General features: G+C 40.0%; 3 protein-coding genes across 3 annotated transcripts; 1 reads left to right on the plus strand and 2 right to left on the minus strand.

The window, feature by feature from the left end:
- Positions 1 to 711: 711 nt before the first annotated feature.
- Positions 712 to 5,777, minus strand: GPR119 (G protein-coupled receptor 119). Its single transcript, XM_027054218.2, has one exon. The coding sequence runs from the start codon at positions 5,586 to 5,588 to the stop codon at positions 4,551 to 4,553; it is 1,038 nt and encodes a 345-aa protein (XP_026910019.1). The 5' UTR covers positions 5,589 to 5,777; the 3' UTR covers positions 712 to 4,550.
- Positions 5,778 to 19,638: 13,861 nt separating this feature from the next.
- Positions 19,639 to 30,473, plus strand: RBMX2 (RNA binding motif protein X-linked 2). Its single transcript, XM_015079721.3, has 6 exons — positions 19,639 to 19,779; positions 19,967 to 20,082; positions 21,386 to 21,437; positions 27,065 to 27,194; positions 28,809 to 28,986; positions 29,453 to 30,473. Exons 1-6 carry the CDS (start codon positions 19,715 to 19,717, stop codon positions 29,953 to 29,955), a joined length of 1,044 nt encoding a protein of 347 aa, XP_014935207.2. The 5' UTR covers positions 19,639 to 19,714; the 3' UTR covers positions 29,956 to 30,473.
- Positions 30,474 to 40,534: 10,061 nt separating this feature from the next.
- LOC106981567 (fibrous sheath-interacting protein 2-like) lies at positions 40,535 to 115,682 on the minus strand. Its single transcript, XM_053201657.1, is given in 33 exon segments — positions 40,535 to 40,703; positions 42,564 to 42,626; positions 43,587 to 43,786; positions 46,763 to 46,806; positions 51,550 to 51,593; positions 52,697 to 52,797; positions 53,842 to 54,336; positions 57,411 to 59,585; positions 59,587 to 62,360; positions 62,363 to 62,728; positions 62,731 to 66,246; positions 67,394 to 67,625; positions 67,627 to 69,576; positions 69,579 to 70,954; positions 70,957 to 71,439; positions 71,442 to 71,762; positions 71,765 to 73,769; positions 73,772 to 76,222; positions 83,060 to 83,093; positions 87,463 to 87,499; positions 91,217 to 91,277; positions 93,083 to 93,171; positions 94,332 to 94,374; positions 96,585 to 96,688; positions 108,132 to 108,210; positions 108,212 to 108,253; positions 108,674 to 108,784; positions 109,477 to 109,615; positions 110,957 to 111,096; positions 111,465 to 111,554; positions 112,261 to 112,422; positions 114,963 to 115,088; positions 115,488 to 115,682. Coding segments are annotated over 33 exon segments (20,112 nt in total). The 5' UTR covers positions 115,587 to 115,682; the 3' UTR covers positions 40,535 to 40,543.
- Positions 115,683 to 144,179: the final 28,497 nt, after the last annotated feature.

Here is a 144,179-nt window from a genome sequence, read left to right on the forward strand (position 1 = left end):
GAGGGTTCCTTTTTTTTTTTTTAAGAAAACAACTGGTAAACCCCTTAGTACGGTTTATGCTTTCAGGAAGCAACTTTTATTGCTTTGAGATCTTCATATCAGTGTGGTCTATTCATTTATAGCTCATTCTTGACCTCTTTTAGCAAATACCCTAGGGAAACATTACACTTTGAGAAATGCCAGCAAAAATGTGAATCAAAATTCTTATAAATGTTTAATGCTTCTTGACCTAGTAATGCTTCTTTGTAGAATTTATCCTAAGGAATTAAACAGATGTGCCAAAGATTTATTTTTTAAAATTTTATTTTGAGACAGAGAGCAGGGGAGGGGCAGATAGAGAGGGAGAGAGAGAGAGAGAGAGAGAGAGAGAGAGAGAGAGAATCCCAAGCAGGCTCCATGCTGTCAGTGCGGAGCCTGACATGGGGCTCAGTCTCATGAACCAGGAGGTCCTGACCTGAGCCAAAATCAAGACACGGGTACTCGACTGACTGAACCACCCAGGCGCCCTAGACGTGTCAAAGATTTATACACAAAGGTATTTATAGTGGTATTAAAACTGTGAGACATTGGAAATAACAAATGTACAACTATAGGGAAATGGTTAAAACATTATATACTCATGATGAAATAACATGAAACCATTACAAGTCATGTTTTTGAAGAAAACTTTATGACAAAGGAAAATATGCACAATATAAAGTGAAGAAAACAGATGAAGAATAACAGTGATCATCTCTGGATGGTACAATTATGGGTACATTTATGATTTTATGTATTTAAATTTTTTTCTGAAATGAACAAAAATTGTTTTTATAATCAGAAAAGAACCTCATTGATACATCATTATAGATCTCTGAAAGAAATCCCAGCAAACCTGGGGCAATTTCAGCACCTAGCTCTCAAAAAATGTTTGTGGAGTAGGTAGATAGATGGACAAATGAATGAATGAAGGACAGTTGACACTTGTAAGTACCATTACTGAGTTTATATGACTGCTGAAATAAAAAATGAAGGTTTGTTAATTAAAAGGAGAAGATTCCAGACCAGTCAGCAGTTTGAAGGATGGCATGGGAGTTACTGAAGGAGTCACAAAATAAATGAGTGGCTGATGGCAGCCAAGGAGTTGTAGTCTGGCCTTGGGTCCATTGCTGCTCTTGTTGCCCAGCTATCAACACCATGTTTCCTCTTGTTCTATGTGTGTCCTTGAAGTATCTCTTGTGCCTGCTGTTTTCATTGGTCTCTATTCAGTTTGACCAATGACTGAGCAAGTATGAATGACATCAAAGTCACAAGTTCATTTTCCATTTGAACCACTAAATACTTTTCCATATGAGGAGAAGATATACTAAGGCTAACTCTGGCTGGCCAACTCTCAGACTTGGACTTATTAGACAAGCAGGAGAGTTTGGTAGATAAGGGCAACCTGCCTCTAACACTTGTGACACCACTCACAATTCCCCTATACAGAGGGCTGTGTGTTCTTATGTTCTTGTGAGTAGTCCTCTCTGAAACATTTGTGCTATGAATAATGTTAGCTACCCAAAGAATTAGTAGAACACTTAGTCATGTCACAGTTTTTATAACAAATTCACAAGCTCTTTATGGAAATTATAAATGGGACCGATTGATCTACATTCTGTCCTACACGGTGTTAATTTCTTTTGGCTATTTTGATCAAATTGCTGAACAGGATCTGGCTTCTCTGCAAGGCCATCAGGAGACACCATTGGATGTATGAATGAAATCTAAATGTTTCCCCTTCAGTGCATGCCCGTATCTGTGCCAGAGCCTGTGTCAAAGAAAGCCATTAGACTTTTTGCATATTATTCTGTATCTCTGCTCTTGGTGGCTTATTAAACACAGTGTTCTTAATTGCGGTTACTCTTAAACCCAAATGTATGATAATAGGGCCTTGTTTGTATTTGTTGTCCCTTGATCCTGAGATTTACTGTTTGTCTCTTTCAACCTGAGTTGTCTCTCACCACTTGTTTTCAGAAACATTCATGGGTTGAGGAATTCACAGTTTGGAGCCTAACTGTCTTTGTCCTGGAGGCCATTATATCTACAGATATGACAGACTCCTTTAAATTGGCCAGCCGGATATTTTATTCTTTAGGATTTTTAAGTATGAGGAAGAGAACATTATTTGAGCACTAACCATGTGCTGTCATTTACTAGACGTTTTCCTATACATTATTTGAGCTAATCCTTTTGATAACAATATAAGGTAGGCATTATTACCCCAGTTTTACAAATGAGGAAGCTGTAGCTTTGACAGTTAAACAACTGAATGGTAATTTGGACACTGGTCTATTGGACTTCAAAGGTTGTGATTTCCACTGAATATACTGCCTCCCAGTAATAGCAGAGTTTTTTTAGACTGAGCCTAACACCACAGCATTCACTTAGCTTCTCCTCAGTTCCTTTTTCCTATAATTTTCATTCCACTTTGCTTGTGTTACCTTGGCAAGATCAGTCCTTTGCAGCAAGGCCAGGAAGTTAAGCTTTGGACCACCACTAAGGAGGGCATTGATTTGAGCCTGCTTCCCATTTTGTCTCCAAACCCCGTCACTGTTTGTGTTTTACATAGCTCCCAGTAACTCATAACACAATCCAAGAGGGTGCCTATTGCTGGCATAAGTGGTACTTGCTGCACGCTCAGCACTTCAAGGCACTTGGGGTTCCATCATTCACTTGAGAGCCAAAAAGTTCTTCAGTTGTAGGAACATAAAGCCTGCTCTGGTGAAGGCAAGCATGGTCCTCCTCTGGGCCACTGTGGTAAACAGAGCAACTGCACAAAATAGTCTAGCAAAGGAGGGTTGGTGTGTATTAGAATAGATCAGCGAGAAACAGGCCATTTGTGCTGAAGGTAGAGGGTGAAAATAGGAAGAAGGGAATTTTCAAGTGTATAGAAGTGGAAAGGGATGAACATTCACCTCCAAACAACTGAGGAATACAAGCTGGGAGGTAGTCTAAGACTGAAGGGAAATTAAAACCCAAGTGCAAAACATCATGGTGTGGCGCCATCCTGTGGAGAGGAGGACAGCCGGATTCCATCCTGGTTTGGAACATTTTAGTTTCAGATGTGAATGAAAAAGTTCATGGGCCTCTTGGAATTAGCCTTTACACATTGGACTCAAATGCATCCTCAGGCCATCATTTTAGAGATATCAAAGGGTTAACCTTCCATGGTTGTTTTGGCACCAAATTAAAATTTAATCCATACTGTATTGGTTTCTTCTTGCCTTCTTTGGTTGTCCACTCAGCAGCTTTCTAGGGAGTTAATCTAGTTTAGGCCCTCAAGAGACAAATTTCTAAGAATCCTCTGTGGAGACCAGGAGATTGAGGAAAGGGTTACAAGAAAGCTCAGGAAGACTGAGCATAATTCCTGGGTTTCTTTCCCAGTCTGTTCTCGAATTTCTGCTGCCAGCGTTGCCCAGAGGGAGGCTGGCCATAATTCCTGGCTGCCAACAGCCATTTTTTTTGTACCCACAGAAAGCAAGATGAGACACCTGTTCCTCAGCTGGTCTCCTGGGACATGTTGGAGGTATCCCCTTATGTGACTGAGTTTCTTAGGAAAATGCAGATTTAAGAGTGTTTAAGAGCTTGGCAGTGCCTTTCTTGGTACCTAACCCTTTTTCCACCTCCTTCACTTCTAGGGTCTCAGAATTTGTGGTTCAGCATTCTCATCAAGTAGCTATAAGTGACCATAAGCCAACTGAGGGGAAGGGGCACCACAGAGTTAGTGGTAGAATGGGAGGGGTCGTAGCAGAAATAACCACAAGACTGGCTATTTCCAAAGAAACAGTGTTTTGAACTCCATGAAGTACGAGAGAAGACAAGCTGTAGAATCTAATTCAGGTTCCTACATTTCAGGCAAACTCACTACTTAAAATGTCTGATTTGCATCAGGGAGGGCAGGACTCCTCACTTTACCAAAGCCATCACTATAGTAAAGAGTTGAGGGGAACAACCTCATGTCTCTAGTGCTGTGCTGTCCAATATGGTAGCTACTAGCCATATGTGGCTGTTGAGCATTTGAAATATGGCTAGTTTGGATTTAGAGGTTCTGAAAGGTAAAACACACACCAGATGCAAAGATTTAGCATGAAAAAAACAGTGCAGTAATTTTTATATTGATTACATATTGAAAGTATGTTTTAGATATACTGGGTTAAAGGAAACATTAACATTGCCTTTTTTAAACCTTTTAAATATGGTTACTAGAACATTTAAAATTATATGTGACCTGCATTATATTTATGTTGGATACTGCTGCTGTAGTGTATTCAAGAATAGGATTTGATTTTTTAGCATTATTTCAGTAGTACATTTCTTTCTACCTACCTGTACAGGAGAGACAGATTAATTGCAAAAGAAGCATAGGGAGGAATGGAGATTTGCAAATGAGGAAATTGGTTATAGAAGAAAGTCAGCACCCTACCTCAGTTCCTCTCAGTCTGGGGTGGGGCAGTCAACTGTCTGAAGCAAGCACTTTCATTCCCCTAGCTTTGATTTCCTAGTTGGGGCCCAGAGAGGAGAGGGAGAAGTCACTTTGAAACTTCTCTGCCCTTACCATCTTCGCCATGAAGCTGTGAGTGGGAGACAGTGGTGATAGGACAGGAACTTTCCCTGGGCCCCTCTGGGCCACCATCCCTGGCTGAGAGAAGAAGAAGGAATGAGGTGAGCCCTTTCTTCACTCCCAGGGCCATCTGGTAGAGCTGCTGCCGCACCTCCTTCTGCCAGTAGGCATAGATGAGTGGGTTGAGCAGGGAGTTGCCCACACCGAGCAGCCACAGGTACCGTTCCAGCACCAGGTAGAGGTAGCACTTCTGGCAGGCCACCTGCACAATGCCAGTGATAAGGAATGGGGTCCAGGACAGAGTGAAGCTCCCAATGAGAACAGCCACAGTGCGGACAGCCTTGAAGTCGCTGGGAGTCCGAGGAGGCCTGTATGCTCCGGCCATGGCTCCTGCTTGTTCCATCTTTCGGATCTGCTCGCTGTGCATGGAGGCAATCTTGAGCATATCACAGTAGAAGAAGACAAAGAGGAGCAGGGCTGGGAAGAAGCCAACGCAGGAGAGGGTCAGCACAAAGCGTGGGTGAAACACAGCGAAGAAGCTGCAGGGACCCTGGTAGGTAGTCTGCTGAAATATGGGGACTCCAAGTGGGAGGAAGCCAATAAGGTAAGACACCAACCACAGCCCGGCAATGCAGGACCCAGCCATGAGCCCGTTCATTATCTGGAAGTAGCGGAGGGGCTGCTTGATGGCAAGGTACCTGTCAAAGGCAATCAGCATGACTGTGAGGACAGAGGCAGCTGCGGAAGAAGTAACAAATGCCATCCGAAGGCTGCATAGGGTCTTCTGTGTGGGCCGAGGTGGGCTGGAGAGCTGGTCTGTGACTAGGCCAGAGATGGCCACACCAAGCAAGGTGTCGGCTACAGCCAGATTCAAGGTGAAGCAGAGACCAACACCATCATTCTTGTGGATCAGCAACAGCACAGCCACAGCCACTAGTGCATTGGCAGCAATAATGAGGGAGGCCAGGACAGCAAGAGTCACTCCAAATGGAAAAGATGACTCCATGTCTTGAAGTGGCAGGATTTCCACTTACCAGGGCATTCTGGCTCTCCAGCTCAAATTCTCACGGGCTGGGAGAGAAAGGGCTGGGTTCAGAGGGGCATCAGAGATCTGGCCACGACGGGCAGCTTGCCATCTTTCAGATCCTGCTGATCACTGAGAATCACTCACCCTTTCTCTTTCAGTCCTCAGCCTATTGCCTCTCCAGCTCTCTGAAGGCAGCAATCCCTGTGTAGCCCTCCCCCTGGCCGCTGTGCTAGTCCCTCCCCCTCCAACTACCAAGTTACTAGACAACTCCCAAGTACCTGTGCATACTGTCTCACCAGGCTCTCTTCCTGCATTGATGCTTCAAGGACTTTCTTTGGAGGGCCTGGGGCATTCATCTGATCTCCTGTCTGGCAGAAGATATAATTGACTCTAATCATACTTTTTCTTCCTCCATAGCTTGATATTAAACTCCTACTTCTTCTTTTCCCAAGCTTCAAGTACTAGCTTAACAACTGATCTCAGCTTAATTATTTGCTTAATAACAAATTCTCAGTTACTACTATTACTTCTTTCAATCAAGCAAGATGATCATAATCAGTTGAAGTGGGAAGTGAGGGCGGGCAGACTATTTCAAGGCCCAGCATACTTTCAGGGGAGCTATCACACATTTAAGCTATTTATCTTTTGCTTCCTAACACCTCAGAGTCTAATTCTCTAAAATAGGCGGTGCCATCTCCCTCTTTTTCATCCCTCAGATCTTGGCTGATTCAGAAAGGCAGGAAAATGAAAGCAGGTAATTGTTAACAGTTGTTAATTCAGTTTCGACCAGAACCCACTCCCTGTCTAAAACTTCTGTTTGTTGGGTATACTCACTGAAAACGTGTCTCTGGTCAGAAGTCGTGGTTGCCAGCCTTGCCTTTTTTGATCCTGTAGCCCCGAGGTCTCTCTGGGACAGGAGAAGAGGAGGCGAGCTGCATTCTGGAAAGTGCTGTAATATTTGGTTGTGGAATTTTCCATTTCCACTGTGGATCGTGTTAGGCTGAAGGGTGGCAGTGTTGCCGAGGCAGGTGAGATGGGCTCAGGCAGGGCCGCCGCTGTGTAGGTCACTCCTATTTTAAGTTGTATATCCATTTGTTCGGGTACATTAGAACCAACCTTTTGCCTGCTACTCTTGGATACCAAGAAGAGAGGGGTGGGGAGAAGAGTGGTTTGAAGCTTATTTACTCAGTTCAGGTGACAGCACAAATGGGAAAGGTTAGTGTTTTAAGTGAGGGAGTGGAGAGCAAGGTGCAGAGTTGGAGGCAAATATTATATCCAGGATGTTTTGACAGTCAGAGAGGGCTGTTGACAGAGGTCTCTCCTACAAATGATCACAAAGGCTGTGGCATGGGGACTTGGTACTCCAGCTGCCAGTCTGAGAACAGTTCTTATGCTTTGGTACCTCCATTAGGAAGCTGACTTCAGGTTGCTTAGTACCTGGCCTGATTTTATGCCTGGATCTAAGGTGTGCTCTAGTTTCCCTAGCTCTTGTCTAGGAGTCAATATGGTCCTTTTGAAGCCCGTGCTCAAACTTGAGAGTGCATCAGAACCCCTTGGAAGGCTTGTTAACACACAGATTCTTGAGCCTCACCCTGAGTTTTAGATTATTTATGTCTGGGGTGGGCCTGAGAATCTGCATTTCTAACAAGTTCCCAGGTGATGCTGATTCAGGGACCCCATTTGAGAACCAGTGCTCTAGTGAAATGGTTCTTTTTTTTTTTTTTTGAAATGGTTCTTAACCTTAGCCGTGCTGTGCAGTTACTTGGTGACCAAAAATACTGATGTTTTGGGTCACACACCAAGAGATTCTGATACCATTAGTTTGGGGTGTGACCTATGCATCCGGAGTTTTGAAAGCTCCTCATGTGATTATAATACTCAGCCAGGGGTGAGAACCACTGTTCATTGGCAGAAACACAGGCTCTGGAGTCAGGACACTATCTCTGTGATTTTGCTTGGACAAATGAATTCACCTCTCTGACTCAGCTGTGGCTTCCTCGTGTGTTCCATGGGGACAATAATTCCTATGTCACAAGGTTGTGGGGGTGACAGAACGAGGTATGATGGATATTAAAAGGCTTCATGAACTATAAAATATTACACAGGTACTTTTATCGAGTGTCTTCTAGTCTCTTGTTAATCAAAGTGTGTATCAGATCAGGAGCATTGGTAGGACCTGTGAGCTTGGTAGAAATGCAGAATCTTAGGCCCTTCCCAAGACCTCCTGAAGCAGAGTGCGCATTGGAACGATCTCCAGGTGATCTGTATGCACATTAAAGGTGTCCTTTCCCAGCACCTAGTCTCGGGTGCCTGGTTATGTTGGTTTACTTTTGCTGCTGTAGCAAACTGCTACAAGCTTAGTGGCTTAAACAACATAGATGTATTATTTTACCCTTCTTGAGGTCAAAAGTCCGAAACAGGTTTCACAGGGCTCCAATTAAGGCATTCGTTATCAGGGCTGGGTTCCTTTGGGAGGCTCTAGGGGACAATAATTTCCTTGCCTTTTTCAGCTTTTAGAGGCTGCCTGCATTCCTTGGCTCATGACACATCATTCAAACCTCTGCTTCTGTAGTCACATCTTCTCTGACTCTGACCCTCCTGCCTCCCTCTTTTAAGGACTCTTGTGATTATATTGAGTCTACCTGGATAATCAATGATATCCTCCCCATGTCACATTTTCAAAGTGCTTTTTGCTGTGTAAGGTAAAATATTCACAGGTTCTGGGGATTAGGACATGCACGTCTTTGGAGGGGGGCATTTTTCTGCCTACCATACCAGTGTTCTCTGCTGCTCACATCTTCTCCCTCCATCCCCCAAAGATGCTCTTCTCAGTGTAATCTTCCTTTGCTCATGTCCTAGACATTTATTTCTTTTACCCATCAACACTCTCTTGTTTTCTGTCTTATCTCCTTAGGCATCCACAAGCTGATTTAAACTAATATAGGAAGCTTTGGAAAAGAGTGGGCTCCCTGTCACTGGAAATATGCAAGCAGAGCCTGAATGCTCACCTGTCGGGAAGGCCTTAGAGATAATTCCTGCAGCAGTGCAAAACATCTGCAAAACATCGTTATTCCCGTTGCATTGTCTTTCAGTCCCTATGCAACCTATTATTGATGGGCCCCTGGGAGTCTTCCGTTCCTCAGCTCCCTCCCTTCTTTCTTAGTTGTCCCCACCTCTGTGTCCTCCTTGGCTTTTTCTGTCCCCTTTCTCACACTACCACACAGACTCAGCTGTGTGTCCTTTGGCTTTGCCCATGCTGTGAGGTCAAGACCACAGAGAATGTGGTTCCTTCCTGGAAGGCCAGTGGTTAGTCCTTATGGTCCTAAGTCTGAGGGTTCTCAGAGTCTCCAGAGTGGAGCATTGATTGACAAGGTAAACAAGTTGGGGTTGACAAAGGGGAGGAAGGTAAAGGACGAGAGGGCTTATTCTCTGGTCAAACTATCCCATAACCAAAGCATTAAATGCTGGTTGTAGTGGGCTAAGGATGCAGTGGGGTGCTTTGTACACCCTGAGGGCATGGAACCAAGGACCAGAGGTTTCAACTGGAATGAGTGTGGAGGAGAAGCCAGGCTTCAAAAGAGCCCGCCTTTGGAGCCAGGCCCCTGGGAGAGGAGCTCTAGAAAGATATCCAAGACAAGTGATGCCTGATTACTTGTAGTGCCTAGACCAGCCATCTGCCTGTATGATTTAGCTGCGTCTTGCCCAGGGATAAAAGCAGCAGTGACATTTAATATCCCTCTGTGAATGACTAGACCATACATCCATTGTTGTTAAATATTATGCAGTGGTGTGAAAAGAATGGGATAGGCTTATATGTCCTGATGCAGCCCTCCAAGGCTTATTGTTGACTGATAAATCAAGTCACACATCAGTATGTAGCATCTGGACCCACTTACAAAAGTAAAATCCCAAACCCCAGCTTTATGTGTGTATAGGTGCACAGAGATCACCATAAATACATGTTAACAGAGAGTGAATAGCTTTAAGGAGGGGAGTGAGAAGCCGGGATGGAAAGCGACTGTCACAATTTACTTGGAATACTGACTTGTTATGTATTTTCACAGTGAGGATGTGTTCATGTAATTTCAAAAGAAAGGGGCGCCTGGTTAAGCATCTGACTTGAGCTCAGGTCACGATCTCACAGTTTTGTGAGTTTGAGCCCCACATCGGGGTCTGCACTGACAGTGTGGAGCCTGTTTGGCATTCTCTCTCTCTCTCTCTCTCTCTCTCTCTCTCTCCCTCTCTTTCTGTCAATAAATAAATAAATAAATAAATAAATAAACAAACTTAAAATAAAACCTCCTCAATAACAACCCCCTTCTCCCCATTTCAGCTCAGGCACCACTTTGCAAAGGCCCTTTGCAGACCACAGCCAAATGCCTCTGTGCACACATGTACATTATGTATATACATAGTTATACACTTGCTTTTGCTTACACTTTGTTACCTGCCAGTGCTACAGTTGTAGAAAGAGGTTGTGTGTGTGTGTGTGTGTGTGTGTGGTGAGAAATGGCAGGGCAAAATGGGGTGGGTGGAGCAGTATTTGAGGCTTTAGTCCCTTTTTACAGTGGGAGGCACTTTGAAGAAACAGCCCTAGACTTCTGGGACTTCTGAGCCGCCGTGCAACAGTGATACCAGCTAATATTTATGGGGCCTTTAAAATGCTGAGTACCGTGCTAAATGTACAACATATTCTTTAATCCTTACAAAAATTCTATAAGGTAGGTACTATTAATATTCCAATTTTACAGATGGGCAAACCAAGGCATGCAGAGGGTGACTTATTTGTCCAAGGCCACACAGCTCATATAAGCAGCAGGTGTTGGAAATTCTCAGGCCAGAAGCTTGTGTGGAACAGCCACCAAGAATTTGTCCTCTTATCAACCATAGAGACCACCCCCCCCCTTTTTGTTTTGCCAGTTTGTGACTCTGTGCCTTTGCACATCTTATTACCTCGACCTTAATGCTGACACTTTTATGCTTTGGGTTTTTTCACAGGTGCTTGAGCTCAAATTAAATAGAAGACCCTTCCCCCTTGTTGGGTCACTAAAGCCCAGTAATTGTGGACAATGAGAATTTTTTTTTTTTTTTTTTTTTTTTTTTTTTTTTTTTTTTTTTTTTTTTTTTTTTTTTTTTACTGTGAGCCCAAGGAAATATATGACTCTGGACTCATGTATACCTCTCCACTTATCTTCCCACTCCTGCTTTCCATTATTGCTAGTGCCTCTCCGTTTTAGCACTTTTCTTATCTTTCATCTGCACTATTATAGCCTTCTAACTGCTTGTCCTGTCTTTCTCCCCTGTCAACATCCCCTTCCAGCATGTTGATGGAGTGCCTGATCTGTGATCGTTACTATGCTCAGAACTTTTTGGACATTCAAGTAACACCTTATGAGATAGGTGTTATTTTTCTCCCCACCTTAAAAGTGAAGATGCTGAGGCTTGGAGAGGCAAAAGGGCCTGTCCAAGGTTACCCAGCTAGGAAGCAGTGGCAGAGCAGGGATTGGCATCCAAGTCTTATCACTCCTTGTCCAATAGCTTTTTTCTACTCCATGTTGCAGAAGCCTGGGTGTGGTAGGCTGAGTAATAGCTCCCAAAGATGTCCACTTTTGAATCCCTGGAACCTGTGAATATCTTGCCTTATGCGGCAAAAGGGACTTTGTTGATGGGATTAAGCAAAAATCTTGAGATGGGGTGATTATCCTGGATATTATGGGTGGGCCCAATGATATAATCCCAAGGGTCCTTGTTTGAGGGAGGCAGGAGATCAGCAAGCAGTATTAAGGGGTGTGATGATGGAAGCACAAGGTTGGAGTGATGCAAGGAAGGGGTCATGAGCCAAAAATTGCAAGAGGCCTCTAGAAGCTAGAAAAGGCAAGGAGACAGATTCTCCCCTAGAGCCTCCAGAAGGAACCAGGCGTGCTGACACTTTGATGCGAAACTGATCTCAGACTTCCGATGTCGAGAACTGTAAGATACTACATTGGTGGTGTTTTAAGTGCTAGGTTTGTGGGAATTTGTTGCAGCAACAGTAGGAAACTAATACATTGAACTAAAGGGTTAATATGAGGAGGCAATTAAAACACTGGGTCCTGTTTATATTGCTGCTTGGCAGTGCCTGCTGCCCAAGAGACATTTGGTTGTAATACTACAAAGGTTTCTACTTACCCAGGAAAGAGCAGCTTGCTCTGCGATGCCAAATGCCAATGGCCATGAAGCCCAGCAGAGGGCAGACACTCTTCAGGGAGAAAGCAATCCTTGGAAAGGCTTTGCTCCTGTTTTCCATATAAATAGGAAGGGTCTTTAAAAGGAAGAAAGATCCTTCTAGGCACATGCAGGTTGCTCTGATTGTGTTGCATCTTAGTTATGCCTTCATGCAGGCCAGAGGAGCGCGGTGAGTACAAAGACGTTTTTATTTGCCACCCAGGGCTCAGAAATTTCTTGCTCCTTTTATGTATTCATATTGTTGGGACCAGTGCATGGAAATCCTTCCCTGCCCTGAAGATTAGGAATTGGGTAATAAGGCACAAATACTTTTGCTTAATTCCCATGGCTTGTGCAATGGGGGGTGGGGTGAGGGGAGAAAATATACATTCAATTCACATTTCTTTTTTCATTGAAAGTCTTTCTTATCACACACACTTGACAATGCATGATCTTATTTAATCCTCACAATATGCCTGTGAGGTGATATTATCAGAAGTTAATTCAGGCTAATTAAATTGCCCAGAGTTCCACAGCCAGCAGACGGTAGAACTCGGATTTGAACCCAGGTCTGCCAAGTCTCAGAGTCTGCATTCACATAACGATGCCACCTGGTCTCTCCAAAACTATAATGTTGTTACAGAAAAAAGTTGCTGACCAGAGGCAGTGAAAGCTGTGTGGCATCATCCTATGGCTTTGAAAACTCATGCCCAGCCTCATGATGGATGCCAGCGTCCACCGTGCACAAGAATGCAGCCCTCCTACATGCAATGGCACTGGGCCTTGAGCCAAGGCAGACCTGCCCTGTGTTTCGTCTCTGAGGGCTTTGCTTGCTTCTCAGTTTGTCTTTCTGATCACCCATCTATTCTAGTCCTTACGATAATGTGTCTCAGTTGTCTGGCTTCTCTGCCCCATGGCCACCTACTCCTTTCCCTAATATGCAGATTGTCTCCTACTCTCTGGATCAGTGTTTCACCAGGCTCTCCTGCTAACTGGCTTCTTCCCCTTTGTCTCAATATGTCATTTTATGATAAGGATTGGCAACAGAACACTCCAGAAATAATGAGAATGACTGACAGGAGGGTAAAGGCTGATAATGCAAGGAGTATTTTGGAGACTAGAGGGTAGGGCACTTAGTCATTGGCTTGGAGATTGACCTGCTTAAGTGCAAATGTGATGGCCTTTTAGGAACTCCTGCTCTAGGCAGGCTCCTGACATCCCTCAAAAATTCTTTTCCATTCAGCCCCAGTTCAGTTGGCCCACCTCTACTCATCGCACCTGGTCTGATGATCCCATTCAGTTCAATTCTGCATGCATGCTCCTTAGACCTATATACCGAAGGGGACTTAACATCATGAATTTAGAGTAAATGTGATTCATGATCACAGGTGGGCTCTGCTTGGATCAGAGCTATCTAATGCCCTAGCAATTTCTTCTTCATTCTCTCCCTTCATGCCCTGAAACTGGATTCTGCTTTTAAAGTCAGCTCATCAGAAACCTTAGCCTCTTCTAGGGGCACCTGGTGGCTCAGTCGGTTGAGCGTCTGACTTTGGTGCAGGTCATGGTTTCACAGTTCGTGAGGTCGAGCCCCACATCAGGCTCTGTGCTGACAGCTCAGAGCCTGGAGCCTGCTTCAGAGTCTGTGTCTCCCTCTCTCTCTGCCCCTCCCCTGCTTGTGCTCGGTCTCTTTCTCTCTCAAAAATAAATAAACATTAAAAATTAAAAAAAAAAAGAAACCTTAGCCACTTCTAAAATTTGTGCTGCTCGAGGTTTGGAAATCTGCTTTGGCCTGGGCACTGGAGAAAAGCTGAACAACAATGAGCAGGTGATAAAACAACATCTGTCATGTACCTTCTACAAGGCATACTCACCCCTGAAAGTGATTTGTCCTCCTCTTCCTCCAGAGTTTGGGATTCTCTATGTAGCTCCTCAAGATTATACCTGAGAGTCAGACTGCTGAGAGCGAGCAGTTGTGCTGAGCCTGGGGGGAGCCAGTGGAGGGTGAGGTTGTGCTTCCAATGTATCAATATCTGATGCACATAACTCATGCCAGTTCTCCTGCAACAGCTTCTCAGCTTTGTAAACTGCTCTGAATTATCTGTGGATGACAGTATTCATAGATAATCCTTAGACGCTCTAGTGCAAAGTCCTTAGCTGTTGTTTTCTGAACCATGGAACTATTTTGGAACCTGTTGGAAGCTATGGACCATCTCTTTAAAAATGCACATGTTCATGTTACATACACATCATACAAGCAAACGCAGGGTCCTTATAGACTCCCTGGAGCCCACGTATGGATTCAGGTTAATATCCTTGGAAGAGATGGTAAGAGCTCCTGTTAACACAACACATCATTTCTTATTCTCTATTCCTCCAGGCAACCTATAATTAAGGAACAGACCCCTTAAATAAATACATTTAACAGCTTTCTTTAACTCATGGAAGTGTGGCCTGTATCCACACTCTCAGGCTTCTGTTTTGATTCCATCAGGCAGCATTGCCCCTAAGTCTCCAGTGTTGGATCAGGTAAATACAGGATGGCATGCCGTTGGATTTTTGGGTCCTCTCAAGTCAACTTTCTTCATAGTGACATTGCTTTGGACCAATTGAAATAAATGGGCAAAACACTGAAAGCTTAAAGGTCCTTCTTCCAAGAGAACTTTCCTGTGGTGTTTGACAACATTGGTCACCTTTCACTATCTTCTGGAATCCTGCTGCTTCACCTTCAGCCATCCTTCTCCTCCTTGGTCTCCTTTGTTGGCTCCTTGGATACTTTAGATTCAACAGTTTGCCATATGAATTCATCAGTTTTCTCCCAAACCAGCCTTCCTCCCTGCCTTTCTTACTGTAGAGACTAGTCATTACTCATCTAGTCTCTCACCAGAAACCTAAGTGCCATCCTGAGATGTTTCCTCACCGCCCATGTCTACTTTAGTCAACATGTGCCACTGAAATCTGTTGACTTTTGTTCTTTCCATCACAGCCAACTGGTCCCCCAGAATCAAGACTTGCATGCCTTTAATCCATCTTCCATACTTGTTCCAAGGCGATCTGAAATAAAATTGACCATTTTATCCCCAGGGTCAAGGGACAATACTTGCATTGTATTTTTTCCCAACATATATTTTTCTCTCTAGACTTAACATGTTACCTTTTGTATTCTCAGCACCTAATACAGTGTTTGCATATGGCAGGTCCTCAACTAGTGGCTGGCTTGTTCTTTGGTTGAATGACTGACTGATTAAGCCATATGATCATTTCTCATTGCCTGCAGGCTGGAATCTGACCTTCTTGGCTGCATCTGCAAGGCCTTTCATAAAATGGCCTGAAACCTTCCATCTTCATGGGATGCCCTGCCCCATCCCATCTCCTGGTCACACCGTACACTTTTCACACTTTGATGTATTTGTCTCTTGTGATTCTTCTGCTTGAAATGCTCTCTCTGCATGGCATCCATCCTGTCTTCCATCTTCATGGTGACTGCCTTCAAGGTGCAGCTCAACTGTCCTCTGCCTCACCATAGCTTTCCCTGACAATCTCTTTTCCAATCCCAGCTCCCTTTGACCCCTGGTAGTCAGAATTAATTGATTCCTCAACTTGTTCCAGTGACATTTCATTCATACCTTCATTTTGACCCTCATCCCTTTGTATTATATTTATTCATAAATGTAAATATGTGGCAACATTTTGAGCTATTCAGGAGCAGGGACTGGGTCTTATGGTCTTGTTTACTGTAGTATCCCCAGCATCTAGCCCAGCATCCCAGCACTCATAAACATAGAATATGCCTTTACGTTGGTGTCATGTGTGTTCTTTACTTTTTAAAAGTATTTTCTCTGGGGCGCCTGGGTGGCTCAGTTGGTTAAGTGTCTGAGTTCAGCTCAGGTCATGATCTCACGGTTTGTGAGTTTGAGCCCCACATCAGGCTCTGGGCAGACAGCTCAGGCCCTGGAACCTGCTTTGGATTCTGAGTCTCTCTGCCCCTTCTCAACTTGCACTCTGTGTGTGTCTTGCACTCTGTGTGTCTCTCTCTCAAAAATAAGTAAACATTAAAAAAATAATAATAAAAGATTTTTTTGTTAAAAAAATATCAGCATGGGACACCCTCTCCCTTGCTATCTCCCTGGGGCAAACCACCATCATCTCCTGCCTGAATTATTGCAAAGCTTCCTAGTCTCCTTGACTCTATCCTAGGTACTCTCCTCAACCCCACAGTTTGCAGCCAAGGTGATCCTGCTAAAATGTAAGCCAGACTAAAATCCTTTGTTGGCTTCTCACATCACACTGAGTAAAATCTAAAGTTGCTACCCAACATGCCCCTGCCTGATCTGTTCCCCTCACCCCCACTTATCCTATGCATGTTGGCTAAGGGTGCAGACATTGGAGCCATACTACCTGGATCTAAATCCTGGCTCTACCACTGGCCAGCTGTGTGACATAGGGCAAGTGACTTAACCTCTCTGTGCCCCAGTTTCATCATCTGCAAAATGGGGATAATAGTATCTACCACATAGAATTGTTGTGAGAAGTAAATGAGTTAATGTATGTAAGGTACCTAGAACAGTACCTGGTACGTGGTGGGTACTAAATCAGATTTTGTTAAATAAACAAAAATATGTTATTCTCTTCCTTGCCTGCTCCTCTCCAGCTACTCTGGCCTCCTTATTGTTTCTCAAACACATTCCTGTCTCAGGACCTTGGCACTTAATGTCCACTCTCCCTGCATACTCTTCCCCCAGATGTTTCATGACTTGCTGTTCATCTTCTTGCAGGTCTCTGCCTGCGTGTCATTTTATCAGGGAGGCCTTCTTTGACACATCACCCTTTTAAAATAGCAACACTTCGTAACTCTCTGTCCCCTTACCCTTCATAGCACTTCTCAACATTGGATGTATGTTTATATGTTTATTTGCCTTCTTCCCCAACAAGAATGTAAACTCCATGAAGACAAGAACTCTCCTTGCCTTGTTTACTGTTATAACCCTCGCACCTAGAACAGTGTCTAGCATATAGTAGTTGCTCAATAAATATTTGTTGAATAAATGAACAAAAGACAAAAGTGAGAAAATAAAGGTCACGATCTCTCTGCCAAGATAACATGGCAATAAAAAAATGTAAGTGATCTCTGGATAAAGGGAAGAAAATTCTAACAGTATAGAAAGAAACATAGGGAAAATAAAATCCTCTCTCCTATCCTCATCTGTTTCCCTAAAGGTAACCATATCTCTGTGTGTTTGCAACTTCATTAACCAGCAGTTGTATTGGTTGCTTGCTATATGTGCAGAAAAGTGTTCGAGGTTTGAGGTGCTGAGGGCTTAGAAAGGAAGAGCCTGTATTTTCCAGGATCTGACAGCCTCCCTGGGGAGATAACATAAAAGAGTTGTGATATGCTGCAGAGTTCAGAAGTGGGAACCATCACTGTGGACTAGTGAGGTCAGGAAAGGTTTCCTACTTGAGAGATGCCCTGATGGGAGTTGAGAGCTCAGGTGGGTTTCAGAGAGAGAGAGAGAGAGGAGTGGCCCAGGGGTATAGGGGTCTCCCAGCAGGGCATCTAGGCTGGATAATGAAAGGAACCCCTGAGGGAATGGATAGAAGTGAAAGCTGGCTGAAATTGAGGCTTTGTGTTGGGGAGCAGTGGGAGAAAAGACTGGAGAATAGGGGCTGAGGCACTTATACAAGCACTGAAAGAACTAGGAGCCATGCGATAATGAAACAGAACCCTGACTGGATGAGATGCAATTTATAGACACTGCAGTAGCGCAGTTATTGGACTTGGTGATTGGATAGATATCTTTGGGTGAAGAATAGGGAAGACTGAAATATAAAACCGCTGTTTTTGTACCTGGGCAACCAGGCAAATGTTGATAACATTTCTTGAAATTAGGAAGTTAGGAGGGAAAGCTGTTTTGGGATGTGGTGTGGTGGGAAGTGAAGAGATGAATTTGGCTGGACATATTGTTCAGCCTTGGCTTGAATGTAAGGACTGCCTATGGGTTACTCAGTATTGCCCATAGAGCCTAGACGTGAGCTTTCCATACAGTGGGTGCTAAATGGATGTTACTGGTGGAGATCACTAATAGCCACCTTGAATAGCAAACCCTGGTTCTCTTCTCAGACCCTCAGATCAGAGGGTCCTCTGGATCCTCATTCCTTTTCCACCCAGACTTGTGGAAATCTCTAGACATCGTCTCACCTACCAATTCCTACCAATTGGAAGCACATCGATGGGGATGTCCCAGGCAAACTGGGATGTTTTTCAGTTCTCCCATGTTCAGAATATCTCTGCTGAACCCACTAGCTTGATAGTAGCAGTCTTCTCATGTCCTCCTCCAACTGAATTGTCCTTCCCTTTGGTTGGTCTTTATCTCCTCTTTTGCTTCAGCTTCCTTTTGAACCCTGATGTCCAAGACCCAGGTGTAGCCCCATTTCTTTCATTTCACAGTTGCTTGAAGAATCCAGCCAGATAATGCTACCTGCTGGTTAATCACTTTGCAGTGGCTACTTCAACCCTACAACTAAGCAACTTAAGATTCCCAGGAGCAGATAAAACCTGTATGCAATCTGTCACTGTTTAGTTTTCACTGCCAAGATAATTCTACAAAGTTAATGAATAGCTGGGTTGGAGTGGGGGAGGGACACAAACAGAATGAATGAAGAGAAACTGTCATTGGTGGGTAGTCTCCCTTCTGCTTTTTGTCAGGACATTGGGTACATGGTGAGTCATTGAAGTTATAGTTGTCGTCATCATCGTCATCATCACCATTATCATCAAAGTACTTTTCTGAAGTGCCTAACTTCTGGGGCTCTGAGTTAGGCCTATGCAGAGAACTACACAGCTCTGGAACTTCACTTCTAAACCATGCATGTTCTCACAGCCATTGACGTAGACACGTGCAAGATGGATTCAGAACTTCAATATGGCTTAAATCACACATTGTCTGCCACCATCTCTTCTATGGGTTCCTAGTTATTCTGCAATGAAATCTACCAGGCAAATATATCTTGTCTCCTCAATGATATTATTAGCTCCTGAGGGAAGAGAACCTAAACTTAACATTCCTGTCTACAGATTTGCTGTACAGGACAAACATAGATGCTCAGTAAGGACGGATTAAATCAACCGGACCTGATAAGTAGAGGCAGAGTAATTCCTTTGAAACAACTAGTTAACTCCTTTGAATCTCAGTTTCTCCCTCTATAAAATGAAGAGGGTAATTTTATCTATAGGCTTTATGGAGTAGTTGTGAGAATGGAGGGCCAATACATGTAAATTGCTTAGCACACAAACTAGCATCTGCTAACTTATTAGCTTTTTAACTATTTCTGCTTCCTGCTCAAGTAGCAGCGAGACTGGAAAAGGGTGAGGATAGCAGCTTTCACACAAATCTGGGTATTCAATTCAGCTTATAGAGACACGCTGGTCAATTGCCTATGCATTTGGATTTGAGGAAGAAAAAAAGGTTTATCCTTTCGCATATCTTCTTCACTTTTCTGTTGTAATTCCTGGACAGAGATGCTTTGATGGGTGTATGTGTGTGTGAGCTAAGATTAGCTGGGAGTGGAAGAGTAGGGATTTGCTCTGAGAGCAAAGGCTGAGACTAAAGTTGCCATAACAGGCACCTTTTCCAGTCTTTATTCAGCATTTATAGGTAGCCCAATCAGTGTGAGGCGTCGTCCAGGAGCTGAGAGTCCGGCAATAAACCCGGCTCACATTCACGCCCCATTTCACATAGGGAGGAAGCGACGGACTAGACAAAAATTCTCCGGTACCGCGAAACCTACGGAGCAAGGTAAGTCCTTTTCCGCGCTAGTGCGCAAGCGCTACGCCCTGGCGCTGTCCAGCCTTCCGGCGCGGGGCGAGCACCGCGGAATCCAATGGGCGCGAGGCGTCAGGGCTGCGCATGCGCGTTGCAGGCTCGCCCGGAAGTCAATGTCTAGCTGCTGAGCGTGGACCCGCGGAGATGAAGTAAGGCCTCAGCTTATCTTTGGGGAAGTAGGGACCGGCCGCGGTAGGTGGCCCACCATGGCTGGGGTGGTAGAGCGTCTGCCGGGCCGAGGGTCGGGAGAGGCGCGGAGACTGAAAAACTACCCCCCTAGTTTTGCTCTCCCTTACATCTGGCCAGGCCGCACTTAACGTCCGCCTGTCTCTGCAGCCCTTTAACTAAAGTGAAGCTGATCAACGAGCTGAATGAGCGTGAGGTCCAGCTTGGGGTGGCAGATAAGGTGTCCTGGCACTCCGAGTACAAGGACAGCGCCTGGATCTTCCTGGGTGAGGTCCACATCTTTCTCCCGCACTACTCGTCATTCTGTCCTGGCCTGCTTTTTAATATTTCAGCATTCCCGCCTTTCATTCTTTCCAGCATTCATCACACTTATTTCCTTCTGCTGTCTGCCCCTTAAATCCTTTTTTCATATCTCTCTCTCCCCCATTTCTAGTTGCTCCCCCTGCCAAATCAGTGCCCACGATAGTTACCCTTTGCCATTCACTGTGGTAAGAGTCTTGCCACTTGGTTTGTCAGAGACAGTTGTTACCATACCGTGTCCCCTCTCCCATTACACAGCTGAGGAAACAGGTGCAGAGAAGTTAATGGACTTAAGGTCACATAGCTAGTATGTGGAGCAACCAGAACTGTGGGATTCTGGAACTCATGGTCTTAGCCACAATCCTGTATTACTGCTAGCCCTTCTTTCCCCTTCCCTCAGAATTAATTCTCCTCATCTAATTAGCTCCTGCCTTCTCTCCATGGCCATATGATCATCTCTGCGTTCACTTTGTGTCACATCCAGTAATGTGACAGTTTGTTCAAAGGGGTTATTGCACCAGATACTGTGCTAAGCATTTTATATCCATTGTTTTATTTAATTCTCACAACAGTTCTGTGGGGTAAGTACTAATATTCCCATTTTACAGATGAGGAAGGAATGATTTGCAGAGGAATTTCTTTCCTATGGAATGCTCAACAGTTGTCTTTATAATCCTTAGTCTATGTGAGGTGGGCTTAAAATTTTTTAACTTAAACTGATTTTGGAACTTAGTTGTGAATTTGCGGGTAAAAGAACAGGTGAGTTCAAGATATGTTTGTGGAAGTAGAGTTTTATGTTGGAAACTATCTGCTTTGTCCATAAGCTTTTGGGTGTGAGGAGTATTTGGTTAGTGCTGACACACAACCTTTCAGTCAAAGTTAATCACTCCTTTTCCTGCCCTACTGCTGCACCTTATATATGCTTCTATCATATCATCAGACTGTGAGTTCTTTTTTCTTTTTTTGAAGGTTTATTTATTTTTGAGAGAGAGAGAGAGAGAGAGAGAGGGAGACAGAGGATCCAAAGCAGGCTCTGTGCTGACAGCAGAGACTGATACAGGGTTTGAACTCACTAACCATGAGATCATGACCTGAGCCACAGTCGGATGCCTAACCGACTGAGCCACCCAGGGGCCCCAGACTGAATTCTTTGAGGGCAGGCCCTGTGGCTTACTCTTCTTTGCACCCCCAGTGCCAGGCCTAGTGCATGGTATGTAATATACACTTGGTAAATGTTTGTGGAATTGAAATGTGTTTTTTGTCTTCTAGGAGGACTTCCTTATGAACTGACTGAAGGGGACATCATTTGTGTGTTCTCACAGTAAGTCTTTTTCATTTCCTGACTTCTGGGTCATCAGAGTGTGCTACCATAAAGCATTTTGTGGCATCATAAAATCCATTTATTTTAATTCTAGGCTGATTGGTCTCCCTGCATGGGGAAGGCTAGAGCATCTGCTCTAGTCTAGATCAGCCCCAGGACATGGTTATAGAAGTCTCCCAATATGCAAAATCCAAGAAGTTGGATAATTTAGGAAGCCATCTTAGGGATTATGGTCTATTTTTACTGCTCTTTCACTGAGGCTTGTCCAGCCTCGGCCTACACGCAAACAGAGTGGAACTCACAAGAAGCTACTATGTGGAGCTCCTTGGACTCCTACAAGCTAAGGGTAACCCATGGTCCCAGGGCCCTTCTGGCACACACCTGTGTGGTGTTGTAGGATTAGGGCAAAGCACAGAGGAGTGGGGAAAAAAAGCAAAAGGTTTAGGTAGCAGTTTGTTTTCTTTGTTTCTAGATGAGCATGAGGTTAGTGAGCAGAGCCAATCTCTTTATCCAGAAGCTGAGAATTACAGGCTGGTGAGGAACAAGAATGAGTAGATGAACCTTATACTCTTCATTCTGCTGTGAGATGAAAGCAGCAGTACTGGGGTGGGAGAGCGATTTGGCAGCTCGCACTGGTAGTGACAGCTGGGAGGAGAGGGACTGGGCACAACCCAGAGTGACACAGAGTGGTTAGACAGTCTGTAGGGCCAGAGGGGCCCTGAGGGCAGAGGACTGTTGCAGGGAAGCTGCATGAATAGGCAGAAGACAGTGGCAAAAGGGTTTGGGCAAGCAAACACAGCCAACACACCATGGCAGAGACATTGCCATGGCAGTAGATGATTGGACCATCCCATAGGAAGGAGACCCTGGATGAGTGGTTGGGCAGCATTTGGGACAGAGGGCCATGGGAAGGAAATTGGGCAGTACACATGAGAAGAAGGCCGTGGTAGAGGGCCTTGGCATCCCACACTGGCAGAGTGCCCTGAGAGGGACAGAGGCTGCTTCCTCCAAATTCTGGGCAGCTGGAAGTTCGCAGCAGGTGCAGCTTCCACCCCTTAGGATACCTCTGCCTGGTCCAGCCCTGCATTTAGGGGCTGTTCTTGTCTTATTTGCATTGAGTGATGATCAGCTAGTGTTTGTTTATTCTAATTCTCAATTCTGGCTACACACATTGCTCTCCATGAAGATTGCTGTTGCCATTGATAACAGTGGTTTTCAAAAAATGTTTTGTTTTCTGATTATCAAGGTAATGTATAATCATTATAATGCATAATCATTTGGCAAAAAGGAAAAGCATAAAGAAGGAAATAGAATGTACTTTAAGGAAAAACAACATTTTGGTGTATTTATTTTTTATTTAATGTTGGGCATTATTTCTAATATTTTGCCATTATAAATTGTATTGCAGCATACATGGTAGTATATACATCTCTGTATGGATTCATACCTTCCGTAGTGAAATTACTGGATCAATATGTTAGCGTTTTTAAGATGTTTTATAAATATGATCAAATTGCTCTTTGAAAGGTTGTACCGATTTCTACTCTCACTAGAATGCCCATTTTTGTGAATGCTAATCAACCGTGGTAATTTTAAAAAATATTTGTTGTATGGCTTCTCATTATTATTTTATTTTGCCTTTATTTAATCATCAGTGAGGTTGATGTAATCTTTTCAGATTTACATGCCATTATTATTTTTTAAGTGTCTATTCATATCCCTTGCTTGTTTTTTGCTGTTGGTGTGTTCCTCATTTTCTTAGTGATTTTACAAAAGCTCTTAATTGATGTTAACTCTTTGTTATAACATTTTGTCATGTACTGTGTTACTGTGGGCTTATTGTACTTAATTTGATGTGTTCTACTACATTGCCATCATCATTATATCTTGATGCACAAATTGTACCAGTTTGGTCTATAGGAGTCCATTTAAATGAGTTCCTATATTTTTTCTTTTACTTTTTATGTTGAAATAATCTCAGACTTAAATTATGAAAGTTATAAAGTAGTATAAGGAATACCTATTTCCCTTTTTCTTAAATGTTAACATTTTACCACATTTGCCTTGTCATTATTTCTCCCTATGTATACCTATTATTTTTTTTCTGAATAATTTGAGCGTCAGTTACAGACATGGTGCCCATTTATCCCTAAATTCTTCAATGTGTATTTTCCCCCAAACAAGGGCATTCTCTTGTTTAACCTCGGTATGGTGATCAATTCAAGAAGTTAACACTGATACAATAGTATTGTATTAAGCCTAATCCTTAGGCTTTATTCAGCTTTACCAGTTGTCCTGCTAAGATTCTTTACAGAATAGGAAAAGCAATTACTTTCTGGTCCTTTATCTGTGGTATAAATTGTAAATATTTTCTCCTAATTTGTCATTTGTCTTTTGACTTTGTGATTTTTTTTTTTTTTGCTATGCAGAATTAAAAAAACATTTTTATTCATTCGTGTATTTAAATTATCATGTGGTAAAATTGACTTTTTAGGGGGTGTACAGTCCTGTGAGCTTTAATGCGTGTATAGATTTGTGTAGTTACCCCACAATTAGGATAAAGAACAATTCCATCACCCCAAAAACTCCTTTGTGCTGTCCCTTTATAGTCTCATGCTCTAGTGTTTTATATGATCAAATTTATCAGTCTTTTTTTTATTGATTCTGGATTTTGAGTCATAATTAGACAGTATTTCTCTCCACTCCACCCATCTGTATTCTCTTCTAGTACTTGTATAGTTTCAGTTTTATGCATTGAAGTCTGATCCATTTAGGGTTATTCTGATAGTGTGAGATACAGATTCACTTTCATGTTTTTTTTCAATGGTTGTTCAGTTCCCACATTTATAAAAAAGTCCATATTTTCCCAAGCAAATTAAGATGTTACCTTTACCATGTTACTTTACCATATATACTTGAGTCTCTTTATTGGCTTTCTTTTTTTTTTAATGTTTTTATAAAGTTTATTTATTTTGAGAGAGAGAGAGGGAGGGAGAGAGAGAGAATGCATGCATAAGTAGGGGAGGGGCAGAGAAGGAGAGAGAGAACCCCAAGCAGGCTCCCCACTGAGCAGGGCTTGATCTCCTGACTGACCTGAGCTGAAATCAAGAGTCAGATGCTTAACTGACTGAGGGACCGAGGCATCCCTCTTTATTGGCTTTCTGTTCTCTTTTGTTGGTCTGTCTCTTCACGTGCCAGTACCACACTAATCAATCATAGAAGTTTTCAGTGTGTTTAAAATCTAGGAGAGTTGCTCCCTCTCCTTGTTCTTTTTTGAAGTTTTCCCATCTATTCTTATATGTTCATTTTCCCATGAGAACATTAGAATCAACTTCTTCAGCTAAATAAAACACAACTTATACTACATTAAATTTAAGTATTAACTTGGGGAAGATGTTGCTGTCTTTATGATGTTGAGTCATCCTATCCAAAAACAAGGGATGTCTTCATATTTGTTCAAATCTGTGTGGTGTTTCAGTTTTTAAAAGTTTTCTTTATATAGACTTTGTGCATTGCTTGTTAAGTTTATTTTTAAGTATTTTATCTTTTTGTTACTATTAAAAATGGGGTTTATCTTTAATTATGTCTTCTGATTGTATGTAAGAGAGTGATTTATTTTTTTAACTTTGTATCCTATTACTGAATTGTTACACTGTTTTTTTCATTGCTTCTCTTAGGTTTTCTATACAGACTATCCTATATAATCTTCAGAGATAGTGTTACTACTTCTTTTTCATTTTTTACATGTTTTCTCCTGTGTAATTGCATTGTCCAATACCTACAATATTAAATAGTGTTAAATAGTTCCTGGCCTCAGTTGAATTGGCCCAGGTACAGGTTTCCCCTGCTAGCCGAAGGTAGTGTTCTGTAAAAGCTTTTTCTAAGCTGAAATGGCATAAGGTGGAAAAGCAATTACCATTTCATAAAAGCAAAAATCCTCTTCAGATTTCTTAGTGAAAACAGGTACTAATATAGGCCTTTTGTAAAAGCAAAGTGGCATAAAGTAAACATTGGATGAGTAGCCTGTATTTTCTATTTGGTAAGATGCTACATACCTGGCTGGGATGTATGTATATGATCATGTTACTAAGTATCAATCAATAGCTATTTTTAAAATAAGTTTATTTATTTATTTTGAGAGAGAGAGAGAGAGAGAGAGAGAGAGAGAGAGAACACAAGCTGGGGAGGGGCAGAGAGGTGGGGCAGAGGATCCGAAGTGGGCTCTGTGCTGACAGCAGAGAGCCTGATGCAGGGCTCAAACTCATGAACTGTGAAATCATGACCTGAGCTGAAGTCGGACCCTTAACTGACTGAGCCACCCAGGCGCCCAATTCCTATTTTATTTTTACGACTTTACTTTTTAACTTAGGAATCTTTAACTTAGCTGGAATTTAACTTTGTACAAGGAATAATGTAGAATTTTCTAGTTTCTATTTAATTAATTTCTGCTTTTATCTGTATTAATTCCCATCTGCTTTCCTTATGTTTGTTTTCTTTTATATTCATTCTGTCTTTTTGATGTAAAACTCTTTAAGGTTACAGATTTTCCTGAGTATGGTTTTTGCCCTATCCTGTAAGTTTTGGTATATATGCTTCTCATTTTTTTTTTTTTGAAGTACTCTGCCATTGATGTTTTTCTTCATTTTATTTCACTTTTTCTTTGATCCAGTTGTTAGCTAAGAGAGTAGGTTTCAAGTTTTAGTTAATAGGGTTAACATTTAGTTAACATTAGTTAACATTTATTCATTTTTGAGAGACAGAGAGAGACAGAGCAGAGTGGGGGAGGGGCCGAGAGAGAGGGAGACACAGAATTGGAAGCAGGCTCCAGGCTCTGAGCTGTCAGCACAGGGCCCAACACGGGGCTTGAACTCATGTACTGCGAGATCATGACCCAAGCCAAAGTCGGATGCTTAACTGACTGAGCCACCCAGGCGCCCCTAGGGTATTTTTTTATTTAAAATATTATTTTCGGCTGTATAACATTGTGATTGGAGGACATGGTCTGTTCTGTTTTTGGAGGTTATTGAGGTTTTTGGAGGTTATAGTCAATTTTAGACTCTTTAGAAGAAATTGTCCTCTTTTTGTGAGATTTAAATGTATCTATATATCCACTAGTTTGACATTAATATTTAACATTATAATTGTTATATTATTAATTATGTTTCTTTGTATTACATAATTATATATTGATATTTCTCTGACCTTAATTTTGTCAACATTATATGTTATAAACTTAAAGTGGTATGTTAAAATCTCTCATAACTTTTGTTATTAGTTTTTCTTTGTATTTCTCATACTTAATTAAAATTTTTGATTTGTTAATGTATACATAAAGTTTCATGATATATCTTTGTAATATATTAGGATCTTTTTCAGTGTAAAAGAGCTCTTTTAGTCCCATTTAAATATTTTTTTGGCCTTGAATTCATCTTCAGTCTTAATATTACCACCCATTTTTTAATTGAGTGTTCATGCTATATCATCTAATTTTTATTTTTAACTTTTGTGTCATCTTGTTCTAGATATGTCTCCTGTACAGACTATATTATTTGAATTTTGTTTTGTCATTCAGTTGAAATTTTTGCATTTTAAATCAATAGTGTCTTACTCTTTTATAAAATAAATAGATATGGGGAGATTGTTAACATTAATCTGGTGCGGGACAAGAAGACTGGGAAATCCAAAGGATTCTGTTTCCTCTGCTATGAAGACCAGAGGAGCACAGTTCTTGCTGTTGACAATTTTAATGGGATCAAGGTGAGTGTGTTCACTAAGCAGGATTTGGCTGGACTTTTCCTGTATGTAGGGGTTTGGTTTAATTTACCACCTGATCGCCACAGGTTCAAGGACAGTACTGGTCAGCTGGGTGTGTGAGAGGGTTGCAGAGGTGTGGGGACATACTGACCAGGAAATGATCCCAGGAAATGATTTCTTTGGCTTATGACCCTACTAACAATTGTTCCTTTTCCTCATGTTCATCTTCCCAGGAGCGTGGGTACCATGCACCATGCCCCAAACCAAGCCTCTTGTTTCTCACCTTTCCATCCTCACACCCCACTCTCACCTCTGACATATTGGGCAGCAAAGAGACTCTCAAATATTGCTCTTTCATGCTATCCTCTGTCAGGGGATTTGGGGCTGTGTCATGGCTTCATGCTCTGAGACATGGCTTTGTATGTCTGTCATATGTCTCCAGTCACTTAGCATTACTGGGCCCTGGAAATTCTCTAAAGTCTGATGACAAATTCTACAAAAATCACTCCTTCTGAAGTTTTTTCTCCTCTGTTTCCTCTCAGTTCACCCTGGGGCTGAGAGAAAGTGATGGGACAAGTCAGGTTTATCTATGCTCCACCCAATTCCTATGCTTCTTTAGCAGTTGGATGAACATTGTCATAGGTTGGGGGGGGTGACTTTTGACTTGGAGAGTTTGTCACTGATTGCACCAGTATGGAGCAGCTGGAGACTATAGGACAGGATGGAATAAGGTTCTAGGCTTGATTTATAAGGGTCAGCAGTCAAATGGAGTCACCATGAAAGGGAGGTTTTCAAAAATGTTTTTGAAAAGGGGAATAGGATAGATGACAGAAGCTACTCAGACTTAAAGGTAAGAATAAAAATCTGCTCTTGTGTGGGAACAATAAAAGCCAGACTTTTCAAATTTTGGATTGTTTTGCCTATAGAATAAGTCTGTATCTGCCCAAATGTTTTTAAGTGAGGGGTTAATTTTTTGTTGTTCACCCAGAGAGTTGTGATTGACAACAAAAGTATCAGTGTGAGCCAGTTGTTCCACTATGGTGAGGGTAGAGCAAGGTATGAGGGCTGAAGAAAAAAGATTCCTTCCCCCTTCCCAACTGTTGGTCTGCCTTGGCCTCATCCTACTTGCTGTATCAAGAAAACAGCTGTAGCATTGCACTTGATTTCAGGAATTCTTTCTAGCTGCCAGACCATGGTATGTTTTACTGTAAATTAATGTTACAGATTGAGGGTAATTTTGCATGTGAATTCTCACAGTTTCCCCTGCTGCTTGTGCTTTGGACAGTACCAGCCAGGCTTTTTTCACTTAATGCAAGTGTAGAACATGAAGGTTATTGTGTGGTACACTGGAGTAAAGTGACAAGGCTGTCTAGTATGACTGCCTCAGGAACTCCAGCTGCCCCTGGCCCTATCTGGATGCCCCAAGTGCTGAGCAAGTTATAATCTGGGTGTATGTGCTGTTACACACCAGTTGGACAGGTCTGCTTTAGTGATTTCCCCAGAAATAGAATTAGCAGGAAGGTAAGGGGTGTGGTTCAAACCATGGCTTTCTGCAGCTGGGTTCAAATAGTTTGATAGGAGGGCCATCTTTGCTGAAGCATTGCCTGTCTGTCTTAGATCAAAGGAAGAACTATCCGAGTGGATCATGTGTCTAACTATCGGGCTCCTAAGGACTCAGAAGAAATGGATGATATGACCAAAGAACTCCAGGAGAAGGGCTGTGGGGCTTTTACCCCCTCAGAGAGTTCATCTGAGGGTTCTGAAGATGACAAACCCACAAAAAAACACAAAAAAGGTAAAGCGTTAAGTTCCGAGAGAAGATTCTGGGTAGTCTAAGTGTTTATTCTTCCTAGCGTTCACTGAGAGTTGATAATCAGTTCTTAAGTGTGAAGGGGAAAGGTGTTTGGGAAACCTTGCTTTAATTGGGAAAGGAGAGGTATCAGTGGAAGACAAATATTATGGGCTGAGTTCTGTCTCCTAAAATTCATACATTAAAGTCCTAATCCTCTAGTACCTCAGAATGTGAGTGTATTTGTAGTTAGGGTTTTTAGAAAGGTAATTAAGGGTGAGAACTGCCTTATACAGCATCTTGACATATCAAGGCTGACAGACATCCAACTTGGCTTCTCAGAGACACTTTCTGGAAGTATAGATTATGACTGCTTCACACACAGTGCTGCCCATGGTGCTTTCCTTTTGCTTATACCCTCCCTCTCCTCCATCTTCCTTTCCTTATTGGTTGCGCCCCTTTTTTCCTCCAGACAAAAAGGAAAAAAAGAGAAGAAAGAAAGACAAAGAGAAGACTGACCGGGAGGTACAGGCAGAGCAGCCAGCCTCCTCTTCATCACCCAGAAGCAAGGCGATAAAGGAAAAGGATGACCCTGGCTCTAAAAAGCACAGCAGCAAGAACTCAGAGAGGGGTCAGAAGTCAGAGTCCAGAGAGGTGCGGAGGCACTATCCCAGCTCTCCTGAGGTCAGGACCATCTGCCGCAGTGGAGCAGAAGACAGAGAGAGGGAGCCGAAGAAGGAGAAGGCTAAGCATGAACATAGGTCCTCAACCAGGAGGGAAGAAAGAGAAGAAAAGAACAGGGAGAGAGATAGATGTCGAAGCTCAGACACACATTCCGGCCGGCACAATGGACGTTCTGAGGGACATAGTCAGAGAAGTAGAAGTAGGAGCCGAGATAAATCCCACAGGCATAAAAGGGCCCGACACTCCCGGGACCGGGAGTCCTCTAACCCCAGTGACCGCAGGCATCACTGAAACTGCAGCCCGTGACTGCCTGGTAGAATTGCAAATGAACTAGGCCTTTAAAATGCAATCATATTCAGTTATGCTTTTACTATTACTATAAGTAAAATCTCTGAGGCTGAATTCTTTTAATCCCTTGAGTATTAGAGTCATAGACAGCTGTAGTTTTAACAGCCAAATATCCTGGATTTTTAAGTGAAATCCATTGCTCCTGGGAATATGCTCGGTACCTACTGGAGGAGGTATCCTAAATTTGGTTTCATAAACATGGCCCTTGAATTTATGACCCCAATTTATGACAAAATTGCCAGGAAAGGGGAAATATCAGGCAATTCTAGAATTCTGGTCTTTGTGCTAGATGTTTAGGTGACCTTTCCAGTTGGCAGGTATAGCCATAGAATAGAGAAGTGTGGTTTAACTAGGTTCAGACAGCTTGATGTGAATGTGATATTGATTCCTAACACCAGCCCGCTCCCTCTGCACCCCACCCTCCTTTAAAAAAATTTTTTATAAACATCTTTTTTTTCGCATTTTGTTTTTTTGGTTGATATGTCTCCACATTTTTTCCTTGCTATCTATTTATTTATGTATGTATGTATTTATTTATATTGAGGTGAAATTCACATAACATGAAATTAACAATTTTAAAGGGATTGAATTCAGTGGCATTTGGTACAATCACGGTGTTATAAAACCACCACCACTGTCTAGTCCTAAAACATTTTCATCACTCCAAAATGAAACCCTGTCCCCATTAAACAGTTACTCTCCATTCCCTCCTCCTTGTCCCTGTCAACTACCAGTCTGCGTTCCATTTCTGTGGAATACCTATTCTGGACATTTCATGTAAGTGGAATTGTACAATATGTGGCCTTTTGTGTCTAGTGTCTTTCACTTAGTATGTTTTTGAGGTTCATCTGTGTTGTAGCATGGATCAGTACTTTGTTCCTTTTAATGGCTGAGTAATATCCCATTGTATGGATATACCACGTTTTGTTTATCTATTCATCAGTGGATGGACATTTGGGTTTCTACCTCTTGGCTAGCCACTCCTTTTCCATGTTTCAGACATACCAGGCCACTTGTGGGCCTAGTTTCCTTTTTAATTAGCTGTTCTTGCTGAGATGGGAATACTGTCAGTTCCATCGCATATCCATCTGGTCTCCTTGGCAGTTTTTTCTCATCTTGAGAATCTTGCCCTTTTACTTTATCAATCAGTCCCTTATGACTTTGGTAGGAATTAGTTCCCAGGACCTTAATATCCCTGCTGAATTATTAAAATTGAACTTCTGATCCTGTAAAACAGAGGAATACATTTTTAAATATAATTTATTGTCAAATTGGTTTCCATACGACACCTAGTACTCATCCCAACAAATGCCCTCCTCAATGCGCATCACCCACTTTCCCCTCTCTCCCCACCGCATCAACCCTCAGCTTGTCCTTGGTATTTAAAGAGTCTCTTATGGTTTTCCTCCCTCCCTCTCTGTAACTTTTTTTTCCCCTTCCCCTCCCCCATGGTCTTCTGGTAAGTTTCTCAAGTTCCCCATATGAGTGAAAATATATGATATCTGTCTTTCTCTGACTGATTTCACTTAGCATAATACCCTCCAGTTCCACCCACGTTGCTACAAATGGCCAGATTTCATTCTTTCTCATTGCCAAGTAGTAGAGGAATACATTTTTAATAGTGGGCACATTTAGTTTACCTGGTATGTTATTTTGGGTCCAAGATTAGATGCACAAGAGAGTTTTTTTAGGGGAAAATGCCCATGAAAGAAAATGGGGAAGGAGGCAAGAGGAGTCTGGAAAAGCAGTCAGACTCTGATAAGAGGTCTAATCTCTGGAAAAGCAGGGAGGGAAGAAGGAAGTTTGAGTAGGAAAAGTCTTATACTACTGTGGTGTTCTGAGAATGTTTCAGCAAGACCAGTGGTGAGTTCTTGAGCCAAAGTCATCTGTCAGAGGAGTTCCTATTAGATCAGCTTTGGTAAGCAGGAGTTCTTGCTTTTGGACCTCCGTTGGCCCTTGTGGCCACTCTGCTTATGTGTCCATTGTGCCAGTTGTGTGGTATCATTGACAAAGGCCAGTGTACCTGGCTGAGTCCTTTTGTGTGCTTGGCAGTTCAGTGCCTCTTCTGTGATGGATGCTCTGATGGATGTTAACATGTGATACAGAAATATTCACAGTTTGCCTACTCCCACGTGTCAGTCCACAGCATTTACACCAGACCTTGTCTCTAATCTTCAGCTCTTTTCCTTCCAGTATCCCAACTAGATAGGCCATTGACCACAGCCTAGGAGTTGGTATATATGCGATAAATATTCTCAATTTTGGCCACTTCTTTTACACCAAGTCAAGTGCACTGCTTGAGGTTCTGTCCATTGGAAAAATTTTCTTTCTCCTCCCCTGAATGTGGCTGAATGCAGATAACATTCATCTTCATTTTGTGATGACCCACCAAGCTCAAATTGTTTTCTGCCCCAGCTGGTCATCCTGGAACCCCCATTTTGCTATAGGTGCAAAGATACAAGGGCTACCATTCTCTGCATCTTTTAGGTTTTTAATAGTAACACTGATCTACTCTGTCTCCCCTGAGCTGTATTATTATTTTATGTATTGTTTAGGGTTCTGCCAGGGAAACAACCAGTAGAATATATGTATCCTGCTGTAAGCCAGTTCCTAATGAGAAAACATACAGGCATACCTTGTCTTATACTTTGCTTAATTGTGCTTTACAGATAATTTTTTTTATAAATTAAGGGACTGTGGCAACCCTGTGTCAAAGAAGTCTCGGTGTCATTTTTCCTCACACCATTTGCTTCGTGTCCCTGTCAGATTTTGGTAATTGCCACATTTCAAACTTTTTCATTATTATTACATTTGTTATGGTGATCTGTGACCAGTGGTTATGACTCACTGAAAGCTCAGATGATGGTTAGCATTTTTAGCAATAAAGTATTTTTCAATTAAGGTATGTACATTGGTTTTTTATGCATAATGCTATTTATTGCACACTTTAGACTACAGTATAGTGTAAACATAAGTTTTATATGCAGTGGGAAATGAAAAGATACATTAACGTGTTATTGTGATACTCGCTTTATTGTAGTCTGGAACTGAACCCCTGATAGCTCTGAGGGGTGTGTGTGTGTGTGTGTGTGTGTGTGTGTGTGTGTGTGTGGCAAGGAATTGAATTCTGCAGTTGTTGGAGCTGGCTAGGCAAGTCTGAAATTTATAGGGCAGGATATTTAAGTCTGAAATTTATGAGGCTGGAAATGCTTGGGCAGGAGCTGACACTGCAGTCCACAGGCAGAATTTCTTCAGGGAAATCTCAGTTTTGCTATTAAGTTCTTCCAATTGATTAGATAAGGCCCACCCTGAATGAGGATAATCTCCTTTACTTAAAATCAACTGATTGTAGATGTTAATCACATCTATAAAATGCTTTCACAACAGCATTTAGATTGATGTTTGATTAATTGATTGACAACCCCCCTACAGCCTGAGGCAAGTTGACACAGAAAAGTAACCATCCCAGTTTATTCTTGTCCATGGTGGAGGGGAACAGTTTCAGAGGTTTCCACTTGACTTTCCTCATGTGACAGCTCTTACCCATTAGGCTAAGGACCCATGTGGGGATTACTCTCAAGCAGCAACTTGGTTCCTGTCACACATTTGGGGAGTGGGAAATGACGACTAGGCAGGTCTGCAAGCCCCCTATGAGTCTTGTTATAGGCCAGGCCTTCAGTTATTATTCAGCCCTGAAACCTCCAGTCTAACAGGGCTGTGATCATGCTTCAGGTCTCTAGGTACAAATGTCAACTTTGATCTTGAATCCAGTATTCCTCAAATCTCTGGCTCTTCTTTCCTCAGTGTTCATACATTGAAGCAAGTGGCTATAAGTCCCTTTAAGGGAAGTACTGAGGGGATATTCATCCTTGTCCTTCCTTCTACGGACCAAGCTACCTCTTCCAGGTCTGCAAACAGCTGAAGTTTGGAAACTGAGCAAGGAATTCAGAATTTTTATTGGGGAAACCTCCCTGAAACCCCTGCTCCTCCACTGTTGTCTTTTTCAGCTTGTAGATCCTGATACCCTTGCTCGCTGTCCATCTGTATTATTCCTAGGGACACCACAGTCCATCCGCCATCTCTGCAACTCCCTGTGGGTAAGGCTCTCTTGGCTGTCCTTCAGGCCTTGTGGTTCATTTTGGTGTTTGCAACCTTCTGGCTTTTGGAAGGTAGCACCTCTACCTGGTCACTATTACTCTAGGGCCTCAGCTCTGTGATGGTCTCTTACTGCCATCCCTGGCCAGTAGAGGAGGTCACCTCTGAACTTAGTGATGCTGGTGCCCCTTTTATCAGTGCCTTCCTGATGGCCTTGGTAAATGAGGTGTTCCTGCACCTCCCTGCCCCCGCCCCATGGAACACTACCGTCTCATGGGGTTTTTCCACTGTAGCACGTCCACTTCCCTCTGCCTTTTCATTCCTTCTTTTGCCATTTGTCAGGACAGCTCAGGCGTTTCAGTTTTGTTCAGTGGTAGCCATCACTTTCTCCAAGCCACCTTAGTAGAGACTTTGTATCTCCTGCAGGTCCTTGCCAGGGGATTAAATCTGTATTTTGAGAATGTCCTCTCAAATCAGTGAATTTTTGCTTTTCTGTTCCTCTTGATATACCACCCTCAAAAATCCAAACCCAATGCTTCCTTGGCTGCTGTCAGTGCCTGTCAGCTAATTCTTGCAGCTCTTTGGTGTTATTCTTTCTTCTCTTTACTAGGCTCAGGACTGACCTAGCCAGGTTATGCTGGATTAAATGTGGGATTTAATCCTAGTTTTCAGTTTAGGAACCAGGAGACGGGCTGGACACAGCTCCTTGGAGGGCGATACGAGTTGCCTTGAGGGAGCAGGCTCTGCAGCATCTTCCGGTGAAGGGAAAATGCTAGCTCTCATTAGGGAAGAGTGGTCCCCTCTGCAAGGTAAAGTCTGGGAGGGGATGTCTGCAGAGCCAACACCCTGAGGAGTGTCTGGCTAGATGTTCCCACTCCATGTCTCAGGGTCTCAGGATTTTCCAACTACATGGAGTCATGTGGCCCTGCCTTCAGCAGAGCAGACCCACCACGTATTAAATATTGAGTATTTAGTCTCTCTTGAGTTCTGCCACTCCCGTATGTTCTTCTTTGGTCTGCTCCCCCACTGCGGGAGAAAAGGACTTCTTTGTAAGCTCCACAGAGAGTCTCTGGCTCTCACACTTAATCTTTAGCTACTTATTACCTGTCATCCATTTCTCATTACCCTGCTGCAGGGCGTCAGTACATTTTGACAGTATTCAGCCATCTCCACTGTCTCTGTAGGCCATATTCCTCTCATATATTTCAAAAGTCTGAATCACCACATCTGCAAGGCCATTCTCCCAGTTTTCCCAGGTCATCTCCAGAGAACTGTTTAGCACTTGGGCTGCCATCTTGTGCCTGGGACTGTCTGTGTCCTACACCCCCATCAGGACAGTGTCCATTTTGTCCACCGGCCAATGACTGAGGCAGTCCTGGAACCCCATCTTATCACAGCCTGTTTTCTTGGACCACCACTGGCACCATTTGTGCTAGTTTGAATTCTCTGAGAAGCAGATGCCAAGATGAGATTGGCATGTAAGAGATTTACTAGTGAAAACGCCTGTGAGGGAAAATGAGTGGGAGCTAGAGAAGTCCAGGAGAGCTGATGGACAGACTAGATGCAGGTCTAAATTCTGTGGAAGAGAGAGGGAAGGAAGGAGGGGTGTTGGGTAGGAAAGATCTTGGACCATGTGGTGCAGTTCTAAGAACATTTTGGCAAAACAAGTGCGTCTGTTGGGAGAGGCAGTCCACTGTGGGTCGTGAGCATCCTTGCACATTCTTGGTGAGGCTTTTTAAAGCAAGGCTCATTGGTCTCCCTAATACTGAGCCACTTGTGCAGGGCAAGGTGACCACAATGTGACTATCATTGAACTGCTTGCTTCCCAGGGGAGGGGCACTGGTTTGTTTGCTCATTGCTCAAGAAGTCCTGGGCCCTTGACTTTGGGTTCCTCAGCTGCGATGCAACCCACTGCATGGGTAGTGCCCCATCTGAGCCCATTACATTGTTCTGTAGGATTTGGGACAGGGGAGCTTGCAAAGCTTCACTGATACTCATGCTGATGCCATTTGCTGTGCTGTAATAAACTGTCTTGTTCTAACTCATTAAGTCTTCCTGTCTACTTTCTACATCTGTGAAGTAGTGTCAGAGCCAGTCCTTGCTATCCTTTGTCAGGCTGGAGTTCTTCCCTGGCAGCATCCCTGACTCCAAGTCACCTGTTAAGGGAGTCCTGTGTCTCACAGGAATGGCTTGTCTTAATATCTCTGCCACATTCAGTCATTGGCAGAGAGCAGCTTGTGGGAAGTTTGGCCTTGGTGAACATGCAGGGATAATGGATTTCAGCTACACAGCACTGGATTTCAGAGCTCAGCAGCTGTGGCCATTTGTCACTTATGCTCCCTGTAGTCAGAGATCTGAGAGGTGCGTATGCACCCTGCACTAGGCCAAGCCTGAAGCAACCGGCTAGCAATTGGTGTTAGTTGATCTTTGGGTACAGTGAATGTTCCTTTCATGGATTCACTTCACAGAAGACAGTTGGAATTCATTGGTGGACAAATTCCCAGTGATCTCAAGGCTAAACAGCCACATTGAATGAAGTGCTCAATTAAGAATGTTTTTTGTTTTTTGCCGTATCAATATTTCTTTCATGTAGCCTAATTAACATCCTAGTCTGTCAGTCCCTTTTTGCTTCCTCTAACCTTTTGGGCCGGATAAGTATCTGTCTCAGCAATTTATAAACTCATTGAATCCTAAAATGGAAATAATCCTTATCTGGTACAGGACATACCTTCTGTAAACATGTTTTGAAGCTCTTTGAAAGGAATAACCTGGTCATTGTCTAAGTGGTATTCTAGTGAAGTATAAAGTGCTCAGTGCTGTGCTGTCAGGACCAAAGAATAAAGTTAAGTGTTTCATGATGTCTTTTATTTTATCTGAAATTGTCAACTTAGAAGACATGTTTTGGGTGTAATTATTTGCACTAGGATTTAACTTAGAGTTCTTCCTTTACTAAATAAGTGGCTCCTGATTTCTACAAGTGTTACTGGAAACTGTGTCATAAAATAGATAAGAGCAGGTCATATTTTTCAGTAGGAAATAATCTATAATTACATTTGCGATAAGCATTTGGTATTCTGTAAATTAAGTATGACCAATAGTATGTCATCAAAGATATATTGGTCCCTAGACAAATCATTAAAAATACTGAACTTAATATGTTGGGTCCTATAAAGGGGCAAAGCCGTATGACCTATGTTAATTAAGTTACTCTTAAGTGTATGTGTATCACACAAATACATGGCTGTTGTAATTTTATATTTAAGGCCAGTATACTCTCCACAATGAACTTCAGTCAAAAATTTGAATACCTTTTGCCAGCTTAGGGTTTAGAAGAGTACTTTGGGGATGATTGGAGATGACCTAACCTCTTTAAAGAAGCCATTTTAAAAAGTCTGAACTGATGTTTTCTTTTTTCTCATGCATCACGAGAAACTGAGGTATTAGATATTCCATTTGGCTTGGGATAGGGTTAGAAATGACTTAAGAAGTGATGGTGATTATGATGATGTTTCTTCAAGAGAAAGGCATTTATTAGCAAGTAGCTAATAACAGCAAAAACCCCTCATGATTATTAAATTAAATCTCTAACTTATTTGGATTTTTTATTAGTATGTCATATGATTGCCAAATCATAAAATATACTCTGTGATTGTTATCAGAGTACACATCTTATTTTGCAAGCTGATTTTGTTTTTGTCAAATGTACACTTGTATTTATGTTATCACTATCCTTGTCATTTTCAGTGTCTGTATGGCATTGTTTCTTGTTAACACACTGCACCATTTCCCCCACTTGGATTGTTATAATTTTTCATCATAATCAATAGTACTGTTATGAACATTTTTATACAGAGTCCCTTTTAAATTTTTCCTTTTGTATTATTCCCTTGGACCACATTCCCCAAAGTGGAGTTATCAGATCCAAAAGTACAGACAGAACAATCGGTTGTCTTACTTATTAGTAGATTTCTTTTCAGAAAGATCAAATTTGTGGAACCATCAGCACTGTAGAGTGCAAATGTAATTTTCCCTCTACATTCTGGACATCACTGGCTTTTTTCATTTTATTCCTTGTTTCTTTTCTGGAAGATATATTGTGATACCTTCAGGTTATTCTAATTTGCATTTTCTTTCATTGCAAGTGAGGCAGTGCATTTTTACTTTTAGTACTTAAATCTATTTATATTTAGATGGTTCCATCTCCAAGGACTATAGCTACTAGCTCAAGCATTCTTAATGTATTTTGTCCAGCAGGCTTTGAACCACTATGGTAGGGGCCTTTCCTCCCATGGTGGTGCTCACCTTTTGACATTTAGCATTGACATTAATTTGACAAAAAGCATTGTTTAAATTTTTTTTGAATGTTTATTTTTGAAGAAGAGGGAGAGAGAAACAGTGTGAGCAGGGGAGGAGCAGAGAGAAAGGGAGACAGAATCCAAAGCGGGCTCCAGGCTCTGGGCTGTCAGCACAGAGCCTGACGTGGGGCTCAAACCCACAAACCGTGAGATCATGACCTGAGCCGAAGTCGGACGCTTAACCGACTGAGCCACCCAGGCGCCCCAACAAAAAGCATGTTTAAAATGAGGACTGAGTTTATTTGAAGCTACAAATGCAACCATAGAAACTGACCAAATCACTGGTTCCACGAAATAGTGTCTGTCAAATAGCATGCTTGCCTTCTCTGTCTCTCCTTCCATTCTCCTCTCCCTCCATCTTTTCCTCTCTGTTTTCTGCCTTTTTGAGGGAAGATTTCAATTACACTTCCTTCCAAAGCCATACATTAACACACTTGTTACTCATAGAGTATATCGGGAAGGACACTCGATTCAGTGGTAAAAGAGATTGCTTCTGGAATGAACCAGGTAGCATCTGGGAGAGGAGAGGTGAAGAGGCTTTACACCACACCGTTTGTACTTTTGAATTCCAAACTGGATTTATATTATTAATAAAAACAAATTAAATCCGTATGTAAGATCAGTATTTGTCATTGTGAACCTTTAAAAAACGACTTTAAAACTTAGGCTGCTGCATGTGGTGAATTTCAGTATGTAAGGGCAGGAATGAGTGAATAGATGAAGGCAGCCAAATTTGGGGGATAGGTGATATTTGGGCAGAACTGCCTGCCATTTTATTTGCAAAAGTTCAGTTAACATTTATGGACTATCAGTACAGCATAAAGGAAATTTACTTGCCTAGAAATATTTCCCTGGGGAGTTTTGGATAAGGTTGGTACCTTCCTCTGACCTTTTTGGATAAAGTATGAGAATGACTAGTTGATTGATCATCTTCCTGTATACTGAGTGGATAGAGGGAGGCCAGAGTGGTGGTTTCAGTACCAGAGTGGTGTTTCTGTCTTGTGGAAGCAGTTTCTAGCCAAACACTATGTTTGAGGCCAGCTGGCAGGAACAGGTTCTGATTTGCTCTTTGTGATGCCTTGAATTTGGTGTTCTAGAAGGGGCCTATCTTTTGTCCATCAATTGAGTTTTGGCAAGTGCAGGAGCACAGATATGACTGGAAAGCTCCCTCTGGCCACATTGGTGGTTCATGTGTCTTGAAGGGGCCAAGAGGATGCCTGGAGGCTTCCAGAGCCCCTCTGAGGAGTCAGTTGCACTGGTGTTTGGGGATAGACTTTGGAAATGAGCTTTCAGGGAATTCTTCAACCTAATCTGAATTGGGCTACTGTACAGGAGGCCATGTACTAACTAGACTGGTCCTATCCAGTAAGGGAGCCACTAGCTCTACATGGCTATTTAAATGGAAATAAAGTGAAAAATTCAGTTGTTCAACAATACTAGTGACTAAATAGCTTTGTGGGGCTAGTGGCTACTGTACTGGAATGAAAAAATATATATATATATATATATAATTGGACAGCACTGAATTAGATCATTCAGACATGGCGGCATTGTATGCAGCTCTGTGACCAGAGGTGAAAGCCTTCCTGGTACTTTCCAGGCCTACCTGGTCCTACCTGTCCTTTGAGGATTACCTCAATTCCAGTTCCTCCAGGAAACTTATCCTGACCACTGCAGCTCACAACCATGACTCCCTTCTTTGAACTCCTAGAGCACACAAAATACATGATGACTCACTCTTGTTGGTGTCACACTTTCACTTTTAAGTTAGTCTTATTTTGCCAGCAAAGGTGTCAGGGCCCTCAAGAGCAGAGATTGAATCCCACGCTGCCTGGCAGATACATCCCTCTGGGAGGGACAGTCCTTCTTTTCATGCCAAAATCAGAAGCATTTGTTAACCCCTTCTTTTCTCCAGCTGCCTTTTTTTGTACATTCTTTGCTCTTACTGTTTATAAGAATTTAAAAGTATTTATAAGAATCAGCGTGTGGTACACAATGTCATGTTTCAAAAACCATTTATTTTTTGAGGAAGGCCAGCACCATTATTGATGTTAGGTGTAGCAGCAGCCTCAGCTTCTGTCCTAGTGAGGGGGTGAGGTTGAGGAAGATCTGTAAACATTGGCCTTGGATCTTGAAAACACTTTGGACAGAACTGATGATGCCTTCTTCAACATTTCAGACCGCTGTTTGGAAGTACTGGGCTTATCAGCATCTGTAAACAAACCAAAAGATAAATCTGGTCATTTATTGGGCTTTCTAACTGAGCCTGTCAGGCTAGGGGACTGATAATTTAGGATTCAGAAGGAATCATTTATATAATAACTTCTGAGGTTTTTAAAAAATTTTTTTAATGTTTATTTTTTGAGAGAGAGAGAGACAGAGTGAGAGTTTGAGAGGGGCAGAGACAGAGGGAGACACAGAATCAGAAGCAGGCTCCAGGCTCTGAGCTGTCAGCACAGAGCCCAACTGGGGACTTGTACTCACAAATCGCAAGATCATGACCTGAGCTGAAGTCAGACGCTTAACTGACTGAGCCACCCAGGGCGCCTCAAACTTTTGAGTTTTAAAGTGCTTTCACAAAGAGTCTTATTTTAAAGTTTTAAATTTTCATTCCAGTATGGGTAACAGACAGTGGTATATTAGTTTAGGTGTACAATATAGTGATTCAAAAATTCTATACATTTCTCAGTGCTCATTATGATAACACAAGGAATCTTTAGTTGCTCCTTCTGACACTCTTGGGAAGGAAACCAGAGACATTCAGTAAGGTCGGATGCCTCATCTGAGATGACCTTAATGACCTTGGATGAGGTAGGAAGGCGGCCAAGTTGGCATTAGAGCCCAGGCTTTGACGTGCAGGCCAGCTCTGTACTGCCTGCACCCTGATGCTTCTTGAGCCAGCTCAGCAGTACGTGTCTCCCTCATGCCATCAGGTAACTATCCAAAACAGCCTGAGGAGCTAATTCCACATGAAAATGTTACTTCCGTCCATTTCAGAATGTCCAGGTAAAAGCAGCAGTGCATTAAAAAAGGTTATCGTTTCTCACTCGCTTTGGGTAAATTTTCAGTTGACTGACCCCAAGTGATCTGTTTGTTGTGTGAGCTATAAAGGACTTGTGTGGCCAATAAGTCTCCATTTGGACCCATTTTTTCTGCACCAGTTGTTTTGTGCAAAGGGCTCTTAAAGTCTATCATAATTTATGTTAACAGAATGATTATTGTATCTGTAAGGACCGAAATGAGCATTTTCTGTGCTGCTGATGCATCATGACAGGATGTCATGAAAAGACAACAGGGCAATAAACCACATACTTTCTTGTTTCCAGTAAACGACAATGTTCTTCTATAACTTTTGCAGTTACCTAGGTTTTGATCTTCGCCAGCAATATAACCTTGGGAATCTCAAGAATCTATGCTTAAAAGTAAAGTAGCAGATAGAAAATTTACTCCCAAATAAGGGGGAGAAGTTTAGCTTTTCCAATTAATAATGCAGTCCTGGAATGTGCTAGTAGTTGATAAAATAAGAACAACCTAGAAATAAGGAAAAAGTCAAAATTTGCAGAGGCAAAGACAAAGGCTTGAATGGAGAGACCTACAGTCTGAAAAAGCAAGACAAAAGACTTTCAGTTACAGGATGGAGGCATATGCTGCAAGGCCATGTTCTGAAAATCTCACTGGAGGGGAAAAATGAAACTTTATTTTTGCAATTTGAGGATCTTGTTAAGGAAGCAGATGCCTGGACCCCATTTCCCAGAGACACTAACTGGGACGCCCTGGGGAAGGGCCAGGTTTCTGAATTGTTAATAAGCATCCTGGGTGATCCTGATGCAAGCTGTCACTGGACAACACTTTGGGCCACTGCTCTAGTAGATGCTGCATATTATTTAAAGACTGGCACTGGTTAGAATAAGAGCATACACAAAGCTCATCCCTAGGGGCACAGTGAAACCTCTGGCTAACAATTCCTACTCCTTTCAAAGCAAAACTTCTGGAAAGAGAAATCAATCACTGGGTGTGACATTCACAGCATGCTGGAAGTAGGAGTTAGGTATTATGTCAAAATGAAGCCAGCATGGTGAGACCAACTCTCTTTCAAGATACCCTGATGCTGCCTTGATCAGCTTGTGAGCAGTGTAGTGGGGTTCACTTGGTTGACACTGGTTGCTATGAGAAAAGAGATGTGTTTATGGCCAAATTGAATTTGCCACAATGCACGCCAAGTACTATAGTATGTCACTTCACACTATGAACTGATTTAGACTCCCGATAAAACCGTATTTTATAAAAAAAAAAACAAAAACAAAACCAAAAAAAACATTATAAGCCATAATGGGCATGTGTTGGCCTAGAGAAGTCCCCTTTTTCTTATGGGTTTTCATAAACAGACATCACTGTAATTTCTAATAAATTCTCCTTGGTGGGCCTTTTTACTATTTTGAGCACAACGTTGGCCATTTATGCATTTCTCCCTTCAAAAGCCGTTATCAGAGAAAAAATGTGTTATTTGAATTCAGAGGTGCTGCCAGTGAGTTCCTCTAATGTGCAGAATGCAGGGGTTGGGGGGAGGTGTCCTGGTCAAACTAAAGGTCCAGAAGAATATGATTTTCCTATTTGATTGGACATGCAGTCAAAAACCTAGGTGGGATCTTTCCTTTCCTACTTGCCACTCAATGCTGCAGGCTTTCCTTGGTCACTACCCATTCTGAGATGCAGTGGCAACTGGATGTAGCCCCTGGCTGGTAGGAAGAAAGAATGTGGGATAAAAGTCACAGGAACTGTGAGGTTAGAGCCCTGGCTCTACCACTTTCTGGCTTTGCAACGTCAGGCAGGTCATTTGCTTCCATTTTCTCTTCTGTATAACAGGACTTTAAGACTTGCAGAGGCAACATGGCATGGTAAGTTATTTCACTTCAGTGACTCTGTTTCCACATCAATACAATGGATATGATGCTTCCCAGGGTGGATGTGAGAAAAATACTTAGCAGAATGCCTGGTGCATAGCCAATACCTAATAAATGTTACTTCCAGTAAATGTCACCCCTTTGCTGTGAGGTTCAACTCAGAGAACTGCATTATAACTTGCAAATAACAATCTAGATACACTGTTAGTAATATTATTTCAGCCCCATATTGGTGGTGGGTAAGGCTGCTGCAAGACAGGAGCCACTCACTGCAAGGGGGGAATGAATAATCAAAACTTCTATATTTAGAATGACATATTTGAGAGCTTCATTATAAAATGATAAATATGTTGTACCTGAAATGCCATCATTTGAAGAATAAAGGCTTCCCAGACCACTTTCATGTTGATAGAGGGTGATAAACTGCCAAGACAGAGGTGAAATACTAGCTTAAGCCCCCTGTCCTTTGTTGGACAGCGAATACCAGAAGTACGTAGAAACCCTCAAGGGACAAAGCACAACTGTGTGGCATTATACACTGTAATCTTGGTGCTCTGCAGTCTCAATTTTTCTCTGGGATTTTGGCCATTCCTAGGCATGACTTCTGGTAATTCTTGCCTGTTGTGACACCCAGGATTGGCCTCAGGCTTGGACATGGGCTGCCCCTATAGGATAATTTCAAGGGCTCAAGTGTTGCAAAAAAATGTCAGCCGTGCATGCCCCCTCCCTCCTGGAGCTTGGAATAAATAACATTTTTAGATCCTTCTCTGAGAGAAGATAATCATGGGGGGGTCTCAAGGGGAGAAGGGGGAAAAGGGATGTCCATTTTACTACTCCAATCTCCCTTTAAATAATTCGTAACAGTTGTGAGGTCTGGAGCGAGTAAGTGGCAGTGTGGGGTTGTGGTAGCATGGAGGTGGTAGGGCAGAGATAGGGGCTCAGATGCTGGCTTTGCTCTGTGGACTTTTATCCCCTCCTGGAATGCAGAAGCAGCATGATCCTATAAGGGCACAAAATAGGCTGGGGGAGATGGCCAGGCTGCAGGGTAGCCATTCTGTGATGGTGGCAGTTAAAAAGGAAGTGGCAAATCAATAAACTAAGGCATAAACACATGCAAGATGAGAGAAGTGTGTTTGGTGTTGATGGTGAGGAGGACAGAGTATTATCATAGAAGCTTGATTCTAATTCTTCCAAGAGGATTTGAGGCAGCTTATGGACATAAGACATTGCAAAAGAGGATATTTAAAGGGATAATCTGGGACAGGGACAATCTAAAGAAATGGTTCTCAGCAGTAGCAGCACAGTAGAACCATCTGGAGAAATATTAAAAATAGGCATGCTTGAGCTCCACCCCAAATTGAACAGGAACCCCTGAGGGTGGGGCAAGCATTTCTTTGTTTTCTAAGTTTCCCAGTTGACTCTACGTGCAGCCAGGCTGAGCACTTCTGATCTAAAGGAAGGTGGGGTTGGGTGGGGCAGATGCCCCCAAATGGCCTTACATGAGTAGGTGAAGTCAATGGTTTGTAGTGCTGGCTACACATTAAAGTAGCCAGCCTTTAGAACTCTCAAGGCCCCAGCTGCAACCCAGACTAATCAGAATCTCTGGAGGTGAGGCCTGGGAATCAGTTTTTAAAGTTTGCCAGATGATTCCAGGTGTAGCCACGGTTGAGAACTTCTACTCTGTGTAGTAGTTTCCAATTATGGCTTTACATCAGACTAACGGGGAGAAAGCTGGGGAACTCCTAACACAGAGATTAAATTTGGCTCTGATGGCTGAGGCTGTTCTTTCAACAAATGTTAATTGGGCATCTACTATATTTCAGCCCTGTGTTAGGTGCTGGGCATACAGTTATGAACAAAACAAAGCCTTTGCCATCATGAAGCTTATATTCAAGTGAATAGAGAGTCTACCAGAGGATTAAGGCAGGAATGTTTGTCTGCTTTGTTTATTGTTGAATCTCCAGTGCGTGGCACATAGTAGGCGCTTGATAAAAAATTGTTAAATAAATGAATGATTGAATAATGACTTAAGTGTTATGACAAAAAATAAAGCAGGATAGGGGAGGATACTGTGTGTGTGTGTGTGTGTGTGTGTGTGTGTGTGTGTGTTTCCATTTTACATGGTGGTAGTCAGGGAAGGCCTCACAGAGAAGGTGACTTTTGAGCAAAGACTGAAAGGAGATGGGGGAGCAAGACACAGCTATCTGGGGATAGAGTGTTCCTGGCAAAGGAAGAGCAAGTGCAAAGGCCCTGAGGTAAGAGCATGCTTGGCATTTTAGGGGAGCAGTAAGGAGGCCAGTGTATCCAGAGGAGTGAAAATGAGTGGACAGAAGGGTAACAGAGTGTCACACAGAGGTAATGGGGGTTGGGCAGAGAGATGGTGGGCAGCTCATACAGGGGTGTTTAGACTATAGTAAGGACTTTGGCATTAAGGGAAATATAATGGCTTCTTTTTTGTGTCTGACAATGGAGAGTGTATGCATTCATGTATATAGTGACTGATGTTTTTCTGGAGCTGAATGCAAGCAGGAATTTCTTTGCTACTCAATAATGCTGAATATCTTAATGGATCATGTCTTTAATTTTACAATAGCAAAAAACTCAGCAAGTGAGATGGACAATCAGCAAAAAGAGTCAGGATGAGTCAGGGAATCAGCTTGGCAATGGAAAAGTCTATCAGTAGGCCTCCACACTGGAGATTCTACCTCTCCTCTTAATGTTTTCTTGGAAACCATGGCTTCTAAGTGATGCTTGATGTTGTGAAATAGATGTTAGCATCGCTAAATGAGAAGTGCCTGGAAAACTGATGTGGCGTGTGTGTGTGTGTGTGTGTGTGTGTGTGTATGCACACTCATGTGTGTGCATGTGTGTGCATGCTGGGGAGAGGTTAAAGCAATCATAGAGAGAAGCAAAAGTGATACAAAACAGAGAAGAGGGTCCAGGAGGATCTGTGGCATCAGCCATTATTGGAAACTTCCCAAGAGGGCCTTAGGGAAGGGAAATTTCTTGGGATCACACTGAGGAGTTGCTCAGACATTTGGAAAGCTGTCTATGAAGGGTCAGTGCTCAGGGATAATGGGAAGTAGCTGGAATGAGCACTGATTTCCCTCAAGCAGTGCCCCTTCCTCTTTGAAGCACCCGTTCCCTCTCTGCCCCCACCAGGTCCCTTGTCTTGTCTACCTGGGAGTGCACTGGGACTCACTCCTGCTCAGCTTTTCTCTAGAGGCTACAGGGACCAAACTGTGCGGGATTATTTTAAGGCACTATGGGGGGTGTGGACAAGGGAGTGCTTCCTGATGGACCTCAGAACACACAATACAGTCCCTCACTTGAAGGCAGTCCCTTATTTCTATCAGGGCTTCACTAGCTCACAATGAGGGGCCAGTGAAAAATATTTACCTTAATTGTGCTTGCCCTTTCCAGATCTGGACGTTCAAGACTTTCTGTGATCAAAATACAATATTGGAAAAACAATTATTTCAGAGACATGTACAAATTTTGGCACAAAAATAATCTCAATAATTTAACAAAGGATCACAGAAATTAAGCAAACAGAAAAAGCTGAAAAGAGGTAAGACCCCTAGAATTATGGGCACAAGTCTTGGTCCTTCACTCCCCAACTGGGGAAGACAGTGGGTAATGTGGTAGGAACACCAGGCAGCACATCAGGAAAGGCAGGCTTTGCAACTAGCTGTGCATCTTGCACAGCCACTCAAACTCTGTGGGCTTCTTCGTTCATCTGTAAAATGGGAAATTAGGCTGTGGATGATTTCTAAGGACCCCTATAGCTCTCTGGTTGCAGGGAGTTGAAAAGAACTGGATGGGGCTGCCAGCTAGAGAAAGGCTGGAAAGGACGATGCTGCTCTTAGGAAATGGTTGCTTCCCATGAAGATCAGGGGAGCACTGGGGCATTATCTTGAGTTCCAGGAGACATCAGTGATTGACAGACATCACTTACATTTGGCCTTAGGAGGTAGAGATGATACCAAGAGGGAAGTTTCAAAAGGACCCACAGCTAGGGAGGGAGAGAACAGTAGAACAATGGACGTGTTTGGAGTCAGAAAAACTGTGTTTGAATCTTAGCTTCATTATGGAGCTCAGTGAACAGTGGTGAGTTCTGTAACTTCTCTGACTCTGTTTCCTCATATGTACAATGGGGATGTGACTACTTTCTCACAAGAGGACCAGATGAAATAATGTGTATGTATTTGAATATATATTTTATACACGTGTAATCATAAAGGACCAAGATGAAAAGATTCTCTCTGGATTACCCTTTGGGCCAAGGGCTCTAGAAAAAATATACTAAAACTTCAGATACTTTCAATATGAGGAGATCCCATAGTTGAATTATCTAATGAAACTGGTTAACCAGAATATCCAATAAATTTTATTATCAATTGCTAGTTATTCTAAGGTATCTGAATGTACTTTCCTGCCTTAGGAAGTCTTGTGTACTATACATATTCGAACTGATTTTTTTTTTTTTAATGATTGGGGCCATTTGGGTTTGTCCGGGGCATCATTCCAATATAATTTTTTAAACGTCTAGTCTAAGTACATAGCAACCCTTCTGGATATATCTAAGAAGTTGTTTTGATAAAAAGGGGATGGAAAAATTCCAGGTACTTGAGAGTGCCAGATAGAGTCAAGTTTAGATTTTATTGTCTGTGAAACTAAGAATCTGTATTGCAGCCCTCACCTCCCCACTGAATTCTAAACTATCCAACTGCTCATGTGATCTCTCCACTTGAGTATCTAATGGTCCCATTCTCACACACTTCAAACAGAATTCTTGTTCCCTGTCCCCTCTCCACTCTTGCTACTCACTGCCCAACCATCTCACCATCTGGTACCACAAGGCACTTAGTTGTTCAAGCCAAAATTGTAGGACCCATCCTTGATTTTTTCTATTTTCCTCACTTCCAACATCCACTCCATTAGCAGGTCCTGCTGATTCTACTTTCAAAATACACTCTGAATCTGTTCACTTTTTACCATCTCCACTGCTATACCCCTAGTCCAAGTCACCGTCATTTCTTGGCTGGATTATTGTTAAAGCCGCCTAACCAGTCTTCCTGCTTTAACCCTATCCTTACTCAGCTCACTCTCCAAATAGTAGCCATAGGGATTTTTTTTTAATTCATAAATTAGATTATATCACTTCCCTGCAACCAAAAAGTAATCTGCAGGATTCCTGCTGCAACCCAAAAAGTAATCCACACTCCTTTCCATTGTCTATAACAAGCCCTAATGTGATCTGACCCCTAGCTATCTCTTTAACCCCATCTCATACCACTTTTCTTCTCATTGGGCTCCTGTTACTGGCCTTTATTCTTTTCCTCTAACATGCCAAGCTCATACCATCCTAAGGTCTTTGCACTTACTGTACCCTGTACCTGGGATCCTCTGCTTCCAGATCTTCCTGTAGCTGCTTCCTTTTGTCATTGAGGTCTGATGTTTCTGGACTTCTTGGACCAAACTAATCTAGCCAGCCACTCTCTATCATGTTGGCTCTTCTTTCTTTTTGTCATATTCATTCATGAATTCCACAAATATTTACTTAGTGCCTACTATGTGCCTTCTTTCTAGGCATGTGGGGATATAGCAAAGAGACAAAAATCCCTGTCCTCATGGAGCTAAATTCTAGGGGAGGGAGATAGCCAACAAACAAGTAAAAACATACAATCTATCAGGTGGTATAAATGCTAGGAAAAAAGTTAAAGCAGGGAAGGAGGATAGCGAGTGTGGGATGGTAGTAAGTGCTGGGTTGCAATTTAAAAATCTTTTTTAATGTTTATTTATTTTGACAGAGAGAGAGAGAGAGAGACAGAGCATGAGTGGGGGAGGGGCAGAGAGAGGGAGACACAGAATCTGAAGCAGGCTCCAGGCTCCAAGCTGTCAGCACAGAGCCCGATGCGGGGCTCGAACCCATGGACTGCAAGATCATGACCTGAGCCAAAGTCAGATGCTCAACCGACTGAGCTACCCAGGCACCCCTGGGGTTGCAATTTCAAAGAAGGTGCTCAGAGGAGGCTTTACTTAGAAGATGATATCTAAGCAAAGATCTAAAGAAAGTGAGGCGTGAGCTATGCAGATCTCTGAGAGAAGAATGTTTCAGGCAGCTCAGCAAGAGCAAATGTTCTGAGAAAGGAGAATGCCTGGCATGTATAAGGGCGTGTGTGGCTGGAGTAGAGTGCTTAAGAGGGATCCTAAGAAGAGGTGGTCAGAGAGGTCGTGGGGAGAGGGAGAGCTATCCAGACCATGTGGGGCCTTGTAAGCCGCTGTAAAGACTCTGGCTTTTACCCTACGTGAGATGGGGGGTACTTATTCTTATCTAGATTGATTGTGTTTATGTTGCCCCTGAATCCCAAGTTAGAATGAGGGTAAGGACTTTGTTTCTCTTACTCAGGGCTTTATCTCTAGAACTTAGAACAGTGTCTAGCACAGAGAAAGTGCTCAGAGAATCTCTGTTGAATGTGATTGAATGAATAAACTCGAGAGGTGCAGTATTACCGAAGGATGTAGGAACTAAGCATAATGCAGTGCAATGAAATTGAGGAAAACAATACAATGGGATTCAGGTTTAGGAGACTTGGGATCTATACTCTGACTCAGTGTATGACCTTGGACAAGTCACTTCCCCACCATGAACCTCAGGCTCTTCATCTTTATTTTTTTAAATAATTTTTAAAAGTTTATTTATTTATTTTGAGAGAGACAGAGAATGAGTAGGGGAGGTGCAGAGAGGGAGGGAGAGAGAGAATCCCAAGCAGGCTCCATGCTCAGTGCAGAGCCCAACATGGAGCTCGAACTCACGAGTGTGAAATCATGACCTAAGCTGAAAGCAAGAGTCAGTCACTTGACCAACTGAACCACCTGGGTGCCCCAGATTCTTCATCTTTAAAGTAAAGTTACATTAGATGGCTTCTTTCTGGCTCTAATATCCTATGATGATTCCATACTGCAGGGTACACACCAGTGGTACATTACATCATTTTCTGACTATGACCTGCTCATGGAATTCTGGTCAACTTAACAATACTCTATGGTTCATCATTTAATAAGTTTTATTTCCACTTAAAAGTGGAGAGGATAGCTTTCTTGAGTAACTTTTTGAGTGGGCTGCAGGCTTGAAATAATTAAGGTCAACTCCAGCCCTGTAGTTTGACTTTCAAGGCCACTTTTATAGTAAACATTACACTCCCCCCTCTAGGCCAGTGCTGTCACTGTGAGAACCACATTGATCCTTTACAGTTTGAAAGAACAGGGGACCAGGGATGCCTGGTCATTTGGTTAAGCATCCAACTCTTGATTTCCGCTCATATCATGATCTCATGGTTTGTGGGATCGAAACCCACAGAGAGCATGCTCGGGATTCTCTCTCTCCCTTTCTCTCTGCCCCTCTCTGACTCCCACACACGCTGTCTCTCTCAAAATAAATGTTAGAAAAAAAGAATAGGTGACCAAAAACTTGAATTGTAAATATTTTAGTGAGTCAGTTCTAACAGAGACAAAAGATAAAATGGAATCTACCCTAGCAAGATTTTAACATGAACAAATAAATTTAGGTTTAATTTGTAGCTTTAAAAGCTTTTTATATATTTTACTGGGGCTAAGCTAGTTATGCAATGCAAGCATACATTCTTAAAGAGATGATTAAATCCTAGTAGCATGAGCTCTAGTCCACGTACAGATGTGATAAACTCATATTTCCTACAGGAGCATGGCAATTTTAAACTCTTAATATCACACCATGTACTTTATACCAGAATTATTAATGAAATCTTAGTGATTCAGTAAAAGCAAACTAGGGGTGCCTGGGTGGCTAAGTGGGTTGAGCGTGTGACTCTTGGTTTTGGCTCAGGTCATGATTCCAGGGTCGTGGGATCGAGCCCTGCATCAGGCTCTGTGCTGAGTGTGGAGCCTACTTAAGATTCTGTCTCTCCCTCTGTCCCTCTCCCCTGCTCTTACTCTCTAAAGAGAAGAGAAGAGAAGAGAAGAGAAGAGAAGAGAAGAGAAGAGAAGAAAAGCAAACTAGTCAGCTTATGTTAACTACACCCCCAAAGTAGGTCAACCTACTAGAAATTCTAGCATTAACTTCATGTTTCACAATAGGAAATTTATCAATGCTGAACAAAGTCTTTTTAAATAGAATCTAAATTGAGAAAAAAAATCAATCCAACCTTCTGATACTATGGCACTTGGATCTGAGGGACGATCACCACCACTAAAAAAAAAGATAAAGAAATTTCATTTTCTATGTATTTAATATATGAAGGAATACTGGCTAAATTAAAGAAAAATCTGTCAAAATCATTATTCATATAGAAGTAAATCTGGAATGGTATGTCTCTGAGTTTTCAAATCAAGTGAAAATGATTGCTACATCGACTTTTGTTTGGTTTTGTATGTGCCCTCTTTTCTTCTTCAGTGACACAAATAATTGAGAGTTGCCGGCAATACTGCATGTAACATACTGTATTACCTGTATGTTACAACCATCATAAAGGGAGAGAGGATCAATGGTGGGCCAGGGGTAGTTGTCCTAAAATGGCATCAGGTCAAAAAGAAACTTAATTTCATAGTGCGAGGTGGAAAAGAATATAGTTGCCATCAGGTAGATTTTTCTCCTTATACCCTATTTCTCCCATGATGCAAAGTGCTCCTCTTCCCAGTTTGTGAATATTTTTATAAACATAAAAACAATTTTAGGCATGTTTGGACTACTCTAGAAAAAGTTTTAACCAGACTTCAAGTCTACAGTGTCTCCTATAAATATTGCATAGTCCAGCCTTTCTCTCACAGTCTCCCCCAACTTGGATGGACTTATCTAAATCTCATCCATCCTTTAAGGCCTGACTCAAACTCTACTGGTTTTGAGAATTCTTCCCTGAATGCTCCAACCTACATAACTCCTCCATTTTGGGGATCCCTGTAATAGTGCCTCACTGTTGAGTGTTTAGGTACATAAGGAAACTAAGTAGGAAGCCCTTTCAGTGGGCCATTAGTGCAGGAACTATTGTTGATCCAGGGCCTGTCTCTTAGGTTCCAGTCTGACACATTTAAGACTTAATCTAACTATACTAAGTAGACCACTGTAATAGAAAGAAGCAAGTAGAGACCAGATAAATAGGAATGAGAGAGAAGATGGAAAGGGGAGGCCTAGGAAGTAACCACAGAGGGGAACGAGGGGAAGGAGTTGAGGGGAGTTTGAGGGGCAAGACACTGGCTTCCTCACAGGTTTACCTGAGGGGCCCATGCTTCCCACCAACATAATTTCATTTCATTTCTATTTTCTTAGCCAACTCGTATTGCTTTAATTAACTGTACCTAGAAAATGAAGGCAGATCCTCTTCATTGTACGAGGATGAACTCATAATTCTATGTAAGAAGTAATGTACCGGTTCAGTACTAGATTTCATTTCTTCTCTCTGGAAAAGTACAAGTCAGGTAATTACAAAAAGGAAATTTTGTAATAAATCAAGTAAAATATACTATAATGTTTCCTTAGTTATCTATGTAGCCACCATTTCTAACCAGGCACACTATGTTTGCTCCTGAAATCTCACATGGCTTCCATTTAATAAATAGATCCTAATAAATAGATCTGAGTTTATGTTGAGGCTATTGTCCATGGTACGCTCTCTGAATTGGCCAGAGTTGTACTTCTGTGTTTTCTTTTCTCTGGTTCACTGCAGTTTTTGGGTTAACCTGGAAATTATTACAAATGGATAATCCAGGATATTGTCTCACCAGGAAATCCTAAATCATGTGTATTCTTCAAACACATTTATGGTACAATTTTTTGGTACAGCTAACCCAAGAGGACAATGAGGCCCAGACCATCACTAGGATACAGAACCAGGGACAGGAGATGTGCATCAAAGTGATAGTGGGACTTATGGGCTGAGGAATATTCAACATACTTTGACTAACTTGCTATGTTGCAACAAGTTGGATAAGTAATTTTTGAGAAAAAAAGTTAAGTAACTTGCCCCAAGGCCACATGGCTACTAAGTGGCATAGCCAGAATTTAAACCCAGATAGGCTGAATTTGCATGAATCTTTTTACTCCCCTCCAGCCCATCTTCTGGTCTTGCCCATTGGCATGGAATTTCTGCAAACAGAACTTCCAGCGAGTATTTATAGGTTTGAGTACAAAAAAGAATTAAATCAATGATTTTAAATAGTTAGAATGCATTTCTCCTAACTGGTTTCCATTTTCTTTTTTTTTCTTGTCCTTCTAACTAACTTAGGACTCTTTCTATGATCTATTTTTCTTCAATTGATGCTTCTGGCTTCATCTGTTAATCACTTCCCTTTCGTTGTAAATATCATCGAAGTTGGGAGACACTGCCTGGATCCAGTTTATGACCTTTTCTTCCTATCCAATGTAAATTACTTGGACTAAGTTTGTGAAACTCTGTGCCTTTTCTATAGAAACCTGGTCATTGATAGTCACATTTGTCACTTACACTTAGTTGTGTCTTTCTTTCCGAAAAGGAAGAATCTGTGACAGTTGAGGATTTGGACTTGGTCACATCAGGCTTAGAAACAGTTCTTTGTTGTGTCTCCTCAGATTCTGTCCGTTGAGTTGGTGATGCTTCAGTATTTGTTGTAGTTGCAGTGGATTTGGGATGACAATATTTTCCTAGTGACAAAAATTTTTTCAGATTTCTCTTGCTCATCAGTGGCTTGGCAAAAGCCACTGTGCTTGTAATGGGCTTCATGTCTTCTTTTACTTGATCTTCAAATGGGACTTCTGGAAGTTCTTTCATAACCTCTTGTAAAACAACTTCATCTTCATCAGAAGTTAAGCTCTCTTCTATTTTATTTTCTGAAACCCTTGGATCAGTATCATGAGTTACCAAACAAATGATAAGATCTTTTTTGCTGTGGACATCTTTTAAAAGCTCCACTTTGGTGATGTCAGGCTTTATTAAATTTTGAAATGAATTCCTACTCGCAGTCTGGAATTGAAGAGACAATTAATATTAAAAACAACAGCCTCATTTTTTCTTGTGGTTATATAGTAATAAAGCAATTTTCATATGGTTGTCAGTTTCAATTTAGTAAAATTATCCTCAAATGCCATTTACTGGTATAGTAGTGGCATATTTAAAGAAGAAATAAACAAAAACATCATAAGCAATATTTGTTCATTCAACAATCTTTTGTTTTGCATTCAAGAATAGTGTCATTTGGTCCAAAGAAGGGAACCTACATAAGTTTTTTCTTTTGCTTCACATTTTACTTTTTTCTTGCCAAGAAATGCAAAATGCACAAATACTTTAATTACATTCTGTTTTCATTATTTACCTGGAAAGTTCTGTTAACAGATTTAGACATGACAACATGTTTTTCTAAACTTAGTGAGGGAACTAATCATAGAGTAATCTAAATATAGACATTTTCATGAAAAAAAGAGGCAAGATATTGGCTGACCTGGATTCTAAAAAATGATTGTGAAGGGCTTTGAATGTTCACTTGTCACCCCTCTACATTCTAATCCTTGAAGATGTTTTTCCTAAAGGAGCTTCAAAGAGTAAATCTTCATCTCTCCTCACCTCCCTAGTCAATTGTCATTTTCCATTGTGCAATGGTAAAGACAGATCAAGGAAAAGACAGTTATAATTAAGTAAATGACTTTTCCTATTTCTGTAGCCTTTGATGATGCCAGAGAACATTTAAATCAATTTGAATTATCAATCTTACATCTAACACTGCAAACCAGATTTCCAGAGAAATGGTCCCTTACAGTAATACCTTTTGTGCAAAACAAAATGAAAGAAGAACTCCTGTTAAGAAACCAAAACACCATCAATTTTGATGATCTGTGCTGGTGGAAGGAAATAATGGTTCAAAAACTCAAGTCATCTATGTGGCTCTGGAATATATCACTGTGTGAGTCTTTGATAGACATGTGGCTGGTGTGTTGGAAAGTTTTGGTACCTCAAAATAGCACATGAAGCACACTGCTTGAGGATTCCTGACTGAAGACTAGCCTGGGAGTTGTCTGGGTTCCTCAAACTGATGTACTGTTCTTTCTGAAACCTCCATCTCCACGTTGGGGATGGACAGCACTGCTATCCAGATAGCTGCAAAGTATCTGTCTTAACTGAGCTATCTATATCTGTTTGCTTTTCTTGAGACAGCTTTTGCTTCCCTTAAGAGTAGCAGCAGTAGTTGAGGGCCGCCTGGCTGGCTTAGTCGGTTAAGCGTCTGACTTCAGCTCAGGTCACGATCTCACGGTTCGTGAATTCGAGCCCCCATCAGGCTCTGTGCTGACAGCTCAGAGCCTGGAGCCTACTTCAGATTCTGGGTCTCCCTCTCTCTGCTCCTCCCCTGCTCATGCTCTGTCTCTCTCTGTCTCAAAAAGAAATAAACATTAAAAATTAAAAAAAAAAAGAGTAGCAGCAGTAGTTGATTTGATTAGCTAATCTCTTCCAACTTTCTGTGGGATTAAAGAGACAGTTAAAGTACTGATAAAAGATGTAAAAGAAGAAAGCAGGTAACCAAGACTGACAGATATTTCTGCAGATGATTAAGAGGTAATGACCTGGGAGTAATGTTCTTTGTTTAGACACATAGATCTTGTACCCAAGGAATTACTTGTATATACATTAAGGCTACTAAGTAAATGCTAATGTAATTTTGAGGACCCAGAGAGAAAAGGACATTTTAATACTGGAAAGGACCTTCATCTGGTCCAAGAAACTAAGGACCAAGGACACTCCATCGGTGTCTATGACAATCTCAGTACTTGAAACAAAAAACGTACCCATAATGTATTCACCAGCTCTGAGACTTAGTTCAGTGGGTTGTAAAATAATGCTAAGGAAAATCTGCTCCTAAGCTTATGTTCCAGGCAGGCTGGTTCTATAGAACTTTGCACAGTTTGTAGATCACAGGCCACATCCTGAGTGTGAGTGCACACCATCATCCTTGCAAGAGGCTCATTTATACAGAGGGGCTTTGGTATTCATTACATGGGAACGTGGGAGCTGGATCAGTGTAACTCCATCTGGAAAGACAATTCCTATGCCCTAGTGCCCTAAGATCTGTAAACAGAACTATTTTTTCAATAGTTATATTGTTTTTTTAAATATAATTTATTGTCAGATTGGCTTCCATACAACACCCAGTGCTCATCCCAACGAGTGCCCTCCTCAATGCCCATCACCCACTTTCCCCTCTCCCCCACTCCCATAAACCCTCAGTTTTTTCTCTGTATTTAAGAGTCTCTTATGGTTTGCCTCCCTCCCTCTCTGTTTTTCAATAGTCATATTGTACCAAGGACAGTGTTTTCACATTTCAAGCCCCTTTTAAATATATTCAGAGCCCAAATACAGGACTTCAGAAAAACTAGTTCGTAAAACCAGAAGCATGGAGACAACTGTGTCTAGAACAAGGGTACAATAGGAAAGAAACTGGGCACCTCCTAAGTGTGTATGAATATAGGAAACTGGGGAAATGTTATGTAATGAACACAAAATGAGAAGAAACAAACTTTAAAGAGCTTGCAGCCTGATGTTTGTTGATGAAAGTTTCTAAGTAAAATCAATACTACTGTGAAGCCTTAAGTTTGAAGATTTCAATCTTTAACAGGTTTACCTGTTATTCTAACTGGCCCTTTTGGACCCATACAGTACTATGATAATGCACATCCATAAAAAAAGAATTGTGGGGATTATAAAAATCATGTTTCTTCCGAGTTGCCAAATGAGGACTACAATTCCAGTCAGTCCTGTTTACTGTTAAGGGTATTTCCCCGTATTCCCATTCTTCAAGAAATGGCAGTTTAGTCTGACTGGCTAATGGAAAATAGCCTGCCACCTTTACACTGAGCCACACTGCTGATGGGGTGAGTCCCAGGGAAGCAGGGAATTGGATGAATCAATGTCCAATTCTACTGGGCTGGACAAGAGAAAATTGACTGTATTTTACAAATGCATTCCCATAGACCTACCTGAGGAAGGAAATCACAAGACAACCAGGTCTCAGTAACTACTCATTTCTTTTCACCATTGTGTTTAGCACTTACCTCTAATGGCTTTATATTCAGTCGTCCCCCTTCATCCAATGAGACGCGTCTTTCTTTCTTTCCCTTTCCTGCATCAGGTGTGTCCACTGAGTGACTCCTCCCACTTATTGCCATTCTTCTCAGTGCTTCAATGCTATGTCCAATTCTAGTTAAACACTCCATCTGCAGTCTCTCAAGAGGTTGTGTTTTTATAGAAATGACTCCTAAGTGTTCTGCAACAATATCTGGATCAATATTGATTGGTTGTTTCCCACGGTGAGGAATTATTTTAATTGGAAGTTCCTCTTTGCTTAAATCTTGACCTAATTCTTTTTGCTCTAGCTCAGGCCCTCTTTTAACACCATGGTCATGCACCTTTTCAACAATTCGACCAACATCCAAATCGCCAAAGAGATCAGCCTGTGAATCTTGTAGGCTAATTGTTTCTAATGGACAACTGGAAACTTTACTGATGATTAAAGAAGCTACCTGTTTAGAGAAGACATTGTTTGTACCTTTCATGTCATAATAAAGTTCTTCATGTGTTCCAGATTGTTGTAGTACATGATTATAAATAGAATCGACCATCTGAGAAATAATTTCTATACTTTCTGGATTTAAAAAGTTTTCTTCAGGATTAGTAGCTACAACATTAATATTATTTCTGGAAATTTCAGCTGTCACAGATTTTGTCAATTGAGATGCAATTTTATTTACCTCACACTTTGATAATTCTTTAGCATTTTTGCCTGAGGCACTTGGCAACTTTATTAGTTTAGCCAAGAACAAGGCCAGGGTTTCCTCTAAAAACCTGGCATCTAACACAGTCTCTTTTTTGGTTGAAGGCTTTTTCCTTGACTTGAGGCCATCAATAATCTTAACCACTTTTTCCATAATTTTGACAGCTTCCAGAACCAACTCTGGACTTGATGTTTCTCCTTCTACTTGAGGATGAAATTCTGAATTGGAAATTTCCTTCACCATTAAAAATCCTATTATATCAGAGAGAACATTGCTCTTACCTATTAAATCTTTATACACTGAAATATGAGAGCCAGAGCGCCTTAAAACACTGTTATAGACAGAAGTAACCACTTTTTCAATAGTTGTACTATCTGCTAAAGATACAGTGGGTGATTCTTTGGCCTGTGGCACGATAATAATTTGACTTTTAGAGAGATGTTCTTGGAATGAGTTTAAGATTTTTGAGATTATTGTTTGCATTTCAGCATTTAGAGAATTGTTTTGTTTCTTATCCACTTTTGGAAACATAGATAAAAGCTTTGACAAAAAAATTACAGCAACCTCTTCTATTATGTTAAAAGGCAGTTTGTAAGCCCATGATGGCTGAGGCTGGGGAACTTCAGTGGTTTGGATAACATCTTTAAGGATATTTTCAACAACATTGTCAACTTCTATACATTGATGTGGTGTTAGCTCTCCAGAAAAATAGTTCTGCAACTGGTTGCCAGCCACTTCCTGTATAACTAAATTAACTATGGTTTCTGAAAGGATTCTGCAACCACTGCTGACACAATTTTGTATGCTCTCTTGAGATCCAAACTGTGGCAATAGATTATTATAAATTGTCTGAACAACCAATTGAATAATTTCATCATCATTAGGATGTAAGGATTCTACATACTGTACAATCATATCTTCATCTTTGGAGATCTCTGCCATAATTGTACCTACTAACTTCATTTGAAGGAAATCCAGTTCTGCGTACAAATTATCTTCAGATATTCCTGTTTTAGCATTGGATACTGTTGAGAAAATTTTTGATAGGAGAGAAGAAATTATACTTTCTAAAAATTTGCAAGGTAGCATTATGGTATATGGTGATGATGTTTGACATTCTTTGCAGGCTGTTTGGACTACGTTATGGACCTTTATCATAATCTGCTTAGATTCTAGAGGCAAACATGCTGCAGCTGGAACCTCATCATAAAGTAGCAAGTTGAGCTGATGCTGCAAAATTTCTTCTATTACTGCATTAGCTAGCTTTCTTACTAAATTTTCACCATTGCTATTTATGTCCTTATAAATGGAGTCTTGAGATCTATATTCCTGCAAAATATTGCATATAGAGGAGTGAACAATCTTATTGACCAACATTTTATCACTTGATGGTATGTTAGCCATTGAAGGTGCCTCATCAGAAAAAGGTGTTTTAGTTGCAGGTGCCATTTTTTTTCTGGGGAGGTGCTTTATCCACAGATGGCTCTTTTTGCCTGAGAGGTACATTGTGAACAGACGAAACTTTATCTGCAGATGGGAGGAACTGGCCAACCTGACCTGGGCTTAATACTTTAATTTGAGCATCTGAAAATTCTTTTAACAGAGAATCAATGAGTTTCATAGCTGTGTCATAGACCTCAGCTTGATTTACATTATTGGTTACGTTTTGACATGCAGCATCTGTACCCAGTGAGGAATTAAAAATCAATCTGTTAACTATTTCAGAGATAACATTTTCTAAAAAGTTAGCAGGAAAAAACCTGGGGTTATTTTCTGATGGACTGTCTGGTTTACTTTTAATCTCTTTATCTTTAGTTTTCTCATTCTCTTCCTCTTTTGCAGGAACATTCTCTTTAGCTGAATTTGTTAAGGCAGGCTGGGCAAAATTTTTGCCATCCTCTTGAGTTACATATGCTGCTTTATCATGTAGGGGGTTTGGGGATTTTCTTAGAACCCCTTTCTTTTTATTTGCCACACCTCCAACTAACCCCGATGCTAGGGTAGTTAATTCACCCTTCATAATGCTAGGTATAGTGGCACAGGTTGGCTCATGGATGCTGCCTATTTTCATAGATGTGTCCTCCTTTTTGAAATTCCCCTTTCCATGAAGTGCTCCTCTACCTATTTCCAAAGTGTCCATTACATCTTTCAGGCCTGAAGTCAGAGAAGTAAGTGTAGATAACTCTTCTAGTGAAAAAACTGGGTGGTTCTTCAAGCTTCTGTTTATTTTTGTAAAGTTATTATATGGTAGGTGTTGAACTCTTTGGATGATGTTATCCACATTTAGAAATGAAAAGAAGGTGGAAGACCAGTCTCCTGAAAAAAGGGGTTGAATCTTGAAAGCAGAGATTGCCTTTTTGGCTAAAGCAGCTATCATCTCTATAACAATGTTACTTCCATCATCTTTCTGAACGTTGTTAGATCCATACATTTCCATCACCTCATTGTATACAGAATCAGATACTTTATTGACTGTCTCTTTATCTATTGGTGGAAAAGAAAACATTTCTCCAGCATTTGCTAGGACTTTAATCTTACTTTTCTGAAATTCCCCAGTCAGGGCATTTGCAAATTTTATAGCCATGCCCATGAGGTCTTCTTCTGATATCTCTTTGTCCTTAGGGTTTTCAGCAATACTTGGGAGAGTATAAAATTTGTGAACAAGGTCAATTATGACATCTTCCAAAAATGTAGCAGAATACACAGAAGTCTGTGGGAAGGACTGTTTGTTTACTTTATCAAGTTCTAAGAGTTCAATGATGTGGTCATTTTTGGGTAAGTCATAGGGAGGTGATTCTTCATCATGTAAAAATGGCTGCAGATGGTGGTCCACAATTTCTTTCATAATAAAACCAGCTATTCTCTTGAGGAATGAGTCTCCCTTTTTGCATGTATTGCTCTGTGTTTCATCTTCTAATTTAATTTTTTTCATAATATTATTACATATGGAGTCAATAAAGTTCTCAGTTGCCCCTAACTGCATACTTTCCACATGCTCCTCTGCTGTGGCAAGTCTAATTTCATGTTCAGAAATTTCTGTTATAATTTCATCAGTCAGTTTTGAAGCTGCATTCACAAACTCATAATCTGGTGGCACCTCTTTCTCATTTAGTTCAGTTTCAGTCTCAAATGAAGGGAATATATGTGCTAGAAGCTTGTAAATAATATCTTCTAAAAGGGAACATGGAAATACAGTCATACATGATGGCACAACATGGCTATCATTGTTGATGGTGTCAAGCACATTTCTGATGATGTTCTCATCTTGGAGGGAGGAATAGGAATAAGCTGCTAATTCTCCCAAAACTAATGACTCCACTTGATAATCATAAATTTCTTCTAGTAGCAAATAACCTATTTTTTCCCCAAAACTAACAGCATCACTTTGTATAGCTCTATAAATATGAATCAGAGATTTATAATCATCTAATTTTTTTTTGTAAATTAGGCTGACAGTTTTTTTAACCATTTCTTTATATCCTTCTGAAAAATACAGTTTTTCATCCAAGTGATCTGCAACTAAAATTTCTGACATGGTGAATTCCAGCACAATTGATTTTACTAATGTTGTAACAATGTTAGTTATGTTGGCTTTTGCTTTACATGGGTTCTCAGCAGCCAAGACATTATGTGAGAATACATAGAGGATTCTGCATAAAAGCTCAGAAATTACATCCTCTAAAAAGACAGCTGAATTCACAATAAACAATAATTCTCTTTGTTCAGGATCTGTTGCTCTCTGTTGATAAGTTTGACCCACTGTACCTGAAGGAAAAGTTTTATCTCCAGATAAAAATGACTCAAAATGATGGTTAAATATTTCTTTTATTATATAACTTGCTATTTTTGTAATAGGTATATTATTCATGCCTTCTTTATCTTTTGTAAGAGATTGGTATAGACTTGAATGAGAAATATCAGTGTAAATGGCCTCAACCATAGCCTGGATGTCTTTCTTTGAAGTCACATTTTGTTTTTCATTTCCATGTTTAATAATGCATATTGCATGTTTAGAAATTATTGACATAGTTTCACCAATCAGCCTCACAAATGCATTGCTGAAGTCTGACTGCAAAAAATCCGGGTCTTCTGCACTGCAGTTCAATGGACTTATCTGAGATAAAACCTGAGTGACTATTTTTTCCAAATGTGTATGTGATAATACAGTGGTATATGTTGTAGAGGTCTGTCTTCGGGGTCTTGATTTACTAATAGCATAATGAACTCTATCAAAACATCAGCATTGAGTCTTGAATATGATTTAAAAGGCAGCTTTGCTATAAAATCTGGATGAATTTGGAAATCAAAAACTTCAGCCAGTGTAATTTTAGTTACCCTTTCAGCCAATGTTTTTGTATCCTCAAGAAAGCCTTTATCAGGTCCCAGTTCATATTCTTGTAAAACTTTGCTATACACTGTGTCAATAACTTTGATCACTATGTCTCTGTGTACTGGTGGCAAACACAATTGTTCCTTTGCATTTTCTAGGATGCTAACTTGAGCTTTTGAGAATTCTTCCGTTATCAAATATATGAGTTTTTCAGCTGTTGCCAACAGTTCTTTTCCTGAATCTCTTATTGAGTTTGTTTGCACAATACGAACACCCTGTGGAATATTTTGCTTAAAACCCCAGTGATTACATCTTCCAAAAAGGCTGAGGAGTAAACACCAACAAAAACATGCTGCTTTCCCATATCATCAAAATGTGTATATGATGGAGGAAGTAATGACTTTTCATACACAAATGGATGGAGATGCTGCTGACAGATATTTTTAATGATAAAACCTGCTAATCTGTCAATAAGAACATTGTTACTGTTTGTGATATCATGCTCAACTGCTTCTTTAGACCCAGAATTTTGCAAGATATTTCTTAATACATAATCAGCAAGATGCTGAGCATCATCCTCTGAATAAGTAGATTTGGTTTCTTCATCTTTTGAAAATCGAATTTCATGTTGGGAAATTTTCATCCTAATATCACTGATTAGCTTTGAAGAGATTTCACTGCAATTAATTCCTAATCTACCTTTTGGAGTTTCACTGCATGGAACCATGTTAGATGTAGAAGGAAAGATTCTAGATAGCAGTACTCTAATTATGGCTTCTAAAAATGTGTATGGCAGCAAGGTGTTAGATGGAGATAGATGCTGGCTTGACTTAGTAGTTTCACTGCTGTCACTAAAGATGTTCTGAATAATGTTCTCTGCTGTTAAAGTAGCATAGGAAGAAGCTGACAAATCCCCAGAAAACAGTGGGTGAAAAAGATAATCAGAAATAGCATCCACAATTAAATTGGCAACATTTTCTGCAAAAATATCACTGCTTTTGAGTTCTTCATTGTCAACCTCAGGGGCTAGCCCATGCTGTTTCAGAACATCCTCATAAACTGAATTGATGAGTTTATCCACAGTGTCTATATCTACAGTGGGGAAAGACTGTTTTTGGTCATCACGAAGAATGCAGATTTTAGCTTGGTTAAAATGGTTATTTATTGAGTTTACTACTTTTTGGGTCATTTTATCCAGTTCATATTCAGTGTTATATTTTGGATTAAAGACCTTTGATAATAGTCCGGCAACAATATCTTCTACAAATGCATTAGGATAAAAGTCCATACCTAGTGATGGCTTCAGAGGTCTATGTGACTCTGTGACCTCACTGAGAACCCCTTTAACCATATTTGATATTTCATCCAATGGAGTCATTGAACAAGGTAAGCTCTCTCCACACAAAAAGGGTTGAAGATGATTGTCAATAATCTCTTGAATAATGAGACTGGCCATTCGGTCAAGCATAACTGGGCTTTGGCTTACTATACTTTTCTGTATTGACACAAGGGAGTCAGATATTTGTAAAACATTATTATAAACAGACTCCACCATATTTTGAAGGTTTTTTTCTGTATATAGATGTTGACAATCATATTTAGTGAGCCAAATCTTATGCTTTGAAATGGCTAACAAAACCATATTTATTATACAGGTGGGCATCTCATTAAAATCTGAAGTCATTAAATACTTCTTTCCAAAGCAAGAAGCCTTGCAGGGTGGAGAAATGAGCTGAAATAATAGCTTTCTGATGACATCTTCTAAAAATGAGGGTGATAATATGGTAGTATAGCCCGCTGAATGTTGACCTTGGTAATTAAGTTCTCTCAGGTTGTTTTGAAGTTTCTGCAATATATTTTCAGCTTTAAGAGGGTAATATGAATTAAGCATGATCTTTCCTACAAAGCACAATGGGAGCTGGTAGTCTACACTCTTTTTCAATATGCCATTAGTTATCTGTTCTGCTATTGAGGTGGTAGCATGTGTCAGATGATGGCCACTGGTAACTTGTAATGCATATTCCCATGAAACATCATTATTAACTGAGTCAACAATCTTTCTAACAGTTTCTTTATTGATTGATGGAAAATATATCCTTTCTTCAACATCCTGTAAAACAGTGATTCGAGCATTGTTAAATTCATTCACTACAGAGTTGACATCTAATATATTTATCTCATTGAGCTGAGCTTCAGTGATGTTTACATTTTTGCCCTGCAATGAGGTAGAGAGATTAAGGAAAATGTCTGCAATTATTTCCTCCAGAAATGTGGCAGAGTAAACCCCTGTGTACATGCATTCTGAATGTTTCATGTTAAGAATGGCTGTTGCATTCAATTCTTTTTTACCTGGTCTTTGAAGAGGAGGTAGAGGAGGGAATTTTCCTGAAAATTGCTTACAAAATTGGACTTGTGTTTTGGAATGTATCACCCTGGGATTATTCAGTGGTTCTGTCAAAGGCTTGCTGTCATAACTCACGAATCTTACAGAGTGTTTACCCAGTCTTGATTCTTTTAATTCTGGCCTTTTTCCTTTGGGGAAGCTAGGGAGTCTTTCTCTAGTACTATACGTTAAATTCTTGCTTGCAAAAAGTGGACTTCTGGGAGGTTGATGTATACCACATGACAGTTTTTCTGTTAAGGATTTTACCAAGGTATGGGAAGTAATACTAAGCATAGATTCTTGATTTATTTCTGCCAGATCTTCCAAAATGTCTGACATGTCATATTCTTCAAATGGTGAACCAGAGTCCATAGTTTCCCTGCAATAATCCTCTACATTTTGTAGTATGTTGAACAGTTGACCTTCTACTGAAATTTCATCAGAAGGAGGGCTATCTGTAAGGAAGTTGTTGGCTGTACATTCTTCCAAAAGTATTCTAGTAAGTTTCTCACATACAACATTCAGAAGAAAAGCTGATTTGGGGGAGAGTCCTGGGTTATTTCTAGGTATTCTAAGGCTTTGCTGATTATTTGAAGATAGGAACATTTTTCTTGGTATTTTATTGGAATTCATGTCCCAATTTGGGCATTCATCTGGCAAAAACAAATTGAAAACAATACTGAAAATTTTATTGACTACCTCCTTGGATCCATGAGTTTTTAGGCTACCAGCCAGAGTGCCTAACTTACATGCCAGTGAGTTTAGTTTATTTTTCTGTGCTAGCTGATTAATTTGTTGAGTAGGAGCTGACTCCCAACCTCTGGGGCCTGTATGTTTTTTCATAGTTTTGGTTTTGTTGCAAATGGGCAAACTATGGCTTTTAAGCATGGAGAGTGGCTTGTTTCTTTCTCTGCTGCCATGCTGATGCTTTATTCCTATTTCTTTGGACAGAACATGGATCACTCCTATTAAGAGATCCTGAAAGAGATCACCGAAGTCAGCCGCAGCTACTCTTGGGCAGTAAATATATTTTGTTTTCACAGAAACCACTTGTGTAATGTCTTCCTTTAAAATGTCACTATTAATAAGGATTTGAATAATGATTTCAGAAATGTTTAAAGCAAGTCCTCTGACAGAAATTGACCAACTTGCAAACACTTGTGAATGAACTAGAATAACCTTGCTAAATGCTGCATCTTGGTTTTCCAGTGATTTCTGCTTTGTTTCACCATCTTCAGTACAGTCATAAATGCTTGAAATTATATAGGAAATAACCAGTTCAGTGAGATGTTCACAAAATTGATAAAGTGAAGAATCATAGTTAATGTCTTTTAGAGGCTGCTTTGATTCATATTTTTTCCTTAACGGTGTGGAAACAATAGATACTTTTTCATCAAGAAGACCTTAAAATAGAAAACATTACTATTTTTAACATGCATTAAGGGAAAATGTTGAGCATTCAAAATACTAACAATATTTTATACACGAATTTTACCTTGGGGGTACCTCACTCAAGAAATAGAAAAACCTAGTCAAGGAAGGAACTGAGTTTTATTCAAATCTCTATTTCCCACATGTGGGACTTTACTTCCACTACGAAGTTAAGAAAATGGCCAAACAGAATTCAGATCTGTAAGTGTTTGTTTCTTTCTTGTATAAACATATTTCTAGCTTTTGGAAATCTTGGGGCAGAGAAATGATTTTCAACTTTAGGTGCAATGCCCTACAGTGATTCCAGTGATAACTAGAGACCTCATATTATTCTTGAAAACATTTTCAGCTGTTTAGCTAATTATCCAGTTTGGGACTCTATAGTATACAGTAAATTGAACTGAATGAAACTGCTGATATTTGATAGTTTTTGACACACAAAAATGGCTATTTTATACGGTTCAACCCAAAAATATGCATGTAAGCATTCATAAAAAGGGAGTGCATATATCCTATTTGTAAGCATGGGTTTAGAGTATTGTACTTAAAAAAGAGCTTAAGTCAGAACAGTGGCACATGAACAGAACAAGTTTGATGCCACTGTTCTTGTAAACTCTATCATCAATAATTGCAAAGACTAACTGTATATATCAAAAATAAGTTGGATCATTACAGTCTATGTATGGAAAGTCTGACTATAATTTAAGAAATCATTCTTTTAAAAAAACACATAAAAAGAAAAACCCTCTTTGAACTTATGTTTGGGAATTTGCCTTTGAGCAACTGTATATCCCAAGAAAGACAACTGGTTTCATCGTGTCCTAGTGATACCTCATGCCCAACAAAATATATCACTTTAAATTATGCCCATTTAGTTTCATCTGTTGATAGTGAAAACTGCACAACACTCCTCCAAATAAAATTATGTAAATGTATCAACATTTTTTTTCCTTTTAGCATACTGACCAGTTGAAAAACACACAATCAGCCACCCCAAATCCAAGATTACTTTCAGAGAAGCAACGGATGCAGCTTCTTGGATGTGAGAAGTGAAACAAAACTCAATGGATTTTTTTTTCTAAAATGATGCCAATTCTTTATAAGTCATTCCTCACTCACCTCTGGCTTCAAAGTTCTTGAAATGTGTGACCACAGCTGTAGTAACATATCTTGCTACTAAATGGATTTCCTGTGGTCCCAGTTCTTGATCTGCAAAAGCAATGACTTCAGCCTCTTCAAGAGGTGCTGTTTTTTCTAATATTTGGTACTTATCTTTCCATTTTTCCAGTAAAGTGAAATTGTCTACACTTGCTATAAGGCTTCTGTTTTCTTCTTTGGTTTTAGAGCTGATTCTTTTTTTCCCATATTTTAAGCAGGCTTTTATTATCCTTTTGTTCTTCAGACATTAGAGACAAAGGCTTTTCCTTTGATACAAAAAATGGCTTCATTGTTTCTATACTTTCATTAGTTTGTGGGGTTTGACTTGAGAGGCCATAACTCATCAGCATCGTATTGACAATATTTTCTTCAGCTACACATATTTTGGGTGGAGAAATGGTTGTCTGTTTTTGGTTTAGCTTAACAACTGGTTTTGGGAACTCACAGTGATGAACTCTTTGATTTTCACCTTCTTGCATTTCTATGAAGGATGTGGAGTGCTCTGGTGCTGCTTGCACAGAGTCACCAGATTTCTGAGATGGTTTTTGTAAGATGCTGCCTTCTGGGAGAGAGCTGTTTCCTTTCGTGGCTTGATCAAAATGGCTGAGGCCTTGGCCTTCACTTCTAGAATATAATGGTTTAAGTTCTGATTCAAGCCCTTCCAATGGCTTTCTGGATTTAGGTGTATCACCTGCAGAGTATCTGACATATGAAGATAGATTTGAGGAAATCTTATCCTTTACTTTTCTATCTTCCTCTGAATAAAAATACAAGCCAGGGATTTGTGGAAGATCATCCCCACAGCTAACTCCCTTTGACTTTGAAGTGAACATTCCCATCCCAGTTACAAACCTGTGCCAATTGGCAGTGTTGGCATTTTCAGCTAATTGGAGCAGATTTTCCTTTGGATGGCTTTTTATCATAGATTCATAGAAATGAGTACACTGGTCCATCAGTGTGCTGATAATCTGACTTGAAGATGGTTCCATTTGGCATTTTTCTTTGTCTAGCTTGTTCTTAATTATACCAAGCATGTTATTGACAGTATTAGCAGTATAAGTAAGCAGCTCTGAATGGAATGAGTGAAGCTGTCGAAGGGTCGTCTTCATGTTCTCCTGGGAGATCATACTACTTGATTTAGATTCATCAGGAAACATATTAAGTTGTTGTAACTTGGGCAATATCGTTTTCATTAATGGCTTCTGTTGGACAGCAAAAAAGTTTTCAATAGGTATTTTCACAATTTCAGAAAAAGCATATGTAGAGATATGTTTAAACTGTAGGTCTGCAAATGATTCTAAGGTGTTCAGAACCCCTTCCATGATCTCTTGAGCAATTTGGTGGCTAGAACCCCCAAATATTTTGTCTTTCAACTTTGTGTTATATGTTGGTACACTGTTGAGGATGTTTGTTGTTAAGGAGCCACCTTGATTTCTAGTAGTAGTTTCTTTCTTGCTTTCTAGCATCTCTTCACCATCTGTTATGAACATCTGAGTCATGAAGTACACCTCTAATTTTTCAAATAGCTTTTTAACAATTTCCTGACCAAATATGTTAATTTGTACTTGGGAACCTGCAGTTCTAAAGGCAGCTTTTTTAAAGTTGTACCTGCTTTCACAAGCATCAAGAGATGACAAATTTAAAAGTGAAACAGATTGTTCTAATTCTTTTATTTTCATTGAAATTTCATTCAAAACAGTCTCAGCTATCATCAATAGCTTACATTTTTCATTTTCTATGTCATTTGATTCTGTTTGCCATTTATCAAGCATTTGTTTAAAAATATCTTCTTTAGGAAAGACTTTCTCTAGCTGCGAAGAAACATTCTCCAAAGACAAATGGGCTTCTGGATTTGCAAGAGAGATTGCCCTAAAATTCGTCTGTGAAAGTTTGAGATCATGTGAGTATGAGCCTTTTGTTTGGCTGGCCAACTTGTTGTTCTTTGTAGCATATAATCCTTGCAAAACTGCATTAACTATTTTGCTTGCTGTCAAGATTTGATCAGAAGTTAAAGTGTTTATATTTACCATTAGTCTATTTTGCCTCATCTTTTGAAATTCACTTACAATTGTTTCCAGAATATTGCTTACTATATCCTTGGCATACATTTTTAGTTCCGCAGTGGGGAGTTTTTTCTCACTAAGGAGTTTTTAGCATCCCCTGTTGATAGCAGGTATGGCAGACCAATGCCAGTATTGGACTGACTGCCTCTTAAAGTCTTCTCTCTAGGACTTAACTTGGTCCTGTTTTTGGCTTTAGCACCACTAGGTTCTAGGTGTGGTTTTGTTCCAAATTTAGGCAAAGAGAGAACTTTTGATTTTGCTTTAAAGTGTGTTTTAAAACTCGCATTAGAGCTGCCTTTGGAACTAGCTTTAGAACTGCATGGCCTCAGAGATTGCATTTCATCAGATTGATCTTTAGGGGACAAATTCTCTTCTAGGTTTTGTAAAACAAAATTTGTGATCTTTTTGAGAACCTTTTGGGCCAATTCTTCACCCACTTGCAATGGAGAAGTTTGCAGTAAGGTGTTTTCCAAAGAAGTCATGCTTCTAATGCCTGTAGAAGGGCAAACTTGCAGTATCACATGTTCAGGGGGAACACTTCTTTCTGCTTGTTTCAAGTCTTGAAAGTATGATGGATTCACCAGTAATTCATCACTGCCAGATGCTTCCAGTTCTCCCCTGACCTTATTGTTTTCATATAAGGATGTCATAACTATTGAGAACATTTTTCCAAAAACACTTTCTACTATGTCATTTGCAACACTGCTTATATATGACTGCAAGGGTTTTTTGTGTGCTGCTATTGATGTTTTAATTTTAGAATCAGATGTAAAGTGGGGGAGTTCATTACATGGAGGGCAATGGCCTATGTCTTCCATTACCCTCTGATATACCTTCTTTAAAATTTCATTAATTGTATTTAACAAAGCAGTTTTTTCCTGTCTAGATTCTCCATTTTTAAATATCTCTTCCAAAACCCTTCTCAGGTTTTCTGCTTCTGATAGAGTTTGGTTTTGATGTGGGTATTTTGAAAAAAGAGATAGTTCAGTGTTGTCTTCCATCTTTCTTTGACCAGGCAATATTTCATTTTGTACAGCTAGTTGTGTAAATAGATTAGGGTTCTGCTGTGAGTAAAGCCTATTTGCCTTTAAAGATATTTTATCATGTAAACTATTGAAGATGTTGTTGACAGTTTCACTCACAATTATGGTTTCTTGGAATGAGGTATTGTTTGGATATGAATACATCTTTTGGATTTCTAAATCTATGTCATTTTTTATAAGCATCAAAATGGTACTTGCAATTATGTCGGCATATTCCCTAAGACTACCTTGTAATATATGAATTGGAGGTCTATGTTTTTCCCTATATTTAGCAAATGTGTAATCTGTGACATCTTGACCAAGAATGGTTCTGGCTGTTGAGATTTTTGGGATACTCACATCTGATGGCATTTGGTTTGCTTCAAGAAATAGACTGTCGTTTTGTTTATAATTTGTAAGTTCTGGGAAAACTATGGTTTTTCTCTAGTCTGACTATCAAGAGTAAGTAGAAAATCTATTCTTTCTGTGGCAAAAGATTTTAATCTATTCAAAATGGTTTTAGTAATGAAGTGAGTATTTTCTTCACATGGGTCAGAAGCATATTTCTTGGCATCTTGTTTTTTAAGTACAGTTGTCTGATTATCATCAGAGTAGACTGATTTCAGCTGTACATCTCTTCCCTTTCTTGCAAATGGATGTATCTCCCTTTTCCCTTCATTCACTGGGTCCATAACAGGAGATTGTTGATGCTCTGATTTGGGACATACACCAGAAAACATCAGGGGCAATTTTGGAGAAATAGAATCCTTTGCATTTACACCAAGCATGATAGCAGAAGTGAGACTTTGAAGAACAATATTCACCATATCACTGGAAATCATAGCGACACAAGACTTAGGAACTAAAAGCATTGGAACAGCCTTATTTGCACACTTGGCGTTTGTTTCAGAGTTTGCTTCTGTTTCCCACTTGTATTACGTTTATTAAGAGTGGATTCAGCAAGTAGGACATTATTCTCATCTAGTGTTTTCTCGCAAATGTCACTTAAGATACCCTCAATGGTATCTAGTATTTGAAGTTGAAGTTTTTTTCGATAATCGCTTTTATTGAACAGCCTTTCAACAATATCTTCTGGCCAACTTAGATCAATCGCTCTGTCAAATGTGTTTTTTTCATATTTACCTTTAGTAGACATAATACTTAACACTGTGTTGACAGTCTGACTTGGGTTCCTGTCAGAAACCGCAATATTATGAGCTAAGAATGGATTTTCCATTTCTTTAACTTCTGTTTGATTCCTTGTAAAATTAGTCTAGCCACTTCTGTTGCATATCTATTTAATTTACAGGCAGTCGGGTGACATATTGAGGTGGTCTCTCCAGACTTGTTATGATCCACTGAGCAACAGGAACATTGATCATCAGAATATGAATCTTTGGTTGATAGCCATGGTTGGCTTAAAGCAGTCTCATCGTGCTGTAGAGGCAAAGCTATTGGAACTGTGAGATTGATATGAGGACAAAAGAGAGCTTTTACTTTGGAAGTAGCAAACATTTCTAGATTTGTTAATACTGACTGTATAATATCTTCAACTACATTCATTTTGGTTATTTTACCACTACTGAGTGTAGACTGAAATGTACCTGGATTTCTGTCCAGTGTGGTAGAATGAACAGAGGCCTTTTCCCCACTGTAATGTTCAGGAAAAGAGATATTTGCCAAGCAGGTGATAGTGTTATATCTATTTTCATTTGCATTTCTATCTGTCATGGCTGCAAAATAAAGTTTTTTAAGTATGGTTCTAACAATATTACCTACAACAACAGTTACATCTGCTTCAGACACTAAAAGATCCATTCTTTTATCCACAGACTGAATTGATTTTTGAGCAAATGGCTTACTGCCGGCATGAGGAATGTCCCATAAATGAGACTGGGAGAGAGTAAGCACATTTAATTGATCAATTAAGTGATTCTGAAAAATTTCATTCAAAATATTTCTTATAATGGGCACAACTGGGGACTTTCCTGGCTCTTTGAGTTCTACTTCAATTTTTTAAAATGTTCTTTCTAGGTACCATTGCTTAAGAGATTCTGATTTAGTTTCTTCTGATGGTCTTTCTTCTCCAGCACTTTCTTTCTCTATATCTGCAAGATCTTCTAGATAAGATTCTGGGTCAGCTCCTCCAGGAAGAAAATTTCCATAGGTTGGCCTGTATCTGTAATTTTCAATGCCTTGCTCTTCTGGTTCAGTTTCATTAAACTTATGTGGATGCCCTGCATCTAAAATTAAATTGACTAGATTCTTAAGCATTTCTTTCTCCTGTAGTGGCTTGGTCATACCTGTTTCAAAATTTGGCAAGCTCACATTTAATTCCGTTTGCATAGCCTTCAAAATAGTACTTGATACTTTCTTTGCATGCACATATAAAGCAGACTGCAATTGTCTTTCATGTGTGTTTGTACAAATGTTGATACTTTCACTTTCCCAGTACCTCTTGTTGCTCTTTTTATTTCCACTGATTGTAGTGCCCAGAATTTCTAAATTTCTATTGGCAAACCCTTTCAATTTAGCAAAAACCATTTCAAAGATCTCTGAAGCCATGACTTCCAGTTTATCTTGATGCTTTACTTTTGTGGTCTGTGTTTTGTGGGCAGGTGTATTTTCCTTGTTGTTAGTCACCTCTTTGCTACCTGGCTGGATCATACTGGACACCATGCTGGAGATTATGTCAAAGCATCTGCTCATTTCCTCAATAAGCAAAGAAAATGATAGGCTGTCAGTATCAATATACTCTGAGATAGCTTTAAATTCTGAATTTGTGAAACTGTGATCCATTTCAACACTACATAATTTTCTAATGATATCTTCTAGAATTGTATGAGAAATGAGCTGAATATTAGACTGCAGTGCAGTGGTTGTCCTCAAATTCTCATTGATCCACTCTCTATTTTGTTCATCAGATGGGGGAGAACATGGATGGTCTCTTATGAGCTCATGTAACATGCTATATAAGGTATCCCCGATTCTATCTAACACTTGCAATCTGGTACATTTGTCAACTTCTTCTTGCATACAAGGACAATGACATTGTTGATCAATGTCAGCAGTTTCATGTGAGATTTTAGACCTTAGCTTATCTGAAGGGAGCATAACATTGCTTTTACCTGTATTTCCACTTAACAACTCACAAATACAAGTTGCTAATGAATTTATCATAATGTCAGTATTTAGCCTTGTGACAACGGAGTCTAATTTCTTTTCATAGTCAGCAAAAACTCCTGTATCTATATAAAGTCCTTGGGAGAGCCACTCTTCCCAAGATTTAGATTTTTCTTATTATATTTCAGTTCTTTCTGTATTACATCCAAAACAATTTTTACCACTTTAGTTGTGTAAGTACCAAGGTGAGATTGAAATGGTTTCCCGTCAGGTGCAGGCTTTGAATGATCAGCATGGCTTTCTAGTTTAAAGCAGTTTTGCAATTTTGGACACATAAATTATTTTAGCTTCTTAAAAATTGTATAGATGATCTTATCACTAATGTGAACTATAGGTTCAGGTGTTGATTCACTTTCTTCAGGTTCTAACCAGGGATCTCTTGTAGGGTCTATGCCAAGTAAAGATAAAAATTTCATCTTCCCTTTACTCTCAAACCATATTTCTAATGGCTCTTTATTTGGTATGTCAGCATTATCTAGAGAATTTTCATGTACTGATGAGTAATGGCTGATAATGTGACTACAAGCTATGTAAAGTATTTTTAATACAGCATCTACAATTTCTTGAGATACTCTTTGGATTTCTGACACAGAGAACATCTGGTTCATCCAGTCTTGAAAGGACCGATCTTGTGGGCTTCCTGAGGTAAGAAGTGAAGCTTCCTTATCATTTTTATAATCTAGGTGACCAGAGGGCCCAGAAGATATGTCTTTGAGCATCTCTGCTAAAATACTTGTAATTATATTTTCTGAGGCTTTTTGTGTTTGATGCTTTACATGTTGGCCGAGAAGCAAAAGGTCATTATTCAAACATGGATTATCATTAAAAACGTCCCTATTATCAAAAACTGGAAGGTCAGTCTTTAATCCCCAGTCGGGAAATGCTACTTTGCCTTGAGAAGCAGACTTTGTAGGTAAGTTCATATTTCTTTTGTGCTTTAAATCAGGATTTTCCCTTGTTAACCAGTGATCAGGAAGCTGTTCTTGTAATTTTGCTTTTTCACCTTTGATAGATGAAATCAGCACATTTTCCACAATCTTATCTATTTCTTTATTTTCATCTTCAGAATAAAGAACCATGCCAAGAACATTAATAGGTGGAAACAGGCATCCATATCTAGGATCATTAGTTACTCTAGTGCTGGTGAGTCTGTGCTCTTCTTCAGTACCAGAAGGACTACTTAGGTTGGGGTGTCTTCTCTTTTGGAAAACTGTTTTTGGTGGTTTCTGATGTAGCTGAGCCAAGATATCATCAAGTAGCTGAAGGATGATCATTGTTTCTTTAGTTGCAATTAGCCTTTCATTATTAAGTCCAATTCGTATATAATTTAATATAGTACTGATTGCTTCCTGTATATAACCAACCAGAGAGGACTGGGAAAAAATATTTGACACTATATTTTGTATTTCTTCTTGGCCAATCAAATTGGCTGCATCAGGTTCAGCACTGGATTTCCTTTTACTGGTTCTTTGAAGGGACACATATATTGGATCTTCCCTGTGTTGTTGATAAGCCAATTCAGTTGTGATTTCAAGATGAGCAAGTTCATTTTGCTTAGAAGATGCAAGAGCCCTCAGCTTTTCTAAAATCACATGAACCATATCCTCTGCAATATCACTCATGTTCTCCACAGTATAAGGCAGTGAAGCTTTTGAAGTTTTTTCTTCTGGAGAAATGCAATGTTCTCCACTGGTTGGTAAGTCTGATTTAAAGTGAACTGACAAATTTTCTTGTGCAAATGCTTCAATACATTTTTTCTCAACTGCAGACTGTAACTTCTCAAGCACGCTTTCCATAATTTCAGCAGCTGCTGAGGAGATATTGGCATTGGAGAGTAAGTCTCCTTTGTCAGTGTCAGTTTGGTCAACCAGAGCTTTGCCTATAACAGAAGAAAGAATGGGGATGGTTTGGGTTAATTCAGACACCATTTCATGAAATGTATTTTCTAAAATCAGCTCAGTTTCCTCTTTTAGATGATATTTAAAGTTATCAAAAACATTCTTTAACTCCTGCATCTCCTTTACAACTTTTGCTTTTTCATCAGTAGACAGTGGGTGTTCTGAGCCATCTTTAGATTCCTTTGTGCCTGTTTCAATCAGTGCAGAAAGGTGACTATCATATTTGCAGGTCTTAATCTTGGGGGATTCAGTGGTCTCATTATTTTTAGGTCCAGAGGTTTTACATTGTCTTTTCCTGTGATGAGTTTTTCCCATAACTGTTCTTTCTTTGTGGGCAGAAGATGGTCTTACAGGTGCTGCTGGTTGCTGTAGTGACCTGTCAGCTGTGTCTGTACAGACCTCTGCCTGAAATGCCTTACTTAGTTCATATAGAAGCATTTCACTGCATGTGCTACAGCAACTCGCACCATTTGAAGAGAGGGTAGAGTCATCAGACGATGGGTATGTAGTATTTTGCAACCTTTCTTCATATTTTGTGATGGCTGGGTATAATATACTGGTCACTGCAGCCACAACCCAGGTCATTATATTATGAATTATACTGTTCAGTTCTTCTGAAGTTACCTGGAAAGGAGGTAAGCAGGACACAAGGGAAATCATATATGAATTTCTTTTAGGGACAGGTGCTACCTTTAATTCCTTGTATCAAAGAATGCATAGCTAGAATCCAGCAATGGTGTATAGAATGAACACAGCAAAACATCTATTTAGAATATCTAATTTCAAGTTGGTTAATTCTCTGTGGCTGCGATCTATTCTTTGAATAAGATTCCCTTTGATTCAAAATCACTTGGAACTTTGATTTTAAGCATTTATTGCTGAGCATAAATGGCTTCCTGGTTAAAAAAAATAGCCAAGTGGCTGGGACAGATGGCCTTAACAGATATATTCAGAACATTTCATCCTAAAGCAGCAGAATACACATTCTTCTCAAGTGCACATGGGACATTCTCCAGAATAGATGACATACTGGGTCACAAATCAGCCCTCAACAGATACAAAAAGAGGAAGTTCATACCATGCATATTTTGAGATCATAATGCTATGAAACTTCAAATCAACCACAAGAAAAAAATTGGAAAGCCCTCAAAATACATGGAGGCTAAAAAACATCCTACTAAAGAATGAATGGGTGGGACATCTGGGTGGCTCAGTCAGGTGGGCGTCTGACTTCAGCTCAGGTTATAATTTTGCAGTTCGTGAGTTCTAGCCCTGCATTGGGCTCTGTGCTGACTGTCAGAACCTGAATCCTGCTTCAGATTCTGTGTCCCCCTCTCTCTGCACCTAACCCACTCACACTCTGTTTCTATCTCTCTCCAAAATAAATAAACATAAAAAAATTAAGAATGAATGTGTTAACCAGGAAATTAAAGAAGAAATAAAAAATACGTGTAATGAAATGAAAATGAAAATACAACAGTCCGAACCCTTTGGGATAGAGCAAAGGCAGTCGTCCTAAGAGGAAAGTACATTGCAATTCAGGCCTATCTCAAGAAGCAAAAAAGGTCCCCAATACACAACCTAACCTTACATCTAAAGGAGCTACAAATGGAGCAGAAAATAAAGCCTAAAGCTAGCAGAAGAAGGGAGATAATAAAGATTAGAGTAGAAATAAACGACATAGGCGGGGTACATGCATGGCTCAGTCAGTTGAATGTCTGACTTTGGCTCAGGTCATGATCTTGGTTCATGAGCCCAAGCCCTGCATTGGGCTTTGTGCTGACAGCTCAGAGCCTGGAGCCTACTTTATATTCTGTGTCTCCCTCTCTCTCTGCCCCTCCTCCACTCATGCTCTGTCTCTCACTCTCTCTCTCAAAAATAAAAAAAACATTGAAAAATTTTTGAAAAAAAATGACATAGGAAAAAACCCCCAGTAGAACAGATCAATGAAACTAAAAGCTGGTTTTTTGAAAGAATAAACAAAATTCATAAACCCCTAGCCAGACTTATCAAAAAGGAAAGAGAGAGAACCCAAATAGATAAATCATGAATTAAAGAGGAGAGATCACAAGCAAATACACAGAAATAAAAACAATAATAAGAGAATACTATGACAAATTATATGCCAACATATTGGGCTATCTTGAAGAAATGGACAAATTCCTAGAAACTCACACACTACCAAAACTGAAACAGGAAGAAATAGAAAATTTGAACAGGCCCATAACTGGCATAGAAATCGTATCAGTTATCAAAAATCTCCCAACAAATAAGAGGCCTTGTATTTCCTCCCAACAAACAAGGGGAATTCTACCAGACAATTAAAGAAGAGTTAATACCTATTCTTCTCAAAACTGTTCCAAAAAACAGAAATGTAAGGAAAGCTTCCAAACTCATCCTATGAGGCCACATTACCTTGATTCTAAAACCAGACAAAGACCCCACCTAAAAGGAGAATTACAGGCCAATATCCCTAATGAACCTGGATGCAAAAATTCTTAACAAGATACTAGCAAATTCAATAGTACAGTAAAAGGATTATTCATCATGATCAAGTGGGCTTTATTCCTGGGCTGCAGGGCTGGTCCAATATTTGCAAATCAATCAATGTGATAAACCACATTAATAGAAGAAAGGATAAGAACCATATGATCCTTTTCATAAATGCAGAAAAAGCATTTGAAAAAAATACAGCATCCTTTCTTGATAAATACCCTCAAGAACGTAGGGATAGAAGTAACATACCTTAACATTATAAAAGCCATATATGAAAGACCCATAGCTAATATCATCCTCAATGGGGAAAAACAGAGCTTTTCCCCTAAGGTCAGGAACACGACAGGAATGTTCACTATCACCACTGTTGTTCCACATAGTACTGGACGTCCTAGCCTCAGCAATCAGACAATAAAAAGAAATAAAAGGCATACAAATTGGCAAAGAAGAAGTCAAACTTTCAAACTTTCACTTTTCACAGATGACATGATGCTCTACATGGAAAACCTGAAAGACTCCACCAAAATACTTCTAGAAGTGATATGTGAATTCAGTCGCAGGATATAAAATCAATGTACAGAAATTGGTTGCATTTCTATACACCAATAATGAAGCAGCTGAAAGAGAAATCAAGGAATCTATTCCATTTACAATTGCATGAAAACCCATAAGATACCTAGGAATAAACCTAAGCAAAGATGTAAAGGATTTGTATGTTGAAAACTACAGAAAGCTTATGAAAGAAATTGAAGACACAAAGAAATGGAAAAATATTCCATGCTCATGGATTAGAACAAATGTTGTTAAAATGTCTATACTACCCAAAGCAATCTACACATTTAATGCAATCCCTATCAAAATAACACCAGCATTCTTCACAAAGCTAGAACAAACAATCCTAAAATTTGTATGGAACCAGAAAAGACCCGGAATAGCCAAAGTTATGTTGACAAAGAAAACCAAAGCTAGAGGCATCACAATTCCAGACTTCAAGCTGTATTATAAAGCTGTAGTCATCAAGACAGTATGGTACTGGCACAAAAACAGACACACAGATCAATGGAACAGAATAAAGAACCCAGAAATAGACCCACAATTGTATGGCCAACTAATCTTCAACAAAACAGAAAAGAGTATCCAATGGAAAAAAGTCTCTTCAGAAAATGGTGCTGGGAAAGCTGGACAGCGACACGCAGAAAAATGAACCTGGACCACTTTCTTACACCATACACAAAAATAAACTCAAAATGGAAAAAGGCCTAAATGTAAGACAGGAAGCCATCAAAATCCTAGAGGAGAAAACAGACAGCAACCTCTTTGATTTTGGCCACAGCAACATCTTACTAGACATGTCTCTGGAGGCAAGGGAAATAAAAGAAAAAATGAACTATTGGAACCTCATCAAGATTACAAGCTTCTGCACAGTGAAGGAAACAATCAACAAAACTAAAAGGCAACTTATAGAATGGGAAAAGACATTTGCAAATGACATATCAGAGAAAGGGTTAGTATCCAAAATCTATAAAGAACTTATCAAACTCAACACCCAAAAACACAAATAATCCAGTGAAGAAATGGGCAGAAGCTATGAATAGACAGTCTTCCAAAGAAGACATCCAGATGGATAACAGATACATGAAAATATGCTCAACATAACTCATCATCAGAGAAATACAAATCAAAATGACAATGAGATACCACCTCACACCTGTCAGAATGGCTAACATTAACAACTCAGGCAACAACAGCTGTTGGCAAGGATGTGGAGAAAGGGGAACCCTTTTGCACTGCTGGTGGGAATGCAAACTGGTGCAGCCACTCTGGAAAACAGTAGGGATATTCCTCAAAGAATTAAAAATACAGGTACAACACAGCAGTTGCACTACTAGGTATTTATCTAAAGTATACAAAAATGCTGATTCGAAGGGGCACAAGCACCCCAATGTTTATAGCAGTGCTATTAACAATAACCAAATTATGGAAAGAACCCAAATGTCTATTGACTGATGAATGGATAAAGGAGATGTGGTATATATATACAATGGAATTCTACTTGGTGATCAAAAAGAATGAAATCTTGCGATTTGCAACAACATGGATGGAACTAGAGTGCATTATTATTATTTTATTTTATTTTATTTTTACTATTTTTTTAATTTTATTTTTTATTTTTAAAAATTTACATCCAAATTAGTTAGCATATAGAGCAACAATGATTTCAGGAGTAGATTCCTTAGTGCCCCTTACCCATTTAGCCCAACCCCCCTCCCACAATCCCTCCCGTAACCCTCAGTTTGTTCTCCATGTTTATGAGTTAGAACTAGAGTGTATTATGCTAAGTGAAATAAGTCAGTCAGAAAAAGACAAATATCATATGATTTCACTCATGTGGAATTTAAGAATCAAAACAGCTAAACATAAGGGAAGGGAAGGGAAGGAAAAATAAAATAGAGAGGGAGGCAAACCATAAGAGTCTTAAATTCAGAGAAAAAAAAAGGGTGGCTAGAGGGGAGGCAGGTGGGGGTATGGGCTAAGTGGGTGATGGGCATTAAGGAGGGCACTTGCTGGTATGAGCACTGGGTGTTATACGGAAGTGATGAGTCACTGGTTCCTACTTCTGAAAATAGTACAACACTGTATGTTAAGTAACTTGAATTTAAATACATAAATTTAAAAATAGCCAGGTGGGTGTCTAAGCTCATAGAAAACCAATGCTCTGGCAAAAAGACAGACTGTGTTTATGATCCATGAAATAATTCTTAAAAATACAAACCAGATTACCTCTAACAAACTATTTCAGAAAACAAATTTGCCTCCAAAACATTTATATGCCTTTGCAGAGGTAGCCTCTTTTTATGTAGGCATCTATTCAGCTATGAGGCAATAGTGAAAAAGCGCCACAGTGGAGTGGTCAGCCTGTGGGCTCTGTGGCCTGCCTGTTGTTGCCTTCCTCTGAAAGTTCACTGTGCTTTTATATATGCTGATGACTACAGCTACTTGTTAAGGCTTAATTAATGGTCAACTATTAGTACTGATGATTTAGGGGAAGTGAACAGGGTTTGGGTGCAACAAAAGAATTCTCAGTGCAAACTGTCTTGGATAGGGAGACAGAGGATGGCTCAGAAGTAAAGTAACACATTCATTTAGGTCCAAAAGGCTGAGATACACCTGAGACTCAAAGGGCCAGAAGGCTGAGCAGTAGGAGGAAGTTGGGGGTCCTTCAGTATGAGCTGAAGTAGAACCCAAGGGCCAGAACTGAATGACATTTTCCTCAATGGTTAATTGTACTCACTGTCACACCTAAGACTGGACTGGGCCAGATGCAAATTGCACCTGAAAAACTTTATTTGTTTAGGTACTTCTACTTATTGAAGATATATTTTGGGAACATAAAAATCCTCCTGCCTATAATAAAATAGTATTTGTTTTGAAGTTATTGTTACCCTCAAGACATCTAGACCAAGAATGCATACCTTCCACAGAAACTCTTATTTTTCAAAGCTGTGCATAAAAGTCAGCGGCAGCAAAGGCTGGATGCCTGGCATTCTGGCTATGCATTGTTTGATATCCTGGCATTTGGGCACCAGATTCCCTATAATGTGGTTGTTGCCTCCCAATTACCTCCAAAGTTACCTTTCAGATTGTTCGGGTTTAGGCCAACATTCAATGAAAAGTTAGCACCTTGCTGTAGGTAGCATATCTCTCATGATCCGTTAGAGGTTTGAGAGCCACTACAGGGAAAAGCCAGTTTTTCCACCCCAATTCCCAAATATTTTAATGCTTTTTTATTGTGATAAAGTACACATAACATAAAATGTACCATTTTGCCATTTTAAAGTGTACAGTTCAGTGGCATTAAGCACACTCATAATGCCGTGCAAACATCACTGCTATCTAGTTCTCTTAATGCGTTCTTTGTCACCTACTGCTTGCACTTGAAAATGGCTATTGAGTTTGAAAAACATAGTCTGGGATGATAACATATGGTTGAAAAACACTTGTTTTACATAAACATGGCTGAAATCAAACACTTCTAACATCTAACCATTAACAGGTAAGTTACTTACCTTCTTGATCTAAATTGGTCCAAATCTGTTCCAATACATATGAGCCAAGAATTTCAATATATATTATTTTCTTAATACCAGAGAAAATGTACAGACGTCCTACATTATTACTCATAAGGTAGCAGAGAAGAGGCATTTCCAATCTTGGTATATAAAATAGGGGCATTCTTATAATGAAGTGAACTGTGATAAATAGAATCTGATTTTCACCTTATTCTCACTATACTATTAAACCAAGAAATATCCTTTTGGTGCCAGTAAGTCTATGTCTTTGTGTTTCTTGCTTGTTTTCTGAATTGAGCAGGTGTATGTGTGAAAAGTGTGTGTGTTCTACTCCCCTGAACCTCTCTCATGTTCACGATTCCTCTGTCTAGCCCTAGAGTTGGGGCTCATCAAATTCACCCTCTGATCTTGGCCTGGTCCAAGTTGCAGTTCTCAAGTGACCAGGTATTTCTTTTGATGGAGTACGACCCTAAGATTTTCCTTACTCCTAGGAAAATTAAGAGACAGATCTAGGCATCCTGGTTCACATGCCCAAGGGACAGGATGCTCAGCCCTAAGCCAGATCTTAATAGTATGCAAAGACATTTCCCTTAATGGCTTCCCATTATGGAGTGGGTTTGTGGTATTTGATGCTTTTCACCTGGTGACTAAAGCTCCTAATGCTCCTTCAATATATCCTCCTGAGCCCCTCTGCCCAAAGGGCCAATAACAGTAACTTTGGACCCCTGCAAAACTCAAGATTAACTGAGAGTGAAAGTCAAGGAAGAGAAGAAGACAAAGAGGGAAACGTCAACAGATGATTTTGCTCATTGTCTGATTCACAGATTTTTCTCTAATCTCATATTACAAAATATCCTTAACATGTTGCTTTATCAGTGAATTTCATTGTACATACTTTTCCTTGACAGCAGTTATGATAGTTTTGTTGTCTGAAAAGTAAAGAGACATTGATTTTATTACTTCTGATTTATAATTTATGTAACTTTCCCCCCAATTCCTAATCAGTGAATCATATTTTCTCCTTTGTACTTGGAGATTTTTTTTTTCTCCATAGCAACTCACAAAAAAGAGTAAGTTTTATTTTTTGTCTAATCCCCCTATTTAGCCTCCTACTTAGATATTGGCCTGTGGGTATAGGACATGCTCCATTACTCTGGAGCAGAATAATTGCTGCATAAACAGTAGAATAATAAACAGCTGCTGCATAAACTAACATCTGTCTGAAGTTACTACTCATGAACCACCTTAGCCAAGTTTGTTTTGTAGTGAGTTGGGAAGAGTATGGGGTTGGAGAGAGAGGGGGCGGGCTAGTCCTTTCTGCCTGCTCTGCTTGATCAGAGCTTCCAGAAAATTCACTTTCTGCCCACCTCCTCAAAACTCCTAGTCTCCTCCCCTTCACACTACAGTAGAAAAAGACCCATGGATGATTATTGATAATGATGGATTAAAATAATGGGTTTCTGATCACATGCAATACCAAATTAGATGTAGCCCTTTTCTAAGTATCATAACATTCTATCCTGTGCTTTTTTCTCTTTTTTTAAGGTTTTTATTTTAATCACCCTGTGCTCACCACAACAAGCACACTCCTTAATCCCCATCACCTATTTCATCTCTCCTCTGGTAACATCAGTTTGTTCTCTCTAGTTAAGAGTCTGTTTCTTGGTTTGCCTTTTTTTCCTTTGCTCATTTGTTTTGATTCTTAAATTCTACATGAGTGAAATCATATGGTTTTTATCTATCTCTTACTGCCTTCTTTCACTTGGAATTATACTCTCTAGGTCCATCCATGTTGTTGCAATCTATTCTATGTTTTCAGCAGAATTCGTTATTATCACCTACTACATGGAACCAAAAATATATTTTACTAAATTGTAGCAAGAGAACCACACAATCATATAAATTATAGAATACTAAAAAAGTTTTAAAAAACAAGGCCTAAGACTGTAATTTTTATTTATATTATATTTTCCTGCCAACATGGATCATTTGCCTCTCTTCTTCCTGACCTCCTTAAAGGAAAAATGACACTCTACATTTTTACTTGGCCTGCCCTTATGTTATCAAAATTACTTTTTTCTCCAAGGCCTGCAATTCAATTTTGAGAAATACAGCCAGTCTCTGAAATTACAACCTGACTCCTAGTGGGAAAAGAAAAACTTATAGGTCTCAGCTAGGGTTAGGTAGCAATAGCCCATCCTCAGACTTGGAGCATTTTGCAATATGGAACTAGAACATGAATGTGGATGTCAGTGACACAGTTCCTATCCTTTGGCTTCGTTTATTTTTCCAATACTCAGTTTCTTAGGCCAACTCCAGCACAATTTCCTTCTTGTAAGTCCTCTGCAACCTAATGCATCCAGACTCTTTTCTGCTTTCTCTGCTTCACACCATACACAGCAGGTGGAACCCGGTGAGTCCTGTGTATTTGTTGCTCTCTGTCCCCACAGGCTTTCTGTCCCAAAGGCATGCATTTAGATAAGAGGAAATGGCAAATATCTGAGAACAAAACTAACCAGATAAATGAGGAAGCCTCATAGAAGGCCACTAAAAAATAGTTGTAATATCAGATGCAATCTATAATCTGCAATGAATTATCAGATTCTCACTGGTGTCAAATGAACAGAAGCATGCAAATGAACCTGCTGTCATATTGGAAAGTTCCATCACAATTTCAGGAGTGACATGATATTTCATCTACTTTTCCCTAGTCTTCGGTGGTTTTCCCTGATAGATTGATGCCATTAAAGTGTCTAAAGTTTAGGTCATTTGTACTGCTCACTTTCTACTTCTTAAATAAAGAGGGCAGCGATATTTAATGACCATTATTTCAGAAGCCCCAAAGAGAAGGCACACTTTTTCATCGTTTAACTTGCCATTTCACAAAGCTATAAATATACCTCTCTGCTTCTGATCTTCTCTGTACAACATTGCTTTAGTCCAGAAGATAACTTAAAGATATCTTCACATGGTTGGCCAGCCACCCCTTGAGGATTAATGTGACAAACCTAAAATTTAGTCTGCCTAGTCCTCTGAATACCTAATTTTTAATCTAATTGGTGGTCTTCTGTTTGTATCTCAGACCCATAGCTTTGAGGTGATGGCTTACACCTCTTGATCATCCACATGCACAGTCCATTCTATTGCCAAATCCATTTACTCATTCCAGTGGCTAAGTGGGAATTAAAAGCATCAGTTCTGTATCCTAACATCAGTGGTTTAATCTGAAAGCCAAAACTGGGTGGTTCCATGGGTGGCCTTCCCTTTTCCTGACATTTTATCCACTGCCCTTCCCTCAGTTCACTCTCTGGCATTCCTCAAGTCTCCCTGTCTTTTGTCCTGATGTTTTGTAAAGAACAACTGAGGTCAGAGGTAGTGCTTTATTTATCGTTGTATCCCAATACCCAGAACTATACTCTGAACATAGTAGGCTCCCAAGAAAGTTTGGCACATAAATTCCCATTTAACATGTTTTGGATGCATACTTGTCTCTACTCCAAAAGGAAGGCCATTGTGCAGGCCACAAATCATTAATGGACTTCTGTAATGGGCACCGATTTAAGTGTCTTCTATTTGTCCTACATGCTGCTGTCACAGTTGTTCAGCAGAGTTACTGACTTGATAATATCACAGTCCTCCTGAAAGCCTTTAGACTGTCATTCAGTGAATGAAATACAGACTTCTGAGCATAATCTTCAGGGTGAAAGACTCACTGCCTTCTTTACTGTGTTTCTCCTGTCATCTTCCATCCCAATCATAAGAACATGCTCAATATCTAAATGCAAAGCTTAATTATTACAACTGTCTACCCCACCACGATCTTATCACATTTCCCTCCTCTTGTCCTGATTTCTTTGGTTTCTAATTCTATTTTAAGGCTCCTGTGTATGGCCCTTGGTTAAGCATTAGGAAAAACAGAGAAATGAGGATTTGAGAGGAAGAGAAGGGAGAGAGGTAAGTGGTGGAACAGATGTGATGCATCTGTTGCTGCATTGAGCTTTGTGAAGCAATGAGATGCATCAAAGAGGACTAAGCTCAAGCCCCTGAACCTGTGTTCCTCTCTGTAAGGTAAGGGAATGTGACATGGGTGCAATGGGCAGAGCCAGACCAGATGGTGTCATTAGCTATGTTTTGGTGTGCTCTGGACTGGAATTGTCCTAGGGATAGCTAAAAGTATTTTAACACCGTCTATTTGAGAAGAATGGGGAAGAAGCTCCAGGTCATGAGCAAAGTTCTTCCTTTTAGCCGAGCTAAGATTTTTAGCAAAAGGGTACCCAGAGCATTTGCTTTTGAAAAGACTCACGTGATTCTGTAGTTCTGTAGTCTAGTATAGTGGATGGCAGGAGGAAGATGAGAACAGGGATGAATACTTTCTAAAACTACATAATCACTATTCCTCACCTTTATTTCTTTAAACTGTCCTAACAGTGGGCTAGTCAGTTTCCTTCCTTCAGCATCTTTATATCTTATGAGTACTCAGTAAGTCAGACAAACTGACTTCATCACTCCTAAGCTCAAAATCCTTTTTCTAGGAAGCTTGCTCTGAATGTCAACACCATTTACCACCACACGCTGCTTCACCTTACCCAACCATTTTCATCAGAATTTGGAATTTATAAAACCTATCCTGGACCTCATTTGGTTTGAGTGTTTAAAACATGATGGTGTTGGATATTTGTGTTCCATCAGGAGTTATTTTATATGCACAAAATATTCAAGTTTGAGGGGAACAGCACTTTAGCAGAATAGGTGGCCACAAGGTTGGAGGGCTGAAAGGCACCTAGGCCCCCAAAGAAACACCTTTCTCCACTGTCCTGGATTTTGCCTCATTAGAGATTCATTACGTTAGGTTACAGTACAAATATCCTAAAGATGGGGTGACAGATTAAGTCATTAATACTATTGACAAACTAATTCATCGTCATTAGAAAACCAATAACCTCAAAAGGCACGAGTAATGTATGTTTGAATGTGGAGAGGGGAAAAGAATAGATCTAGATCCTGGAAAGCTACCTGGAAAGAAGAGGTAGTATTACCTGAAAAGGGAATGAAGACCCTGTGTGTTAGGGGAGCACAGAACAAAAGTGTGACTAGAGAGAAGGTAAAAGAACATACATAACTTTGCCAACTTTACAATTTTAGCTTAGTCCCAAGAGGTCGCAAAAAATGAATGCAGGCAGAACTGCAATAACTGAGGTGTCCATGGGAACATCCGCCCTCAAGCAGCACTCCTGTGTAATTATTAAAGTGTTAATTTAAAATAACACATTACTTTATTAAGTTTTATTAGATACTTACTTAATTGGTGAATCATGAGAAGCAAAGACTCCTTGAGCTACAGATGAATTTTCAGAGAGAGAGAGAAAGAAAATTATTACTTGTTGGTATCTTTCACAAGTAATGGTATAGATTGTAAAATGGTAATAAACATGTACTAATATGTCTTTATTCCCTGCTGTCACTGCTGTGTTTAAACCCTCCATCGACTCCCAGGAAGGCATAAAATATACTTTAAGATCTGGGGCGATTGCCTACCTCACCAGCCTCATCTCTGGTCACCATTGTACATGTATTCTATGCTCCAGAGACACTGAACAACATGCAATTCCCTTTGCCTGTGCCCTTACTATTTCCTTTATAACTCTGGTATCCCTCTCTTAAATTCTTCATCTTTTAGGATTCACTCAGCTTGTGTCACCTCTTTCAGAGAGCCTTCCTTGAAATCTGCCTAGATAGACAGGCATCCTCTTTCAATGCTCTTGAAGCACTCTATACTTCCTTCTCTTATAGGACTTACTATGCTATGGTTTACAGTGCCTGGCATATAGTAAACACTCAATAATACTTATTTATTGAATCAATTCTTTAACATAGATGTTGGATCAATGTTTGTTTATTAGTCTAACAGTCATAATCTCTTTCCACTCAAATACTGTCTTTGCATGACATCTAGCAAAATTGCATAAGTGGAATTTAGAAAATATTTCTGAGTAATTATACCTAAAGCAAGTCTTCATGTAGAATATATTCATAGGAATACTGGAATGCTGTATGTCACTTATATGCATACATGACTAAATAGTCTTAGACAAGCAAAGCTCTGATTAATAGAAAGTAGTATTACCAATTAGAGCCAGTTCAAAGTCAAGGTGAATTACTATTTATCTTTCTCCTAATAAATATAAAGTGTATTGTGAATAACCAGTAAATCCCAATGATCTGTTTTAAAAGGTTTACTTAAAATTCTATGTGCCTTCTTGAGTTTCTTTGTATATGAGTATGTTTTTGCATGTGTACAGTTTTGGAAAGGAAGTGCATAAAACTGAAAAATTAAGTGTGAAGATAATACTGTTGTAGTCCTTTTATTTATTTTTTAAAATATTTATTTATTCATTCATTCATTCATTCATTCATTCATTCATTCATGTATTTAGAGAGTAAGGAGTGTGAGCGGGGGAGCGGCAGAGAGAGAGAGAGAGAGAGGGAGAGAGAGAAAGAATCCCAAGAAGGCTCCATGCTGTTAGTGCAGAGCCCAATATGGGGCTCCATCTCACTGTGAGATCATGACCTGAGCCAAAACCAAGAGTCAGATGCTTAACCAAATAAGCTACCCAGGCGCCCCTGTTGTGGTAGTTTTAAAGTATGTCTATAAGTTCCTTGTCAATACTCCCTCCAAAAAGTGGAGGTTAACTCTCTTCCCCTTGAGTGTACATTGGACTTAGTGACTTGGTTCTAATGAACACTACAGGGTAGAAATGATGGTGTATAACTTACTGAAACTAGGTTATAAAATATACTGTGGTTTCAGCCCCTCTATCTTGGATCACCCACTCTGGGGGAAGCCAGATGCCATATCATGATATTCTAGAAGCCCTATGGAGAGGCCCACAAGGTGAGGCACTGAGACCTCCTGACAACAGCTATGTGAGTGAGCCATCTTGGAAGTGAATCCTCCAGTTCCAGTCAAGCCTTTAAATGACTGCAACAGCCCTGGATGACATCTTGATCATAACCTTATGAGAGACCCTGAGTCAGAACCACGCAGCTAAGTTGTTCCTGTATTCTTAACCACAGAAACTGTAGGATAATGTTGATTGTTTTTTTAAGCCACTGAGCTTTGGGGTGATTTTTAAACTTAGCAATAGATAACTAATGTGACTGTTACAAAAAATAAGCAAGTCTTCTATGGTTTATATGAATATGGTGGATTACATGTCCTGAAGAGCCTATGTGAAACATATTAGAAATGCAACAGGAATTTGATAAAAATACAATTATAGTGTAGAGCTTCAAAACACCTCTTTAATGGCCGGACGCATCTAGTAGACAATAAGAAAAAAAAAGTCTAGTAGACAAAAAAATTAGTAAAGACATACAATCAATAAATGTAATTTAATATTCATTTAGAGCCTTATATCCTGCAAATACAGAATACACATTTTTTTGGTATGTCCATGGAGCACTTTCAAATAGCAATCACATATTTGGCCACAAAGAAAACCTTAACAACTTCAACCTGTTACAAGATTTACAGGCTATATTCTCTGAATTTAATTAAAAGAACTGTGACCCAAAATATTAATTTCTTGATAATTAAGAAACATGGATAACTCTCAAATCAAAGAGGGAATTAAAAGGAGAAAGTATAATCTACCTAAAAAAGTTGAACTAATTTTTTTCTCCTCCAAACTTGTTCATCCTTCTGTACTGCCTGTCTACTGAATGGCACCACTATTCACTACTCATTTAGTTGCCCAGTCTAGAAATCTGGGAGTTGTCTTCAACTCCTTCATCTCCCGTATTCAATCAGTAACCAAATCTCATCCATTCAACATCCTTAGTTTGAGTCAAATATGTACCCAGTTCTTCATCCTCACTGCCACTGACCTTGTTCAGGACTCATTTCTAGCCTGGACTATTGTAATAGTCTCTTGAATTGTAGTAAGAGAGAGTATGGCATTGTGGCTAGAATTGGTTGAGTAAGACAGACCTTTCACATACACTGTGAAACCTTGGGCAATATAGTTTACCACTCTGAGACTTAATTTACTTATATGTAAAATGGTAGATAAAAATGTTTCTGTCCTCATTAAATTGGTGGGAGGACTAAATGAGAGGATATAACAAATTTAGCATAGTAACTGGCATATAGTAAATGCTATTATTTTTATTGTCTCATTTCCTCTAGTCTCTTCACCTCTAATTCTTTTATCCCTTTATCTATCTATCTATCTATCTATCTATCTATCTATCTATGAGAGTATGTGAGTGGAGGAGAGGGTCAGAAAGAGGGAGGGAAAGGGAGAGAGAGAGAATCTTGAGCAGGCTCCACATGCAGGGCTCAATCCCACAACTCTGGGATCATGACCTGAGCTGAAATCAAGAGTCAGACGCTCAACCAACTGAGCCACCACCCAGGCGCCCCTCTTTTTCCCCTTTTTAGAAAAGGCAAATTCTGATTATATTATGACCCTGCCAATATTCTTCAATAGTTGCACTTGAATAACAGGATAAAAGGTAGATTTCTTTGCCTGGCCTACCAGAGACAATGATCTAACCCTTATCTACCAGTCAAGCTTCATTTCCTGAAATTCTCTAACTGGAACTTTTAGATAAAGCAATTCTGAGAAAATTTCTATTTCCAAAAATGTACTATGCTCTAATGTCTATATGTTAGTAAACGTATTCCCTTTTCCTGGAAGGTTCTCCTTCTATTTGTCTGCTTAGAAAATTTTTCTTATCCTTCATGTCTCAGCCCAACTGTGGCTTCTATAAAAGTTTCCCTGGCTTCCCTATGCTTCCACTGAACTATGTACATACCTCCATTATTACACTTATCGTAATGGGTTGTGATTATTGGCATAAGTGTTCCCCACTAAACTGTAAAATCCAGGAGAGGGACCATGGCTTTTCTACTTTGTATAGTTTCTACTTTGTATGTATGTAATAATTAGCACAATGCTTATCATACAGCAGAAGCTCAATAAATGTTAGTTGAATGAATAGGTTAATAGATTTTAGGACTTACTTAATAACTGTTGCTAATGTTTACCTGACTTAGAGCTAATGCTTGATTTCTTGGCCCTTTCTTCATTAAAATCAGCATATTTCACCTATATATGCCACAAGAAAAAAAAACAATGAAATTCATCAAGGGGGTTTTAAAAGAATTTGAACGTCAGCTATTTCTCACATTTAAAATACAGAAATTTAGGAAAACAATGTTAAAAGTCCATTTATAATAAAAATGCAAGTTTTATTTGGTTTATATATTACAGAATTTACAGGTTTGTAGAATTCATTGGTATTCTGAAATTAACTGAGGAGTGCACTGATCAGCATGGAAGGTAATCAATTGAACAGATAAAAAGATTATGTGTGGTTTTTAAACAAACTATAGGGGACATGATTTTAGAAAGCTGGGAGGCAGAAAGGTTTTCTGCATGTATAGGATATGACTCTTTAATTTGGCCAAGAGCTCTACCTGTTTAGATATTTATACAGAAAGATAAATCCAACCGAGTAGACTTTATTTTTTCCCAGGTCTGAGAGCTAAACACAAGCCACCAGAAGTATATTTCCTGACACTGATGGAATGCACAAAAAAGTTGGAAAATAGTATCATATTCTATTGTAATAAAAGTGGTCATGCTATTTCTCAAAGTAAATTAGGTTTCTGTGACCATTTGATGTATTCATAATGTTCATATATATATATATATATATATATATATATATATATATATATATATTTTAAAGCCTACTTTAAAAACTGATAGTCTAAATGTGTTTATCGACTTTTTTTTTGGCAAAGTATGTAGTATTAAGTTTACTGTCCATGTTACACTCAGGGGATACTTTTTTTATGGCTCCATAGTGAGACTAATGAAAAGTAATTCCTAATGTACAACTACTAAACTATCTTAGAGTAGTTAAGTTTCTTTTTTTCAGAAAGTAAGCATACTAATTATGGATGTTGATACAGTGATACAGTGCCCTGTACACAGCAGGTGTTTAATAAATATTTGTTTATAGAGAGAAGCATATTGTGGCTAACATGCTACATTTGAGCAGCTATATATTTGAGTCTGTTGCTTACTATGCATTTAACATAGGACACTGCAAATGATGGCACTTGCTATTTTTAGTTGTGAAGGCAGACTTTTGGGAAGACTTTGGTGAATTTCCTGCTTGATGACATCTCTTTTAAACCATGTTAACTGTTTAGAACAGCTGAGCCAGTTAATACAGGGCTAACAGAGCCAATGTGGATTTGATTTTTAAAATGACAATATGGAAGTCTGCAAAGGCAATCTATGCTGTGACCAGAGGCTGCACCCTGAATGTCTGCCGCCAACTTCCCACCATCAGATACGTGACCCCTGGTCACAAAGGGGACAGGGTGAGGCAGCATGGCTATCTCTGCACAACCCATCAGCACTGGGAGAAAATGACTCTCAAAGCCCAATTTGTTGCTTTCTCTGTAGGGCACAGGTATGTACTTTGAAGTTCTTGAAGCTCATCATTTAGGAAGCCTATAACCTAAGGGCTAAGTAGGAACATTCAAGTTGCTCCTGGTAAATCTCTATAAAAATTGAGGTAAATATAACATTCAAATTTTGGATCTTTTTAACACATTTAAAGTCTTGGTCTTATCACTTTTGGTAGCTTACAACTTGTTACTGATATTCCCTATACTTACAGTATGACAACACTAGTGTAATTGACAGCTGTGAGCTTTGGAAGTCTGAAGTAGCAGAGCATTATTACTGTGGGTTTGCGTTTCAATTTTTATAAAATCTTACTATAGGGTGGTTAATTGTCTTTTAATGAATGAAATTGTATTACACCAATCTTGATAATAATTCCATACTTCATTTTTTCTGTCTGTATCTAGGACAAATGGAATGTTACTTACCTCTTGTTTCAAAATAGCCTGCACAGAATGTCTGGGGCCATTTGTTTTAGCAGAAACACCTGGAGCTTGAAGTGAGCTACTTTTGATTCCTGGGGGAAAGAAAAGGTACTTTTAAATAAGAAAAAAAAATGATACAGTTCTTACTGAACTGACATAATGTCTAGAATTACCACAGTCAGGGATGTATTTATTTATGCAAATAAAGACAGTATCTCCACATACAAGATGCCTTCCAGTGTCTCACCACCACCATCAGGGACAAGCCTGAATTCCCTAACTTCTGTTCCTAAATTACTTTGCCAAGCTTAATCTCCCATTGCTCCCCCTGCCTCAGAATGAACTGCTTTGCACTTTATTCAGTAGGCAAGGGGGAACCACCAAGGACTTTTGAGTAATTATATGTTCGAAGCTGTATTTTGAGAATATTACACTCACAACAAACTGTAGGAGAGATTAACAAGAGGAAAAAGAGACTGAGGCAAATTATTACAGTTGTTAAGGGCAGGGGTGTTGTGAATGGAAAGGAGGGAAAGATTATGAGATAGTTAAAGGCTGTAAATTGGACAAAATGACAACTTTTTGGATGTAGAATATGAGCAATAGGAAAGGGTCAAAGGTGACTCCAGCTTTGTGTCTGAAAAAAAGGAGGAACAGAAACAGGTCTGGGGGTGACTAGAAGATCATGAATTTGGTTTTGTGCATGCTGGATTCAAGGTGCTAATTGGCCACCCAGATGGAGATGTTGTAGTGTTCTTGGTGTGTGTGTGTGTGTGTGTGTGTGTGTGTGTGTGTGTGTGTGTGTGTGTGTAGAATATTCATGGGAATCTTTTGCCGAGACTATCAGAGACTTAGTGAACCTCTAGTTCAGCCAGAAGATGGGAAATTGGATGTATTTTTATGTCTGGGGAGAAAGGATGGCATTAGACGATAGAGACCTTCTCCTAGGGAGAATTATCTGCACAAATCACAGTACTTCAGAAACTTACTCTACCTATCAGTATAGGCAGCCACAGCAGAGATTCTAACTTCCCCATGGTTTGCAGATTCCAAAGTGCCTATTCACCCAGCAATCACTCAAAAATGTTCGATACTAACATTTACAACCATGAATAATTTTTATATCTTCCTTAATCAAAATAATCACAGATTTTATAATAAGGGGTAAAAAGGCATAATTTAGAAAACTACACAACAAAACTATTTAACTGAAAGACAACAGAGCAATTATAAATATTGTTCATTTTCTTACCTTCATTTAAAATATGTGATGTTTTAGTCATTTCTTTATGTTTCTGTATGGTTTAATATTCAAGAAAAAAGCATTCATTAGTAATTAAGCTTCTAAAAGAGACTTGCTTGCTCTAGAGCAATCACATTAATATAGTATGTCCCCTTTTCTTCCCATCCCCTACGTCTCTCCTAAGCTCTGGTCTCAATGCTAATACACAGTATCAACCTCTTTGATGAATATCTCTCATAGGTACCCAAACTAACTACTTCAAATGAACCTTATCATGTGCCCATGTACTCCCATCTTTCCAAACTTTTTCCTCCTTTGTCTTCCATATTTTGGTTAAACATGTAACAACCCAGGGGCACATGGTTGACTCAGTTGGTTAAGCGTCCAACTCTTGATTTGGGCTCAGGTCATGATCTCATGGTTTGTGAGTTCAAGCCCCGCGTCAGGATCTACACTGACAGTGAGGGGCCTGCTTGGGATTTTCTCTCTCTCCCTGTCTCTCTGCCCCACCCATGTGCTCTCTCTCTCAAAATAAATAAATAAACTTTTTTTTTAAATAAATAAACTTTTTAAAAAAGGTATAACTATCCATCCAGTGACCCATACTAGAAAGCTTAGAGTTACTCCATTTATTTCAGATAGGACCAATCCAATGGATTGAACACATTGCTTGGAATTAAAATAAGGTATGCAATTCCTAACCTTAAGTTTATCATCTTACAGTCGAACAGACAGAAAAAGATGACACAGTATAGTGATTTCTGACATAGAGGTAAGCCTGAGCACTATGGGAGCACAGAGAAAAGACATCCTACTTCAAGAGAACTATATACAAAAATTAAATCCTCATTATCATCATCATCATCATCACCATCATCATCATCCTCTCCCTCTCTCTGGATCTACACATCTATTGAGTCACCAAATCCTGACACCGTCTGACTCTGAAACGTGTTAAATCTGTAGCCTCTGGTTTACCCTCACTGCCACTGCCTGAGTTTGGGCCTTATCATTTTTATCTGGACCATCACAGTAGACTCAAAACGATATTCCCTCTAATCTCCTCTCTCTCAAACACTGCATCTATCTCACACACTTCAACTAGATTATATATATATATTTTTTAACGTTTATTTTATTTATTTTTGAGACAGAGAGAGACAGAGCATGAACGGGGGAGGGTCAGAGAGAGGGAGACACAGAATCTGAAACAGGCTCCAGGCTCTGAGCTGTCAGCACAGAGCCCGACACGGGGCTCGAACCCACGGACCGCAAGATCATGACCTGAGCCGAAGTCGGCCGCCCAACCGACTGAGCCACCCAGGCGCCCCAAGTAGATTATATTTTTATTTGTTTTTTAGTTTTAAAAAAGACTTCTCTCTCTCTTTTTAAATGTATGTACTTAAGTAATCTCTACACTCAATGTGGGGCTTGAACTCATGACCTGGGAGATCAAGAGTTGCATGCCTTTCCAACTGAGCCGGCCAGGTGCCCCCAGAATATCTTTTTAAACCCCATCTCATTCTTATTTCACATCTCTTCTCAAAAACCTGCAATGGTTCTATACTACTGAGACAATAAATCCATTCTCCACGAGGTGTACAAAACAATGGCTGCAACCTACCTTTCAGTCTCCTCTCTGGCGCTGCCCATGCTCTCACTTAACACTTTAACATCAGTGTGTAATACTGCCTCACTATATCCTCATTCATCTGGAAGCATCCCACTCATATCGCAAGACCTAATACAATGAAGCCCTCCTTTAATAAATCCTTTTAAGGCTTCTCTAGGCAGGATCAGTCTCTAAATCTTCTGTGCTCCCACTACATTTTGTACAAATCAAAACATTTTGTACAAATCAAAACTCTCGTCTTATTTTACGGTAAGGACTTTTGTTTATATGTGTCTAATCCTTGGATAGTGAGTCCTCATGAGTAGTGATGATGTCTTTTCCATATCTGTATATCATGTCAATTGTTTTCCCCCTTTTCCCCTCCTTATAGTTTAACACAGGCCCAGGCCCACAGCAAATTCTCAGTAAACATTAGCTATTATCAGTATCAGCAAATTTTTAAGTCAGTTTCTGCAAAACCATATGGTACATTTAACATGATGCTGACTCAGAACCTTCTGTTCTGTGTAGGACTCCATTATCTCTGACCAGTCAGTACCATGGCAGTGAAGACAATATCCCATAGAAATAATAGTTAACAGGATAAATTAATGATTAATATAAAGCATCGGAGACATACAACTTTCTACCTTTTGTTCTGCTTTGTTTTTCTGTACATCATGCTGAGAAGATATGAAGACTGATGAGTTTTTGGCAGGAACCTTTACAAAACTCAGAGAACGGTGACCTGGTCCTAAAAGTAAATGAAAGAGAAATCATATAATTTTAAATAATTTTATCCAAATGCAATTGAAGTACAATAAACCACATATATTTAAAACACACCATTTGTCCAGTTTTGACACATATACAAACTATTGAAACCATCACCACAAACATTTCCACCAACCCCAAAAGTTTCCTTGTTTCCCCGTATAGTTCATCCCTCTCTCTACCCGTCTTCCAGACAACCTACTGATCTGCTGACACTATAATTGTTTGCATTTTCTAGAGTTTGCTACAAATGGAATCATATAGGATGTATTCTCTCCTTTTCTTTTTTTTTTCTCGGACTGGCTTCCTTCATTTAGCATATTTATTTTGAGATTCATCAATACTGTTGCCTGTAACAATGGTTTATTCCTTTTTATTACTACATACTATTCCATACTACACTCCATCCATTTCCCCACTGATGGGCATTTAGGTTGTTTCCAGTTTTTTTGGCTATTATGAATAATGCTGCTATGAGTCTCTATGTGGACATATATTTTCACTTCTTTTGGGCACATATCTAAGACAGGGATGGCTGGGATCATATGGTAGTTTAACTTACATTGGCTACCATTTTCCATTCCAACCTGTAGTGTCAGAGTTCTGGCTGATTCAAGTCCTTGCAAACACTTATGTAAATTCAATTATTTAAATTCTAACTATTTTACTGGGTATATAGTGGTATCTCATTGTGCTTTACTTTGTATTTCCCTAATGACTAATAATATTAAGCAACTCTTTCATGTGCTTATTCGCCATCTGTATGTCTTCAGTAAAATGTGCCTTTTTCCCATATTTATTATGGTGTTACATTCTATATATTACATATTTTTCTATATTTTACATTTTTTTTACAGTAAGCATAATTTCCAGATGTAGGTCTGAAGACCCATCTCTTGTTGTGTTTCCTTTTGGGGCTTGACAGGTATGAAACAGCCATTATACAACAGGGCTACTGTTTCAAAATTTTATATTATTTTCTCATTTTTGACTCCCTAAGTACAAAACCTCTGCCCTAGTTTTGTACTCCACCTGCTTGGGGGTGGAACTAGGGGAGAGGAGGTTAGAATTTTTAACAGGAGGAATGCCACAATATAGACCCAAGTAATATTCAGCACCTGTCATTCGAAAATAGGATGACATAGCCAAGACAGTATGCTTTGCAAGCCATGCAACTGTCTCGAGAATTTCCCTAAATTTAACCTTCATTTTTGTATAACAACAGACTGGAATACTTAGCTCAGATAACTCTCCTTTAGTGTACTGGAGGGAGATACCCTAGCCCTCCAGGAAGAGCTATCTGGGCTCAGAAAGAAGGAAGATATGACTTGAGGAAAGTTGCGTGGGGAAGTCTATTCCTTTAGAGGCTTAGAGACGGTGGGAAAGTGAAAGGGTGGTGGGAGAAGCTGGAGAGCAAAGAAATCAGAAGAGGCTCTTACATTTTTCTTACTTTGGGTCTTGGTTGCTTCAGACAAGTGAAGTTAGCATAGAGAGAAAAGAACTATTGCTCTGCTCCCCACTTAACGGTTCTAGGAAGAAATCTCTTAGACTATCCCTCACTGCTGCCACCTTCTCCTCACCTGGGACATGGGCCACAAACTATAATATAGTATGGTCAAGCAGAGCAAGCCTTTCTCTGACGTTGGTATCCTTTCCCTTCCCTTCCTTCTTTTCCTCTCTTTCTTTGTTTTTAATTTCAGCTTTGGTGACATATATAATTGGCATACAAAATTGTAAGATAGCTAAAGTACACATCATGGTGATGTGATATATGTATATATTGTGAAAGGATCCCCCCCCATTTAATTAACACATCCATCACCTCACATATTTATATTTTGTTGTTGTTGAAAACATTTTAAGTTCTGCTCTCTTAGCAAATTTCAATTATATACAGTGCAATCAACTATAGTCATCATGTTTTCCATTAGACCTTTAGACTTTATTCATCTTATAGCTAAAAGTTTGTACCTGTTTACCAACCTCTTCCTATTTCCCCTTGAGATTTTGCTTTCTTAAGCCACTCTTGGCTGGGAAGCTTTCCAAGGGCAGTCACTGTGGTGGAGGTGAGAGGGCCCCACCCTGAGTGTTATGGATCAGCCAGCCAGAATTGAGGTGGAATGGGAAAGCCAAAAGGCTCTACGTTCAGTGAGACCAAACCATGAGTCACTGCCCTGGTGGCTGACTTCCACTGTGAATGTAAACAGGTCAAGCACTATGTCAGAAGAGATGAGAACATCTCTCTCTCTGGAGACCAGAGGCAGAAGACATTTCATCTAAGCACCATGGCTTTATTTCACCTCCATGAGGTCACAGATGCCACTGTTCCCCAAGCTTCAATGTGCATATAAAGCACGGGGATCTTGTGAAAATGTAGATTCCAATTCGGTAGGTCCAGGGTAAAGCCTGAGAATCTGCATTTCTAATAAGTTGTTTAGGTGATGCCCATATTGCTGCCACATAGAGAAATAAGAACATTAGCCACACCTCTTACCCCAGACATTTGGACATCATCTTTTGCAAAGAAGCAGAAAGATGGGGGAGGCTACATGAAATTCAGGGCCATTATGGGGGCCCCACAAAGGCAATATGTTAGAAAAATCAATGACTGAGCCCAAAAGCAAAAGGAAGGAAGGCACTGGCAAAATGTGCTAGCCATATATGTATTAGAGAAGCCTATTCAAGAAATAGGTTGAAATTTGAGAATGACAACAACTGCTACTCCGTCAGGCTGTTCTAAAAGGAACAGGGGAATAAGAGTGGGCAACACTGAGGGCATGCCCCACTGCTGAGGAAAAATAAGTGGCAGAATAAAATATTTCTATTGCCAGTGAAGTGACAGAAGTTACTTCAGGCCTGAAAATTCCAAAGTCTAAGGAAGGGCAGGGTTTTGAGAAAGAGTGTTGGTTGGAGTCTCGGTCCTCACTAGGTCCCTAGGGCTGCTGGCTTCAGAAACATCAGTAGCACCTCCAGTCAGCAATCTGCAAGGACGACTCTCCAGGTGAATGAAACAAATGAGATGCAGGGAAAAGCTTCCCTAGGAGGCAGAACTGCTTGCTGAGTGAAGACTGGCAGTAGTAGCGGTAGGAGCCAGTGGGGAACAGGTTAAAAAACAATGCCTTGGGATCTTGTTGGTAATGGAAAAATACAGAAATGAGATCAGGAGCAGGGGCCATGGAGAAGCAGGGCTCTCAACTGGGCTTGCAGACTTGTCAGCTGCAAAATATGCGCGGTCCTGCTCACGGGCATGTGGTGGCAGTGACATGAACTGAGTGAGTAATTAGGGAGTCTAATCCAGAAAGCAAGAGAGGCTGTAGCACTGTTGGCAAATATTACTCAAAATCCATCATTTATAACATAGGATAGAGGATTTATCTGCATTGTAAGCAGATGCGGTCAGTACCAAATCCCATCTTTCTACAAATTACTAGTTTAGTACTTCTAATCAAATAATTTCAATTACGTTTTTGTCCTTGGTGTAATTTCTGGCCACTGGTACTATCACTTGTTTTCTTTATCTCTGGGGAAGGAGCTTAAAGAAACACAAGAAAATATTTGTTTTTAATAGTGCACATGACAGTTATCCAAGATACATTCTATTTATTCTTTCATGCCCAATAAAAGGAGAGCTATATGCTAATATACATATGGGGCTATAAGGAGGAACTGCAGAGGATAAGTAGTGGTTCTCAATGGGAGGCAATTTTTTCCCTTAGTGGACATTTGGAAATGTCTGGAGACATTGTGATTGTTACAAATGTGGCAGAGGAGGGTCACTCCTGGCATCTAGGGGGTGGAGGCCTGGGATGCTGCTAAACATTCTACAATGCAAAGGACAGTCCCCACAACAAAGAATTATCCAGCCCAAAATGTCAATAGTGGCAAGGTTGAGAAACCAGAAGACAGATGTGATGGGGAGGCAAGGCAATCCCTTTTACAGTATTATCTTGTGTAGTTAAAGCTATACTTGGGCAGAGTTGTCTTCTGGGAGAAGGGAAAAAACTCCATCCCTCCATCCTGCCCAGTGAGAACATGGCCTTTTCTCTGTGTGGGGATGCACGACAGCACAAACAACTATGCTGGAGATGCTGTGAGAGTGCTCATGATCTTCCTTGGCTGTGCCTCAGAGCTTGGCAGGGGCAAGTGACAGTACACATATACCTCAGCTGTGAAAGATATGACTACAGTTACTGTTTCTAATCATTCAGATAGACAAAAGGATTCCAAACTATGTGTGCTGATTGCATTTTCACTAGAGCTTTAAGATATGCATCCCTTTGTGTCTATGTGATAGAAGATGATGGCCTTATTATAGTGGTATAAGTCTATTTCATATGTGAAATAGATCTCTTCATTCTCCTGTCACCTATGTGATATTGTGAACATATTTTTAAAAATATTTTCCTTTTTAAAAACCATTTGAGGTGGCCACTGTTTAAGATGCCTACCTTAGGGGTGCCTCAGTGGCTCAGTTGGTTAAGCATTAGACTCGTTCTTTATGAGATTTTTTTAAAGTTTATTTTTGAGAGAGTGAGCAAGCAGGGGAGGAACAGAGAGGGAGACAGAATCCCAAGCAGGCTCTGCCCTGTCAGCACAGAGCCTGATGTGGGGCTCGAATTCACGGAACTGTAAGATCATGACCTGAGCTGAAATTAAGAGTTGGACGCCCAACTGACTGAGCCACCCAAGCATCCCTAGCATTCGACTCTTGATTCCGCCTCAAGTCATGATCATAAGGTTCATGAGTTCGAACCCTACGTCAGGCTCCATGCTGAGAGTGCACCACCTATTCGGGATTCTCTCACTCCCTCTCTCTCTTAGACCCTCCCCTGCTTGGTCTTTCTCTCAAAAATAAATAAACATTTAAAAAAGATGCCTACCTGAAACTTCCTACTGTAATTAGAAGCTAACCGTTAAAGATGGAGGAAGCAATACAGCTGCTGAAGTGATTTTTTTTTTTTATCCCAGAGGCAGGTGTTACCACCTCATTGCTTCACTGGACTAAATTATGAGCTTTTCTTACTGACTCTCCTTTCATAAACTTTCATTCTTTCTTTCCTCTCACATTGTCTATTCTTACTGGCTCATCCTTTAAAAACTTTCTCTTGCACATATTTCCTCTATCATTTTTTTTTTAAAAATCCGTTTATTTTGTTCTCCTTTTAAAACTTCTTTTCTCTCTATTCCTTTTCCTTCTCCCTTCTGCTTCCTTTCCCTCCTCTTCCCTGCCCTATCCTATCCTGCCCATCCTCCTATCCTGCTCTATCTATCCTCTCTTGCCCTATCTTATCCTGCCCTGTCCTATCCTGCCCTATCCTATCCTATCCTATCCTATCCTATCCTATCCTATCCTATCCTATCCTATCCTATCCTATCCTATCCTGCCCTATCCTATCCTATCCTGCCCTATCCTATCCTATCCTATCCTATCCTATCCTATCCTATCCTATCCTGCCCTATCCTATCCTGCCCTATCCTATCCTGCCCTATCCTATCCTATCCTATCCTATCCTGCCCTATCCTATCCTGCCCTATCCTATCCTGCCCTATCCTATCCTATCCTATCCTATCCTATCCTATCCTATCCTATCCTATCCTATCCTATCCTATGCTATCCTATCCTATCCTGCCCTAACTTATCCTATATACTATTTTGCCTCATCCTATTCTATCCTCCTCTATTCTATCTTCCCCTGCCCTATTCTATCTTATCCTGTCCATCCATCTTCTCTCTTTCTTTTACTCTCTATTTACTGGCCCATGTCCAAAAAGTTTTCCATTTCTTTTCTTTCCCTTTCTAACTCTTTTATGTACTCTTTTTATTGGTTTCTCCTTTTTCTAATCAGTTTTATCTATCTAGGTATCTATCTTTCTATCAATGTATATCCCATCTATCCATCCACCCACCTACCCACCCATCCATTTACCTACCTAGATATCTATCCATATTTATTACATTGTATTTTATTGACGTTTATGTGTTTTATTGAAGTATAGTTGACATATACTTGACTACTACTTTGTAAATCCCCCATCATTCACAATGCACTTGCTTTACTTATTGGCTCCTCCCCCTCCCATTGTCTCCCTCTCTCCTTTAACACTTTCCCCTACTGACTCATTGCTCATAAACTTGTCTTTTTTCCCTTATTTCCTACTTCTGCTCTGTCTTCCTTCCTTTCACCCTCCCTCCCTTCTCTTTGCTACATTCCTTTTGTATCTCTATCCTCATACCCACCCTCTGTCCTTCCTGTCTTCATTTCTCCCTCCCTCCTTCCCACTGCCCCCATTTTCCCTGCACTACCTCCCTCTTACCTTTTTACCCCTTCCTTCATTCCTTCCTTCTTCCCATTCTTCCTTTATTCACTTTGCACTGGTTCCACTTCCAGACCTTTTTCCTTTTCTTCTCTCCTCTCTTTCTCTCTCATTCTACCTTTTTCACATATTCTCCTCTGGTGTCTTCTACCTTTTATTATCTATCTACTGTTTACCTACCTATCATTTAGCTGTCTTCCTTCCATCTTTATTTTTATCTGACTTTTGTTAGATCTCTTTCTCTCTGTCCTCTACTCTGTACATCATGTTTTACTAGTTCCTCCTTTTCAACTTCTCTGTGTCTCTCTAATATTCTTTCTTCTTTTTGTTTTAGTATTTTCCTAGTCTCACCCCATTTTAGAATATTCCTCTCTTTCTTGCCTTCCTTCTCTCCCTCTCCACACCCCCTCCCTCCCTTCTACTTTTAGATCTTCATCAACTGTCTCTAGGTCTCTTTCTTACTCCTTTTGCTGTCCTCCTCTGGATTGCTTTGCCTTCTTTTGGTGAACCTGCACCCCTGCCTTCTCTCCTCCTTCCCTCCCTCCGTCCCCACCCCTACTTCCCTGTCTTCCCTCTCTCCTCATATCCCCACCTCGCTTCCTTTCTTCTCTTTTTTCCTCCTCCTTTACTCCCTCCTTCCCTCCATTCTTCACATACTCCTTTTTTACTGGTTCTCCTTGTAAACTTATTTTTTTTTTCCCTTCAGGGTGCCTAGGTAGCTCAGTTGGTTGAGCGTCTGACTTTGGCTCAGGTCATGATCTCATGGTTTATGGGTTCCGGGCTTTGTGCTGACAGCTCAGAGCCTGGAGCCTGCTTCAGATTCTGTGTGTCTCTCTCTCTCTATCTTCCCCTCCCCCACTCATGCTCTGTGTCTCTCTCCTTCAAAAATAAATAAAAACATTAAAAAATGAATAAACTTTGTTTCCCTTCATACTCTCTCCTGTTATCTTAAAAAATTTTTTTTAATATTTATTTATTTTTTAAATACAGAGAGACAGAGCACAAGTGGGGGAGGGGCAGAGAGAGAGGGAGACACAAAATCCAAAGTAGGCTCCAGGCTCTGAGCTGTCAGCACAGGGCCTGGCATGGGGCTTGAACTCAAGAACTATGAGATCATGACCTGAGTTGAAGTCAGACGCTTAACTGACTGAGCCACCCAGGTGCCCGCTCTCCTGTTATCTTTTAATATTGTCTTTTGTATGAGGTCCTCCTCATAAAATCCTGTCTGCCTATATACCTGGTTTCCATCTATCTAACCACGTTTATTTTTACCTGACTTCTCTTTAGATCTCTCTACCCTCCATTCTTCACTTCCTCCGCCTTCCCTCCCTTTCTTCAGATCTTTACTCACTCCATTTCTTTTACTGCCTCTTTTTCTTTCTTTTCTTTCCTTCCTTTCCCCTCCTGCCTTTTCGTCTTTCCTTCCCTCATTTCTTTCTTCCTTCCTCCTATTTCCTTTGTTATCTCCACCCAACCACTCATGCACTCACTATTTCCCGTCTGTGTTCCTTCATTTGGTTTTCCCACCTTCCTGTGTTCATTCCTCTTTTCTTTCTCCTTCCCCCTCTTTCCTCTTTTTCTTTTCTTCCTGCCATTCTTCTACTCTCTTTTTACTACTCCTCTTTTTAAACTTTTTTCCCCTTTCCCCTCTTTCTTTATACATCTTTGTCCTGTCTTCACTGCTGCTTCCTCCTATTTAAAATCAGGTCTTTCTACCTATTCACCTGCCTAGCTGGCTGGCCATCTATCTGGCTATCAATCCCCTGTATCTTTATCTTACATTCTTTCTTTTACTGTCTTCTACTTTTTAAATCTCTTGCACACTACACAATTGTACTTAATTTTTTAAAATTAATTTATTAATTTAATAATTAATTAATTAATCTCTGAGAGACAGAGACAGTGCAAGTGGGGGAAGGGCAGAAAGAGAGAGAGAGAAAATCCCAAGCAGGCTCTACACTGTCAGTGCAGAGCCCAATGCAGGGCTCAAACTCACAAACCTCGAGATAATGACCTTAGCCGAAATCAAAAGTCAGATGCTTAACCCACTGAGCCACCCAGGCACCTCTGTACTTGATTATTTTACTGGTCTTCCTTGATACTCTCACATCTGTCTCTTGCAAATAACTTTTCCCTACTGACTCATCCTATACAAACTTTACTTCCTTCTTTCCTTTTTCTTGCTCCCTCCCTTCCTTTCTCTTTTTAGTGGCTCCTTATAACAACTTCTTTCCTTCTCTCTCCTTTTGTTTTCTTCTTGTCCAGTCTTACTACTGGTTTTTTCTATTTGAAATCCTGTCTGTCTGTCCATCCATCCATCCCCCCCCCCCACTACTGCTGAACTGTCTCATCAGTTTACCTATCTTTATTTTACTCTATTTTAAGTGACGTCTTTTTACATTTTTCCCTCTCCCTGCCTTCCTCAATTGTACTTATTTTCACTGTAGTTTCTGCTTTTAAACTCCTGTGTCTCTTACTCTTATATCTTGTTTTTTTTTTTTTTTACCAAGTTTCCTAGCCTCGTCCCTTTCAAAATTCTTTGCTTTCCTTTTCCTTCCCTCCCTTCCATCTTTTCCTCCCATCTTAAGCTGTCATAACTGCTTCCTATAATGTCTTCCTATTTATCTTTTCTTACACTCCTTTTTTTAGTGGACTGTACTTTTAAAGTCCAGTCTTTTCTATATCTATGTATCTCTGTATCTATTTTATTTTACTGTATTTGTTAACTAATTTCTTCTTTTTAGACCTTGATTTCCTCCTGCTGTCCATGATTGTACTTAATTTTCTCACTAGATTCTCCTTTTCAGCATCCTCATGCTGTCTTTCATGTTCACACTCTTTGTTACTCCTTTTCCCAGACTCTTCCCTTTTAATAGACATATTTACTTCCTGTCCCTTCCTTCTCTTAATCCCACCGGCCTCAGTCCCCTATTTGTTTTACTCTCATTATATTCACTACTTTAAATTATTCTTCCCTTTTCCCTCTATTTTGTGTCCTGTCTTTATTACTGGCTTCTCTTTTTAAAAATCAGTTCTATTGGGAAACCTGGGTGGCTCAGTCAGTTAAGTGTCTGACTTCGGCTCAGGTCATGATCTCAAGGTTTGTGAGTTTGAGCCCCACATCAGGCCCTGTGCTGACAGCTCAGAGCCTGGAGCCTGCTTCAGATTCTGTGTCTCCTTCTCTCTCTCTTGCCCCTTCCCCATTTGTTCTCTCTCTCTCAAAAATAAGCATTAAAAATATTTTAAAAAACCAGTTCTATGTATCTGTATATGAATTTATGTAAGGATATATGAATTAATTGTATATAAATGTATGTATTTAAGTATATATGAATTGATTGATCCATCCATCTAAAGTATTTAAAAAAATTTTTTTAAAGTTTATTTTATCTCACGAACCGTGAGATCATCACCTGAGCTGTGATCAAGAGTCAGACGCTAAACCGACTGAGCCACCCAGGTGCCCCTAATTTTAATGTATTTTTAAATTGACTTATTATTTATTTTAAAATATTTAAATGGTGGTTCCACACCACCAGCACAAAGCCTGACGTGGGGCTAGAACTCATGAAACCATGAGATCATGACCTGACCTGAAATCAAGAGTTGGAGGCTTAACCAATTGAGCCAATCAGGCACCCCAACTTCTTTAAAAAAATTTTTTTAAGTAAGCTCTATGCCCAACGTGGGGCTTGAACTTATGACCCCAAGATCAAATCATGTGCTCTACCGACTGAGCCAGGCAGGCGCCTCTGAACTGACTTTTTTAGATGACTCAAACTCCTTTGTCTCTCACTAGACTCTCTGTGTCAAACTCCTTTGTCTCTGTGAGAGACTCTGTGTCTCTCACTCTATTTTTATTCTGCTTTGTCCCACTGAATTATCCTTTTTAAACTTCTTTCCTCTCCATCTTCCTTTCTCCCTCTTTGTCCTGTATTTTCCCCCTGTATATCTGTTTCTTCTTTCTTACACTCTTTTTTCTTTGCCTGTTTGTTTTTCTCCTTCTAGTCTTTTTGTTTTGTTTCTTTGCTTTTGTTTTCCTCCCACCCACCTCATCTAGTGTGTGTGTGTGTGTGTGTGTGTGTGTTTTCTTACTGGTTTATTTTGTTCAGTTTTCTTTCTTTTTCTCTCCTATTTATTCTTTCCTTCTCTTCTTCATTTCATTTTTTTCTTTTTGTACCATTTTTTCTTACTGCCTCTTCCTTTTTAACCTTTGGTTCTTACTTTTTACCTATTTCTGTTTTGTGCTTGGTATATTTTAAATGTCTCTTCTTTTGTCTCCTTTAAAAAAACCTAAAAAAATAAAAATTGGAAATGAAAAATCCTTTTTCCCCTCTCTTTCTCTTACTAGTTTGCTCTCTTACTGTTTTGTATAATCTTACTGGTCCTGAGTTGAAATGTTTTCTTCCATTTTTATAAATATTTTTCTTGGGGAGCCTGGATAGCTCAGTTGGTTAAATGCTTGACTTTCGCTCAGGTCATGATCTTGCAATTTGCAGGTTTGAGCCCCACGTCAGGCTCTGTGCTGACGGCTCAGAGTCTGGAGCCTGCTTGAGATTCTGGGTCTCCCCCTCTCTCTGCCCCTCCCCCTGCTCATGCTCTGCATCTCTCTCTAAAAAATAATAAACATTTAAAAAAAAAATAAAAATATTTTTGTCTCCCTCTTTGTTTCTCTCTCTTTTTTGGTAATGTTTTCATTTACTGCTCCTTTTCTCTGTCTGTCTCTGTCTCTCTGTCTATATATATATATATGTATCTTTCTCCTTCTTTGTTGTATTTTTTTATACTGTCTCCTTTTACTGGCTCCTTTTTAAACCTGTAGTGCAGGCAGTGTTGTCTACTGAATCACTTTATAGAAGCGTTGAATTTTTTTATATATAATAATATTGTGTATGTATGTAGATTCTTTACAACTTGAGCTGTAACTAGGAGGTGCCTTGCATAGTGCTTGGCACAGGTAGTGTGGGCTTCTAGGATTTCCCTTTGCAAGGGGCCTGTGACCTCTCTGTATAAGCACATAGAGATTTTTTTTTATAAAGCCACCATATTGAATATATAGATATGCATCTTCTACTTAGCGACTTTATCATTTATTGTTTCTCTCTCACCTTCTCTTTTGTCTTGTCCTTTGTTTTCATTTATACTTCCCCCTGGTCCTTCTCTCTTAAGGTCATCCTTTTGCATTTTTTTGTAAATGATAAGCGATTTTTTTCTCTAGAAGTGCTTGTTTCTAAATATTAAAAAATACATTTAACATTTAAAAATTGAACAGCAACTTGCCACTGGAAATGCAAAACAGATATTTCAAATATGATGGTCTACTTGAAGGGTGCCCTCATTCCTATTTTGAGATTTCTGAAGTCACAATGAGTACAAAGCTAGGAAGGCAGTAAGGGTGAGTTTCCTTTTGTTGTCCAACATGAAGAATATATTGTAACAACTAGATCCAATTTAACTCATTGCCCACTTTCTGGACACTGGTCCCATTTCAGACCAACCCTTGAAGTCCAGGTTCAGACCAGACTGGGTCTCTCCATCAATAGCTATCCTCATGAGTTTAGGCCACTTTTGATAATTCACACTTTAATTATCAAAATTGGCAAAAGCTTTTTCTCAAATAGCCCAAGTTACTGGTAAAAGCTCACTCTACCTTCCGGTGGGCTTCCTCCCAGAGTTTATGACGTTGTTCCTCAACTCGGGCTTCTCTTTTTACTTCTTCTCCAATCTTGGTTAGAGGAAGCATTTCTTTTGTCTTCCATCCCTAAGGAGCACGATATTATGGTAGTTAGCAGAGGGTTTTCTTTCATTATCTTTTTTTTTTGTATTTTGTCAATAAGCAAATTAGATCAAGTCAAGGGCCTTACAGAAATCGAGTCAACCATAATAAAAACCTTACATTGGCTTTAGAATGGGCTTCTTTTACCACTTTTCATTGGGAATATGTTGGCGAATGCAATTGAATGGCAAAAGGAAGATAATTATTTTGCTATTGGAAACTTAATTCAAGTATAAGCCTGGCTCCAAAGATGGGTCTAAAAAGATGTTGACAAGAGGGTTTTCTCTTATTGACTAAGGGGTATATCATATGTAATCGATTGCTCTTAAATATATTTTCACAGAGAAATAAATAGGCTTGTCTGAACTTTGAGAGAATACAGGCATGATAATTTCTCACTAGAGTTAATATCTAAAACTTTCAGAGCAGAAAGTGACTAGAAATGCAATGGATATATAATTTGTGGTGTCAATCTCACTATGTTAAGTGAAATCTTGTCCATTATAACTGATAAAAAACAGTGGTTTATTCCTTAAATTATTGTTATTTTTAATAGTGGTTTATTTTTTAGACCTGAAATAGCTTCAGGTAATATGGTGGGATTGCTAAAAAATGTTTACCAATGAAACAAACATATGAAATTTCCCCTTCAATGTTTAAAATTTGGTTTTCCTCACCTCTTCAATTTGTCTACGGAGACTAAGTTTTCTTCTAATGTGGTCCTGATGTTGTAGTTCTTCCTTCATCCGGAATGTGCTCTGCTTTTCTGCCGTGTGCTCAACCTTGTCTAATTCCTTACTAATCGTATCTAAATATCTAAGTAAAAGTGCAAATATAAGTTAAAGTAAATTGGGTGTTTCCCTTATGATGATATTATCTATTTTGGTATTCCCAAACCACCTTCTGGGTTGTTTTTGTTTCTTAAATACAGGAAATGTAGAGTTTTTCAGGGACCTTTAAGCTCACCTGATCCACTAACTCACCATGCTATACTAATTTTACCAGACTCTGTTATACAAGTATCTTATTGTGGCTGGGACAATGGCAAAATATGGAACAGAGTGATTAAAAACATTTTACACAGAGATTATTTATAGCTCAGCAGTTTGAGGAACATGAATTTCCAAAGGCAGCTGAAATCAGCTTAAAGACTAACTTCAAAACATAAGTCAATTTGAATTTCCTTTAAAAATAAGTGGGTAAAGGGTGCCTGGGTGGCTCAGTTGGTTAAGTGTCCAAATCTTGATTTCGGCTCAGGTCATGATCTCGAGGTTGTGAGATCCAGCTCTGTGTTGGGCTCCATGCTGAGCATGGAGCCTGCTTGGGATTCTCTCTCCCTCTCTCTCTCTCTGCCCCTCCACTTGTATGCTCTAAATAAACAAACAAACAAACAAACAAACAAACAAACTTTAAAAAATTACAAAAAAAATAAGTGGTTACTGGTCTCTCTGTAATTTCCAAGTCCTTGAATGACCTTCCATGTATAGAGAGATCTGCAGATTACCAGTCTGGGACTTTGGTAGATCAGCACGTATTCTAGCATATCATGACACGAATCCATGGAATTTAAGAGGCAAGGGAAGGGTGACTGGCCCTCACCCCTGGTAAAGGACAAAGAGAAAGAACTAGAACTCATCTCTGCCTCCTAGGGCATGGGTTTGGCCGCTGAATGGTAATAGTGCACATGTGTGGGTAATAGCTGAATGAACACACACGGTTGGTGGGGGAACACCACCTGTTTGTATTAGCATCAGCTGAAGTTATAGGAACTTTCCCTTTTTGACCCTGCAGTACTTTCCTTAAATGTAATTTAGAAACATGCTGAACACATCTCTCTCTCTGCTACTATGGACGTGGGTTTCCCAGGCTTAGGGATTTGTACTTTAGATTTCTTCAAATATCAGTTTTGCCCACCTCTTGGGTTTCTGGTGGCTCCAGTCTCAGGAAGAAACTCTCCTCCCAAGCCTTGGCACCAGGGTTCCCAAAACCTGTTACCTCTTAATCTCCTTTTCCTTTCTCTCCATGTTGAAAACTATAGGGGATTAAATAGTGTCTAATACTTTTTTTTTTCATCCTGCTTTCAATGATTTCTAGTAGTTTTACAACTTCCTGGGGTCTATAGTATGTCCATGAAATATGCATTAACTTCAGTCGTACCTGTGTTTTATTACCAGCTCTTGGTCTGGAGTTGTGTGTGTACCTTCCTGTAACAGCCATTCTTGGAATTGTGCGTTTCCATAACTGTCATAGGCTCTCTTGGTTTCATTCAATTTATTTACTTGTTTTTCAATGATTTTCTGAGAGAGAAAAAAAAATAAGGTCTTTATACTGGCTGGAAATAAACCTGTCCTTTGGTATGCCTTCTTGAGTTTAGGGCTTAGTAAAGCTCCTGTACTTTACAAATGGTTAATTCTGTTAACCTGCATTTCAGTCTAATGTGGCTCCATTCAAGATAAGTGAAAATTTCTCTCTGTAAATTAAAGGCAAAAGTCTCATCTTTATTTCTTATAGATCTCTAGAGATCTTATTTGATTTGTTACCTTAATAATTTTAGGTCAGGCTATTATGAGTAGATATTCTGCAGAGGACCAAACCTTTATCCTAAATCCTACATAAAAACTATCTTTACAGGCCCCAAATAAAACAAATTTAAGTATTAACTTACTTGTTCTTTTATATAGTTTCTTTCAAAGTCTAATTTTAAAGTAGTCAGATACTGCCTGTACTTATTCAATTCTTTCAAAGTACATATGACCTATAAAAACAAAACCGAAAACCAAATGTATAAACAGAAAATTGTGACAGTCATAAAGCTTTACAGAGAAAAGTGTCATAAGAACATTCATTTTAGTAACAATTTTGGGATCAAGGGTAATAACAGCACATTTTGGTAGTGATTTGGAAAGTGGTGTCTAAAACTGCTGTATCACCAGGAAATATCTATCTAAATAATATTATTTCAATAATATGGTTCACATCATAATCAGAAATTTATTATTCCCAATGAATTTGTTATTAAAACACCAGTATAATAATGACATTTAATATCCTCCCCCCAATTTATTTCATTATGCTGTTTTCTGCTAGGTTTTTGTCTCTAGTCTTCTCAAAAGGTATATGAAATATTCCTTGATAGGTATACTGTGCCATTATTACTTTTAGAACAAGAGGAAAGGCACTACAATACAGCTGGGAGAAAATACACAAATAAATATGTGTGTATGGATGTCTTTACATATTTGAATCATTTGGTGCTTGTCTTTTGCTGTTATCAAAGAAAAAAGGTCAAGTAGGAACAAGTAGTCTTATTTGGAAATCCAAATACTGAGTAATTGAATTCTCTAATAAATATTCTTTACTGTCTATCCAAAGTTGATACAAGCTCCTAGTGAAGAACAGAACCAAGTGTCTATCAAGTCCCTAGACTTCTGCTAGTTAAAAGGAAGTAGGCTTCAACCTACTTTATTATTGTTGGTGATGTAGCCGCCCTTCTTTAATTTCTTTAGGATATCTTTTCGCTTATAGTATGCTTTTAAATGTGGATCATGCAGACTTTTATAGCTGGTTTCCAAAAGTCGGCAATAAGGATCAGTCAGGTTAAAGTCGTAAGAAGGCTGGTAAAGCTGCAAATACACAGATTCAAAAGTATTACATATGTAAAATGGATGAAATTGCACTTTTAAACCTCAATTTGTTGAACTGACTAGGTTGTTCAGTGAAAATAAAGCATGCAAGCAGAACCTGAAGTGAGGGAATGTGGACAGGGGGTTGATTTAGGTTAATCTCGCTGCCTTTCTCTTTCTCTCTTCTCTACCAAAGCTGTCTTTAGGCTGGAGGTAGGTGAGAGCCTCAACCTCTGTCCAATTAATGAACAGTGATGTGTCGCCCTAAGAGTTCCTGCAAGGCAGGTAGGATGCTTCATATGTGGGCAGGGGGTAAGACAAGAGGGGAATGATAGAGTTCTAGCTCTCTTTTTAGATTTAAAAGCTTCCTTTGTAAGTTTCTGACTGCTTGATTGTGCTAGCCTCTTGTCTTTCTTAAGGGACCTATATCAGGAAACTGGATTCACTGACTACCAATGTTTCCTTAAAAAGGCAAAGAAAGACATCCTTCTGGGCAATGATTTAATTTACAGTGGGACTAGATAAGAAGCCCACATCTTTCCTAGAAAAGAAATGATCAGCAGTTGATGGCAGTTGAAACAATGCTGCAATTAGCAGATTGGTTATAGCTTTTTCTTTTAGATGTTGACTTTTGTTGGTAACAGACATATGTTGACCAACCCTGGGCTACTGACCTATCAAGAAAGAAACAAATCCATTTGTTGAAGCCAGGGTTAAGTTTTCTATTGTCAATTCAAATGATTGGTTTCCCTGAACTGAAGAATCTATTATAACATCACTACCTGCCAGTGGGAGGTCACAGGGAAAAATTTTAAAAGTATGGAAATTGTTCTTTTAACAGGTTATCTTTTCTTGAAAGCAGAATGTCTAAGTTAATTGGCAAAGTTTTTACTATTAACTTTACAACAAAGGCAACTTAAGGAGTTTGTGAACAGTTGCTATGTTAGTATACTAATAAGCAAATTAATTTATAAACAAATTACTTGAGAATAAGTTTGGTATCAAAATGTTGAAGTATAGGATCACTTGTCAGGTTTGGATTAGTGCATAGCTAAAGATATGTAGGTTACATTGCTACATTTTAATCTGATTGAAAACAAGACAGTTGGATACTATAATTTTGCCTTCCATTTGCTTTCAAAAAAACATGAAAGACTTTTAAATTCCCTGTTTCTGTAGTGATGTGCTTAAGTGGTCTGCAGTTGAGGAAGCTGAAAGGTCAGGTGAAGAACTGTGCCCTGAGTCAGGAGATGGTGGTTCTGGTCTGAACTCTGCTACTATCTACCTGTGACCTTAGATAAATCATAGCTTCACCTTATAAGGTGGTGATGAGGGTAAAATGAGTTAAAAAAAAACACCTAATGGTGTAAATATAAAGTCTCACTTTCTTGAGGAGATCCTGTTAAAAGACAAAGATCCCACAAAGTTAGTCTTCGGGGGAGCTGAATGCAGTGCTTGATCATGATTAAATGCATATATTTTGGGGGTAATCAATATAATACAGAGATAATCAGGGTAATTGAGTATAGGAAAAAACCCTGGAAATAATAAGTAGCTAACAAGTGAACAGCAGGAACAGTATAGAAATATAGCAAATAGAAGATAACTGAGGAAAAAAACCAACAGATAGGGCTACAGTTATAAACTAAAATGGAATGTTACTACTAGTAGTGAAATAGGGTTTGAGTATGTTTTAGGAAAGCTAATTTGTGGGAGTGTGACTCAGTCAATTTCTGTGAGATTGACATATATTTAGTAGAACAACATTATGCGTTTTCAAAAGAGAAACTCTGTTGTTTTCTACCAGTAAAACCTAAAAAAATCCTATATATTAGAAAAGTATCTGAAATACCAAGAAGCCCCTACTCATCCTTGATGACATACTAGACAGTGCAAGAATAAGGATGTCAGGATTATTCCTGTAAAACCTTTTGCTATTGTGATGAAAGCACACCCTCAGCTAGAAAGTTCTGAACCTCCTTCAGGCTTGGCCTAAATTAAGGACAGAGGCAGAGGACTTAAAATGTGTAACAGTGTGAGTGCAGCACACCGAATCACTAAAAGTGCTGATTCAGTGATAACTAAGATAGTGCAGACCAATGGTATGTAAATTCTAAGGAAAGCTTAGCTCTGTGTTGTGACACTTGTGAAAAGGCTTCTTACGGTAGCTCTTAAAAGACGGCTCAAATTGAAGGTCAAGAAGGAGGGGAGAAAAGTGCATGCCAGGTTGCAGGAGCCAGATGGACAAAGGCACGGAAGTAAGAATTAGCATGATATGTTTAGGTAGGCAGAAAAGACCCCGACCTTTGGGAGCGCAGGCTTTGGTTTGGAACTAAGGATGAACTGGTGGCTGAGGTATATCATGGGTCCTTCCATCATTAAAGTGAAGTTCAGACACTACACATTTGAACTCTTTTACCTTCACTTTGTGTGTGAAATTAAAGTTGACTCAAAGCAAAATCATAGCAAGTATTTCAAGTTTAATAGCAAGTTAAAAAGAATAAAGAAAATCACTTAAGCACTATTAAAACTCAGTTTACCTTTTCACTTATATTTGTAGTGTAGAATACATTGTTGCTTCCTGGGATAACAGGCAGCTTGACCCCAAGAGGAAGATCCAATAGATTAGCTGCTCCGACCTCTGGAATGGGTTCTTTTTGTGAGCCCTGTCAGATACAATGAGAAAGTCTTTTTTTTTAAGACCTATTCTTTTAGTTTAGATCAATCTACTCACACACATTTCAATGGGCTAATACTTCCACATAAACCAAAGAACCATCCACTCAGGGTTGAAAGAGCCCGCTCTGCTGACGCCCCGGAAAACCTCTCAGCTTCCACGAGTTGCCAGCCATCTCTCTGGACCCCACCCAACGCCGGTCGCGGCCATAGGCAGCACTCCCCACTACGGGCTGCCCCGCCTAGGAGCCTGAAGCTGTCTTCAGGCACCCGCCCCTTTCCCCCCGCTCGCTCCACTGAGGTCTCCGCCCCTTCCGTCAGCCCGCCGACCCAAGACTCCGCCCAGGAGCTAGGAGGACGACGACTACACCGCACTAGCCGCCACTCACGGTGCCGCACTGCTCTCTGGCGGCAGCTAGGCTGCTGGCGGCCGCCTTAGTGGTGGAGGCTTCCGCAGCCTTATAGCAGTTGCTGAGATACAGATCCATGGCCGCCCGTCAGCCCCCAGGGTGCTGGGGGGCTGGGGCAGCAAGCCCTCTTCGTTTCACCTCTTCACTCACACCTTTCCCGCTCTACGATTAGATCAAGTCCAGGCCACGCCCCTCACTGTGTTGCCTCCCACGCTGCAGCATTGTCCTCCCCAACTGGCATAGCCCTCGGCGGGTGGGGGGGGGGGGGGAAGAGGAGCGGGACCACTCACCACTCGCTCTGCTGCCCCAACTTTTGGCGCATGCGCAGGTTTAAGAGCCTCAGCGTTTGGGAGTGGCTCAGAAGTCTGGTGTAACAGGGCGTGGTGGAGATTACGTTTCTCTCTCAAAGCAACACCCCTCATTTAAACTAAATCAGAATGTATCAAGCTTTGTCAGTGGGTAGCTGGCTGTAATTTTTACAATTCTTCCTGGCCCTCCAACAAGCTATGATTCTGTTCAACACATGCCCACGACTAATTGTGTAGTATACACTAGGGCCAGAGGTTTGGCTTTCCACATTTGCCACCTTTATATGACACCATGACCACGCCACCCCCCTTGCCCTAGGCATACCACCTCTCCAGGTCCCACATAGAGCACAATAATTTTTTTTTTTTTTGCCTTAGGGCTCTTCATTTCTCTGGCCTCCTCTCTCTCTTTCTCTCCCTTTTTCCTATTTCTTTCTTTCTACCTTCTCATTCGTTTAGCCAACATTTCTTTATATATAGTTATTTACTTATTTTTGAGAGAGAGGGCATGAATGAGCAAAGGGCAGAGAGTCAGGGAGAGAGAGAGAATCCCACGCAGGGTCCCAACTGTCAGCGTGGAGCCCGAAGTGGGGCTCGACCTCACCCAAAGCAGGGCTTGACTCACGAACTGTGAGATCATGACCTGAGCCTAAGTTAGTTGTTTAACTGACTCAGTCACACAGGCGCCCCATCCTAGCCAACAATTCTTGAGTGCCTGCTCTATGCCAGACACTACAGGGTGCTGAGGACACACCAGTAAGTAAAACATAGTCCATGCTGCCTAGGAGCTCACTAGATGGTAAATACATTAAGGGCTGAGACTGCTCCTGATGTGTCAGGAGTTTGTAATTTGTGTCCATGGTTTTTATGCATCTTTTTACTGTGATAAAAAAACTGGCATAACATAACATTTACTATCTTAATCATTTTGAAATGTACAGTTCAGTACTGCTAAGTACATTCACGTTGTTGTACGACAGATCTCCAGAAGTTTTTCATTTTCCAAAATTGAAACCCTATACCCATTAAACAAGTCCCCTTTCTTCCCTTCACCTCAGCCGCTGGTAACCACCATTTTACTTTCTGTTTCTATAAATTTAACTACTTTAGATACTTTATATAAGTGGTATAAGTGGAATCACATGTCTTTTTGTGATTGGCTTATTTCACCTAGCATAATGTCCTCAAGGTTTATTCATGTCGTCGTAGCATGTAGTAGGATTTTTTTTTTCCTTTTTAAGGCTGAATAATATCACATTGTATGTATACACCACATTTTCTCTATCTGTGCAACCATCAATGAACATTTAGGTTGCTTCCAGCTGTTGGTTATTGTGAATAGTGCTACTATGAACATGGGTGTGAAAATGTGTCTTTGAAACCCTACTTCAAAATTATTTAGCTATCTACCCAGAAGTGGAATTACTGGGTTGTATGATAATTCTATTTTTAATTTTTTGAGGAACCTCCACACTGTTTTCCAGAGCGGCTGCACCAGTTTGCATTCCCACCAACAATGCAAGAGGGTTCCCGTTTCTCCACATCCTCGCCAGCATCTATAGTCTCCTGATTTGTTCATTTTAGCCACTCTGACTGGCGTGACGTGATATCTCAGTGTGGTTTTGATTTGTACTTCCCTGATGAAGAGTGACGTTGAGCATCTTTTCATGTGCCTGTTGGCCATCTGGATGTCTTCTTTGGAGAAGTGTCTATTCATGCTTTCTGCCCATTTCTTCACTGGATTATTTGTTTTTCAGGTGTGGAGTTTGGTGAGCTCTTTATAGTTTTTGGATACTAGCCCTTTGTCCTATATGTCATTTGCAAATATCTTTTCCCATTCCATTGGTTGCCTTTTAGTTTTGTTGATTGTTTCCTTTGCTGTGCAGAAGCTTTTTATCTTCATGAGGTCCCAGTAGTTCATTTTTGCTTTTAATTCCCTTGCCTTTGGGGATGTGTCAAGTAAGAAATTGCTGCGGCTGAGGTCAGAGAGGTTTTTTTCCCTGCTTTCTCCTCTAGTGTTTTGATGGTTTCCTGTCTCACATTCAGGTCCTTTATCCATTTTGAGTTTGTTTTTGTGAATGGTGTAAGAAAGTGGTCTAGTTTCATCCTTCTGCATGTTGCTGTCCAGTTCTCCCAACACCATTTGTTAAAGAGACTGTCTTTTTTCCGTTGGATATTCTTTCCTGCTTTGCCAAAGATTAGTTGGCCATACTTTTGTGGGTCTAGTTCTGGGGTTTCTATTCTATTCCATTGATCTATGTGTCTGTTTTTGTGCCAATACCATGCTGTCTTGATGATGACAGCTTTGTAGTAGAGGCTAAAGTCTGGGATTGTGATGCCTCCTGCTTTGGTCTTCTTCTTCAAAATTACTTTGGCTATTCGGGGCCTTTTGTGGTTCCATATGAATTTTAGGATTGCTTGTTCTAGCTTCGAGAAGAATGCTGGTGCAATTTTGATTGGGATTGCATTGAATGTGTAGATAGCTTTGTGTCGTATTGACATTTTAACGATATTTATTCTTCCAATCCATGAGCACGGAATGTTTTTCCATTTCTTTATATCTTCTTCAGTTTCCTTCATAAGCTTTCTATAGTTTTCAGCATACATATCTTTTACATCTTTGGTTTGGTTTATTCCTAGGTATTTTATGCTTCTTGGTGCACTCGTGAATGGGAACAGTTTCTTTATTTGTCTTTCTGTTGCTTCATTATTAGTGTATAAGAATGCAACTGATTTCTGTACATTGATTTTGTATCCTGCGACTTTGCTGAATTCATGTATCAGTTCTAGCAGACTTTTGGTGGAGTCTATCGGATTTTCCATGTATAATATCATGTCATCTGCAAAAAGTGAAAGCTTAACTTCATCTTTGCCAATTTTGATGCCTTTGATTTCCTTTTGTTGTCTTATTGCTGATGCTAGAACTTGCAACACTATGTTAAACAACAGCGGTGAGAGTGGACATCCCTGTCGTGTTCCTGATCTCAGGGAGAAAGCTCTCAGTTTTTCCCTGTTGAGGATGATATTAGCTGTGGCTTTTCATAAATGGCTTTTATGATGTTTAAGTATGTTCCTTCTATCCTGACTTTCTCGAGGGTTTTTATTAAGAAACGATGCTGAATTTTGTCAAATGCTTTTTCTGCATCGATTGACAGGATCATATGGTTCTTATCTTTTCTTTTATTAATGTGATGTATCACATTGATTGATTTGTGAATGTTGAACCAGCCCTGCAGCCCAGGAATGAATCCCACTTGGTCATGGTGAATAATTCTTTTTATGTGCTGTTGAATTCGATTTGCTAGTATCTTATTGAGAATTTTTGCATCCATATTCATCGGAGATATTGGCCTGTAGTTCTCTTTTTTTACTGGGTCTCTGGTTTAGGAATCAAAGTAATGCTGGCCTCATAGAATGAATCTGGAAGTTTTCCTTCCCTTTGTACTTTTTGGAATAGCTTGAAAGGATAGGTATTATCTCTGCTTTAAATGTCTGGTAGAATTCCCCTGGGAAGCCATCTGGTCCTGGACTCTTATTTGTTGCGAGATTTTTGATAACTGATTCAATTTCTTCGCTGGTTATGGGTGTCTTCAAGCTTTCTATTTCTTCCTGTTTGAGTTTTAGAAGTGTGTGGGTGCTTAGGAATTTGTCCATTTCTTCCAGGTTGTCCAGTTTGTTGGCATATAATTTTTCATAGTATTCCCTGATAATTGCTTGTATTTCTGAGGGATTGGTTGTAATAATTCCATTTTCATTCATGATTTTATCTATTTGGGTCCTCTCTCTTTTCTTTTTGAGAAGCCTGGCTAGAGGTTTATAAGTTTTGTTTATTTTTTCAAAAAACCAACTCTTGGTTTTGTTGATCTACTCTACAGTTTTTTTAGATTCTATATTGTTTATTTCTTCTCTGATCTTTATTCTTTGTCTTCTTCTGCTGGGTTTGGGGTGTCTTTGCTGTTCTTCTCTTTCCTTTAGGTGTGCTGTTAGATTTTGTATTTGGGATTTTTCTTGTTTCTTGAGATAGGCCTGGATTGCAATGTATTTTCCTCTCAAGACTGCCTTCGCTGCATCCCAAAGCATTTGGATTGTTGTATTTTCATTTTCATTTGCTTGCATATATTTTTAAATATCTTCTCTAATTGCCTGGTTGACCCTTTCATTCTTTAGTAGGGTGTTCCTTAACCTCCATGCTTTTGGATGTTTTCCAGACTTTTTCCTGTGGTTGATTTCAAGCTTCATAGCATTGTGTTCTGAAAGTATGCATGGTATGATCTCAATTCTTGTATACTTATGAAGGGCTGTTTTGTGACCCATTATGTGATCTGTCTTGGAGAATGTTCCATGTGCACTCGAGAAGAAAGTATATTCTGTTGCTTTGGGATGCAGAGTTCTAAATGTATCTGTCAAGTCCATCTGATCCAATGTATCATCCAGGGCCCCTGTTTCTTTATTGATCCTGTGTCTAGATGATCTATCCATTGTTGTAAGTGGAGTATTAAAGTCCCCTGCAATTACCACATTCTTATCAATAAGGTTGCTTATGTTTGTGAGTAATTGTTTTATATATTTGGGGGCTCCCGTATTCAGCACATAGACATTTGTAATTGTTAGCTCTTCCTGATGGATAGACCCTGTAATTATTATATATGCCCTTCTTCATCTCTTGTTACAGCCTTTAATTTAAAGTCTAGTTTTTCTGATATAAGTATGGCTACTCCAGCTTTCTTTTGACTTCCAGTAGCATGATAGATAGTTCTCCATCCCCTCACTTTCAATCTGAAGGTGTCCTCAGGTCTACAATGAGTCTCTTGTAGACAGAAAATAGATGGGTCTTGTTTTTTTTATTCATTCTGATACCCTATGTCTTTTGGTTGGAGCATTTAGCCATTTAAATTCATTGTTATTATAGAAAGATATGGGTTTAGAGTCATTGTGATGTCTGTAGGTTTCATGCTTGTAGTGATGTCTCTGGTACTTTGTCTCACAGGATCCCCCTTAGGATCTCTTATAGGGCTGCTTTAGTGGTGATGAATTCCTTGAGTTTTTGTTTGGGAAGACCTTTATCTCTCCTTCTATTCTAAATGATAGATTTGCTGGATAAAGGATTCTGGGCTGCATATTTTTTCTGTTCATCACATTGAAGATTTCCTGCCATTCCTTTCTGGCCACCAAGTTTCAGTAGAGAGATCCATCACTAGTCTTATCAGTCTCCCTTTATATGTTAGAGCATGTTTATCCCTAGCTGCTTTCAGAATTTTCTCTTTATCCTTGTATTTTGCCAGTTTGACTACGCTATGTCGTGCAGAAGATTGATTCAAGTTACATCTGAAGGGAGTTCTCTGTGTCTCTTGGATTTCAGTGCCTTTTTCCTTCCCCAGATCAGGGAAGTTCTCAGCTATGATTTCTTCAAGTACACCTTCAGCACCTTTCCCTCTCTCTTCCTCCTCTGGAATCCCAATTATGCGTATGTTATTACATTTAATTGTGTCAGTTCTCTAATTCTCCCCTCATACTCCTGAATTTTTTTTATCTCTCTTTTTCTCAGCTTCCTCTTTTTCCATAATTTTATCTTCTAATTCACCTATTCTCTCCTCTGCCTCTTCAATCCGAGCTGTGGCTGCCTCCATTTTATTTTGTAGCTCATTTATAGCATTTTTTAGCTCCTCCTGACTGTTTCTTACTCCCTTGTTCTCTGTAGTAATAGATTCTCTGCTGTCCTCTATACTTTTTTCAAGCCCAGCGATTAATTTTATGACTATTATTTTAAATTCATTTTCTGTTACATTGCTTAAATCGTTTTTGATCAGTTTGTTAGCTGTCGCTACTTCCTGGAGTTTCTTTTGAGGAGAATCCTTCTGTTTGGTCATTTTGGATAGTCCCTGGAGTGGTGCGGAATTGCAGGGCTCTTCCCCTGTGCTGTCTGGAGTAACTTGCGTTGGTGGGCGAGGCCGCAGTCACACCTGATGTCTGCCCCCAGCCCACCGCTGGGGCCACAGTCAGACTGGTGTGTACCTTATCTTCCCCTCTCCCAGAGGCAGCACTCACTGTGGAGTGGTGTGGCCTCTGTCTGGGTTACTTGCACACTGCCAGGCTTGTCGTGCTGCTTGGATGGGATCTGGCGTATTAGCCGGGGTGGATCCGCAAGGTGCACAGGGGCAGGAGAGGTAGGCTCAGCTCGCTTTGCCTTTGGTGGTCCACTTCGGGAGGGGCCCTGCAGCACCAGGAGGGAGGCAGACCCGTCGGAAGGATGGATCCACAGAAGCACAGCATTGGGTGTTTGCGGGGTGCAAGCAAGTTCCCTGACAGGAAATGGTTCCCTTTGGGATTTTGGCTGGGGGATGGGCGAGGGAGATGGCGCTTCCCAGCACCTTTGTTCCCCACCAAGGTGAGCTCTGTCTTCTGGGGCTCAACATCTCTCCCTCCCGGTGTCCTCGTGCCCTCCTGCTCTCCGAGCAGAGCTGTTGACTTTTAACATTCCAGATGTTAAGTCCCGCTGGCTGTCAGACCACACTCCATCTGGCCCCTCTGCTTTTGCCAGCCAGACTCGGTGATTCCACCTTGCCGGGTGGGCTGCCCCTACACCACCCCGGCTCCCTGCTGCCAGTCCGTGTAGCGCGCATCACCTCTCCGCCCTTCCTACCCTCTTCTGTGGGCCTCTCGTCTACGCTTGGCTCCGGAGAGTCCGTTTTGCTAGTCTTCTGGCCGTTTTCTGGGTTATTTAGGCCAATATGAGTGGAATCTAAGTGATCAGCAGGACGCGGTGAGCCCGATGTCCTCCTACGCCTCCATCTTCCCTAAATATCCAGTGTGATCTCATTTTAACTTAGCTAATTGTATCTACAATGACCCTGTTACCAAATAACATCACATTCTGAGACACTGGGGGTGAGTACTTCAATGTGTCCTTTTCTGGAGACACCATTCAACCAATAATAGTCTGCCCTTTGCCCCCTCTCCCCAAATTCATGGCCTTCCCACATATAATTTTCCCCATTCCTCCAGCCTCAAAAGACTTCACCTATTTCAGCATCAAGTCTAAGTGCAAAATCTTATCTAAATATCATTTAAATTAGGTAAGACTCAGGGTACGGTTCATCCTGGGGCAAAATTCCTCTCTAGCTGTGGATCTGTGAACTGTAGAAACAAGTTATCTGCTTCCAAGATACAGTGGTAGGACAGGCATAGGACAAACATTTCCATCCAAAAGGGAGAAATTGGAAGAAAAAAAGGTATCACTGGTTTAAAGCAGTTTGCAACACAACAGGGCATTTCCATTAGGATTTATAGCTTTAAAATAATTCTCTGTGGCTCTGTTCACTGAGTCCACCTCCTCAGCTCTGGGTGGTAACCCACCATCTGGAAAGAAGAGATTACTTGGATGCTGGCTCTAGGTGGCCTCCCTGACCCTCACCCCTGGACAATAACACTGCCCCTGGGCCCTGGGTGGAGGTCCCACCCCTTAGTCCTGGGCAGCTACCCTGCCCTCTACAGCTGAGGAGGTGGCTCCTCCCTGTGGAAATAAGGAGGTTACCTGACCTTCTTCGCCCTGGGCAGAGGCCCCAGTCCCTGAACCCAGAAGGGAGTCCAGATCTCTGGAATCCAGGACATGACCAGTCCCATTATTGCGCCCTCCCCCCTGCTGAACCCACCTCCTCACCCTTGTCCTAAGTAGTAGTTCCACCCATTCATCCTAGATGGTGGCCCCACCATCTCATTCCTAGGCGTGGCTCTGTCCTCTAGAAGAAAGTGGTGGCTCTGCCCTCTGGAACCCAGGAATCCTAGTTTACCCAGGTGCCTGCAACGTTGACTCTTCCAGTCATTCATTCTTCATTTTGTTCCTCTCTGTTCCTTCTAGTCCATACTGGTACTGTTTCTGAGGAATAAAACTCTCAAAAACTTTGCCTCCCAAACAATTCACAGGAATCCAAGACAAGCCATCAGAAAAGAGAGTTGTCCACAGATCTTTACTGGATAACTGCATTTCTATTCCTAGCTTCTGCTGAGATGGTTGATTGGATCCTTGAGTCACCCTCATAATCTCTTTATCAAAGGTTGTTCAGCCACACCTTTTTGTTCTCTCCAGAGTATGCTTTCCCATTTTTTCGTAATGTGGTTAGACCAAGAATATTCCAAGTCTTTAAATTCTGGTTCCTTTTTGCTTAACAATTTGTTCTCTATCTCTTTTCTCTATCACCTTACTATAAGCAGTAAGGAGGAACCAGACCATGCTTTCCATACTTTGCTTGGAAATTTCCTTAGTCCACTATGTAAGTTCATCACTTACAAGTTTCACTTTCCTCCCAATAGTAGAAAATAATTTGGCCAAGTTTTCTGCCACTTTATAATGAGTATTAGCTTTTTTCCAGTGTCCAACAACTTGTTTGCTATTTCTGTCTGGGACCTCACCAAAACCACCTTTAACGTTCATATTTCAAGCAATATTCTCTTCAAGGCAATCTAGGTTTCTTCTATCTTGAACCTTAAAATTTTTCCATCCCCTACCTCTTACTAATTCCAAAACCATATTGTTAGGTTTGTTATAGCCTTGTAGCACCCCACTTCTCAATACCAAAACCTATATTCATTTTCTAGAGCAAGAAAGTACCACAAACTGGATGGCTTAAAACTACAGAAATTTATTTTCAGTTCTGGAGGCTGGAAGTATGAAATCATGGTGTCAGCAAGGCCAGGCTCTGAAACCTGTTTCAGGTTTGCCTCTTCCGAGCATCTAGTGATTTGCCATCAATCTTTAGTATTCCTTGGCTTTCAACTGCATAATTCCAATCTTTGCTTTCATTGTCATGTGACATTCTCTCTGTATGTCTCTGTCTTCAGATGGGACATCTTCTTATAAGGACACCAGTTATATTGCATTAGAGGCCCATCCTACTTAAGTATGACTTCATCTTCACTAATGACATCTGCAGCATACTGGGGTACATGGGTTAGGACTTCAATATATCTTTTTAGGGGGTACACAACTCAACCCATAACAGAGCTTAAAGAAGGTTGAGATTCTTTTTTTGTGTGGGCTGTCTGGCATGGGGAATCAGAGCTGGGGCAAAGTAAGGAGGGCATCCACACATGTGAGTGGCGTGGTGTGGGGTGTCAGACCCTGAACAGTGTGAGCAGGGCATATATGAGGGAAAAAAGCCTGGTGAGAGGGTATGAGCTGAAGCTGGATGAGGATAGCATCTATGAGAGGTGTGTCAGGTTTCTGAACCTGAACAGGGTGAGCAAGGCTGTGCTTTATACACGGGCAGAAGGGGATGAGTCTGGAGTCTGGTAGAGGTTGCCAGAGCCTGAGAAAGGCATCCATGTAGGAGGGGCAACCTAGCTTGGAGTGTTGGAGTTCCAGCAAGGTGAGGAGGGTGACTGATTCTGTGTGGACAGCCTGGTATGGGTTATCAGAGCCACAATGGGACATAATTTACATAATTGGCAGCACTTGCGGTCTGAAAATTTTCATGGTTACATTGTGGTTATGTAGGAAAATGTCTTTGCTTATATTAAATACTAAAGTATTTGGGCATCAAATCAGCAACTGGAAAAAAGCTCTGAATTGTACTTGTAACTTTTCTATAGGTTTCAAAATAGAAAACGATTGGAAACTCTGAAACAAATCTGGAAAAATATTATAATTCTAGAGACATGGGTGGTATATTCACAGATGCTCACAGTTTTCTATCTGATTTTAACATTTCAAAATAAAAATATTTGAAAATGAAAGGTAAGGCATGCTTATTATGGAAAAAAAGAAAGCAAACATGAACTCATCACCCAAAGACAAAGTGAACACTGGGTACCTTTCCTTTATGTTGAAAAAAGATTATTAAAGTAAATTGAACTCAATGGTATAAGCTTTTGAAGGGCAGGTGATTTTTTTAAGTTAAAATTAGAGAGGTCATTTTCCTTTTTCCACCTTTAAAGAAGTTGAAGTTGCTCAAGGTAGAGTGTGTTAGAGTTAAGGTGCCCGTTCGCTTGCAAGTCATTGCTGGAGCCACCAGAGGGCGCACTCTCATCAAAGACCATGCAAAGTTCCGAAAATAAAATACCGTCTCATTTTTTGAAATCTAACAAAACATTCAAATTAACCTTCATCCATATTTTGAAACACCAGCATGGCATCCTGGTATCCTTTCCATTTATCTTACGTCCACTTACTTTACTTTTAGAATGAGTAGATGTAGTCTGTCGTCATTGTGGTTGTCCAAATACTGGGTTTTCTATTTAAGTCTAATTCTACCTCTCTGCCCAAAGTAGTAGCAGGATCCCTCTTGAGGTTCTGTAGATTCTCCCTAAAATTTTCTCACATTTCCACAAGGGTGGAATTGTCACATCTATCCTGTCAGTGGTCCTGTCCTAATAGGTCACTCTCCCTTTGGAGCTATGAGACTGGTTTTTATAGATTAAAAGTTTTCTTTTGTGAGTTTGATAGTTTTTGAGAAAAAGGTAAAGGATATTTTCTTCCTTCAAAAGACAAGGGATGGGGGTGGAAGCTGGGTTTAACTGAGGAAGTGTTTAGGCGTGGCAATATTGTCTGGGGGAACTATGACCATGAAGCAAGCCCATTGCAAGACCCAGGGTTGTGCCTGTTCACAGGTGCTGTGATGAATACATCATTTGGACACAGAAAGTGTCAATGCTGAGAGAGATCTAAACAAACAACATCATTTTCTGTCTATAGTTGGTGAAATCCTAGGGTTCCACAAATGTCTGATATGAATTTTGTTAGGAAGTTTTTAAGCCCAAACTTGTCCTAAAGGAAAATGTGTCCACTCAAATGCTTGCTTAGCTTATTTTTTGGTAGACCTCAAAATAATTACCCTTGGTATCTCAGTACTCATATTTACATTCCTTTTGAATTTCATTGATTAGTAATAAGAATAGCTGATAGTTACTGAATGCTTGCCATGTGGCAAGCACCTTGCATGCATCATCTGATTTAATAGTGCATTAACTTTCATTTTCTAATTTTACAGATGAGGGAACAAAGGCCCCGGGGTGATTTTTAGAGTAAAAATTGGATAGGTCATTTTACTTTTTTCACTATTAAGTAATTTGATCACTTAAGTCTTTCAGACTCCCTAAGTCTTATTTACTTAGCCATTAAGCTATATGGCCTTTCCCAATAGGTAGTTTGTAACACTATTCTTCCCTCCACCCCAATTACAGCCTATATGCATTTGTTTATATGTAAAGTATAAGCCACAAGGCACATATAGGCCACACTCAGGTTAAAGCTAAGCAAGCGTGGTCAAATTCTCTGTTATTGTCATGACAGAGAACATCAAGTGAGAAGACTTGACGGAAGTCTGTGTGGAAGTTTGAGGGACAGCAAAGTAGGTCAGTGTGACTAGAATAGAGTGAATGAGGCAGAGAGTAATAGAAGTGACAAGATTCATAAAAGGGGAAGAGATTTTATGGGAATTTAGAGACCTTTGTAAGGCTTGTATTCAGAATGAAAAGTGGAGCCATTGCAGGATTTGAACAGAAGCAAGAGAGGATCTCGCTCAGAGGTTTAGCAGGATCATTCTGGCTGCTGTGTTAAAACTAGACAGTAGTCAAGGGTAGAAACCAGGAAACCAGTAAAGTGGTATATCAGTGTTTTAGGAACATAACAAAGTACTACAAACTGGGTGGCTTTAAAACAATAGAAATTTATTTTTCTCATAGATCTGGAAGCTAGAAGTCTGAAATCAAGGTATCATCAGAGGGGCCATCCTCCCTTTGATAACCAGGGTAGAACCCATCTATGCCTCTTCCCGTTGGTTGTTGATCCTTAGAATTCCCTGACTTGCATCTGCAGTGCTTCAATCTGTGCCTGTGTTGTCATGTAGCTTTCTCCCTATGCATCTATCTTCACATGGGCATCTCCTCTCTGTGTTCCTCTACTCTTCTTATAAGACAGCAGTCATATTGGGTTAAGGGCCCATACTACTCTGGTATGACTTTAACTTATCTAATTACATCTGCAATGACTCTTTCCAACTAAGGTAGCATTCTCAGATATTGGGGGTTAGGACTTCAACATACCCTTTTGGGGAACACATTTAACCCCAAACAAGAGGATGTTGCAGTAATCCTGGCAAGAGATAAGGGGAGCTTAGGCCACAGTGGCAGCAATAGAGAGAGGCGATATGTTTATGAATATATGATGAAGGTAGAGAGAAAAAGCTTTGCTGATAGAGAGTGAGGCCTTAGATAAAGGGATGAATGCAAGATGACTCCAAGGAATCTGGGTTGAGGAACTGGAAGGATGAAATCAGCAAGAACTGAGATAGTAAATGTAGAAAGAAGAAGAGTTGATTTAGGGGGAAAATTACAGTTTGATTTTGGACAAATTAAATTTGAGATGCCAAGTAGACATTCAAGTGCAGATGACCAGTACTGCAAGCAGTTAGCTATATGAGCCTGGAATTCATGAAAGGATTCAGAGCTAGAGACAAAAATTTGGGAGTGATTTCTCAGGGGCATGAGCGCTCACTTATGATCTGAGGTCATGAAGCTTACATTGAAAGTTACTCCATATAGGATCAGTTGCTGGAATGCAGATATAAAGAAGATGGAGAGCCCAATTAAACCTTGGTTCAGGTTTTTCCAGGTAAGTGTGATGGTGGGAAAGGGAGTTGGAGAGTTTTTAATGGATGCCACAGAGTGATTATAATAATAGACCATAGGATCTAAGTTGGATAAACATGGAAATGATGATATGAGGGAGGTAATGGAGAGCAAAAAAAAAAAAAGAGTTTAGGAGTAGGAGGATTGGTGGAGTGGATGTATTGGAAGAAATTAGAAAGGGATGAGAGTGATGACTAAAATTGAGATTTTTGAGGTGTTGTGGTAATTTGCAAATGACAAAGTCTAAGAAATGAGTGTGAGAATGGGTGGCTGAGGTTGGTAAGAGGACAAGATCTTTGGATTGGAAGTCAAGCAACTGAGAGGCCAGTGTATTGCATGGATTATTTACAATGTAGACAATGTATGTATGTATGTAGACTCCACATGGATATTGAAATCTCCAAGAATGATGACATGGGCAATTGTGAGAAAGAGTGAACCATGAGCTGAAATCATCATTGAATAAGGGAGATTGAACAGGAGAATAGATGACCGCAGTAAGGAAGTATACTAGGTGATATAGTCTGATAGAAAAGTGATTAAAAGGAGTCAGAAAATTAAAAATAGACCTACCCTGTGACCCAGCAATAGCACTGCTAGGAATTTATCCAAGGGATACAGGAGTACCGATGCATAGGGGCACTTGTACCCCAATGTTTATAGCAGCACTCTCAACAATAGCCAAATTGTGGAAAGAGCCTAAATGTCCATCAACTGATGAATGGATAAAGAAATTGTGGTTTATATACACAATGGAATACTACTTGGCAATGAGAAAGAATGAAATATGGCCTTTTGTAGCGACGTGGATGGAACTGGAGAGTGTGATGCTAAGTGAAATAAGCCATCCAGAGAAAGACAGATACCATATGTTTTCACTCTTATGTGGATCCTGAGAAACTTAACAGAAACCCATGGGGGAGGGGAAGGAAAAAAAAAAGAGGTTAGAGTGGGAGAGAGCCAAAGCATAAGAGACTCTCAAAAACTGAGAACAAACTGAGGGTTGATGGGGGGTGGGAGGGAGGAGAGCGTGGGTGATGGGTATTGAGGAGGGCACCTTTTGGGATGAGTACTGGGTGTTGTATGGAAACCAATTTGACAATAAATTTCGTATATTAAAAAAAAAAAAAAAAGGAGTTGGGCCAGAGGGTTTAGGGAGGACCCATGAACAGAAAGTACCAAGGAAGAGTATACCCTGCTTCTTGCCCACTGGTACATTAGGTATGAGAAAAAATAGCCATCATTTGAGAAGGCTGTATAGGAAGCAGTGTCTTCAGAAGGGAGCCACTTTTTGATAAGGCATGAAGTTCAAGGGAAATTTTAGAGAAATTGAGGATGTCAGGGATTCTGCAGAGAACCGCACAGAAGGGTTGAGGAGGTTTGGGGAGGGGTGGTAGACTGAGTCTGATTAGTGGGTGTAGGAATTCATTTTCATGTGGAAAAGAAGGTGAGTGATAATGGATGATCTAGGTGGTTTGAACTTTTTGTAATGACTGAGGTAAATAGGCATTTAGAGCATGAAGAGTCCCAATGATCCCTTGGCTGGGGAGCAGATCATCAGTTTTAAATGTAGCCTCTTCTTGGGACTGATGCCTTATTCAGTGCATAGCAATTGATAATGGAGATTATAGGGGGAGGTGGAGCGGTGGTCTCAACAGGAGCATGCAGAACATTGGGGACCCCCTTGACCTTCTCCAGAGAGGTGTCAAGTCTGGAAGAGTCTTGATCTTACCCATAGGGATTGTAGCCCTCAGTCCTTCCTTTTAATTGTGTTGGGTAATTGCAATAGTTTTTTGTTTGTTTCTTTGTTTATTTTCATAGGTTGACCATCACTTTAAAATATGCAATGATGTTTGTTTTGGTAAAAATGACACATGATCATTCTAAAATATTGAAATAATTGAGTAAACCAAAATGAAAATAAACCTCTACAAATAACAGTCATTAACACTAGGTGAACATTATCTCAGACGACTGTATGAATTTTTACTTTTGTAACTATTGTACATGCCATTGGGTTTCTTTTAAATAATATAGGCCCATTGTTATAAACAATTTGAATACTATAAATTTATTTTAATTCTCTAAGTTAACAAATGAAGACATTGAGTTCCAGAGGCAGGAAAAGACCTGTCCAAGGTCACTCATCCAGCAGTTAGATCCAGATCTCTTGACTCCCCATTTCAGTGGGTTTTTTTTTTTCATTAAACAATGCTCCTCTCTTCTCTTACCATCTACATGGCATATTCCCTGCTCTTTCACCAGAAAGACATCTGACTGGCTCACTTTGTTGTTTGATTTGAACACTTATTCATCTAGTCATTCAACAAATATTTATTGAATATGTGCTATATGTCAGGCAAAAATGCTAGCCATTGGGGATGTAGTTGTGAACAAAGCAGGCAATATTCCTGAATTTATGAAACTTACATTCTACAGAATGCACAGAAAGTTTATGCTTCACTCCTCAACTTTATCCAGTCAGGCCAAGACTCCTATAACTATGATTGTTTATAGCTACAAATCCTTCTATGATGATAGGAAAACAAAATGGAAATTGTTAGACTTAAAATCATACCACTAGCACATGGAAATGCCAAATGAGTAATTGCAAGTAATGGATATTAACAATTCATGGGGTCTAGAACACTTTTCTGTAACCATGATTCTTTTTAATGTAATTTAAAACTTTAAAAATACCATAGTGTTACATATAAAAAAGAAAACATGCCCATAATTCAACCATTTACAATTTATAAGTATATACAATCTATAAAGAGGTAAAAGTCCTACTCCCTAATCCTACCCTCCAGAGGTAACAATTCTTTAAAATTTTTTTTTTCAACGTTTATTTATTTTTGGGACAGAGAGAGACAGAGCATGAGCGGGGGAGGGGCAGAGAGAGAGGGAGACAGAATCGGAAACAGGCTCCAGGCTCTGAGCCATCAGCCCAGAGCCTGACGCGGGGCTCGAACTCCCGGACCGCGAGATCGTGACCTGGCTGAAGTCGGACGCTTAACCGACTGTGCCACCCAGGCGCCCCCAGAGGTAACAATTCTAAGCACTTTGATGTGGGCTCTAAGCAACTTTTTTTCTATGCTTACATGTATTTTAGTTTTTGTTTTTAATAAAAGGATTGTGTAACTGTTATACAAAAACTCAAATAATACAGAAACATCTATGTATTATAAAGAGATAAAGTTCCTTACAGCCTCACCCCCAATCCCAGTCCCTGTGGGAAACCATTAACATACTGATGTATATTTGTTGTGAATACATTTCAGATCCTTTTCTACAAATGTGTGCACACATGTGCATGTACGCACATGCACAAATACATACATACATACACAAAAGGGGCTCTTTAAGTTGTTTGTTTTAAGCTAGCAGTGGTTGGGAGTTTAAAGTTTGGTAGTTGAGGGTACATTTCTATGTTTTTCATTTTCTACAAGTAGAACAATGCAGCCATATGCCAGTCTCTCTCTGGATTTAGTACTTGATGCTTGGAATGTAAGCAGATGCTGAAAGCTATTAACAAAGCCCTTGAAGGGAGGCCCATTCATGTACGTTGTAGACACAAGGCCAAAGTTGAATGTAGTGGCCAACTGAGCAGCTGGCAAGGGGGCAGGAAAATGAAGAACATGCCAACATTGATGGGCAATGGGAGCCATATCATCTGCAACAGTGTACCAAAATTCATATAATTTTGGAAACTGAAGCAATACTTAGAGCCTTGTATCCTTTTAACTTCAAATGTTAAATTACTGTGTTGCAAAACAAAGAAAAAGTCCTGATATGGTCAAAATAAGATTGATTTATATCATGCATAACATTGGAAAATGCCAAGCTTTTCACTTTGTAAATTCCTTAGACTCAAAGAATAGGCCACAGTAATGTATGTCTGATTAATGCCAAGTCTCTAAACTCTATAATGTTAACTCCTACTCTTCATTACCAAACACCACATGTGCTCTTTCAGCTTAGGCATACTGACCATCTGCAGAAGACATAGTGGTGATCTCTATCAGGCCAACAATCAGATATTTGCCTTGTAATCAGATTTCACAAGAAACCTTGATGAAGTCGTTATAACCAGACCTGAAATAATTAACCTTTTCTAATTTAAAAGGCCTAATAGGGAATGGTCTCTGTGACAGGTGTAAAATTCCATTCCTTCCAGAAAATTACTCACCCAGCAGATGCTCCTTCTGACTGAAATAGAAATTTTATTTTAAAAAAAGTTTCACCTTTTATCATGAATACTGCACTGGCACAACATTTTGAAGTAATGGCTTTCCTTGAGGCACCTGGCTGGCTCAGTCTGTGGCGCGTGCAACGCTTGATCTATGAGTCATGATTTCAAACCCCAGGTTGGATGTAGAGGTTACTTAAAAAAATAAAATCTTGGGGCGCCTGGGTGGCTCGGTCGGTTGAACGTCCGACTTCGGCTCAGGTCATGATCTCGCGGTCTGTGAGTTCTAGCCCCGCGTCGGGCTCTGTGCTGACCGCTCAGAGCCTGGAGCCTGTTTCCGATTCTGTGTCTCCCTCTCTCTCTGCCCCTCCCCTGTTCATGCTCTGTCTCTCTCTGTCTCAAAAATAAATAAATGTTAAAAAAAAATAAAATCTTTAAAAAAAACAAATTAATAGCTTTACATACAGTAGTTTATTACCTCTATCTTCTGATCACTAATATTCATTGTTCACATACAGATGATAAATATCCACCTGTTTCCATTCTCCAACAGTGAATTATAAGAACACTTGAGTTCTAGTGCTTAGGGTCCCTGGAAGTCTTTTTTTAAAATGTTTACTTATTTTTGAGAGAGACAGAGCATGAGCAGGGGAGGGGCAGAGAGAAAAGGATACATAGAATCTGAAGCAGGCTCCAGGCTCTGAGCTGTCAGCACAGAGCCCAATGTGGGGCTGGAACCCACGAACTGTTAGATCATGACCTGAGCTGAAGTCAGATGCTCAACCGACTGAGCCACCCAGGCACCCCTGGAGTCCCTGGCAGTCTTATAATGCATCATAATATCAGGCTTTCTCAGAAGTATAGTAAGTTAGTGCAAAAAAGCCTTGGACTAAAAATAGAAATTGTCTGGGGAAAATAATTCTACTTACACTGCCACAGGGAAGAGTCAAGAGCAAGGAGAAACTATTTTTATGCCATAGTGTAAAGATATACAAACCTTTGACCTATCATTTGGGTGTGACCTTCGGCTTGACTTAGAACAACTTGAAGCAGTTTTCTGAGTTCTTAACACGTGAACCTACACACATATACAATTTCTTCAAGTCAAGTCCAACGTGAATGTTGCAAGAATTCAAAAGAGGCCTCTGAGTGTTAAAATGCAGTCCCCAATACCCTGAGATGGCCTTTGAGAAGGAGAGGTGCTAGTTTTCCAGGGGAAGAGTTGGGTGGATGATAGCAACAGAAGTGATGGAGTCTGCACCACCTTTGAGCTGAGCATGATTAAGTTTGAGAGAAAGTGAAGGTGAGGGGTTGATGATCTTGGGTATGTCAAGTTTGCTGAGTGATAACCAGAGGTGACATTAAGGTGGCAAAGCTAGAAGGATTATAGGGGTAAAGGCTTCTGAAACAGGAAGTAGAGCATGCTGGCTGTTTAAAAGAAATTTGTTTCTCTTCTCCTGTTCTTGCTGACTTGATTTCATTCTCTCTCCCTGTTCCTCCTGGGACAGAGAGTGTGAAGGATGGGCTTCAGAGAGGCTATGAGCTCCTTGAAATTTCAGTGAAGGGAAGTCTTTGTAGTTTGTGTAAGCTTCTCTGAGTTGCCCAGATCCAGAACCCCCAAAAGACCAAGAGGGACTTCTCTCTGTTCTGCCTCCCATGTAATACAAGATCTCTCGATATGCACCTTTAGACCCCTTTTCTTTGAAATCTCCCCTTTGAGTCTTTTCTTTTCCTTAGTTCCTCTCTCCCTTATTTACACATAAAATGGAAGCAAAATTTTCTTTATTCACTTTTATTTATTGAACAGAGTTTTACCTTTTATTGTAAAAACAAGTGAATGGGATTTCTTCTATTTCTTGCCCATAAAACCTAACCTAGTTGGGGCACTTGGGTGGCTCAGTCCATTAAGCATCTGATGTCGACTCAGGTCATGATCTCACAGCTCGTGAGCCCCACGTTGTCTGAGCCCCACATTGGGCTCTCTGCTCTCAGCATAGAGCCCACTTCAGATCCTCTGTCTCCCTCTCTTTCTGCATCTCTCTCAAAAAAAAAACATTTTTAAAGAAACCTAAGATAGTTAATTTCTTTCGAGTTGTTTTTTGCCTCCTTTGGGACAGTTGCTCTTAATAGAAAAATGATGGTCCATCCTTCTGTGGGTGCTTTGTATTTTGCAGACCTATTGAATAATAAGAATGAGAAATCATTGAGTTTACTCTGTTCCAGGGATTTAACATACATTATGTTACTTAAATAGTGCCCACCCCCACAGGACTGTTGTGAAGGTTGAACAAGCTCATGTATATGAAGTGTTTGGTGCAGTGCCTGATATATAGCAAGCTGTCAATAACAGTAGGCTATTATTCCTGTTATTGTTACTACTACTGTCACTACCACTATCTCTGCCACTACTACTATGAGTTACTAGAATAAGACACATCCAATAGCCCTGAAAAAGTAAAGTTCAGCATCTAACAACCAAAATTCTTGCTAGATATAGCAAGATGGTTGGGTATAGGATAGTACAAGGTTCTTGGGATATGGCAGAGGAACAATGTCTGGAAGCAACAGAAGGAGTAAGGAATAGGCTAACAACTGTCCCCAGTCTTATCCCTTGGGAGAAAGTGTGACTACTTTTGAAGGTGGTCTTTAGCAAGGCTGACTACTGTAGTGAATAAGAGCACATCCAGATTTAGGTTTTAGTCCTGGCTGTGTCGTTCCCTAGCTCTATGACCTGGAATAAATCACTTAACTCTTCTGAGTCTCAGTTTCCTCATAGATAAGATCAGGGAGCTAAAAGAACTTAGCTTAGATGCTCATGTGATGACACATGTGGGATAATAATATGCATGAAGTAACCTTGGAGTGCCTGCTACCTGGTGAATGTTGTTGCTATTATCATTAGCTTTTCTGTCACCTGCAAAATAGGTAGAATTACTTCCATTTTATAGTCAAGAGAGTTGAGACTTAGAGGGCTTAAATAGCTTGCCCAAGGTACAATTAATAAGCACAAGGCTAGAATTTGAACTAAGATTGATCTGCCCCAAAGCCTGTGATCTTTCTGCCACTTCACGATGTTTCCCAGAAATGAGAAGCACACCTCAAAATAATAGCAATAACAAGCCCCATACATGTTACTTAGCCCTTGAGCTACCCTGGCTGCTCATTTCACTCGCTTTCAACGCACTAGAAAAGGAGCTATTTGTTACCTACAGTTTGGTGGAACTATATTTTTTCTTCTCCAAAGCCCGCTTCCCCTTTTCACTAAATTAGTGTTATTTCCATGAAACAAAGGTGCTTCTGATGTTTCAGCCTTTCCATCTCCTGCTAAGCATCCACTTACTGGCAGCTTTTTATTTTCAGGTAGATTACTGCCACCGCATACACAATGGCCTCAGGTCTAAGGATTTTCTGGAGTCTCAATATCTTTGTGACAATGATGCTAGTGCTGGGCTTGGTATGTATAGGAAATTCAAAACATTACATTTTCAGAAGACCTATATGCTTTCCTCATCTCCTATGTGATGCTGCACTCACACCTTTGGCTTCAGTTTTTTGGCATATGGCATTGCTGGTTCTGGCATCTGATAATCTCCGCAGCTTTGGTGTTGCTTTTTTTTTTTTTTTTTTGAAATAGCATGCCCTTTTAGGTATTGTTCACATATGCCCTGTTTAGTACTGCTGGCATATGGTGTTCCTAGAGCCTCACTATTCTTGCCAAGCAGAGGGGTGGGAAGGGGGCATATTTGTCTTGCTGAACTTGGGGACAGTGAGGACTTAGTTAGATAAATGTCTCAGAATTTATTGGAATTGTGAGTGGGAATTATTAACTGCACAGTCTGAATTTATTTGACAGAAAATTGTTGAATGTGTGTTATGAAGAAAGCGTTGTGCTGAATACAGCAGAAATACAAAGACATGATCTCTGTCCGTATGAGTTAATATAGGGATAAAACAACCCTTAAAGTCTTTGTGGAGTTTGAATTTCCACAAGGAAAATTAAAAAAAAAAATCTGTGGGGATCCAGTGCTTCACAAAGGAAGTGATATTTGATCTGGCCCTGGCACAAAATAGGTGCTCAAGAAATATTTATTAAAGTGGAGTTAGATAAAATATGACAAAGGGCATCGTAAATGGAAGGAATTGTGTGAGCAATATTGTGGAGGCAAGAATAGTCACAATGTCAGGGTGGGTATTATCAAAAAAGCAAAAACAAAAACAAAAACAAAAGGCAACCAGTGTTGGCGAGGATGTGGAGAAATTGGAAGATTTGCTCACTGTTGATGGGAATGCAAAATGGTATAGTCACTATGGAGACAGTATGGAGGGTGCTTGAGAAATAAATAATAGAACTATTATATGACCCAGCAATCCCACTTCTGTATATTTATCTAAAATAATTGAAGTCAGGATCTCGAAGAGGTATCTGCACCATGTTCATTGCAGCACCATTCACAATAGCCAAGAAGTGGAAACAACCTAAATGTCCATTGATGGATGAATGGATAAGGAAAATATGGTTGATACATAAATGGAATACTGTTCAGCGTTTTAAAAGAAAGGAATTCTGCAATATGTGATAACATGGGTGAACCTTGAGAACATGATGCTAACCAAAATAAGCCAGTCACAGAAAGACAAATACTGCATGATTCCATTTATACGAGGTAGCTAAATAATCAAATTCATAGGACCAAAGAGTGGAATGGTGGTGGCAGGGCCTGGGAAGTGGCCTGGGAGAGGGAAATGGAGAGTCACTAATCAATCAGCATAAAGTCTTAGTGAAGCAAGAAGAATAAGTTCTGGAGATCTGCTGTATAATGCCATGCCTATAGTTAACACTGTATCATGCACTTAAAAAATTTTAAGAGGGTAGATATCACATCAAGTGTTCTTACCACAATAAGTTAAAACAGTCACAATATATACCGGAAACAGGAAGTGGTTTAGGCCACAGTAAAAGGAGTATGTCAGGGAGGAGTTGGGGGTGAGGCTGGGAGGGAGGATTATGGCCTGGAATGCCAGGGTACAGAGTTTGCCCTTTCTTTAACAGGAATTAGGGACCCATTGAAGATTTTTGAGCACCAGAATAATGACATAGATTTCTTTCCTGTGACAGCTCTGATGGCATAATTGGTGGCCAGTGCTTTTTCACAAAACAACAGTTTGAGAGAGGTCAAGAGAATGAGCATGAAGCAAAGGCCACTATATTTGGTTATCACGATGCATTCAAGATCTCTCTAGAGATAATACTTGTGGTAGAATGGTGGGAGTAGAAGCCAGATTTCAAAGGCATAAAGGGATGAGTGTGGTAGTGGAAGAAAGCTGAGTGAGCCTTAGAAAATGAGGGATCAGGCGCCTGGGTGGCGCAGTCCGTTGAGCGTCCGACTTCAGCCACGTCACGATCTCGTGCTCCGTGAGTTCGAGCCCCGCGTCGGGCTCTGGGCTGATGGCTCAGAGCCTGGAGCCTGTTTCCGATTCTGTGTCTCCCTCTCTCTCTGCCCCTCCCCCGTTCATGCTCTGTCTCTCTCTGTCCCAAAAATAAATAAATGTTGAAAAAAATTAAAAAAAAAAAGAAAAGAAAATGAGGGATCACCTGCCTGAATAGAAGGCTTATGGAGTTGAGCATCTTTGTAGGCAGAGAGGAAGGGGGCCTATGGAGAGCAACAGACTGGTTAATTCGTACAAGGAGATCATGAAGTGGGAGGGCTGAGATAGGAATTAGTGGAAGGATTTTCCTTGGAAAGGAGCATTGTATTCTTTTTCAAACATGGGACTAAAGAGAAATGAGAGGAAATATTTTCAAGGAATAAAATGAGTCACAAGAAAAGGAAAGAGCAACAAAAAATTTGTTCATGCCTACATATAGAGCCTTGCTCTCATGGCAGAATGCTAAGAACACACCTCTCAATGCCTGCCCACCACCCAGGCTTCTTCCAAAAGATTTATGGCCTGATTGATTCTCTTCAGCTTTAGTCAGAGACAAGCTGACAGCTGCAGTTGGCTCAGCCCTTCTTGTAGTGAGTTGACACAATTTCTGGTGGGCTTCAAAGACAGTATAAATGGCTCTCCCCTGAGCGCAGGCTGTTCTTAGCACCTAAGCAGCCTCATTACACAACCAATTAAATCTCTATCAGTTGAAAGGAATCGATGGCAGTTCAAGTTCTGCTTGGGTAGACTTTGCATTTCCACATTCACACATATTACAGTCTTACTGTCAAGGAGTTCCCAACCACTGCCAGGGGAAGATATAAACATGACCTCAGAAACAGTAGGTGTTTTCACCTTTTCTAAGGGGGGAGTCCCAGAAGTTCTTACTCATGAGATAGTAGGCAAGATCCCTTGAATCTTTCTGAATAGGAAGGAGTCCAGGCAACTCTTTAAACAGTGGGAAGCTCAAGTTTTTTGCTCTGTTGCAGTCATCTGGGTAAGACGTCAGTTTCTCAGTATCTGTCCTTCCTGGGGGTTGCTGAAATCCCTGGGTATTGAGCACAGTAAGCCAAAGTTTGGGTTTTCCCCATAGAAAGCTTACAACCCTCTTGCAAATACATCTTTCAGAAAGTAATTTAGCTGGTTCGACTGAAATGAACTGGGAAATGACCCAACAGAAGGACTGAAGTGGGGGGCAGAGGAACGTCTGCCAGTTATACCACTACATCAGGAGTGGCCACACTGGGCTTTTTGCTTTCTGCAGGAGAATGTTGGCTTTCTGAATGCAACACATTTTCCCATCTACTTAACTGTGTTATTTAAATAAATTGCTTTGCTCTTGAGGGACCTTGTACTCTTTGGCTCAGTGAGAAGCTCATAGATTGGAGTCACAAGGAGCTGTCAATGTGGAATCTAATAGAGTTTCAGTGTGGGAATATTAGGGGTCAGGCACAACCTCACATTAGTTATCGCATCTTGTCATTAGATGACATGGATATTACTATAAAGAGTAAATCTGTGGGGAGCACAAAGATGAAAGCTATAAATTGGCTAGAAGAAGTAGGAGATTTCAATGTGAAAGCAAGTGCTTCTATTTAAGATATGAACACCAAGCACACTGCTCAGACTCCTTGCTTTCGTCTTAATCTATCACTTTTTACTCTTTTAAATACTGTTAACTTTGAAGTATTCATTTGTTCTTTTAAAATGAGGTCAGACCTTTTTCCTTAGTGGCCCCAGCTCTCAAGAGTTCATCATCAGCAGACTCAGACTAATTTTAATAGTGGCCTAAACAAACTTAACTAGGGACACTGTTCTGCCAAAAATCACCTACTGCATTCCAAAGCCAAATCTGAAGGGCTTGTGAATTTTCTATTGTTTAATATCATCTGTTTTGCTGCTTGCCCTCTTTCCTGCAGGGCAAAGCACTCAAGAGTTTATTACTATCCTGGCTTCCCCAGTGACCAGCTGTGTGACCTTGGCTAAATTACTTAACTCCTCTGAACTTCAGTTCCTCATATGTAAGATGGAGATAATAATGGGACTTACCTATGAGGACTGTTGAGTGTGTTCAGTGAAGTAATGCATTTGGAGTGGTTAGCCCAGTGCCTAATACACAGTAGGTGCCCATTAAATTATAGTTGTTTAATGTTGACAATAATACCCATTTAAAGCAAATATGTAATGAACTGGACGTGTGTGTACTTTGAGGGTTGATTCGTTTTATTTGACCTGATTAAAGGCGTTTTGAAAAGGAAAGCATAAATGTGAGGGTAGAGGGGTAAGAAATATATACCCACATGTCAATTTTCTTTGCACCCAAGGGTTTCAAAGTTAAGATTTTAAACTAAGTTACAAGAAGGGTGCAATAATCTGCCCTTCCTAAAATCCTCAAAACTCAAGACTACAATGAACTTCTGTGTTTGTCACCCATAATTTATAACATCACTATTACTATTGGTAACGATACGTTTTTTAATGTATCAAGTGATGAGACCCATGGGGCCTATATTTGGTATTAGCTGAGGCATGCAGTATTTTATTTCTCTTTGCTCCATCAGTTTTTAAATGAATCACAAGAATTGGCACCTGGATATTCTGTAAACTTTAGTCTCTTGGACCTCTATTCTCAGAGGTTCCAGTTCAGGAGGGTTGGAATGGGACCCAGGAATCAGAAGCACCACAAGTGATTGAGATGCAAGGATCCAAAAGCCAGACTTTGAAAACCATGGGTCAGTGACATCCATCCTGTCCCTACCCCAGTGGTACTCCTGAGCATTCCACAGTGCAAATCCTTGCATAGTCTGAGACTCCCTAGTATCCTTTAGCTGTCATGGCTGTAGATCCCCAGTTCACCTGTAATCTTCTCTTGCAGAGAAGAGGTGAGTCTGTAAGCCAGGTATATCTCCTCCTGATATAGGCTCCCGCCCGGCTTATTACCATAATTGTCTCCCAACTTCTGATTAGATGACACCAGCAATCATGTCTCATCTTCAACTTGTAATTGGATGCAATACGGTGATTATGCATCCTGATCGAAGGTCATTTCCATGGGATAATAAGTATCAACAATAACAGTCTCCTTGGGATGTTTTTGCTTTTGTCTTATAGCTGCATGTCCTATCTCAACTTCCCTTCCTCTGAAGGGAGAGTATCACTTCAGCATCTGCTGCTGATTTTGCCTTGATTTTCTCATCAAACACACACACACACACACACACACACACACACACACACACCACACACAATCTCATTTGCTGCATCTGTTAATTAGCTGTCTCTCATGGCTAGTCTTCCTTCTTCAGCTCTTCTCATTCTCCAACAATCCCTCTAATCCTCATGGTCACTTAGAATGGAATTGATAAGAATGATCTGTGAATCACTTCTGTAGAAGACTGTTTTATTTTCCTCCATCAGTGTGTAGCATCACTTTTCCTTCTTTTTGTCCTTCTCATTGTCTCTTCTATTAACAGAAGACTAATTTTAATGGTCTATGGATCATGTTCTCTCTCCCTCCCTCCCTGCCTTCCTCATCCTTATCCCTCAGTACCTCCTCATCTGTAAATGGGGAATTAGCATGGTAAAATATAAGGAGCCTAGGCTTGAAAATCAGATAGTCCAGTTCTGCCATTTACTAGCTGTGTGAACTTGGGCAAATTATCTCACTTCTCTGAGCCAAAGATTCCTTGTTTATATGATGGGAAACATTGTGCTTCACAGTATTTTTTACTTTGCAGTATTGTTTGAAGGAATAAATTATACATATAAAGTGCCAAGCTCAATATCAAGTGAGCAGTCAATAAATACTGATCATTATTTTAATACCTATTACATAGGGTTTTAAAAAATGAGATAGTGTGTGTAAATAGCTTAGAACAGAGCCTGAATTTTGCTCAACAATTAACTGCTCCCTTTCCAGTTGCTTAGAAAATAGAATACAGAATGGGGAAGAAGGAGAAATAGCATTGGATCCCAAAGGGTTTAAGGATTCCTCATAATTAAACCATTTTGCATCAATGTGGCCAAATAGTCAAATGTTTCCAGTGTACCTGACCTATTAGTGCAACAAGACCACATTTCCCATTACTCCTGAGAAGGCTCTGTGTCTCCCTCACTGTGTGGCACAAGTCTCCTTCCAGCAACCCTTACATTATGCTCTGTATGGCTCTTTGTGTGGGCTGCTCCAGGGCTTTGTGATGGTTGATATAAAGGTTACCTTTGAAAAAATCATTGTCCATCTTCCACCTCTTTCTTTTCCCCTTTCCTTTCCCTTCCTTTTGTTTTCCTTACTTTCTTTTCCTTTGCCTTCCTTCCCTTCCCTTTCCTTTTTTCCTTTCCTTTCCTTTCCTTTCCTTTCCTTTCCTTTCCTTTCCTTTCCTTTCCTCTTTTCATTTTCGTTCCTTTCTTTTCATTTCCTCTCTTTACCCAGCATAACCCTGATGGTGGCATTCAAGACTGGAGAGGATGCTAAATCAAGTGCTATATCCCAACCACCAAGAATTGCATTCAATTTGATTTTTTAGTTTGCTTTTCTCGAACAAAATCATGGCATATCAGAGTTCAGAGAATGTTTAGAGACTATAACTCCAAACCACTTATCTTAAAGGGAATCAACACTCAGGGATGTCAACTTATTTGTTCAAGACTAGGCAGGGGATTCATGACATATCTGAGGCTAGAGGTCAAGTCCCCGATGCTAGTCAAGTGCCTATTCTACATCACACTGTTTTTTAAAATTTTATTTATTAAGCTATAAGTTACAGACAATTCTTCTCTTTCTATTTATCCCAATGTGCTCCATTTTTTAAATTGTTTCTGGCTCCCCCACTGTTATGGGTTGAACCATGTCCCTCAAAAGTGATTTGTTGAAATCCTAACCCTCAATACTTCAGAATGCAACCTTATTTGGAAATAAGGTCTTTTCAGAAGTAATCACGTTAAAATAAGGTCTTTAGAGTGCACCTTCATCCATTCTGATGGTGTCTGTATAAGAAGGGGAAATTAGGCATGGAGACAGGCACACACAGGAAAGATGGTGCAAAAATACACGAGGAGAAGACATCCATGTGACTGGAATGATATGTCTACAAGCCAAGGAATGCTAAGAATTGTCAGCAAATGCCAGAAACAGAAAAGGCAAGGAAGGATTCTTTTCAAGGGCCATCAGAGGAAGCCTGGCCTGCTGACACATTAATTTTGAACTTTTGGCCTCCAGGATTGTAAAAAAAGTAACTTCTGTTCTTCTAAGCCACCCAATTTGTGGTATTAGTTATGGCAGCCCAAGGAAACTAACACATCCAATTTGGATACTTTTGTAATCCCCAAAGGGTAAATATTAAACCAGAGACAGAAATTTGTCAAAAGACTAGGTATCCAGCACATAGGACTTGTCTGCTTTAGATTACATTGTATTTGTACTTGGGAGCTAAACAAATGTTCATGGTGTCACTGTTATGACTGTTTGCCCAAGCCTTACATTGAATCTGTAAAATCATTTTATTGTTATTTTGTTGTTTGTGCTTATTCTGAGATTTGGAGGATTTTTGAGGAATATGTTTTGGTTGGTGATTGCATAGGGTAGATGTGATGGCCAACACCATTTTTCTAGGCATAGTTCTAGTTTTGAGGATTGTTGTAGGTCCCCTGCTTGTATGGTATTCTCCAGATATACCTTTGTTTTCTCATGTTTCTTTCAAGCCAATACATCTGGGCCTTGCTAACATAAGGCCTTTTATATTATTGCCTTGGTAATGCAGCTGCCACTGCAATCTCATAGGATGGTGACAGGATCCAAGGATAATGTTTTATTGCCAAGTGTAAAAGCCAACAAATTCATACCAATAACTACCTTCTTCCACATATTGGCACCAGTTACTAAGAATTGTCAGTACAAATGTAGTACTAATTTATGCTGGGACATACCTAAACCAGAGATCATGACAGATGCTTGGGAATTTTCATAAACAGGGATCTTTGCTTTTAATCCTCTTGATGGTGTTTTCCCAGGGCTGTGTTTGTAGTGCTTCTGAAACTTAGCTGGCTAACAGTGGGCTGTGAAGATTGTATTGAGGCCAAGGAGAAGAAACAGGGGTTATGTAGCCATGATTAAAACAATTGATGATA

This window comes from Acinonyx jubatus, chromosome X, assembly GCF_027475565.1.
Source record: "Acinonyx jubatus isolate Ajub_Pintada_27869175 chromosome X, VMU_Ajub_asm_v1.0, whole genome shotgun sequence".
NCBI classification, from domain to species: Eukaryota; Metazoa; Chordata; class Mammalia; order Carnivora; family Felidae; genus Acinonyx; species Acinonyx jubatus.

Excerpts from the sequence above, each read along its gene's own strand:
- GPR119 (XM_027054218.2), bottom strand. The coding sequence starts at position 5,588 with ATGGAGTCATCTTTTCCATTTGGAGTGACTCTTGCTGTCCTGGCCTCC.
- RBMX2 (XM_015079721.3), top strand. The coding sequence starts at position 19,715 with ATGCGCGTTGCAGGCTCGCCCGGAAGTCAATGTCTAGCTGCTGAGCGT. Across the intron at positions 21,438-27,064 it reads ATCATTTGTGTGTTCTCACA|ATATGGGGAGATTGTTAACA; the intron begins GTAAGTCTTTTT and ends TAAAATAAATAG. Across the intron at positions 27,195-28,808 it reads ACAATTTTAATGGGATCAAG|ATCAAAGGAAGAACTATCCG; the intron begins GTGAGTGTGTTC and ends TGTCTGTCTTAG.